This window comes from Carya illinoinensis, chromosome 5 (genome assembly GCF_018687715.1).
Source record: "Carya illinoinensis cultivar Pawnee chromosome 5, C.illinoinensisPawnee_v1, whole genome shotgun sequence".
Taxonomy (NCBI): Eukaryota; Viridiplantae; Streptophyta; class Magnoliopsida; order Fagales; family Juglandaceae; genus Carya; species Carya illinoinensis.
Window position 1 is genome coordinate 7,772,254 of NC_056756.1, and position 144,179 is coordinate 7,916,432.

The 144,179-nt window shown below is 36.9% G+C and overlaps 4 protein-coding genes across 4 annotated transcripts; all 4 read left to right on the top strand.

Annotated features, from left to right (window-relative positions):
• Positions 1-21,414: 21,414 nt before the first annotated feature.
• On the top strand, positions 21,415-86,750 carry LOC122310044 (LRR receptor-like serine/threonine-protein kinase GSO2). The gene is made up of 5 exons (XM_043123933.1): positions 21,415-21,513; positions 21,797-23,197; positions 56,155-56,328; positions 85,402-85,455; positions 86,115-86,750. Exons 1-5 carry the CDS (start codon positions 21,415-21,417, stop codon positions 86,748-86,750), a joined length of 2,364 nt encoding a protein of 787 aa, XP_042979867.1.
• A 63-nt stretch (positions 86,751-86,813) lies between these two features.
• On the top strand, positions 86,814-87,846 carry LOC122310045 (receptor-like protein 45). The gene is made up of 2 exons (XM_043123934.1): positions 86,814-86,969; positions 87,073-87,846. The coding sequence occupies exons 1-2, from the start codon at positions 86,814-86,816 to the stop codon at positions 87,844-87,846; spliced, it is 930 nt and encodes a 309-aa protein (XP_042979868.1).
• Positions 87,847-115,774: 27,928 nt separating this feature from the next.
• Positions 115,775-117,469, top strand: LOC122310046 (receptor-like protein 13). The gene has a single exon (XM_043123935.1). The coding sequence runs from the start codon at positions 115,775-115,777 to the stop codon at positions 117,467-117,469; it is 1,695 nt and encodes a 564-aa protein (XP_042979869.1).
• Positions 117,470-124,673: 7,204 nt separating this feature from the next.
• LOC122309441 (protein CASPARIAN STRIP INTEGRITY FACTOR 1-like) lies at positions 124,674-125,941 on the top strand. The gene is made up of 3 exons (XM_043122931.1): positions 124,674-124,860; positions 125,257-125,315; positions 125,584-125,941. Exons 1-3 carry the CDS (start codon positions 124,779-124,781, stop codon positions 125,713-125,715), a joined length of 273 nt encoding a protein of 90 aa, XP_042978865.1. The 5' UTR covers positions 124,674-124,778; the 3' UTR covers positions 125,716-125,941.
• Positions 125,942-144,179: the final 18,238 nt, after the last annotated feature.

A 144,179-nucleotide genomic window follows, 5' to 3' on the forward strand; every position in this document is an offset into this window, starting at 1 on the left:
TTGTCAGGTTGGAGTACTAAGGGGGAAATGGCATGTCCAACTTGTAACAAACATACTAAATCTGAATGGCTCACTTACGGGAGGAAATTGTGTTTCATGGGTCATCATTAAATTTTACCTGGTGACCATAGATGGCAGGAAAATTCACAAATGTTTGATGGTACTGTTGAATGGGACCAACCTCCACCATATTTGTCTGGTGAAGATCTACTTGCACAATTTATAGATGTTGGTTGTAATGAATTTGGTAAAAAATAATGAAAGAGAAAACAAGCTACATCTGAGTTGAATTGGACTAAGAAGAGTATATTTTTCGATCTTCCATACTGGTCAAAGTTAAAATTACGGCATAGTCTTGATGCTATGCATATTGAAAAAAATATATGTGAATCCGTATTGGAAACATTGATGTCAATTGAAGGAAAAATGAAGGATACATTAAACTCAAGGAAGGATTTGAAGCAGTTGGGAATAAGACCGGAAATGCAATTGCAAGAAAATGGTTCGTCTGTTTACATGCCGATTGGGTGGTATACATTGTCAAGGAATCAAAGGGCTACATTTTGTGAGTGGATAATGAAAATTAAATTACCGGACAGTTATGCCTCGAATTTGACAAGGTGCGTGCGAACAAATGACTAAAAAATAATTGGATTAAAAAGTCATGATTGTCATGTCCTTTTACAGCGTATCTTGCCTATTGGTATCCGTGGGTACTTGACCAGAGACGTGCGCATGTCTTTGACTGAGTTGGGTTTTTTTCAAAGACTTGTGTGCTAGGACATTAAATGTAGAAGCTTTGGATTGTATGAAATGGAAAATTGCCAGAATATTGTGTAAGCTAGAAAGTATTTACCCACCGTCATTCTTCGACGTCATGGTTCACCTAGCCGTCCATTTGCCACGTGAGGCTCGACTTGTAGGACCAGTTTGGTATAGATGGATGTATCCCATTAAACGATTCCTTGAGAAGTTAAAACGTACAGTTGGTAACAAGGCTCGTCCAGAAGGATCAATTGCAGAAGCATATATTGATGATGAGTGGCTTACCTTCTGTTCCAAATATTTCCACGGAGTTGACATTAGGTTTGATCGGCCAGAAAAAAAAAAACTTTGACGTTGACCAAGCAAGACAACAAAATGTGTTTTCTGTGTTTTCCCAACAAGTACGTCTACTTGGTGCAGTGCGTGGTTATGACTTATGTGGGAGAAAGTTTGAGAAAGCTTAGTGGTACGTGCTAAATAATTGCCCTGAGATAGAGAACCACTTGAAGTAAGTTATAATTTTTTCTTAATTTAATATCCACTCATTTGCTTTCATAAAATTCTAAGAATATAAAAGACTTGTGGTAATCTTCAATTTCAGTGATCATATTAACATGCTCAAAGAACTAGGAGTAAATGATATAACCCAAAAACATGAAGAGGAGTTCCCAAGATGGTTTGAACAATGGGTAATGACATTACATATGCTTTAATCATCCAATAGTTCAAAAAATATTGATTTTTTATTATTGATATAATAGAAGCTTTACTTAATATGTAGGTTGTACAAATGCATGCGAATAATCCAAACGATATATCGGATGAACTGTATGCATTAGCGTGTTGCCCATCGAGACGCGCTACAAGATATTCTGCATGTATTTCTCGGGAAAGTAGGTATCACACAATGGATCGAGATTGCTATTAGAAGACACAAAATAGTGGTGTCCTAGTTGAGGGAAGTCATGATGGAGAAAATATTGATTTCTATGGAGTTATTGTTGATATAATTGGAATGAAATATTTGGTGGAGCTTGCAGTGTATCTGTTTGAGTGTGATTGGTGGGATTTAAGCAATCCTTGAACTGGAGTCCGTGATGATGAATATTTTTTTAGTATTAATACATCAAAAAAATGGTACGAAGATGATCCTTTTATTCTAGCTTTTCAAGCATCTCAAGTATTCTACTTAGATGATGACCCGAAGTTAGGAAATAAATGGCAAGTAGTACAAAAATATTCTCCAAGAAATATATATGATGTTATCCCTCAAGCGGAAGGGTGAGATGAAGAAGAAGATGATCCCTCTACTCAAGAAGCATGCCAAGAGAGTTAGTCTGTCTTTAATTTGTTTGTGGATTTGAGCCAATATGAGATGATTCCATTAAATAGAGAAGATATTGATGCTGAAATTGTTGATGCGACAATTGAGCAAAATGTTGATTCATATGAAGTATCTACAGATGATGAGACTGAATTGTCAAATGATACTGATACAGATAGTGATTGACCAATTATGTTTTCACATTACATGATGATGAGCACTATTTTACTTAATGAATATTATATCAATTTTATGAAATTATGTCTCTAAAGAGAAAGGAAGTTCGCATCCCATCTCCACCTGTTCCTAGCTCTCATTCAGACTCACCATTAGAGATTGACTCTACAAAACAAGGTAAAATTCTAATAGTCAGAAAAGTTATTAATTAAGGTTATAATAGAAAATTGATTACAATGTTATATATCTTGATGAGTTCACAGTACAATCTCGTCAAGGTCGAGGCACTACTAGAGGTGTGACGTTGGAAAAATATCGTAAGGTAGGTAAGATCAAGGTTAATATTCTTGACGAACATACTAGAGGCGAAGGACAACCAGCAGCTTGGCTTGCATCGCATAGAGGTGCTCTTACACGAACTTATGCACCTTTGGCAACAAGTTCATGGAAGAAAGTCCCCCAAGATGTTAAAGAGTTTGTCAAGAAGCATTGTTTGGTAATGTTTAAAACATTTATTTAGTTAGTAAATTTTTATATTTTACTTAAAGTTAGAATATTATAAATGATAATATGTTTGTCTGAATTTTTTTTAAGGATGATTTTGAATTAAATTTTGATAGGAGAGAGAAGCGTAAGACTGTGGAAGAGCTTATGAGTAATGCATTCCACAAATATAAGGCGAGGTGTCATGAGCATTATAATAAATTCGAGAATATGGAAGATGCACGCCAACATCCTTTTCAAGATGTCCAACCTTCTGATTGGGAAAAACTTTGTGACATATTTGAGGAGCTATCATATAACGTATAATTAAATTAATTATTTTAGTCATCCTATTTTTAATTTCACTTTCTAATATTTTCAATTCCTATGTAGGAGCGAAGTTCTATAAACAAAATAAATAGATCGAAATTGAAGATTACTCATCATGCAGGCTCAAAATCTTTCCACTGCCTCTCTAAGAAATTGGTATTGCTATTTTTTTTATTTGTATATAATTAACTGAATATATGAATCCTAATGACTTTATATCTTAAAAAATATTTATTATAGAAAGATTTAGATGCCAATTATGATCTGACAAAATTATATGTTGCATCACATACTAATCGTAATGGAGAGTAGAGCCATCCCGATACCCGTGAAAATTATGTAAGTATTATAATTTGTTTTAAATAAATATATTAGAATATTTATGATGATATTAACTATTTATCTTATGTGTTGGATAAAATGGTTGCCATACGTGCTAAATCTGCGTCAGATTAAAATTCCTCAACAAATGATGTTGAGATTTTTACACAAATTCTGGGTCAACGTTCAGGATATTTGAAGGGTTTGGGTCGCTGTGTAAAACCTTCCCCCTCTTCCTCTTCTTCCAGGTCTGCCTCTACGGTCGCTATAGTGCAAGAGAAAGCGAATCGTAGAATCGAAGAATTGGTTGCAAGGCAGCATGAGTTAGAAGATCAATTGGTGAAACAAGCAGACATGGAGACGTGCCTCAAACAACATGAAGAACAACAAGAAGAGTTCATGAGAGATATACAACTCCAAATGCAGCAGCTTATGCAATAATACAGGCCTCCAAGCAACTGATGATTTTTTACGTATAGATTATGACATTATCTAATTATGTATGAACAATACCAGTCTCATGGTTATGTAATTAGTTCGCACTTATTATAAAACTTTCATGAGTATTAAACAGTTTCTAATGTATGTTTTCCAAATATTATGAATGTCTATTTGGTTTTTTTATTATTATGGGGTTTTAATAAAATAGTAGTCATTCGAACAACAATGTAACATTCAAACATTATTGATTGAGACGTTCGAACGATATCAGATGATCAAAAAACGTTCAAATGCAATTTATTATCATAGCGTTCGAACAAAACTCAACACCATTCAATCTCTTTTACCGTTTGATCTGTTCCTTGAATGTACGAATGGAAATCTATTAAGTACAGTTCGAAAGTTATCAAAATGTGTGAATGTTTGAACGTATTTTCATAATCTTTCAAAAAATTTGCGTTCGAATGTACAATAGTAACCATTCAAACCAAAATTTGGAATGAAATTAAACCGTGACAAATAAATTACACGTTCGAACAGCATCGAATGGTCAATTTCAAATTCGTCCCAAAATATATATTTTGGGATGAAATGGTTATTTTTGTCTCAATATATCTTTTAGGACAGTCATGTAGGGATGACCTTGGGACAATTTTTTCATCCCAAAATATTTTATGGAACGAAATCCCTAGAATTTGGGATGAAATTTTTCGTCCAAAAAAAATGATTCTATTGTAGTGTGTGATTTTTGGACCCTTGCATTTGGCATTTGTTCAAGCAAATTGTTGAGTTTAATATATTTTTTATCTTGTGGTATTTGGATCAATACTTACCTATGGTATCGTCTTTGGTATCGTAGATTTTGGTGCAGAGGTTGAGGTGGAGGAGGTTGAACCTGAGGAGGCTGCTCCGCCAGAGTACTGTTTGGAGTTGTATTGTTTTGGAAGTTATTTTACTTGCCCTTATATTATGTAATTTTGGATTTGAAGCAATGTTGAAACTTGTAGTATTTGATACGCTTGTGTTTTAAGCGAATTTATATTTAAACAAAATTCTGGTACGTAGTTGAAGACTTTTATTATCCGTTGCGTGGTTTATTTGTACACGTATTTCATGTACACACACTTGGCACTTGGCAATGGGATGTGTGACCCGTGTTGTCATCATCCCGACGCCTCACTTTCCATGTGTCTGTACGTGGGAGTTAGGGGCGTCACAGATGGTATCAAAGCAGTTCGGCTCTAATTAAAACCATATGTCCCATAGGTGCAATACCAGAAAGTTTTAAAGTCATGATTTGAAATTATGTTGTTTGAAAGTATGCTATTTGAATTGTTTTTATTTAATTTGATTCGATTTTATTTGATTTGAAATTATTTTAGTAAATTTGAATTTATTTTATTTAGTTTGATTTTATTTGGATTGAAATTATATCATTTTATTTATTTGATTTGATTTGATTTGATTTTTATTTTATTTTATTTTGTTTTGTTTTATTTAGGTTTGTTTTGTCCGGAGTTGAAAGGTGGGGTTAAAGGTTATGCTATGGCAAGAAGGCGGTACACTCGAGAATACCTAAATGATTATTTGTGGGCCATTTTCTAGAAAAATAACGAGGTTTTATATATGGACTTTGTGAATCAAATGATGGTTTTTTTGTTTTGGGCCATTATCTGGAATAATTATGAGGAAAATGTTTTAAAGGAATATTTTGGAAATGTGACTTTCGGACCCTTGCATTTGGCATTTGTTCAAGCAAATTGTTGAGTTTAATATATTTTTTTATCTTAAAGTATTTGGATCAATACTTACTTGCGGTACCATCTTTGGTACCGTAAATTTTGACATAGAGGTTGAGGAGGAGGAGACTGAACCTGAGGAGGCGGCTCCTCTAGAGTACTGTTTGGAGTTATATTGTTTTGGAAGTTATTTTACTTGCCCTTCTATTTTGTAATTTTGGATTTGAAGCAATGTTGAAACTTGTAGTATTTGATACGCTTGTGTTTTAAGAGAATTTGTATTTAAACAAAATTCTGGTACGTAGTTGAAGACTTTTATTATCCGCTGCGTGGTTTATTTGTTCACGTGTTGCATGTACACACACTTAGCACTTGGCGATGAAATATGTGACCCATGTTGTCATCATCCTGACGCCTCGATTTCCACGTATATGTACGTGGAAGTTGGGGGAATCACATAAATTTAACTCACAAGGCATATATGTGTTCCTATCGATCTCACATTCCTTTATGAGTTTCTCGCAATAACCTGTAATAATGAGAACACCCTCGGCATTTCTAATCACTCTAAAACCTCCGTATCATGTCCCGGGAGTATTAATAACCAAAACTGGCCGGTACCATCGACATTCAATTTATAAATGTCAAACAACAGATGTTTGATTTTGTAGCACCCCCCATATGAGCGTCGAATCCATAGGCATGACCAACTCACGCATGATATCGGTCTCTCTCACAAACCCCACACAAAACTAATCACCAGGTCTTTCTTTTTTTTTTTTTGGTCGCTAACCAACACTGCATGCACATAGAGAGAGTCGTTTCATCAATTACCAATTTCAACACCTGTTCCGGCCACTTGTCGTCATTGATTTTGATTTAAATATTTTAAAGTATGCAGCACTGTTAAATCACCTTAATTTGAAATTACGTTTTGTTTGTGGCCATGATTTTAAAACTCTTTTGATCAATTTAATCCTATATCCTAAAATGATTGCTTGATCCGTATCTTCTGCAACATTAATCGGAGAATTGTGATGGATTTTCATATTGGCTCAAACTGTTGCCTTTTGGAAGCCACTGTAAAAGTTGCGCCCACATAAGGATATGGAAAACTATATATCATGTACAGAGCTGAAGCACAATTAGTTGATTATTATATAGCACAAGAATGTTAAAGATATATGTCCCGAGAAGTTTGCTAACAAACTATCAAATGAGGATAAGCTTAAGGAATACTAAACTGCTGCTGTTACATAGCTTATCCTCCCTTATCTTCTGTTATTCATTCAAATAACAGTTACATGTAGCTATATATATTTTGTCATTCTACACTTATCTGTAATTTATCTGTAAGTTCTAATTCTAACTTTGTAATCCTCTATATTTATACAATCAATACAAGATGCCTGGTATCAATTGAACCAGCTATATTTTCAAACTCTAACTTGGTATCAGAAGCAATAATTTGCGCACGCACTTCGATCCTATATGGCCTCACCTGTGTCCTCTGCTAGTCCTTCCTTTGTTATTCCAAACACAACACCTTTGGTTTCTATCAAACTCGATGGAACCAATTATTTGAATTGGACTACTCAATTCATTCCTATCCTTGGAAGTCATGATTTACTAAGCATTGTTGATGGCTCTGAAGTCTACCCTCCTCAATTTCTTCTTGATTCTACTCGGAAGTCTACTTCTGATCTCAATCCAAATTATCTGGTTTGCAAATGTTTAGTAGGATCAATTATCATAGATTGTTTTGTATATGCATTGAATCAAGACTTCAACGGCATCATGTAAACAGAGAAATGGGGTTGAGAAACTACACCATTTCTTGTAACCATACGGATAAAACTAAAGAATAATCCACGAATCTGGTTGTATTAAGGTAAAGCAGATTTCAGAGACTGGTTTGCGGTGCATTTGCCATTTAGTTTCTTTTAAAATGAATTCGTTATAGAATTATAGTTTTGAGTAATTTATCGATCTTGTTTTTGAATCTTGGAAAAATCATGCGGAAGTTCATATGTTCATAATCTGTCTTTTTTTATTTTCTTTGAACGTCTCATTTCTGCATCTATAATACTGCTTAGTTGAGTGCTCAGTATAATCTTAAGTGAATTCATGTCAAATTCCAACAGGTACAAAAATTTTTTGTAGGCACAGATAACCCCATCTGTCGAATTATCCTTTTCGGCTTGGTTTCTACATCACTGTAGCAGCAACTCTTACACACAAACCTTAAGCCCAACCTATTTCAAAAAAAAAAAAATCTTAAGCCCAGCCCACTTTTCATAGAACAGAATGAGAAGGGCTACTACCCATTTCTTAGCTGTGGGTTCTAGATGGAAGCTCTTTAGAACAAGTTGACCACTGAAAAGAGTATGCGCCTAAGACTCAACTCTGAAGCTTGAAAGCGGGTGTGATATCCATAGGAAAGGATAACCTTACTCAATGCCCTGTTCAATGCTTTGCATTTCCAACAATTCGGTTGGTCCAAGAAGAAACCTCAAGTCACTAACTTCTCATACGCGGTGTGCGTTACCAACGCACAACTCGGTTAGACTAGGTCCTCTAACTCTAAGACCGGTTTATCAAGGCTGAAAATTTGTAAAAGTATGATATAAGGTTAATTTAGCCGTTTTTAAACGGCCTTTGACGTAGAAGTGATGAATGGATAAATGCTGCTATAAATTCATCATTATAGTAAGAAAAATTATTTGTACAAGTATCAAATAGACTAGCTTTGTTAGGGGTAAAAATCAACTATATTGGTGCAATTTCGGTTTTGACATGTTTTTCAGGGGTTATATTGACCGAAACCAGGCGATGGGTAAAATCAGTCGACGTAGTTTGGATTGGTTACCCTCAGTTCATTAGTATCCTCGTCGTTTCACTCTCGTCAAAAAAATTTCACAAATTTGAGATCTTACAACAAATATCAGTAAATCTCACAACAAATAATCAAAATATCACAACAAAAAATAGAAAAAATGAATCAGAGAGGGAGGTGGCCCTTCATCGGCCTTCAGTGCGTGACTGCATGTGTTGTCCATCCTATCAAAGCTGAGAGGGAGATGACAGAGCTACGATGGAGATTACATTGGGGAGAGAGAGAGAGAGAGAGAGAGAGAGAGAGAGAGAGCTAATAGGGAGATGAGAGATCTAAGTGGGAGATCAATGAGAGAGTTGAGAGCCTGAGATGGAGATGAGAGGGACTGGAGATTGTGTCGGAGATAGAGAAAGAGTAAGACTCGTGGAAGATGAGAGATCTGAGAGAGTGAGAGGGAGATGTTGAAACAAATGGCACAGTAAAAATGAGGGGGGAAGGGTAGGTCAGGGGTTAAGGTTGAAGCCCTAATCCAAAACGGCTCTATTTGGTGTATTAAATTCAATGGCGTTGTTTCAAATATATATTTTCAAAATTCTGGATTTGAAATGACGTCGTTTCACTTACTTAAGTGACATGACATCATTTATACACGTATATTATAATATATATATATATATATAATTGGTCGGTCCAAAAGGAACAGAACCTGCCGACTTTGGTTGTAGTATATTTTTACCATTGGCTGACAAATTCTCTGCCAGTTTGTACTTGTTCCATACTCCGGCGATTGGTCTACATCAGTTCCGATCGTTTTAACAGTTTTTGCATACCCCAAGTAAATATTGTGTAGCAATCAAGGAGATGTTTAAATAATAATATTATCTAAGAAATGGAATCTGGATTTCTATATTCTACAAATTGGATGTTTAAATAGACTTTTTTGAAACAAAAAGGTTAAAGAACTGGATAGTAAGAAAGAAATGTGAAACTTGGTTGGTTGCTTTAAAGAAAGTTCAAAAAAAGAAAAGTCGTAGCACAGCCATGGGACTGGAACTTTCACTTTTTTGCAATGTTTCATGCTTCCCGAATAAATATTTTAGTCTTCCTTTGGTTTATAGCTCTCACTTTTTGCCTATACACTTGGGTTGAAGCTGGATGCAGCAAAGAACAGAACAGAGCTCTATTGGAGATTAGAAACTCTACACATGGTCTAGCATTCGACGATTTTGACAGGAGTCATTGTAGTCATTCACGTCATAGTATCTGGTTCTGGTGCCAAATACTATGACATCATAGTAACCAGTATCGTTCTAAACATGCACCACATGAAGGTGTCGTCAATCACATGGTATCCGAATGTGGCTTTGTTCACCTTATAATTTATTTATGCAAGGTGAGATACGTAAGATGCATGATACATATATAATTATAATATGTAGAATTAAATATGATTAATAACGTGCTTGCAAATATCATGACATGTATAGTACATAAACTCTGGTTTTCAAAAAATTGGCTTCAATAATAATATCTATAATTAGCTCACGTATGTTAATCCTAATTTTATTATGAAGTTACTTATCTTATAATGTTGCTTCTGAAATTTCATTTTGTAGTTGGTTACCTACACAAGGTATTATGCGTTACTTAATATCTAGAAATACGTGTTATAATACTCTATTTACTTAAATAGATTTTGTGGAAATAATTTAATAATTATTATGTTTTATTATTAAATACTAGTGTCAAGGAATTATCCTTAATATATCTTTATTTTCTAATGATTACTTCAATAATATAATTAGACTTTATTAATTTATAAGATTTAAAACCAAGCTTATAATAAGCTAAGCCCAAAATAAATTTTAAGACTGATGTAAAACAAGCTGGACGTGTATGCCACATCATCTTAGTTGGCACCATTAAGCTCTCTATAGAACTCAGATACAATATTGATAAAAGCAATGATCTTGTCTATCTCCTCTTCCTTTTGGTCAATGTTTGGTTCCCAGGCACGCTCTATGAAAAGTGAAAACAGCTAAGAGGGAACGACCCTCCCAGCACATATCCTAAAAGTTCGAAATTTTCATTTGTCGTTCCAGTAATACAGTCCTCTCTTGGACTTTTTTGCTGCAGGCTTGCCCTTATCCGCCACGCTTCCTTTCCGTATAACCTATTGTGAACTCAAAATTTCAAAAATAATACTAGAAAATTAGTTTTAAAATATAATACATGAAGGTGCAAAAAAATTGCCTTATTAAAACAATTATAAACTGTATTATGTGGAAAGCGTTCAATCGAATCATTAACCATTAGAACGTGAAAATTCTCTCTATGCATGGCTCCCACTCAGTAATAAATTTCATGGTCCTTATAATGTATCGAGGAAGCATCATTAATTGGGACCATTCTCTTGCACGAGAAAAGAGCTTAATTACAGAACACAAATTGCGGACTGAAATGGGTCTCATTCTTCTCAAGAAATTCAGTCTCCTCTTCCACATTTTGGCATCAGTATTCTTATCAACTTGTCTCGCAGTGGGTCTTTGAGTCTCGATCTGCGCCCTAATTTGTTGCAAATAGTATCACATTAGTTGCTTCAATTTGTGAACTTTATTTTATTTTAGTAAACTATGTTTTCTTTTTTTCTTTTTTCCCGTCCATTGCCTTGTTAATGTGTAACTCATGGGGTAGTTCGGGGTTAGTCGGAAAACTTGGGAAAAATACGCTACTCAGAAAAAACGGTGTGGGAAACATTAGAAAAAAAGACACTACTCAGAACAAAATGTGTGATTGGTACTTCATTCAACCCAATGAGGCTTGAAAATTCGCCATTTCATCATTGCAGGCAATTACCCCGCAAATTCAGTCCAGTTGATAAAGATGAATTTAAAAACCATTCATCCAGTCTTCGCATATAAACAAAAACAATTTTGCTTGCCTTCGAAGAATCTCTTCACAAATGGACGCTTCTTTTGCCAATAAGGCCATGATCTTCCTAATTTGGCTTATGGCTCTCACTTTTTGCCCATCCGCTTGGGTTGAAGCTGGAAGCAGCAAAGAACAGAACAGAGCTCTGTTGGAGATCAGAAACTCTACACATGGTCTAGCATTCGACGATTTTGACGGGAGTCATTGTTGTCATTCACGTCATAGTATCTGGTGTGACAAAGATCATGGGAAAGTTACCAGTATTGTTCTAAGCATGGACCACATGAAGGTGCCGTCAATCACATGGTATCCGAATGTGACTCTGTTCACTTTATTCAATGAACTGGAGGAACTTGATTTAGGCAGCATTGTTGCCCAGATGACTAACACAAGAAGGGGTGTGCATTGAGTTGTATTAAAAAAAATAACAATTATAAATCAAATATATAATATAAAATATAAACAAAATATGAAATAACAATAAATATAAAGAGTAAGGGTAAGAGAGAAGCAAACTCAGTATGTTAACGAGGTTCGGCCCCACTGCCTACATCCTCGCCTCAAGCTACCCCTTGAGGATTCCCAAATTCACTATTCAACCTCCTTCAGGTGGAGATAGAAACCTATTACACCTTTGAACAACACCGCTACAAAGGATCCTTGTAGAACACCCTCTACACTTGTAATCACCTTATACGTGGTGATCAACTATTCTCCATGTAGAATACTTTCTACACGCACAAGGGTTATACACATCATTTTTCTGATACAAGAGCTGATAGTGGGTAGGTTATCAGAAAACACTCCTCAATGAGTGAAATAAGAACAATACAGCGCAAACTATATCTCTCAAAATGAACAAGGATTAAGGCTCAATGCTTAGAGAAGAGAGAATGAAAGCTTTGAATGAATGTTGTATGCTCTTGGTGTTGTGAATGTGAAGCTCTCAAATGATCTATTTATAGGCATATGAGACTTCATATTCAAATTAAAAAAGATTCACATGTCAAAAACAACATCATTCACTTTTTCAAAAAATTCAAATAAAAAGTTCTTCTTTTTCAATTGTCAAAGACAACATCATTCACTTTTTCAAAAAAATCAAACCTAATATTTTACTTTTGGCATATGACAAAAGAAGCACACTTTCCTTTTTAAAAAATTCAAACCTAATCTTTTACTTTTTGCATATGATAAAAGGAGCACAGTTTCCTTTTCAAAAAATTCAAACCTAATCTTTTACTTTTTGTATATGACAAAAGGAGCACACTTTACTTTTCAAATTTTTCAAACAAAATCATCTACTTTTTGTATAAGTCTAAAAAAGCATCAATCACTTTTGAAAATATTCAAATAAAACATGCACATGTGAAAGATGACAATCAATCATCTTTAATATTTTCAAAGTTCAACCCTTTAATCAAGGCATGCACATGTAAAAGATGACAATCAATCATCTTTAATATTTTCAAAGTTCAACCCTTTAGTCAAGGCATGCACATGTAAAAGATGACAATCAATCATCTTTCAAAATTTTCAAATTTAATTTTCAAAAATATTCATGCACATGGGGAAAAAGTATTTTAATGCTTTATGATAAAATATTAATTTTGAGCATTAATCCTAATTTCAAATTTTAAGAGATTTACAACACTACTCTATGACTTTAATGTGAACTTGTTTCCCTTTAATGTAAACTTATTTCCTTCTTGCTTATGCTTGGTTCTTTGATGTGCTTGACTCCATTGTGTGGACAACTTGAGATTGAAATTCCTCTATTCTTTGAATTCATTTGTTATCATCAAAATCCATGTGTAGATTTATAATCACATGAAACTTGAAACCTTGGGTTCAACAATCTCTCCTTTTTTGATGATGACAAATACTTGATAAACTTGAAACCTGTATTAATACTTAAGCTCCCCCTGAAAATATGCGTTAGTTTTTCAAGCAAAAGTATAAATATAATTCCAAGCATATATAATAAGTTTAGCAATTTAAACAATGTCAATGTTCTACTCTAAAACTTCTCCCCCTTTTGGCATCATTAAAAAGGATCGGCAGCAAGTAAATGGACTAAAGAAAACGATACGTTTAATAGTCACTGTAGATAGTTGAAAAAGGAGACGTCCGTGACCCGACAAATGCTGCAAATTCTCAAGGCCTAACTCTATGAATTTAGTGCGGCTGGAGATTTAAACAATCGCCTGATGTTGTTGACAAACGTGATTGAAGGTTCTGAGTTTCTATAAAAAAATGAGTATTTTCATCTATCGGATGCCAAAAAATACATCGCTTCTTGACCTGAGTTCTATTTTTCCACAACGATAGAATGGCTGAGCAATTCTCTTCTAGTAAGGCTAATTCTGAGATTATTGCAGAATCAAGAATGCTCAGTAGTCAATATGCTGCCTCTGTTACGATCATGTTTTGGAGGTTAATAGCGAGGGTGAGTGAGATTGATCATCTTAGCATGCAAATATCTGAGTTACGACAGAAGCTTGCTAATAAGGATAGTGAGAATAAAAGGCTAAAGCAAGAAAACCAAGAGTTGAAAAAATTTACAGATTGGTATGCTCATGATCTGCAACCACGAATAGAGGAGCTGAAACGAGAAAGAGTTCAGATACAAGGTCAACATCGGCAGATAACAGCAGAGGTTCATCGTTACTAGAAAAATAGAGACAATCTACTGTTAATCTCGCTGGCTTAGTAAGAAAACTTTTGACAATGTGTGTCCAACATATCTTGTATTTCTTTTGACTAAATAAGATTTGAAGAGACAATAGTTTGTCTTATTCTTTATGCTATCTCTATAAAATCAGTCTTAAAGTTCATCCGATTTGTATCAAATCTTATTCTCATCTCTATAACTCATCTGCATTCCTTCAACATTCTCGCTTTAAGTTTTCAATTCTTTTATCAATGGCTCATTCTTCTAACATTCCTTTAGATTCATCCATGAAGTATTCAGCACCTCAACCTCCTGTCCTTTCTGCAGCTACCATTGGTGCCATGTTGCAGTAAGAGAATAATAGTTTGGCTAATAAGTCAGACTCCGATGCTATCTACGACTTGGTAAGTCTTGGGACTCGCTACTCATCCTCTATTGTTGCTTTTTCTCAGCGAGTACAAGCCAAAAACCATGAGGTTGAAAGGCTTAAAGAACAAATTGTTGTACTTCAACGAATTGTTCAAGAGTCTCATACAAGGGAATGAATCATTCGGCAGAAGAATAAGCAGTTGAAATCTCTATTAGATTCTTCATTCCACTTGCCAGTTCCCATGGATAGGAATGACATGATATTGTATGAAGAGAATGAGCGTCTCAAACATGAGGCTAAGAACCTCAAGTTTATGTAAAAGTATTTAAAAAATATCTTTATATTTTTATGAACTCTAATCTATCTTTTAAGAGATATTCATAACATGCATTATACATATTTCTCTTCTAATCATACACAATCTATCTTCCGGTAAAGGTTTTGTGAATATATCTGCTAACTGATTGTGTGTGTTTATGAACTCTAGTACTATATCACCTTTCTGCACATGATCTCGAAGAAAATGATATCTTATTTCAATATGCTTAGTTCTAGAATGTTGTATTGGGTTCTTTGAAAGATTTATAACACTTGTATTATCACATTTGATTGGAATGTGATTATACATGAGTTTAAAATCTTCAAGTTGTTGCTTCATGTAGAGAACTTGAGCACAACAACTACCCGCAGCAACATATTCTGCCTCAGCAGTAGATAGTGCAACAAAATTTTATTTTTTACTAAACCAGGAAACTAGTGCATGACCTAAGAAATGGCATGCTCCACTAGTGCTTTTTCGATCTATTTTACAGCCAGCATAATCTGCATCTGTGTAGTTGATTAGATCGAAAGATGTGTGCTTAGGGTACCATAATCTTAGGTTAATTGTACCACTAAGATATCTAATAATGCGCTTAACTGCAATTAAATGTGATTCTTTTGGAGATGATTGAAAGCGTGCACATAAGCACACACTAAACATAATATCTGGTCTACTGGCTGTTAAATATAATAAGCTACCAATTATATCTCAATATATCTTCGAGTCAACTGGCTTACCGGATTCATCTTTATCAAATTTAGTTGATGGGCTCATTGGTGTTCCAATTTCTTTAGCATTTTCCATCCCAAACTTCTTCAGTAATTCCTTAATATATTTTGATTGATTGATAAATGTCCAACTTTTTGCTTGCTTAATTTGCAATCCGAGAAAGAATGTAAGTTCTCCCATCATGCTCATCTCAAATTCTTCCTGCATAGTCTTAGCAAAAACTTGACACATATTTTCATTAGTAACACTGAATATTATATCATCAACATAAATTTGAATCAAAAGAATATCATCATTTTCATATTTAATGAAAAGAGTTGTGTCGATTTTTCCTCTTAAAAAACCTTTTTCAATCAAGAAACCACTGAGTCTCTCGTACCAAGCTCTAGAAGCTTGTTTAAGTCCATATAGTGCTTTTGTGAGTTTGAAAACATGATTTAGAGAAATATGATTTTCAAAACCTGGAGGTTGCTCAACATATACCTCTTCATTTATAAAACCATTTAAGAAAGCACTTTTAACATCCATTTGAAAAATTTTAAAATCTTTATAATAAGCATATGCAAGTAGCATTCGAATAGTTTCTAATCTTGCGACAGATGCATATATCTCATCATAATCGATTCCTTCTTCTTGATTAAAACATTGGGCTACAAGTCGAGCCTTATTTCTAATAATGACTCAAGACTCATCTTTCTTGTTTCTAAAAATCAATTTTGTTCCAATAATAGTATGATTTTTGGGTCTAGGAACAAGTGTCCAAACATCATTTCTTTCAAATTGATTCAACTCTTCTTGCATAGCTAGAATCCAAGATTTATCAAGAAGTGCGTCATCAATATTTTTGGATTCAATTTGAGATAGAAAAGCAGTATGATTACAAATATTTCTAAGAGATGATCGAGTACTTACACCTTATGAAGGTTCTCCCAAAATTTGTTCCACTGGATGATCTTTCACAAATTTCCACTGTTTGGTTGCATCTTGTATTAAATTTTGATGATCCTTCCTGATGGCTTCATGTTGAACTTCCTCTATTGTTTTCTCTTTGTTGAGATTGAGACTTTCCGTGTTATTTATACCTCCTGTTTCTTCATCAATAGATTTCTTGGAGAGTAGAGAATTAGATTCATCAAATACTACATGCATAGATTCTTGTACAGTCAAAGTCTTTTTATTGAATACTCTATAAACTTTACTATTATTAGAATACACAAGAAAGATACCTTCATCAGATTTTGCATCAAACTTGCCTAAATTATCCCTGTCATTCAAAATAAAACATTTGCATCCAAATACATGAAAGTAACTAATGTTGAACTTTTTCTCATTCCAAAGCTCATAGGGGGTTTTATCTAACTTAGACCTTAGCATAACTCTATTTATAATATAACATGCAGTACTTACCGCTTCGGGCCAAAAATAACTAGGCAAGTTGTTCTCATTGAGTATTGTTCTTGCCATCTCTTGAAGAGATCTATTTTTTCTTTCTACTACCCCATTTTGTTGAGGAGTTCGAGGAGCAGAAAAATTATGCACAAAACCATTTTCATCACAAAATGTTTCAATATTTTTATTAACAAACTCTTTTCCCCTATCACTTCGGATACTTGAAATAGTATAGCCCTTTTCATTTTGAATTCTCTTGCATAACTTGGTAAAGGCATTATGTGCCTCATCTTTATGAGCAAGAAAGATGACCCAAGTATATCTAGAGAAATCATCAACAATAACAAATGCATAATATTTTCCTCCTAAACTTGCAACTCTATTTGGTCCAAAAAGATCTATATGTATCAGTGCAATGGTCTAGTAGTGGAAATATGTTTATTAGTTTTAAAAGAAGTTTTTGTTTGTTTACCAAATTGACATACATCACAAATTTTGTCTTTAAGAAAATTTGTTTTTGGTAAACTTCTCACAAGATCATTTTTTGAAAGTTTGGAAATAAGTTCCATGTTGGCATGACCTAATCTTTTATGCCATAACCAACTAGTTTCATTTTGAGCTGAAAAGCAAATAGCATCTTGTGAGGTAATTTCTTCAAAATCGATTGTATAAACATTATTGTTTCTAAAAGTAATAAAACAAATATTACAATCATGATCATTCAAAATAATGCACTTATCCATTTTGAAAGTAACTATAAATCTTTTATCACATAATTGACTTATGCTCAAAAGATTATGTTTTAGACCTTCAACAAGTAGAACATCTTCAATTATGAGAGAAGATTCATTACCAATTTTACCTATTCCCACGATCTTCCCTTTCGAGTTGTCTCCAAATGTCACGTGTCCTTCTTCTTTAGATCTAAGATCAAAGAACTTAGTCTTGTCTCCCGTCATGTGTCTTGAACATCCACTATTTAAAAACCACTTGTTTTTACTTGTGGATGACTAGATGCATACCTATAAAAATAATTAAAATGATTTTTCTTGGTACCCAAGTTCTTTGGGTCCTTTATTTATTAGTATTAGAAGAAACAAGATTTTTAGGTACCCATATGGCCCTAACAGTCATTGTATGATTTCTTCTAATAGGACAAGTATGATAATTATGACCATTTCTATTTCAGAAATTGCAAATAGCATGTGACATATATGAAGAATTTAATTGATTATAATAATATCTTTTTTTGACAAAATTATTTTTATGAAAAGAATTTTGATTATTGGTCTTTGATATAGAAGAATTATCAAATAAATTTTTATAAGGTTTGTATTTTTGTTTTGGCATATATTCCAAGCCTGCCTTGTCAAAAACACATCTTTGACTACCAAGAAGTTTTTCAAAATTTCTTTTTCCATTCGTAAAGTTTTCAACAATATTTTCTAAATTGATTTTCTTCTTATTCAATTCAAGATTTTCATCTTTCAAAATGATATTTTCTTTTCTTAAAATATCAATTTCATTTGCTAAAGAAAAATTTTTCTTTTTCAAAGCAGTATATTTGATACCCAATTTTTCAAATTCATCATAAATCTCTTCTAAAACATTTTGCAATTCTTCATATGAAGAATCTTCAATATTATCAAGATTTGTTACCTCAATGTCATCTTTAGCCATAAGACAAAGATTTGCTGATTCTTCATTGCTTGCTTCACTATCTGAGCTACTTGAATCATCATCCCATGTAACTTTCATTGCTTTCTTGCCCTTATTTCTATCTTTCTTTAGCAGAGAACAATCTGACTTGATATGACCAGGCTTATTACATTTATAACAAATTAAAGTGTCATTTTTACCTGAATCTTTCTTGAAAAATTTTTGAAGGATTTCCTCGGAGGAATTTTATTTTTCTTTAAGAACCTCTGAATTCTTCTTATTATCATCGCAACTTCTTCATCTTTGTCTTCATTTTCCTCATCTTCATCACTTTCACTTTCATGAGGAACAGCTTTAAGTGCCAAGCTCTTCTTTGGCTTTCCTTCTTCTTCTCTTATTTTCAATGTGTACTCATGGGTGATAAGTGACCCGATGAGTTCATTCACTTCGAGCTTCTTTAGGTCTCTAGCTTCAAGAATCGCTGTCACTTTTGATTCACAACTTTTTGGTAGAGAGTTGAGAATTTTTCTTACTTTCCACCTTGGAATAAACTTTACCAAGAGCTGTCAAGCTGTTTATGATGTTAGTAAAATGAGTGTGCATACTATAAATAGATTCATCATCATTCATCTTAAACATTTCATATTCATGAGTAAGAATATAAATTTTTGATTCCTTAACTTGCGAAGTTCCTTCATAAGTAACTTCCAAGTTATCCCAAATTTCTTTTGCCGTAGCACAAGTCATTATTCTATTAAACTCATTTCCATTGAGAGCATTAAATAATAAATTCATAGCAGTGAAATTCAAAGTATAAAGTCTATCGTCTTCACGATCAAACTCTTCTTCTTCCTTTTTGACTTTTACTCCATCAACCACTTTTGTTGGAATATAAGGTCCATTTACAATACATTTCCAGATTTCTCGACCTTGAGCCTGAAGGAATATTCTCATTCTAACTTTCCAGAATGAGTAATTATATAATTATAAATCAAATATATAATATAAAATATAATCAAAATATGAAATAACAATAAATATAAAGAGTAAGGGTAAGAGAGAAGCAAACTCAGTATGTTAACGAGGTTCGGCCCCACTGCCTACGTTCTCGCCTCAAGCTACCCCTTGAGAATTCCCAAATTCACTATTCAACCTACTTCAGGTGGAGATAGAAACCTATTATACCTTTGAACAACATCGCTACAAAGGATCCGTGTAGAACACCCTCTACACTTGCAATCACCTTACACGTGGTGATTCAACTATTCCCCATGTAGAATACTTTCTACACGCACAAGGGTTATACACACCCTTTTTCTGATACAAGAGCTGATAGTGGGTAGGTTATTAGAAAACACTCCTCAATGAGTGAAATAAGAACAATACAGCGCAAACTATATCTCTCAAAATGAACAAGGATTAAGGCTCAATGCTTAGAGAAGAGAGAATGAAAGCTTTGAATGAATGTTGTATGCTCTTGGTGTTGTGAATGTGAAACTCTCAAATGATCTATTTATAGGCATATGAGACTTCATATTCAAATTAAAAAAGATTCACATGTCAAAAACAACATCATTCACTTTTTCAAAAAATTCAAATAAAAGGTTCTTCTTTTTCAATTGTCAAAGACAACATCATTCACTTTTTCAAAAAAATCAAATCTAATATTTTACTTTTAGCATATGATAAAAGGAGCACACTTTCCTTTTTAAAAAATTCAAACCTAATCTTTTGCATATGACAAAAGGAGCACACTTTTCTTTTCAAAAAATTCAAACCTAATCTTTTACTTTTTGTATATGACAAAAGGAGCACACTTTACTTTTCAAATTTTTCAAACAAAATCATCTACCTTTTGTATAAGTCTAAAAAAGCATCAATCACTTTTGAAAATATTTAAATAAAACATGCACATGTGAAAGATGACAATCAATCATCTTTAATATTTTCAAAGTTCAACCCTTTAATCAAGGCATGCACATGTAAAAGATGACAATCAATCATCTTTAATATTTTCAAAATTCAACCCTTTAATCAAGGCATGCACATGTAAAAGATGACAATCAATCATCTTTCAAAATTTTCAAATTTAATTTTCAAAAATATTCATGCACATGTAGAAAAAGTATTTTAATGCTTTATGATAAAATATTAATTTTGAGCATTAATCCTAATTTCGAACTTTAAGAGATTTACAACATTACTCTATGAATTTAATGTGAACTTGTTTCCTTCTTGCTCAAGCTTGGTTCTTTGATGTGCTTGACTCTATTGTGTGGACAACTTGAGCTTGAAACTCCTTTATTCTTTGAATTCATTTGTTATCATCAAAATCCATGTGTAGATTTATAATCACATGAAACTTGAAACCTTGGGTTCAACAAGCATGAACATCGGAGGAGAGCTACAAGGTGAGAACCCTAACCCGATTATGTGCATCCATCATTTACTTCGTCATGATTATATATATAGATCCTGTTTCGAGTCTTATCTCATGTGGCTTTAGTCAAAATAGGAGTTTTTGTTAAAATATTAACTAAAATAGTGGGGAGACTTTCTTGAAACTGGTTTATCTCCAAAAACTTCATTGAAAGTGAAATACGAGCTTTCTCAAATTCATCAAAACAGCCCTCTTTTGTTTGGTTTTGAACTGTTTACGTCATTCACTACTTTTTATACACAGCAATCGATTCAAATTGGTCGGGAAAAAAATTGTTTTAAGAAAAGTTGTATCATGTGTAGCCTTTGAAGTATAGATCCAAATTTGCTTTAAACGTTGTGCATTGTGATAATGGATGGATTTTGCGCAGATCTACTTCTCATCCTCTTTATAACAATATAGATTAAAAACTATTCTCATCCTCTTTATAACAATACAGATTAAAAACTATGAAAATGTTAGAATAAATCATGAAGCATTGTAGATGGGGCGCCTAGGGATATTGTTTCTGGGGAGAGCGGCCTGCCATTTACAGAGGAGGGGTGGAAGAGAGGGGTTGCAGCTCTCCCGTCATTTGGAGCAGGTTGATTGAAAGAAGGCATAGGACGATTCGGGTTAGCTTAGAGCGGAATGAAAAGAGTCGCATTCTATTAAAAAAATAGCTAAAAAAACACCTTCGATCAACAAAATTCGCATTCTATTAAAAGAGTCCCTTCATTTAATTTTGCTTTGCCATTACGTCCAACAAAATTCGTTTCTACTAAGTTGTACCTCAGGAATAATACATTGGAAGGCAATATTCCCTCTTGTCTTGAGAGGTTTAAAAGCGTTGAAGTGCTTGATCTATCACTTAATATCGCTTGCAGGGCAATCTGCCTTCAACGATTTTCTCTAATCAAAGTAAGATTACAAAATTTAAGATCTCTGGTAATCGATTAGAAGGGGTGTTGTCATTTTCAATATTTGCCAATGCTTCTAGTCTTCACCACCTTGATCTTTCAAACAAGAAGTTGGAAGTTGAAACAGAGTCTCCCTCCTGGGTGCCCACCTTTCAGCTAGAACCTCTGAACTTGACAAGTTGCAGCCTCAACAAGAAGAATGGTCATGTTGTCCCAACTTTCATATTCACCCAATATTTATTGTATTGGCTAGACTTGTCTGACAACTCATTAGATGGAAGCATACCTTGTAAACTATTTTTCAACATGAATATCACAGGTTTTCACTTGAGTGGCAACAAAATTGATGGTTCTTTCCTTGACTGCTCTACTAATGGAACTGCACCACTTGAGTCATTGGACATATTTGATAATCATGTCAAAGGCTCTCTTCCAGAAAATATTGGATATCTTCTTCCAAGCTTAATTTGCATTGACATGTCCTTAAATGCATTAGAAGGCAACATTCCTTGGTCCTTTGGTTGTCCACCTCTCCATGGTGTAGACTTCTCTCATAACATGCTCTTAGGAACAATACTGCAAAATTTGACTAGCACTGGCACGTGGCTTATGTTGTTAGATTCATCAAACAACAAATTGCAAGGACAAATGCTCCCAAAGGACACGAACATGACAATGTTGAGGATTTTATGTCTTAGTAGCAATCACTTCGAAGGAGTAATCTCCCCCACCATATTAAAAAGTCAATATTTACTAATCCTAGATGTTCGAGATAATGACTTGTCTGGTAATATTCTAGAGTGGTTGTATGATCATTCTCGCTTGGTAGCACTTATTTTAAGTGGAAATCGCTTTGAAGGTCACCTAACCCAAAGATTGTATCGGATGAAAACATCGCAAGCTTTTGTCATCTCTCACAATCGTCTTTCAGGAGGTATTCCCTCCTACCTTGATAACATTACTTTCTGGAACAAGAGTTCTCCAAGCCTTATTACTCATTGGAATTACTATATCAATAAACTTGAACTACAGTATCCCTACCTATTTAGAGATGATTTTATTCGGTCGTTCATACCATTGGAAACTCAAATGTCTTTGTTCATAAAAAATAGGTTATATAATTTCAAAGGTTTCCCTCCTTGGATGATGATTGCAATTGACCTGTCATCTAACCAGTTGACAGGTAGCATTCCTTCTGAAATGGGAGAACTGTCACAACTTCGGTTCTTGAACTTGTTGAATAACTCTCTAATAGGTTTCATTCCAATCTCTTTTCAAAACTTGAGAAGCATGGAGTGTTTGGATCTTTCTCACAACCACTTGAGAGGGAGAATCCCTTCTAAATTGGTTGGACTTACTTCTATATCTGTATTTAGTGCTGCCTACAACAATCTGTCAGGAAGAATCCCATTTGAGCGTCAATTCTCAACTTTCACAAGCCAATGCTATGAGGGTAATACGGAACTCTGTGAAGAACCCCTACCAAGAAAATGCTCAACCACAAACCAATCAAAACTTGAAGAAAAACAAGGAATTAGAACGATTGATCACCTTAATTTCTTATTCTAAGCGTTTGTAACTGTCTCGTATGCACTCGAGTTTTGGGCATTCTGTGGGATCATAATCATTAAAAAGAATTGGAGGCACAAATATTTCAGAGCCGTGGATGGATATATTGAGTCTTTGTTTGAAATGCTCTCTTAGTATAGCTGATTATCAGATCAATTACGTATGTAGTGTGGGCAATTTTATGAAATTATATCTGTATTTTAAAGTATTCTTTACCTTCAATAAAGATGGGAGTACTTCTCACTTATATTTTTTTTTTTTTTTTTTTTGATATTGGGATTTGGGGAGGGGGATCGAACCCAAGACCTCTCTTATGGAGGCTGGGTCTCATGCCATTTGAGCCATAGGCTCTTGGCTACTTCTCACTTATATTGAGTCTTTGTTGGAGATGTCGGAATTTTAAGCTATTGTATATGATTTGGTTCATTTATTATTTGGCTTCTTATGACCATGTAGTGGGAATAGTGACTTTGATTCAGTTAGCAGGAAGTCAATTTACCTTGGCAGTAACAAATATTTAAGAAAGTCCAAAAAATATATATTAAGGTGATGAAAAAATATCGTTTACAACACAAGTACCACGTAGGCATAGAATTAAGATCCGCTTTGTCTACTTGCAAAATATGTTGAAATGATAAATATCATGTGGTACGATTTTGCAATCCCCATAATCATGTATATAGTCCTCGTCATTGCCACTTGCATTACTGCCCAATGAATCACCACCTTTAGCTAGCCTGACCGACTTTTAACTTCCACCAAACCGAAAATTAAGGTTCTTATATTTAAAGTAATGATATATATCATATTTTTATATTTTATTTTTATTTTATTATGTAAGATATAATATATTTATCATTATTAAATAATAAAAAATTATCTAATAAAAAATTATTGATAAATGTATCATATTTTACGTAATAAAATAAGACTACGATGATAGCTAATGTGATGTATAGTAATTTTCTTATATTTGACGCTATTGTACGGCTTGTAAATATATATAATTGCATGTGGTAGGCTTTTGTTTTTTATTTGCACAATGATTTTTACTTTTATCAATAAGGGAACACATAATTTTTAGAAGCTATTAATTCAGTGATCGAACAATATTCTAATTATTTTTATTACCAGCAAGGGAAACCTAACTTAAATAGTTATAAAATTCGAAATAATGAAGATTTTTTCAAAAATAGAAAAATTTAAATTATTGTATGAGAAACTAATATATAAATAAACTAAAATCCTACTAAAAATTTGATCAAAATTAAACTTAGAACCACTTCCAAACTTGAGACTAAATATTTATTAACAAGGCAAGAATGAGTGCATATATATATATATATATATATATATGGTTTGAAAGAAAATAATTGATATTATTCTGAATAATTTTAGAGAAAGTAAATGATATCCGTATCAATTTAGATTTGTACAAAGGTCTCAATTATGAAATTAATTAGGTTTGACCGTTACTTGTTAATGATCATATCCAGTCTTTTTTACTTTTATATTTATAATGAAGATTTTTTTAAAAATAGAAAAATCTAAATTATTGTATGATAAATTAATACATAAATAACAAGAATCCTACTAAAAATTTGACCAAAATCAAATTCAAAATCACTTCTAAAGTTAAAATCAAATATTTATTAACAATGCAAGAATGAGCATATATATATATAATTTGAAATAAAATAATTGATATTATTCTGAATAATTTCAGAAAAAATAAATGATATCCCATATCAATTTGAATCTAAACCAAGGTCCCAATTATTAAATTAATAAGTTTTTCCCGTTACTTTTTAATGAATATATCCAGTCTTTTTTATATAGTTATATAAGCTCATGAATAATTCTAGCATAATTTTGAATTTCTCTTTTTAAGACTTGGCATCTTTGTGTACGATGGACCTTGGACCATCATCATTAACAATTTCAGACACTTTTCTAACCGTGCGACTGGCAAAACTAAAGGCGTGACCGATTGCCACCAGAGCAACTTGTGGTCCTTGATTTCGATTTAGTATTTTAAAGTATGCAGCACGATCAAATCACTTAATTTGAAATTACGTTTTATTTGTGGCCATGATTTTAAAGCTCTTTTGATCAATTTAATCCGATGGACGTTGCTAGATCATTTTTACAGATAATTTTTACCGATTATTGCAAATTTTTATTTTTTATTTTTTCTTCCATCATTTTTTAAAATTATTTAGATATTTTTTTAAAAATAAAAAATTACATATTTATTTAAAAATATATACTTAATCACTAAGTAAAAATAAATAAAATAAAAAAGTATTTCGGCAGAAATCATCTGTGAATGTTTTCCTAATCCAATATCCTAAAATCATTCTTATCTTTGCAACATTAATTAGAGAATCGCGATGGATATGACACAGTTGTACAACATATATACACATAAAGCTTTAAATATTATCACATAAATTGTGGGATGCCGGATATGACATAGTTTATGTACAAGTGCAAGAAAGGGAAGCATCAATCATAGGCTTGATTCATGGTGGTAGGTTAGCGGATGTTGACATTCTGTAATTGATGTCGCACGTTGGAGTGATTTATGGCTTGATCAATGGGTATGCTTGCAGTTACTAAGGACAAAAGAGGTAGTTTTGTTCATCAAACACAAACCTCAAGGACCTAAAAAAAAAAATAGCTTTCCTTTGCTCATCAAGCACCAAGCTGATAGATGGCAAAATGCTAATTTTATTTTACTATTCAAACACAACCCAAAAGACAAGGTAATTTTTCCATCAAACACAAATTACTTTTCACATGGGATAATTGAAGGAGATATATATGAAAGGTGAACGTAAAGACCACGGATTATCATGTTTAATTTTAATTTATTGAGAGAGCAAGCATTGTATTTTATACTTTATTATATAGAAATCTCAAATTTGTATTTTCCAATCAAATCATTTCTGTTAAGTTATGTCGTCTTTCTTTAATTTTTGGGTCAAGTCGTTCACTTCAACACCCACTACAACAAAAATTGGATTTAGTGACTGATGAAACTGTCACAAGACATGGAAAAAATGTCATGAAATACATTAACCGTCACCATCACAGTCACGAAATGTGCGTCACAGAATACATATGGTGACAGTTTACTATACAAGCATCACTAAAAATATTTTTAATGACGGTTTGTGATGTGCCGTTTGAAATAACGTTCAAATGTTTACTTCTTTATGACGGTTAGAATCTGTCACAAAATATAACATTTGAACGTAAACTAGATAAATTAACATCCGAATGAGAGTAGGTAACGTTTGTTGATTGTAGTTCAAACGTATTATATTTATGTTTGAACATTATGTTCAAATTTAGATTCCAACGTAAATGAACCAATGTCCGAACGTGTGTATCATAACGTTCGGGCGTTCATTCCAATGTTAAGAAACTAGAGTTCGAACGCAAGAAGTACGTTCAAAGGTTTGGAACGTTAAACGTTTAAACATTTGAATGTTATGTTCATTTGCGGTATAAACGTTTGAACGTTATGTTATAATTTTGTGTGGTTACATTCGAGCGTGCGTTTGAAAGTGGAATACTGTTCAAATGTATTTTATTTACATTCGAACGTACATATCAGAAATACTAAACTCATCCAATTAATAAACATACCAATTATACCAATTGTATCATATTATATAACATATTGCACAAACAACAATGTTTGCAACTGTTTTCCAAGTAGATATTTAAAATTTAATACACTAATAAAATTCATTTCTTTTTCTTTCCTCATCCACTACGATTTTATTGCAATAACATAACACGCTCCATTTGCAGCATCATCTCTCGCTGCATTTGCTCTTGGACCTCACTACGTATTCTTTCCTCCTAGTCTCTTTGTTGGTCCTACAAATGCGTCTCTAAATGAGATTGTCGCTCTAAAAGGGACTCCAACTCTTGCTGTCTGGACCTCATATACTCATTCTCGCGTCATGCAGCTTCTAACTCTTTACTAAAATTATTAATTTGTGAAGTCGATGAGATTGAGGAGAATGAACCGTAATGCTTGAAAGATCGTCTCAAACCTCTTGCCATTCTAGAGTTGGGCTTGACACTTGTGTGAAAATGTTTATGTCACTAGGAGAGGATTTCTTAGAAGCTGACTGCATCTCCATCATTTTTCTCTGCAGTTTGAAAGATCAAAACACACAATAAGTAATGTATTAAAAGAAATATAAATAAAAAATAATTTAACCATATATTGCATAATTTATTTAACAAAAGGAACACCTCTTACATAATTAATTGCAACGGCATGATCCATCCACTCACTATGCTCATTAGTGTGAGCAGCAGCATAAACATGAACGAGGGAAAATTTTTCAGGATCATCGCGTTTCTAACAAAACGACATTAGCAAATTTAAAAAGATAGTGTTAGTACTTATATAAAAGAATAATAGGAAAATAAATTAATTATATAGTTCATTAATTACCATTTTTTCATAAAAACAATGAAATGATCTTGAAGCAGCACGATGGTGAATAGTCAGAGCAGATCTATTATGTGCATTTGTAGAACTTAAGTGCTACAAATGCACATTAAGAATGTTAATTGTAATATATATACATATAAGATAAATAACAAATATTAATGTAAATAATTAATGAAAATAAATCTAGAATACCTAATATTCTGGAGATGCAAAAAGTTCACAACACTTTATCCAATCATCTAACTTCATCTACTGGAAAGGTGACTGTGCAGCCTCTTCAAACGTCTCAAACTTCTTGAAGTGGTCGTGAAATCGTCCCCTGTGACGTTGGAATAGTGTAGCCATTAACTCATTCACAGTTCTCAAATTCTCGCTACAACCAAAGTCGAGGTCAAATTCATCCTAATTATAAATTAATTACGTAAAAAATATGAGATACTAATCTAGGTGAAAAAAATGAACTGTCAAAGTAAACTCACCAGCACACGACTTTGAATGCGTTCCTTAATCTCATTTGGCACATCTCGCCAAGAGCGTACATAAAATGGAGCATAAGCTCGAACTACTGTACCAATATAGGAGGAAAGCGCTGCTGCATTATCATCCACTCCTCCAGTGAAATTATCAGGAATTGTGACTTTCAGTTTACCGTGCCTTCAGTTTTTGTCAAGTGAGATGCCGCGTGTATAGCCAGGATCGCGACGAGCAGATGCATCAACTAATAGATAATAGTATAATTTTTACAGTTATATAATTATTGAGACAAAAGTATTACTTATATAATTAATTATCAACGACATTTCCTTACTAGTAGGTGTCGATTGGGCATCGTTCTCTGTAGTGTTAACTTTATCTTCAGGAACAGACTCTTCGGTGGGGAGTCCTCAATGGGTTCGAGACTTGGACTTGGTGGAGGAGGCACATTTCTTCTTTGTCTTTTTGGCGGCATACTTGAAAATGATTATATATATCAAAAAAATTTAATTAGATGAAATTAATTATTATTATAAAATTCTATACTCACCTATATGAATAAAGTTTTTAGTACTTTTAGTCTTCATCTTCGAATGTATTTTCCATGCTTGTTTCAGAATCTCTTTCTATTAGATCTTTGTCATCATCATCAACCTCTTATTCGTCCTCTTTATCCACTTTCCTCTTGGATTCTTTTTCGTCTTCTTCTTTTGACTCTTCTTCTTCTTTCTCACTTTTTTGAATTGAATGATCATTTAATACAGACGGATCGAGATGGACGAGTGGGACGTCATCTCTACATAAGGGGAACAACTTGAGTGCACTGAGGTCAACAAATAAGTTAATACCCCCTCCATCTTCCTGGTAGCCCTCTACATTCAGAGTGTCATTTTCATCTCCACTATTATCGTAATCTGCACTCGTTCCTACCTCATATATATTTCGAAGAATAAATTTTTGTACGACTCGCCAAGTTATCTTTCCACTATCTTCATCAGCACTTTTCATTGGATCAATCAAGTAATAGATTTGAGTAGCTTGACAAGTCAATACAAATGGATCATTTTCGTACCATTTATATGCAGTATTGACACTCGTAAAATGATTATCCCTATATATCGAAACCTGACCATTGCCTAGATCCCACCAATCACATTTAAAGACATATGTTATAGACACACCCAGATATTTCAATCCGATAATATCACGAATAACACCATAATAATCAATATCATATGTTCCAGAACTCCCCTAGACCAACAGACCACAGTTTTGAGTCTTTCTATTATGTTCATGGTCCAGAGTATGGAATCTATAACCTCGAACCGTGCATACAGTGTATCGAAATGCTCTATTTGAGGGACCACGAGCCAATGCATACAATTCAAAAGAGATTGATCTGGGATCACGAGCACATTGTTCCAAAATCTAACAATTGAAATAATGTTATTTATTAAATATTACCTAGAGTTAAAACTTTCATAATCTAATATATTATATAGAGTTTAGTTCATACATGTTGTTCAAACTTTCCAGAAAATTCTTCCTCATGTCTTGCCACTATATTCTCTACGCCTTCCATCTTAAGTTTGTCCATGTGCTCACTGTATATAAGTGCAAAATCATATTATTTTATGTCACAAAAGTTATAGTTAACCTCATTGAAACTAGAAGTATTTAAACCTTTTACAACGACATATCTGAGATAGTGATCAATCTCCCGACAATTATTTAGCACATACCACTGAACTTTTTCCAACTTTGTATCAAGTAAATCGTAACCCATTTGTGTACCCAATGGTCATATATTCTGAGAAAATACCAATAGTTCACGAGGAGGTGGAGCAGCAAGATCAACATTTCGCTCTTGATGATTAAATCGTGTCTCAACACCATGAAGATATAAAGAGCAAGATGTTAACCATTCATCGTGTATATAGGCCTCAGCTCTGGCTTTATTCCCAACAGTGAGGTTCAGTCGACCCAAATATCTTTCAACTGGATACATCCAATGGAATTGCACCGATCCACCCAACATTATCTCCCGGGATAAATGTATTGTTAAATGGACCATGGCATCAAAAAATGATAGTGGAAAAATTTTCTCAAATTTACATAATATAGTAGCAATGTCTTCTTCTAGTTTCTGCAGCATATCTCGCTTTACTACCTGAGCACACAAATTCTTAAAAAACATACACAGTTCGATTATGGTGACACGTATGACAGATGTTAGCTCCCAACGAATTCCCACCGGTAATAATTTCTGCAAGAATACATGACAGTCATAACTTTTTAATCCACCAATTTTTCAATTATCAAGGCTTACACATCTATTGATATTTGAAGCATAACCATCTGGCAACTTCACACTTTGCAACCATTTGCAGAAGTCCATCATCTCCTCCCTTGTCATTGTAAAACATGCATGCGGCATGACCACCCTATCACCTTCCACCCATAAATGCAGATTATGTTTAATTCCCATTCTGTCAAGATCCTTGCTCATCTTAATCGTATCTTTCATCTTTTTATTAATGCTCATCAATGTACCTAGTATATTATCACAAATATTCTTCTCTATATGCATTACATCCAAACTATGTCGTAACATGTAGGATGACCAATATGGCAAGTCAAAAAAATTACTACGCTTTGTCCAATTCAATTTTGCTACGCCTCGTTTTCTCTTGTTCTTTCCCCAACCTTTGCCAAAATTGTTCGCTGCCACATGTACCAATTGTTCCAGTATCTCTTTCCTAGACAACTCATTTGGCGCAATTCTATCATTTACTCACCCATCAAACTTAGCGGATTCTGTTCTCCATGCATGATTTGTTGGTAGATAACGTCAATGACCCATGAAACATAACTTTTGAGAATATTTTAACCACTCACTAGTAGTTTCTTTATTACACATCGGACACGCTAACTTCCCTTTAGTACTCCAGCTGGAAAGATTCTCATATGCCGGAAAGTCATTTATCATCCATATTACCGCAGCATGCGTCTGAAAAGTTGTCGACGTCGATGCATCATAAATTCTAACGCCTGTTTCCCATAACTCTTTTAGCTCTTCAATCAACGGCTGCATATATACGTCAATATCATTCCCAAATGATCTCGGGCTGGGGATAAGTAAAGTTAACAAAAAGTTTGGCGCCTTCATGCACCTCCATGGTGGAAGATTGTACAGAATCAACACTACAGGCCAAGTGCTATAACTTGTACTCATATTCCCAAAAGGGTTGCATCCATCGTTTGTGAGTCCCAGGTGCACGTTCCGAGCTTCTATCCCAAACTCTAGATACTGATTATCGGAAGATTACCACTTAAGTAAGTCAACTGGGTGCCTCATAAATCCATCATTATTAACTCTTTTCTTCTTGTGCCACTTCATTTTGTGAGCTATTTTCTTACACATATATAATCTTTGCAACCTAGGTCTCAATGGAAAATATTGCAAGACTTTAACCGGCAGGCTTTTCTGTGATGACCCGTTTTTAAGTGTATTTTCGCTGAAATATTTGTTTTTATTTTAATTAATATATTAGCTATTTATTTTAATTTATTTGCGTTTTTAAAGTTGGTTTTTAATTTAGTTTATTTTATTTGAGGTTGTGTTTTATTTCTTTTAGTTGTTTTGCGATTTTAATCTTTTTGGCGGTTTGTTTCGTTTTCCCGGAGTGAGGATTGGACCTCATCTCTTTTCACATCTTTTTCCTTTTTCTCTTTTTTCCTTTTTTTCTTTTTTTTCTTTCTCTCCTTTTCTCTCCCGCGTTCGGACCCCCCCCCCCCCCGTGCTCTCTCTCTCTTCTCTCTCCTCACCCACGGCCGAACCCCTTCCCACCGTCGACCCAGTGCCGTCCGGCCACCGTGGGTGACACCTCCCCCACCATCCTCTTCGTCCACCTCCGGCGCACCTCCCCACCGGTTTCCTCCCCCATCCGGCCGGCCGTTTGGCCGGAAAAGCCCTCCAAAGGCCGCACGGTTTTCAGCTCGATCCGCCGCCGTCACTCCACCTCCGGCCACCATTTCTTCACCACTTCATCACCGACCTCTTGCCATCCTAACCCACCCATTTCCGGCCTCCATCGACCACCGGAGCAGCTCCCACGAGCTTGTTTTCCGATTTGCCCTTTTTGGCCATTTCCGGCCATTCCGCCGCCACCCACGGCCGTCCGTCACTTCCTATAGCTTCACAACCACCTCTAGACCATTCCCTATCAATCCCGTGTCCTAGTTTGTCCCCGTTCAAAAGTGGGTTTTTCGGACCCACGGCCACAGTGAATTTTCACTGTGACGTTGCTGTTTTTCCGCCGTTAGCAACGCCGCGAGCTTTCTAAAAATACCGTATAGCGCTGTAAGTATTTTCCAAACCCTATTTTCAGATTTTAATGTATATTGCTCATTCAATTGTTTTATTTAATTAAGCATTTATTTATTTTATCTGTTGTTGGTTGTTGATTCCGGACTGAGTCCGAGGAGTTTCGGGGGTCGGATGGATTGAGGATGGAGTGTTTGTTTGGTTGGTTGTGACTGGTTGATTTGATTGGACCGTGTGGCGTGCGTTGCATTTTATTTGCGTGCATGTGCGTTTTGCTTTATTTGTGTAATTCATGTTTATCAGCGTTTTGGTCTTTGGTTGCATGTGTCTCACGAGCCCAAGCCGGGATGGGTTATTATCACGGTGGAGCTCCTCTGGTCACTCGGGAGCGAATAATACTGAGTGACATCCCCTGGGTTGTCGCAGGGCGACGACCGGATCGCACGATAGGGTGACGATGTCGTGTCGACTCCGTGGTCCTTCTAGTGGCGGGGACTAGAGGATGGCCCAGATGGTTCGCGCTCGTGTCGTGAGTCTGGGCATCACTCGTTTAGGTGCCACATGCGCAGTCGTTACCTGCGGTGTGGTACAGAGCCATGTATACGGATGATCCCTAGGGGAGATCATGGTGTATGCGTAATCGGAACTCCTCTGGTCACTCGGGAGTGGTTAATACTGAGTGACGTCCCCTGTGTTGTCGAGAGCGATGACGGGAGCGGGGCTAGGGGATGCTTGGCTACGAACGCGCAGGGCGCGGAACCGGGCATCGCCCTACTCACCGACTCCGTGGCCTTTCGCTGGTGAGGGCTAGAGGATGGCCCAGATGGTTCGCGCGTGTGACGTGAGTCTGGGCATCACTTGTTTAGGTGTCACACGCGTAGCCGTTCTCTACGGTGTGGCACTGAGCCAGGGTGTGCGGATGATCCCTAGGGGAGATCATGGTGCATACAGTGTGGGTGTGGTATGGTTTTCGGTTATGATCTATTTTCTGGGAAAATGGTGGTTTGGGCCATTATCGGGGATAATGGCGAGGTTTGACTTCTTGGATGTTTTGTGGGCCATATGGGTTTTGGCGTGCGTGGAAAAAATGTGGTTTTGCGGGGCATGTGTTTAGGTTGTTCTTGCATGCATGTTGTTTGAGCTATATGTGTTTTTATCTGGTAGTGTTTGGGTTATACTTACCTGCGGAACCATTTTTGGTTCCGTAGCTTTTGGTGCAGAGTTCGAGGAAGAGGAGGAGGAGGCTGAGCCCGAGGATGCGGCTCCGCCGGGTTGCTGATGCTGTGCTTTTTATCTGTTTTTAAACATGTATTTGTGTTTTTATAATATTTTATTTATGTACGTTTTAAACAGCTTGTATTACGTTAAGAAAAATTCTGGTACTTAGTTATGACTTTCTTTATCCGCTGCGTGTTTCTCTGTACACATTTGTTGCCTGACACACACTCGGCACCCGTCGATGGGATGGTGACCCGGGTTGTCACCATCCGGACGTCTCAATTTCCCCGTGTTCGGGCGTGGGGATTTGGGGGCGTCACAGGTGGTATCAGAGCAGTTTGGCTCTGGGTAAAACCACATGTCCCGTAGGTAGTACCAGAATGTTTTAAAGTTGTGTTTTAAAAATTATGTTAAGTATAGTTGTTTTATTTGTTTATTTGTTTGAGCTTGGTTGCTTGTTTTTATTTATTTAGTTATGTTTTAACATGCCGGTTTCTTTTGTTTCTTGTTGTGTTGTGTTGTTTTTGTTTATGTTGGTTTTGTGATGGTTTTATTTGTTTTCTTAAAGGAGGGTCAAGTGTGGTGTTGTGTCAGGAAAATGGGAAGACCAGGAAGACCAAGGAAAAATACTCAGGAACCGCAAGACAATACCTCCAGAGATGACTCCTTAGCCGAGGCAATAAGGCAGATGACGGAGTTTATGCAACAGAATATTAGGCCACAACAGGCAGGGCCTTGGCCACCACAAGGACCTTGGCCACAACAAGGGGGTCCTTGGCCACAACAAGGAGGGCCTTATCCACCACCAGGAGGGCCTTATCCACCACCAGGAGGGCCCTGTCCACCACAAGGAGGGTATTGGCCCCAACCAGGAGGTCCTTGGCCATATCAGGGAGGACCTTGGATGTATCCAGGAGGGTCCAGTAGCATGGTGCAAGCCGGATGCACCTATGAGCGCTTCCTAGCGCATCGGACTCCACACTTTACTGGAAATGAGGATCCTCTTCAGGCTGGAAAATGGATCAAAGATCTGGAGAAAACCTTTGAGGTGTGTGGATGCACTGAAGATCAGCAAGTACTCTACGCCAGTTATCTTTTGCAGGGTATCGCTTCTGATTGGTGGGATACCAAGAGGGTGCTGTTGGAATCTGAATTGGGATCTTTCGCTGCGGTGACTTGGCAGCGTTTCAAGAAGGAGTTCAATGACCGCTTCTTTCCCGCATCGGTAAGGAAGCAAAAGGCAAGAGAGTTCTCCAATCTGGTCCAAGGGGGCGCAACAGTGGAACAATACGCCCGGAGGTTTATAGAACTTGAGCGATTTGCTCCTCATCTTGTTGCCACTGAGGAGATGCGAGCAGATCGTTTTCAGGAAGGGCTACGCCCTGATATACGCCGTTTGGTGGTCAGCCATCGGATATCCACTTTTCAGGAGTTAGTGGATGTGGCCACCCTTATAGAGCGGGAAAATAATCTGAGTATGGGCTCCCCTCCAGGGCAAAAGAGGCGGAGTTTTTCTGGTGAAGGAAGCAGCTCGGGTTCGCCCCAGAAATTTGTTCAGCTGTCCGGGACTCGACCGCAAGCATCCTCAAGTGTTCGCATGGGAGGACGTGTACCTGTTTGTGGAGTTTGTAATAGAGCCCATGTGGGCGAGTGCACTTCTGGTGGGGTTCGATGTTATAGTTGTGGCCAGCAGGGTCACATTGCCCGAGAATGTACACGAATAGCCCAAGGGAGCCGTGGAGGTAGGCGCGGTGGAAGGACCAACCCGAGGCAAACAGTGCAAGCTCGGGTTTATGCTGTCACACCCGGAGAGGTGGATGATGAGGCACCAGCGACCCATGATGCTGGAGTAATCACAGGTATGGATTAAATTAATTTTAAGTTGGATTTAATTTTTGGTGCATTTGGCTCTTTCTTTGCTTTTTTGGATTTCATGGGTTGTGTGTTTGGTTCAGGAAGGGTCCGTTTGTATGAGTTTTATGCTTGTACTTTGTTTGATTCCGGTGCTTCACAATCGTTTGTATCTTCCACGTTTGCTCGGGTGTGTAACTTGATTACGGAACCGTTGCCGAAGGCCATGGTAGTGGCACTACCCGATGGTGAGATGGTGTGGTGTTCCAAGGTTGCTTTGGGATGCCCGTTAAATTTTGAGGGAAGGTCTTTGGATGCTGATCTGGTGGTGTTCAAGCTGTTGGGTTTTGACATCATCCTCGGGATGGATTGGCTATACCGATATTCTGCGACTATTAATTGCAGAAGTCGGACAGTTAGCTTTCAGCTTCCGGATGGAGATTGTCTGGAATTTGCGGGGAGTAGATTAAAAGAGAAGCCGATGATTATATCGGCGATACAGGCAAGAAGAGAGATTGCATGGGGAGCGGATGCATTCTTGGTTCAGATGGTGTCCACGCCGTCTGACAAGAAGTCCTTGGCAGACATTCCAATTGTAGAAGAGTTCCCCGATGTATTTGTGGATGACTTGCCCGGACTACCCCCTGTTCGGGAGATGGAGTTTGTCATAGATTTGGAACCTGGAGCGGCTCCTGTGCATAAAGCTCCTTATCGCATGGCACCGGCTGAATTGAAAGAGTTGAAGACTCAGTTGCAAGAACTGGTAGAGAAGGGATTTATTCAGCCTAGTACGTCGCCGTGGGGTGCTCCAGTTTTATTTGTTAAAAAGAAAGATGGAACCCTTCGTATGTGCATTGACTATCGGGAGTTGAACAAGGTGACCATCAAAAATAAATATCCTCTCCCGCGGATAGATGATTTGTTTGACCAGCTTCAGGGAGCAGCCGTGTTCTCTAAAATTGATCTGAGGTCGGGATACTACCAGCTGAGAATCAGAGAGCAGGATGTGCCAAAAACTGCTTTCAGGTCGAGGTATGGACACTATGAATTTAAGGTGATGCCGTTTGGGTTAGCTAATGCCCCTGCCGCTTTCATGGATTTAATGAATCGGGTGTTCCAACCTTATCTGGATTCTTTTGTGGTAGTATTTATTGATGATATACTGATTTATTCTCGAGATGTTGAAGAGCATGTGTATCATCTTAGCTTGGTGCTTGAGAAATTGAGAGAACACCGGCTTTATGCCAAGCTTAGCAAGTGTGAGTTCTGGTTGGAAGAAGTTAAATTTCTTGGGCATGTTATTTCCAGAGACGGAGTGGCTGTTGATCCCAGTAAGATAGAAGCCATTTTGTCATGGCCACGCCCGACTACAGTACGGGAGATCAGGAGTTTCTTGGGGCTCGCCGGTTATTATCGAAGATTTGTAGAAGGTTTTGCTCGCCTATCCGGACCTCTCACAGCCTTGACTCGGAAAAATACAGAATTTGTATGGTCAGACAAATGTGAGAGAAGCTTCCAGGAATTAAAGAATCGGTTGACGACGGCACCAGTGTTAGCACTCCCAGAACCGCATAAGCCTTTCGTAGTCTTCAGCGATGCGTCCAAGTTTGGGTTGGGTTGTGTCCTTATGCAGGAAGGACGGGTTGTAGCCTATGCATCTCGTCAGCTTAAGGACCATGAAAAGAATTACCCGACGCACGATCTAGAATTGGCTGCGATTGTTTTTGCACTCAAGATCTGGCGGCATTTCTTGTATGGGGAAGCTTGTGAGGTATTTACTGATCATAAGAGTTTGAAGCATTTGTTTTCCCAGAAAAATTTAAATATGAGGCAAAGGCGGTGGCTGGAGCTAATCAGTGACTATCAGTGTGAGATCAAGTACCATCCAGGAAAGGCTAATATAGTTGCTGATGCTTTAAGCCGGAAGTCACATTTGGAAGACGAAGCTGAGCCGTCGGAAGTGGATTCGTTACTTTGTGGGATGAGAAGGCTCCTACTAGAGAGTTCGCAGCAAGTGGAAATTTTATCATCAGTTCTTGATATTCGGGTAACCGATTTTGAAGAATTGAAAGCTCTCCAAAGAAAGGATCCGAAGCTGCTGAACATCAGGAAAAGAGTTCGAAAGTCTCGAGGGCCGTTGCACTATAGCATGGATAGTGATGGGATATTACGGTTCCGAGATCGCAGAGTGGTTCCAAAGGACTCAGATTTCAAAGAGCGGATCATGGCGGAAGCTCATGCGGCCCCTTATTCGGTTCATCCCGGCAGTACAAAGATGTATCGGGACTTGAAGAAAAATTACTGGTGGGATGGAATGAAGAGGGACATTGCCTTACATGTGGAGAAATGCCACACATGCCGACAGGTAAAGGCCGAACATCAGAGACCTGCAGGTATGCTCCAACCTCTCCCAATTCCTGAGTGGAAATGGGATGACATCACGATGGACTTTGTTGTGGGTTTGCCGAGAACGCCTAGTGGGAAGAATTCGGTTTGGGTGATTGTGGATCGGTTAACGAAGAGTGCTCATTTTCTGCCTGTTAATAACACCGACTCTTTGGGTAAGTTGACCCGTTTGTATGTTAAGGAGATAGTGCGGCTACACGGCATACCAAAGAGTATAGTGTCGGATCGGGACCCGAGGTTCACATCGCAGTTCTGGAAGAGTTTGCAGGCAGCTTTGGGTACTAAATTGAAGTTCAGTACTGCTTATCACCCGCAGACAGACGGCCAGTCAGAACGCACCATTCAAACTCTGGAAGACATGCTGCGAGCGTGTGTCATGGAATTCCAAGGGAGTTGGGAAAATCATTTGCCGCTCATTGAGTTTGCCTACAATAACAGCTTCCATGCGACCATTCAGATGGCTCCCTACGAAGCTCTTTATGGGAGAAAGTGCAGGTCGCCCTTGTGTTGGGATGAAGTTGGGGAGAGTAGAATTATTGGACCCGAAATAATTCAAGAGATGCAAAGCCAAATCCGGATCATCAGAGATAAAATGGCGGCAGCTCAGAGTCGCCAGAAAAGCTACGCTGATACCAGGAGGAGAGAATTGTCTTTTGAAGTAGGTGATTGGGTTTATCTTAAAGTCTCTCCCATGAGAGGTGTTAAGCGTTTTGGTAAGAAAAGGAAACTAGATCCGAGGTACGTCGGCCCTTTTCAGATTCTGGAGAGAGTAGGGTCCGTCGCCTACAGAGTTGCTTTGCCAGATTATTTTGGGGATGTTCATGACGTCTTCCACGTATCATCCCTGAAGAAGAGCTTTGGACAGCAAGAGCCACGCTTCGTCGACCCAGCAAGTATTCAGTTGCAACCGGATCTCACTTATGAAGTTGTTCCGTCACAGATTATGGATTGGAAGGAGCAGCAGTTGAGGTCCAAGACGATACCGTTGGTTAAAGTGGCTTGGGGAGATCCGTTAGCACAAGACTTCTCATGGGAGCGAGTGGCGGACATGAGGGAGCTATATCCATTTTTGTTTGAATGATGAAGGTATGTAATTTAATCTTGGTCTCAGTTGGTTCATGTGCATTTGTGTGGTTTGGTTTAAGTTGGTGGTGATCTTGCAATTTCGAGGACGAAATTGTTTTTAAGGAGGGGAGGATGTGATGACCCGTTTTTAAGTGTATTTTCGCTGAAATATTTGTTTTTATTTTAATTAATATATTAGCTATTTATTTTAATTTATTTGCGTTTTTAAAGTTGGTTTTTAATTTAGTTTATTTTATTTGAGGTTGTGTTTTATTTCTTTTAGTTGTTTTGCGATTTTAATCTTTTTGGCGGTTTGTTTCGTTTTCCCGGAGTGAGGATTGGACCTCATCTCTTTTCACATCTTTTTCCTTTTTCTCTTTTTTCCTTTTTTTCTTTTTTTTCTTTCTCTCCTTTTCTCTCCCGCGTTCGGACCCCCCCCCCCGTGCTCTCTCTCTCTTCTCTCTCCTCACCCACGGCCGAACCCCTTCCCACCGTCGACCCAGTGCCGTCCGGCCACCGTGGGCGACACCTCCCCCACCATCCTCTTCGTCCACCTCCGGCGCACCTCCCCACCGGTTTCCTCCCCCATCCGGCCGGCCGTTTGGCCGGAAAAGCCCTCCAAAGGCCGCACGGTTTTCAGCTCGATCCGCCGCCGTCACTCCACCTCCGGCCACCATTTCTTCACCACTTCATCACCGACCTCTTGCCGTCCTAACCCACCCATTTCCGGCCTCCATCGACCACCGGAGCAGCTCCCACGAGCTTGTTTTCCGATTTGCCCTTTTTGGCCATTTCCGGCCATTCCGCCGCCACCCACGGCCGTCCGTCACTTCCTATAGCTTCACAACCACCTCTAGACCATTCCCTATCAATCCCGTGTCCTAGTTTGTCCCCGTTCAAAAGTGGGTTTTTCGGACCCACGGCCACAGTGAATTTTCACTGTGACGTTGCTGTTTTTCCGCCGTTAGCAACGCCGCGAGCTTTCTAAAAATACCGTATAGCGCTGTAAGTATTTTCCAAACCCTATTTTCAGATTTTAATGTATATTGCTCATTCAATTGTTTTATTTAATTAAGCATTTATTTATTTTATCTGTTGTTGGTTGTTGATTCCGGACTGAGTCCGAGGAGTTTCGGGGGTCGGATGGATTGAGGATGGAGTGTTTGTTTGGTTGGTTGTGACTGGTTGATTTGATTGGACCGTGTGGCGTGCGTTGCATTTTATTTGCGTGCATGTGCGTTTTGCTTTATTTGTGTAATTCATGTTTATCAGCGTTTTGGTCTTTGGTTGCATGTGTCTCACGAGCCCAAGCCGGGATGGGTTATTATCACGGTGGAGCTCCTCTGGTCACTCGGGAGCGAATAATACTGAGTGACATCCCCTGGGTTGTCGCAGGGCGACGACCGGATCGCACGATAGGGTGACGATGTCGTGTCGACTCCGTGGTCCTTCTAGTGGCGGGGACTAGAGGATGGCCCAGATGGTTCGCGCTCGTGTCGTGAGTCTGGGCATCACTCGTTTAGGTGCCACATGCGCAGTCGTTACCTGCGGTGTGGTACAGAGCCATGTATACGGATGATCCCTAGGGGAGATCATGGTGTATGCGTAATCGGAACTCCTTTGGTCACTCGGGAGTGGTTAATACTGAGTGACGTCCCCTGTGTTGTCGAGAGCGATGACGGGAGCGGGGCTAGGGGATGCTTGGCTACGAACGCGCAGGGCGCGGAACCGGGCATCGCCCTACTCACCGACTCCGTGGCCTTTCGCTGGTGAGGGCTAGAGGATGGCCCAGATGGTTCGCGCGTGTGACGTGAGTCTGGGCATCACTTGTTTAGGTGTCACACGCGTAGCCGTTCTCTACGGTGTGGCACTGAGCCAGGGTGTGCGGATGATCCCTAGGGGAGATCATGGTGCATACAGTGTGGGTGTGGTATGGTTTTCGGTTATGATCTATTTTCTGGGAAAATGGTGGTTTGGGCCATTATCGGGGATAATGGCGAGGTTTGACTTCTTGGATGTTTTGTGGGCCATATGGGTTTTGGCGTGCGTGGAAAAAATGTGGTTTTGCGGGGCATGTGTTTAGGTTGTTCTTGCATGCATGTTGTTTGAGCTATATGTGTTTTTATCTGGTAGTGTTTGGGTTATACTTACCTGCGGAACCATTTTTGGTTCCGTAGCTTTTGGTGCAGAGTTCGAGGAAGAGGAGGAGGAGGCTGAGCCCGAGGATGCGGCTCCGCCGGGTTGCTGATGCTGTGCTTTTTATCTGTTTTTAAACATGTATTTGTGTTTTTATAATATTTTATTTATGTACGTTTTAAACAGCTTGTATTACGTTAAGAAAAATTCTGGTACTTAGTTATGACTTTCTTTATCCGCTGCGTGTTTCTCTGTACACATTTGTTGCCTGACACACACTCGGCACCCGTCGATGGGATGGTGACCCGGGTTGTCACCATCCGGACGTCTCAATTTCCCCGTGTTCGGGCGTGGGGATTTGGGGGCGTCACATTTTCTTACCCTTCCACCTCAACTCTCCGCATACAGGAAATGCTTGTTTCTCCTCGCTCTCCTTCCAAAATAAAACACAATCATTCTTGCATGCATGTATGGACTTATACTCAAACCCTAATCTCTTTCTCAACTGTTTCGCTTTATAAAAGTTTTTCAGCAATGCAGATCTTTTGGGAAGCACTTTGTTAAATAAGTCTAATACCATCTTTATTGCTTTGGTAGACATCCCACACAATGACTTAATGTGAAGCAACAGTACAATAAATGACATTTTGGAATGTTTTGTACAACCTGGATAAAGCTCGAGTTTTGCATCTTCTCACATTGTAGGAAAATTTTTAGAATCATTCCCTCGCCCACTTGAGGCATTGTCGTCAACCTCATCCATAAACATCCCAGCTCTAATGTCACTCAACATCTCCTCCATTTCATCTCACTCATAATCATTATCCACGTGCCACGAATAATTCAGATGGCCGAATAATCCATCCGCTGATTGTGCATACGGCTCACCATGCAGTACCCATCGAGTATACCCTAAATCTGTACCATTCACAAATATATGACTTTCAACTTCATCCAACCCTATAGCACACAAATTTTTACAACCTCGACATAGACACTTAATGTAACCACGACTATCAGTATAAGCCCTTACAAAATCAATGAAAGTTCTTACTCCACACGCATAGGGTATGTAATCCTTTCCAAGTCTATCGCATAGCCGCATCCAACTTTTATCCATTTCAAAATATATATAATTATTAGTAACACGTAGTATACTATAATACACATGCATGTCATGCTCCCATTCAAACTACTCTTTCTCAAGGTAGTTGGTCTTATCCCATTCGAGATTATATTATCCATAATATTGTACAAGTTTCGTCACTCTACTACTTTCCACATCAGTAGAAATTTCGACAGCACTTCCCCATAGTTCTCCAAGTATTCATGTTCACATAGAGGGCTTGTGACCCTATGAACAGTATACCCAGAGAACAAGAAAGGAAGACACTGAAACTTCATACTAATCGTGTTCAGTAGGAATAACAAGAATGTGCAATATAGATAATATAATCTCAAACTATCCACACTGGACAATTCAGAAATTAGTGTACACCTAAATGTACACTAATTCCCAAATGGGTCTAAGGTTATTCATGCAATATCATACAATATCTTACAAAAAACACTACAAACAAATTCTCCTGCATGTTGTTTGAATTAACAACTACAAACAAATATTCTCATGTGTAATATTGTTAAACAAAAGGTTAGATAGAAGAATATACTCACACACTACCTTTCTTGTAAAGAATGATTGAGAGTTACTTGAATGAACATATCTAACAAGAATGTCCAATTACTTAACACTCACAAACTATTCGACCTTGATAACCCTCAAGGCCGGAGAGACTTTGAAAGTCAAGTAACTTGACAGACATTTTTTCAAAATAATTCTCAAACATATCTACAAGACGGGGAAGCTTATGAGCATATTTACAATATCTCTCTCTAGTTTAACAAAATAACACAATTATTGGCTCACTATATTTATTATAGATAAAAACTATATATATATTTTTTATTATACTTAGGGATTGATAACACTTAAATTTTAATTGTTATTATATAATTATTATAATAATTATATCTTATTTATTTCTTAGGGATTGATAATAATATAATATACTATATATTATTAGATAATTTTAATTGTTATTATTTGTAAATTATATTTTTAGTTGTTATTTTTTATAAATAACAACAGTATCTAAATTGTATTCATAACAATTTAGAAACTTATTTATTGGTAGTTTTGTAAATTTTCATTGTTACTATATAATAATTAGATTAATTGACACTTAGTATATATTATTTATTATATTACTTCAAGATAATTTCCATATTATTATTTGTAAATAATATTATAACTTATAATATTTGTTATTATTAAAATATATTGCATATATATTAATGCACAATAAATAATCACATTATATATATACTATAATATATATATATAAATTCTTTAATCACACATATTACACAAATAATCCACAATAATTCACAAATAATATGCTTCAAAAAAATACACACATCTAAAACATATTAATTTTAAGAATAAACATACACATAACAACAATTTTTCATTTTAATTCATGGTACAACACAATCCATATCACAGATAAAATTGACAACAAAATTTAACAATAGAGTTTATAAGTATATATACCTTGTGCTCACATTATCCTCCTCTTGCAAATCACAAGTTTTCAACAAGCCACAACAAACAATCCTTCAAAAAATTCACAAAACTAGCTAGTTAAATACATATAAAAAAAATTGACAAATATAATGTAAATTGTAAATACATTTGCAGAAAAAAACTTTACCTTACTTTCTCATTTGGGAGAAAAAAAATATACACAAAAATAAATATACACAAAATCTCTCTCCCTAACTCAATCTAACCCTCTCTCACTCTAACTCTCTCTCACTCTAACACTCTATCTAGCCCTCTCTCACTCTAACCCTCCTCTTCTTCCTCTCTCTCTCTCTAAAACTCTGTCTCCCTCTCTCTCAATTCACGCATGGGATGGAATGAATCTGCTTTCCCGTGAGTGAAAGTTTTATATTCTGGTTGTAATACAATAAATGTTCGGACGTTCATTAATGTACGTTCGAACGTTTAATTCTCCTGCTAACGTAACTAATTTAATGTTCGAACGCTAAGTTATCCCGCCCAAATTTTACACAATACGTTCGAACGTATAATAATCCCGCCCACGGAGTTAATTTAACGTTTGAACATAACAACAAAATGTTCGAACGTTTTAGGATTCCAAAGTTAAAGCGGGAAAAATCCTGCCACTTTTTCTAATACGTTCGAACGTATAACAAGTATGTTCGAACGTATTGGGTAAAAAATATATAATTATTATATATGATATTATATAATTTCATGTAAACTCAATTTTGATTGATTAAATGAAAAAATAATCAATATTAATTGTAAATTATATATCATGTATATATATAGTTGAAATATATATTATATATTTTAATATATATATATAATATATATTATAGTTGAAATATATAATATATAAACTATTATATATTATAGTAGTAGACTATAATAACTATAATTTACATACTAGTCATTTATACTATATATAATAAACTATATTACATATTATATATTATAATATATACTATAGTAAATATACTATATTATCTAGTATATATATTAATACTATTATATATACTAGATTATATATAATATAATATACTATATATATACTATACTATATAATATATATTATATATTATAGTACTCTAATATAATATACTACTATAGTCTATATATAGTATATATAGTACATATACTATATTAGTATATGTAGTACATAGTAGTATATGTACTATAAGTACATATACTACTATATACTAGATTAAATATTATACATATATAATATATTATTTATTATATCATAGTTATTATATATTGTACTATTATATAACTAGATTATATATTATATACTATACTATATATATACTATATTATATAATATATATTATAATAGTCTTATATAATATACTACTATAGTCTATATATAGTATATATACCATATTAAAAAAGAAATAAGTAGATTAAGATCTTGAGAGAACACCACCGGGACCACCCTTAAAGCCTTCTTGACAAGAACGGACTAACCAACGGATTTTCATGGCTTACCATCACAAGATTCTCAATATGCTCTATTTTCTTTGATGTAGGTTTCCGTTAATAAAATTCTTTACCAACGAATTTTTATTATTTTTTTTTCTAATAAAGCAATAATACTTAGGTGATTTCTTAAACTTTTAATTTCAGATCTTAAGAAGTCACGATGATCTTCTAATTCTTCTATTGCAGCTTGCCTACTTCTATACACATGATATCTTTCCATCATTGAATAATAATCTAGTTTCATTAATAATTGTTTTTCCTTAAGATATTTTATCCTTTCTTGTAAATTATTTAATTCAAATCTCAAATTATATTCTAAACAATTTAATTCATAGCGATCACGAAAACTAATATTATGTGCGTAATAATTCATCATGAAATTAAACATAAACAACAATAAAATAACTATAAAATAATAATATTATATTATATAATAACCGTCGGCTCTGATACCGACTTCGTGTACCAGGATATATATATAATAGATAATATAATATCTCTATTAACAGATAATAGAATAAATATTAATAATCAAATGCATGAACTGCAGAACATAAGGGTAGACGGTATAACCGTTCTTAATGTATGAATAAAAGTAAAGAACAATATAAGATAAAATTAACTTTATTGAAAACATAATACTTACAAAGAGATTAATTCTCAAATGATTGAAAGGCAGGAGACATGGAAAGGAGTTTACAAAAGAGAGGTTTTGAGAGTGACGAAAGAGAAGGACTAGGAATGGCTTCAGATGAGAATTTCTGAATGTCTTTCCTCACTTACAAACTGCCTATTTATAGACTCCAAAACAGTACCTTACTGACATGTACAGTGACTCTAATAACTCATACATAGTAAATAGGCGGCTACATTTATTAAACATGGGCGGCTAAACAATAACTGGACAGCTGGATGATTCTTGACTAACGAGCATTTTGAACAGTGTTCTGATAATGGACAAAAGGACGGTAATCTTTTGGAATTACATAATTTGAGGGTCATAATTTGCCAGTTCCAGTTCAAACGGATCTTGAGAATCCATCATCTGCAGGTGAGTTGTCATGAGAATGAGAGGCCTGTTGAGAAAGAGAGACCTGCTGCAGTGGCGATGATGTTGTCTGCTGTGCTGGAGATAATCTGACTTGATGGTCTTCTTCCTCATCACTGTCTGATACTTGTGACATTGTCTTGGCTAATTTTTTCAAATCTTTTTTATTGGTAATTGTTGCTAATTGAGCTTGAAATCTGCTTCTCTGAATAAGAACCTCAGGGGCCTTGGTAATCTTTGAGAATAATTTTACAATATGATCATAATTATACTTTTCCCACCATTTTACAGAGACTTGGCGGGCCAAGAACATAATGTTTTTGAGAAAAGGATGAGGTTTAATGACATATTCTCACTTCATGATCCAATTTAATTTGATTTTAAGAAAGAAAATGAGAAGTGGTGGACAGTGTGATAATGAATGTGGATAATCTTTCTATAATATAAAAGGCTGAAGACTCTCCTGGAGAGATGGAGGAAGAATGAGAGATTCTAGTCCAAATTGACCCCACCATAATAGGAACTATCGTGGTAGAGTTTTAATTTCCTGTAATTTATCAAAATGGAAAAACCAGGAATGGCGCAAATTCTTATTTTGTCGTAAGAATGTTTTGCTCCATGCTTGCTAATAATCATAGTAATCAAAATAAGGAGAATCATATGCCTGAGAAAATCTTCTCATCAAATATGGGCTTTTTCCCCACTGTTCTAAGGTAAGAACCTGTTTAATAATAACTTTGTGGAATGCAATAATCGGAGTTGTAGGTGGAGAAGGTTGAGATTGTAGAGAGCAGAGGATTTTAGAAATAATAATAGAATCAATGTCTACTAAAATAAATTCATAAAAGTTTTGAATCTTGGTAATGTTTTGGGGAACATAATGTCAATCTGGTAATAGAAAAGCGTAAAGTAATTTTTGAGGTTCAGATAAATGCTGTAATTCTGATTCAATAGGAAAGGCTGGATGCCAATGGGATCTGAAGATAATAGGAGTTACAGAGGGCTGAAATAAAAGCGGAGGATTGATAATTTGAGAAGGAGAATAACTAGAAGAAGAAACAGCTTTTGAGTATGTGGGTAATTTTGGAGAGGATAATGGTGAAAATGGATTATAGGATGGCCTAATGTTTTGTGGTAATGTCCCTAGTACTGTATAGGGTTTTGGTGTGATGGAAGGATAGGGTGAAGGATAAGGAGGAGAAGGTGATTTGGCATAGGAGGATTTAGATTTCACTCTGTACTTTGAGGAAGACATGATTTTCCCTGTAAGAATTCTCGGGATAGAAAATCAGGAAGAGAATTAGAATCTCCTTTAATATGCTCAATATCAAAATCAAAAATACTTAAAATAACTTATCATCTTGCAAAAATTTGTTTAGCAGCCAAGTTTTTAACATCTTTTATTAAAACTTCCTTGGCTGACTTACAATCAATTTTAAGTAAAAACTTTTGATTCAAAAGATCATCTTGAAATTTAGAAATGCATAATACAATAGCTAAAATTTCTTTTTTAATAGTACTATAATTCTTTTGGTCAGGATTCCAGCATCCTGAATGGAATCGAATAATCTGTTCCTTTTCATTTGATAATTTTTGTTTCAAAATTCCTCCATGACCAAGATCGAAGGCATCTGTTTTGACAATTTTTAAGGCATCAGGAGATGGGAGTTCTAAGCTTGGTAATTTCTTAACATGAGCCTTTATTTGTTTTATAATATTTTTATGTTCCTCTGTCCATGGGGGTGGATTCTTTTTTAATCTTTTAAATAATGGTTTACATAAAGGCCTAAGTACTTGATAAAAATCAGCAACATCTTTTAGACGTCCTAGAAATCTTTGTAATTGTTGCTTATCCTTTATTTCATCAGGAAATTTATTAACAAATTCTATAGCCCTACTTATTGGGGTAATAGTTTCTTGATAAATATCATGTCCAAGGAATCTAATCTTATTTTGGAATAATTTAACTTTAGATGATAAAACTACTAATCCATTTTGTTTAATGATTTGAACAAAAATATTTAAATATTTTCAATGTTGTTCAATTGATGAAGAGAATATTAATATATCATCTATATAAACTATAGAAAAATAAGTAAAAGGCGTAAATATTTCATTCATAATATTTTAAAATTCAATAGGAGCATTTTTTTAATTCAAAAGGTATAACATTCCATTCATAATGTCCAAAACGGACTGTAAATGTAGTTTTGTATCTATCTTTTTCAGCAATCTGGATTTGCCAAAATCTGTTTTTCATATCAAATTTTGAAAATATTGTGGCAGCATAAAGTCAAGATAATAACTCTTTTTTATTATGAATAGGGTATCTAATCCATTATAAAACTTTATTTAAAGCCTTATAATTTATGACTAATCTAGGAACACCTCTTTCTAATTCTGCTTGTTTTTGTACATAAAAAGCAGCACAACTCTATGGTGATTTGCTTTTTCTAATAAGTCATTTAGCTAATAAATCATTAATTTTTTGTTTACAGAATTGTAATAATTCTTTATTCATTTGAATGAGTCTGGCCTTAGTAGGAATATTCTTTTTAGAAAATTCTTTTTCAGAAGGTGATTTGTCTATATGTTATTTTCTACTCCAAAAAGCATTAGGTAAATTAGAACATACTTCTTTTTCAATTATATTTTTAAAATTATTAATTTTTTGAATTGATAAAGGATCTTTTAATTGTTCTTCAATTCTTTTATATTTTAATTCTTGTTTTAAGAAATTTATTTATTTTTCTTTTCTTTTGATTTTAACTTTTGTTAAAAAATTAATTTCTTTAGTTAATGAGGCTTCTTTTAAGGAATTAATTTCTCTTGAGACTGGAGGGAATAAAAATTTAAATTGAATTTCTTTTCCTAATACTTTAGTAGAAATACCTTCTTCTGTTACAGAGAAAGGGTAAAGTAAAACAAGAAATAGGTTTCCTAATATTTCTCTAGTGTTGATGTTTTTTACTAGAATGAATGTTGTTTTTAAAAAAATTCCACCATTACATATATGTGCATTTGATAATTTATAACTTATGTTTAATTTTGCTCCATTAGCTTAAGATAATGTCTCTTTTGTTTTTTCAAAATATTTAGAGAGTATTATCCCTTCTTGTATACTGTTTAGATCTGCACATGTATCTCATAAAGCTATTGCAGAAAAAGAGAACTCTTCATTAATGGAAATAGTTACTTCAGTATACCATTTTTGAAAATTCATCTTATTAAGTATGTTTATAAAATTATCTGATTATTCTTTAGTAATTTTTGCTAAGCTTTCTCCTTGTTCTTTTTTAGGAGTGTCATTATTTTTATCTGTTTTTAATAGTATAATTTCTTGTAATAATTGTTCATTAGAAACTTCAAGTTTGATATTGGAAGCTTTTAAATTTCTAATTTCTTTCTTTATTTCATTAATTTCTTGATGTAAGTCCTTTATAGTAATATTTTGTTTTTCTAATTGGAACCTATTTACTATTTCTAGAAAATCATATGTGAGGGGGTTGAATTGGGTTCAGAAGTTTTGGGATTACTAAAAGTATCTTTTAATTTTTCTAAATATTTTTTTCTTTCCTATGGATTATTAATTTTATCTATTAATTCCAATATAATATTTTCATGTGAAGATAATACATTAATAGTTTTATTACAGATACAATTATTTTTATCTAGATAATTACAAATATGAATTTCATCTTCTTCTGACTCGTTATAGAAGATTGCTTTGAGAAACTTGATTCTTTTAATTGATAAATTCCATCTTCTTCTTAAGAGATTTCATCTTCTTTATTTGATTGTATAAAAATATTTAGTAATTTTTCTTTTACTTCTTAAGGTATATCTAATTCATTAATTTCGTTTTTAACCTTATAATTTGATGCATAATGTCCAACATATTCACATTTATAACATACAATTTGTTTTTTTCTTTTTATTAAACTTTTTTTTACTCTTTACTGGTTTTTCTTTTGGTTTTTTGTAAGGTTTTTTATATTTTCTTTTCTTAGTTGGATAAGTTTTATAAATTATTTTTCCTTTTTTATGTCTTGTAGAGGGAGCTAATAATGGAGAATAACCAAACTATTCACAAAAGGTATCTAATTCTTTTGTAGCAAATTTCTTTTCTTTTTCCATTTACTTTTTTAATCTTATGTCGTTACACATAATCATATCAGTTCTATTAATAGAAGATATTATATCTCCATGTGTAAGATTGATAAAATCAATAGTACCATCTAATTTTACTAAAGATTCTCGTACCTTTTAGGCAAAATAATATGGAAGTCCGGCTATGAACTTTTCCTTCCAATATGGTTGTTGGCAGTCATCTCTAATCATAACTTTAGTTAGAAAGACATATTTATACCATCTAAAATCGGATAATCTAGGATATCTTAAATTGATTAATAAATCACTAGTTCTTTCTTTAAATTGGAAAGGATCACCTACAAAATGTTTTGTTAATATAAATATTAGAGTATTAACAGCATCTTCTATAAGTTGACTATCCTCTGTCTTAATCTCTTGCATATTTTCATCATGCTTATAAGCACTTAATATTCTCATTCTTTGTTCTTGTGTAAGATAATGATCCCACCAGCCTTTTAATTAGCCAGTGAAACCTATAACTAGAATATGTGCTACTTGATGATCTGTCCTCCTATTGGCTTTATAAACATTAACTATCATAATCATTTCTTGAAAATGATTTAATATGTCATATTCAGATAATCCATCTATATTCCTTTCATATAAGGCATCTGGTGCAAAAGCAAATCTCACTATATGTTTTCTTTTCTCGAATTGTATATCTGGAGGGGTAGGCCTCGGATACCAATTACGAGTAATAGAAGTATGCCTTGCAGATTCCCTAGGATAAAATTTCCTACTATGATTTCTTTTAATTTTGTTTATTTGTAATTCTTTGAATTGATTTTCAATATTATTAATTTCAGAATTAGATAGATCAGTGAATCTGTCTTACTTAATACATTAATATGAGATTGTCTTGAAATGGAAGCATTATTATTAATATTTAATTTTTCTAGTTTGTTAGAGATTTGTTCTAGTAAATCTTCTTTAGTCTTAGGAAAACTAGATTTTAAGTGAGCAGGTATTTCATGGGGAATAAACAAAGGAATTTCTTTAATTTCTTTAACAGGAGTTTTAATAGGAGATATTAAGTTTTCAATTCTTTCTAATTGTTTGCTCATAGTTTTTAAATATAAATTAGTATAATTATTTTGTTGAATTATATTATCAGTATTTTTAGTTTTTGGAGAAGTTAATATCTTTATTGGTGATGCCAATATTTGTATATTTCTTTGATTATACTTAATAGCTTCAAAAGGAGGGTATTCTTCATAAATAATTTGATTATTTTCTACTCTAACCCATTGATTAGTAGTCCTATTTATAGTCGACAACTAATTTGATTTATATATTTCAAACTATGTAAAGAAAGGTGTATTAATTTATATATTTTCTAAATATTCATAATATTTTATTTGGATATAATCTCTTTCTAATTTTGAGAAAGTAGAAAAAAATGAAAGTATTTTCTATTTATTTTCTTCTTTCATATAATCTTGTTTAAGATATTCTTTATTAATTTTAAATTCTTCTTTACTCAGGTTAAATATTTGGGCGTCATCTGCAACCACTTGTGAATAGGTTGGAGAAGAAGGTTCTTTATTCTGATGGGGATTAGAAAATGATGCTGAATCAGGGTGATTCACTGAATATACAGGTGTATCAATAATATTTCCAAGAATAACTCCCCGGATTTGAGTATCTAGATTTTGAGATCTGGTATCAAAATTTTGTGATTTATTTCTAGAGACTGAAGTAATTGCAGATCTATTATCAAAATTTTGTTATCTATTCCTGCTGATTGTAGATCGTGGTGTATAGTAGCTGGAGGGTGTTGGAAAAGAATAATAAGAAAATGATCTCCTAAAAGGTTGAAAGGCAATTTGGATTGTTCCGTCCTGGTTTTGATCTATATAATCTAAATCATCTTTAGAATTATTTTCTATATTCGGTAATCGAATAATATTTTCTAATTGTCATTCATTATAAAGAGTAATCTGATTCCAATGAATCTGTTTAGGAATTTGTATGCTAAAATATGATGTACTAGATTGTAATAATAATGTGTAGCCCTTTGGACTATTAATGAGAGCCTGTGGCTCTAATGTTGTTTTCATTAATTTATAATGGATCCTATATACTACAGTTAAAGGATGTGATCCTTTCATCATATGATAGCCATTTGTTTTAATATTTAATGTTAAGGCATGTAGAATATTAGAATCAAATAATGAAAGTGAATAATTGGGATAACAGTTAAAATATACTGGACCTTGAAATAAACTAGATTCAACCATGCCAAGTAATGAATCATGGAAATTATAATGTCTTCCATCTCTTAAACAGAGTAATATAGAAGCATTTAGTCCATTTCTAGTAAGTGGTTTTACAGCTACTTGTACCAATCCAATATGTATAAATGTATATTTCTGCTCCTTATGGTGTTTAATGGCTTCTTTTGTTAATAATTGTAATGATTCATAATCATTATTTAGGCTAATAGTTTTTTCTACTGTTTTACTTTTATAATTTGTAAGAAATGATAATTTTGAGGAGAAAGTTGAATGTTTATATATTTGATTTTTAGGTACATTAGGAATTGTCCAATCTTGTAAATTTCTTTCTATGTTTATTATGCTATAATCTTCTTGATTTACATTTTCAGTTTCTAAAGGTGTGCTGACAGTAGATGTTTCAGGTTTGAATAAAGAATTCATTGAAACAGAATTTTTATGCAAAGATTTCCTATATAAAAGAAAAATAAGTAGATTAAGATCTTGAGGGAACACCACTAGTGTGATAACCCGCTTTCGCGTGTATTTTCGCTGAAGGGTTGTTTTTATTTTAATTAATATATTAGTTTATTTATTTTAATTTATTGCATTTTAAAAATTAGTTTTTAATTTATTTGATGATGTGTTTTATTTCTTTTAGTCATTTTACTGATTTTAATTTGGTTTCGGCGGGTTTGTTTTGTTTTCCCGGAATGAGGATTAGACCTCATCTTTTCCTACATCTCTTTTCCCTTTTTCCTTTTTTCTTTTTTCTTTTTTTTTTTCTTTTTCTTTTTCTTTTTCTTTCTTTTTCTCTTTTTTTCTTTCTTTTCTTTTTCTTCCTTCTTCTCCTCCCGCATCGGCCCCGTCTCTCTCTCTCTTTCTCTCTCTCTCTCTCTCTCTCTCTCTCTCTCTCTCTCTCTCTCTCTCTCTCTCTCTCTCTCTCTCTCCTCTCCCACGTCGGAGCTGCTTTCTGCCCTTGACCCGCCGTCGTCCGGCACACCGCCCATACCGTTAGAATCCCCTCCCTCCGGCGCAACCCCCCACCAAATTCCAGTCCCATCCGGCCAGCCATTTGGCTGGAAAACACCCTTAAAGCCCCCACGGTTTTTGGCTCGATCCGCTGCCGTTGCTCCACCTCCAGCCACCATTTCTTCACCACTTCATCACTGGTTCCTTGCCGTCCTAACCCACCTATTTTCGGCCTCCAATAGTCACCGGAACAGCTCCCACGAGCTAGCTTTCCTTTTTGGAAAATCCGGCCTCTCTAAGCCGTTTCTGCCGCCACCCACAGCCAACCACCACTTCCAATAGCTTCATAATCATCCCTAGACCATTCCCTATCAATCCCAAGCCCTGGTTTGTCCCCGTTCAAAAGTGGGTATTTTACAACCCACGGCCACAGTGAATTTTCACTGTAACGTTGCTTTTTCTCCGCCGTTTGCAACGCCGAGTGTTTTCTAAAATTACCGTATAGCGCTGTAAGTATTTTCCAAACCCTATTTTCAGATTTAAATGTATATTGCTCATTCAATTATTTTATCTGTTGGTTGGCTGATTCCAGACTGAGTCCGAGGAGTTCGGGGGTCGAATGAATGGAGGACGGAGTTGTTTGTTTATTTGATTTATGTTGATGGTTTATTTTTGTGCATTGATATGGCATTACATGGTGCATGCACGTGTGTTTTTGTTCAAGTGTGAAAAGCCTGTGTATTGGCGTAAGTGGTCTTACGGGTGCGTGTGTATCACGACCCCAAGCCGGGATGGGGTATTATCTCGGTGGAGCTCCTCTGGTCACTCGGGAGCGGAATAAACTGAGTGATGTCCCCTGAGTTGTCGCTGGGCGACGACGGGAGCGGGGGCTAGGGGGTGCTTGGCTATGAACGCGCCGGGCGCGGAATCGGGCATCGCTTTACGCACTGACTCCGTGGCCCTTCGCTAGTGAGGGCTAGAGGATGCTTGGCTACGAACACGCGGGGCGTAGAACTGGGCATCGTTCGTTAGGTGTCACATGCGTGGTGGTACTCTGCGGTGTGGCACTGGAGCCAGGGTGTGCGGATAACCCCTAGGAGAGGTCATGGCGCATACAGATAATATGGATTTTGGTTTGAGACGGTTATAGAGGCCAAATGTGACTTTTGGCGTGTGTGAAAAATTATGTTTTTTTGGGTTTTGTGCATTGGGCATGCTTCATGCATTTTGTTTGAGTTCTATGTCTTTTTATCTGGTGATGTTTGGGTTTTACTTACCTGCGGTACCATTTTTGGTTCCGTAGCTTTTGGTGCAGGTTTTGAGGATGAGGAGGAGGAGACTGAGCCTGAGGATGCGGCTCCGCCGGGTTGCTGATGTTGTGCTTTATATTTGGTTTAAAACTATATTAGTGTTTTGTAATATTTTATTTATGTATGTTTTAAATAGCTTGTATTACGTTAAGAAAAAATTCTGGTACTTAGTTATATGACTTTCGTTATCCGCTGCATGTTTCTTCGTGCACATATGTTGCCTTTGCACACACTTGGCACCCGTCGTTAGGGTGGTGACCCGGGTTGTCACCATCCGGACGTCTCGATTTCCCCGTGTCCGTGCGTGGGGATTTGGGGGCGTCACAACTAGGACCACCCTTAAAGCCTTATTGGCAAGAATGGGCTAACCAACGGATTTTCATGGCTTACCATCACAAGATTCTCAATATACTATATTTTCTTTTATGTAGGTTACCGTTGATAAAATTCTTTACCAACGAATTTTTACTCTTTTATTTTTAAAGCAAGAATACTTAGGTGATTTCTTAAACTTTTAATTTCAGATCTTAAGAAGTCACAATGATCTTCTAATTCTTCTATTGCAGCTTGTCTACTTCTATATACATGATATCTTTCCATCATTGAACAATAATCTAGTCTTATTAATAATTATTTTTCCTTAAGATGTTTTATCCTTTCTTGTAAATTATTTAATTCAAGTCTCAAATTATATTCTAAACAATTTAATTCATAGCGATCACGAAAACCAATATTATGTGCGTAATAATTCATCATGAAATTAAACATAAACAACAATAAAATAACTATAAAATAATAATATATATTATATTACTATTATATATATCCTGGTATACGTAGTTGGTATCAGAGCTAATATATATACTATAATATAGTTATAATATATTTCTACAATAATATAGTTATTATCTATATAATATATAGTTATAATATATCTATACAATAATTGAGTTCTCGGCGGATGTTATCGCTGAGTTACTCCAGATTCCCCATATACTACCTGAGGCGATAGCTGCTCAAGCTGGTGACACATCAGCTGTATTTGCTTTGGGCACATTTGAAGCAGATCCAGCCACTTCTGCTTCATCTACGGGCCCTGCTGACACTATGCCCAGTGAACAGGGAGATTGGCCCAAGGGCAAGGATATTGCTCCTGAGGTTGGTGTTAATGAGCGGGATCAAGATTTCTACATCCTCACTGGCAAAGACAGCACGAAGCTCGATAGGCCGAACTCCTTTAGCCAGAATCAGCTGCTGCCTTTCTTTCGCATGTTGCAAATTTTTGTTGCAACAAATGTAGACCCTGTGGCACATAAGACCACATTCAGTCGGGCTTACGCACAGTTCCTGATTCTCTTGGCACATGGAGAGCCTATTGGCTTGCCACTCGTTATATTTGAGTGGATCCGTTACGAGGCCAGCATTGTTACAGTGGACAATCTCCCATACGAAGTCATCATCAGAAGCTTATTATTAGCCCAGGGAGTGCCACTCGCATTATTACTTGCCTTTGAACAATCTCTTCACAAATGGAAGCTTCTTTTGCCAATAAGGTCATCATCTTCCTTTGGTTTATAGCTCTCACTTTTTGCCCATCCACTTCGGTTGAAGCTGGATGCAGCAAAGAAGGGGTGCTATCATTTTCCATATTTGCCAACATTTCTAATCTTTACTACCTCAATCTTTCAAACAACAAGTTGGAAGTTGAAATAGAATCTCCCTCCTGGGTGCCCACCTTTTAGCTAAGATCTCTAAGCTTGGCAAGCTGCAACCTCAACAAGAAGAGTGGTAACCTTCAAATCCACCTAATATTTATTGTATTTGCTAGACTTGTCTTACAACTCATTAGAAGGAAGCATACCTTGTCAACTATTTTTCCACGTGAATATCACAGTTTTGTCCTTGGGTGTCAACAAAATCGATGGTTCTTTTCTTGACTGCTTTGCTAATGGAACTTCACCACTTAAGGTTTTGGACATATCTGATAATCATGTCAAAAGCTCTCTTCCAAAAAATATTGAATATCTTCTTCCAAGATTAAAACATGTTGACATCTCCACAAATGCATTAGAAGGCAACATTCCTTGGTCCTTTGGTTATCTACCTCTCCATTGTGTAGACGTTTCTCATAAAATTCTCTCAGGAATAGTACCGCATAGTTTGACTAGAGCTGGAGCATGACTTACGCTGTTAGATTTATCAAACAATAAATTGCAAGGTCAAATGCTCCCAAAGGATGCGAACATGACAATGTTGAGGATCTTACATCTGAGTAGCAATCACTTTGAAGGAGTAATCTCCCCCACCATATTGAACAATACATATTTACTAATCCTAGATGTTTGAGATAATGACTTGTCTGGTAATATTGTAGAGTGGTTGTATGATCATCCTCGCTTGCAGCACTTATTTTAAGTGGAAATCGCTTTGAAGGTCACCTACCCCGAAGACTGTGTCGGATGAAAACATTGCAAGATTTTGACATCTCTCACAATCGCCTTTCAAGAGGTATTCCATCCTGCCTTGATAACATTACTTTTTGGAAAAAGAGTTCTCCAAGCCTTATTTACTGGAATTACTATGTCAAAAAAATTAGTCCAATGGGAGAACTGTTGTCAAACAAATTCTACCAGTTGACAGGTAGCATTCCTTCTCAAATGGGAGAACTGTCATAGCTTCAGTTCTTGAACTTGTCAAATAACTCTCTAACAGGTTCCATTTCAATCTCTTTTCAAAACTTGAGAATCATGGAGGGTTTGGATCTTTCTCACAACAAGTTGAGAGGGAGAATTCCTTCTGAATTGGTTGGACTCACTTCTCTATCTGTATTTAGTATTGCCTACAACAATCTGTCAAGAAGAATCCCATTTGAGCGTCAATTCTCAACTTTCACAAGCCAATGCTATGAGGGTAATCCGGAACTCTATGGAGACCCTTTGCCAAGAAAATGCTCAACCACAAACCAATAAGAACCTCAAGAAAAAGAAGGAATTAAAATTATTGATAACCCTTTCTTCTTCTATCCATTTGTAATTGTGTCATATGCACTTAGGTTTTGGGCTTTGTTTGGGATCATAATCTTTAAAAAGAACAGGAGGCACAAGTATTTTAGAGTCGTGGACGGATATATTGAGTCTTTATTTGAGCTACTCTCTAAGTATAGGTGATTACTAGATCAATTACGTATGCAGTGTGGGCAATTTTATGAAATATCTATATTTTAAAGTATCGCTTATCTTCAATAAAGATGGAGTACTTGAGGCTTATATTGAGTCTTGGTTTTAGATGTTGTCGGGCTTTTAAGGTGTTGTATATGATTTGGTTCATTTATATTATTTAGCTTCTTAGGAGCATTTAGTGGGAATAGTGACTTTGATGTAGTCAGCAGGAACTTAATTTACCTTGGCAGTAACAAATATTCAAGAAATTAAGTCCCAAAAATATGCATTAAGGTGTTGAAAAAATATCATTTACAACGCAAGTACTACACACAAGATTGAGATTTGCTTTGTCTTATCGCAAAATACATTTTAAATGATCAATATCATGTGGTACAATTTTGCGATCCCCATAAGCATATACTTAGTTCTCGTTGTTGCCACTTGCATTATTGCCCAATGCACCACCCCTGGCTAGCCTGACCTACTTTTGACTTCCACCAAATCGAAAATTAAGATGCTTATATTTAGAGTAATATTATACACCACACTTTTACATCTCACTCTCATTCTATTATTGAATAATGAAGAGTTATCTAATTATAAAAGATCATCTAATAATAATAAATATGTTATATTTTATATAGTGAGATGAGAGTGTGATAATAGTGTGATTTGTAGAATTTTCCTTATATTTGACGTTATTGTATGGCGCATAAATATATATAATTGCATGTGGTAGGTTTTTGTCTACTCATGTCTTCTTACCCATTTAGTGGATGAATGTTTAACAACGTTTTCATTGGTACTTTTTGTTTTTCGTTTTTTCTTTGCACAAGGACTTTTACTTTTATCAATAAGGGAAAGCATAATTTTTAGAAGCCATTAATTCAGTGATCGAATATTCTAATTATTTTTATTACCAGCGAGGGATACACAATATATTTACATGTTTTTTTTGTACTAATTACTAAATTAATAAGTTTAATTTGCCTATTAAAGATCATATACAGTCTTTTTTATAGCTGTATAGGCTCATGAATAATTCCAGCATAATTGGAAATTTCTCGATCTTTGTGTATTATGGGGCAGCTAGAACCATCATCAATTACCAATTTCAACACCAGTTCCCACTTGTGGTCATTGATTTCGATTTAAATATTTCAACAGAAATGCTTTGGGTCTCAATTTGTGTCCTGAATGATTTTTTTTGTTTTTTAACTTAATGATTAATGAAGTATTTTTTAGTGATATTGTGAATTCATTTTTTAAAATATTTAATGTGACATCCTGTTTTTACATGTATTTTCATTAAAGGAATATTTTAATTTAATTAATATAATAGTTCTTTTATTTTAAATTATCGGATTTTAATTGGATTTAAATTACTGTTTAATTTATTTTAGCTTGTCTTTAGATTTAAAATTAAATAGTTTGTTTTTACTAGTTAATTATTATATTTTAGCTTTACGTTGTGTTTAAAATATTTTCTTAGTTTTATTGCTTTTAAATTTATTTTCATTGGATCAGTTGTTGGACTCCAGAGATAAGGATTGGACCTCATTTCTTTTCTTTTCTTTTTCTTTTTCTTTTTCCCTTTTTCCTTTTCTTTTCTTCTTTTCTTTCTTTTCTTCTTTTTTTTCTTCTTCTTTTTCTTCCCGTTTTCCCCCTTTCCCCGTGCGCAGCTTCTCTCTTTTCTCCTTCCCGTCGCCGCCACTTTGACCGCCCAGTTCTCCGCCGTCCGGCCACCGTTTAGTGCACCGCCACCACCATTCCCTTCCTCTTCCACCAGAGATTATCCCCACCAATTTTCAGAGTCATCGGACCAGCCGTTAGCCTTCGAGAGCTGCCGGAAGTCGCTGCACCTACTCTATTTTTGCCCCTGTCACCGGTTGCTTTCGCAGCCCAGAACCACTGTTCGTCGGTGGCGTGGCCTACACCACCCACCCAGTTTTCTTCCCCTCTCACCGGTGAACAACCCCACCAAGTTTCACCTCCATCCGAGCCACCGTTAGCCGCCACGAGCTCCTCCAAGGCATACGGTTTTTCACCGTTTCAGGCGCCGTCGCACCACCTCCGGCCACCATCTCTTCACAGCTTCTTCCCCTACCTCTTGCCGACCTAAACCACCCATTTCCGGCCTCGATCTGTTGCTGGAGCAGCTCCCACGAGCTCAACTCCGTTCAGCCCCTTTTTGGCATTCGACCGCCATTTCCACCACCACCCATGGCCAAAACTCATTTCCCTTAGTTTCATAAATATCTCAAGGCCATTCCCTATCAATCCCGAGCCTTGGTTTGTCCCCGTTCAAAAATGAGTATTTTACAACCCACGGCCACAGTGTAAATTATACTGTTACGTTGCTTTCCTTCCACCGTTTGCAACGCCGCAAGCTTTTTAAAAATACCGTATAGCGCTGTAAGTATTTTCTAAACTCTACTTTTAGATTTAAATATATTTTTCTCATTCAATAAATATTTATCTGTTGGTTGGCTGATTCCGGACTGAGTCCGAGGAGTTTGGGGGTCGGATGGTTTGAGGACGGAGTGCTTGGTTTTGGTTGTATGTGATTGCTTGGTTATTTGAGCCGTTACATATTGCATACATGTGTATTTTATTTTAATTTGAGAAAATTTTGTTTTATTGGCGTAAATGGTTTTTGGGTGCGTGTGTCTCACGAGCCCAAGCCGGGATGGGTTATTATCTCGGTGGAGCTCCTTTGGTCACTCGGGAGTGGATAAAACTGAGTGACATCCCCTGGGTTGTCGCAGGGCGACGACCGGATCGCATGATACGGTAACGCTGTCGTGTCGACTCCGTGGTCCCTAGAGTGGCGGGGACTAGAGGATGGCCTGGCCAGGTACGCGCGAGGCACGAGTCTGGGCATCGCTCGTTCAGGTGTCACATGCGTAGTCGTTACCTGCAGTGTGACATAGAGCCAGGGTATGCGGGTGATCCCTAGGGGAGATCATAGTGCATGCATAACCGGATTGTTTATATAGTTTTCGGATGTGGGCTATTTTTTGGGAAAATGGCGATGCTTGGTTTCCGAAGTTTTTGATCCATTTTCTAGAAAAATGGTGGTTTGGGCCATTATCTGGGATAATGGTGAGGCTTGGTTTTAAGAATATGTTTTTGTGGGCCAAATGGGTTTTTGGCGTGCATGTAAAAAATCATGTTTTATGGCGCATGTGCATTGGTTTTTATTTCATGCATATTGTTTGAGTTTTATATATTTTTATCTAGTGGTGTTTGGAGTTTACTTACCTGCAGCACCATTTTTGGTACCGTAGATTTTGGTGCAGAGATCGAGGATGAGGAGGCGAAGGCTGAGCCCGAGGATGCGGCTCCGCCGAGGTGCTGATGTTATGCTTTGTATTTAGTTTAAAATTATATTTGTGTCTTGTAATATTTATTTATGTATGTTTGAAACAGCTTGTATTATGTTAAGAAAAATTCTGGTACTTAGTTATTGGCTGACTTTTCGCTGCGTATTTTCTTGTGCACATTCGTTGCTTTTTCACACACTTGGCACACGTCGATAGGGTGATGACCCATGATGTCATCATCCGGACGTCTCGATTTCTCCGTATCCGTACATGAGAATTTGAGGGTGTCACATTTAATAATATAAAAAAATAATGAAAAAAATAAATAAATAAATAAACTTTTTTTTTAACCTTTCTTGGGAGGATCTCGGGCTACATCCCCGGGAGGTAGCACTACTCATATTTTAAAGTATGCAGCACTCACTACAACAAATATGGCTTTTAGTGACAGATTATAAATAGTGACGGTTTCCAAACTGTGACTAAAACGTATTTACTGTGACGGTTTGTGAGAACTGTCACTAAATGTTGGGCAAGAATTTCAAAACGTTCGGACGTTTCCCATAATACGTTCGAACGTCACAGTAACGTTCGAATGTTATGTATATTTACGTGCGAACGTAAAAAAATTAGCGCGAACGTTCGAACGTTTTAACTATTTACGTGCGAACGTGAATATATTAGCGCCAATGTTCGAACGTTAATGTGATAAAGTTCGAACGTTATATGTAAAATTACATAAATTAACCATAATATATATTTTTTTTAATAGTAAGGTTGAGTAATGTTATATTAAAAAAAAATTAAGAGTAGAAATTAAGCTACACAATACATACATTAAATATTTGTGTCCATTACATATGTCGAAAATAAAAAACGTTCGAATGATAAATTTTTACAAATCACTTTCAGAACTGCTGGTCCCGCTCATCGTCACCAACCTCAGCAGCAATAGGATCGCCCTCGGGTCGATCTTCTTCATGACTGGGCATAAACTCAACAGGGCCCGAAGATGAAGCAGAAGCAGCTGGATCTGCCTCGAATATGCCCGGGGAAAATGCAGCTGCTATGTCATCAGCCTGAGCAGCTGTCGACTCAGGTAGCATACGCGGAATCTGGAGCAAGTCGGCGAGAACATCCGCCGAGAACTGAAACTGTACACTGCGTACACTGAGAGTATGGGATGATGCATCGTTAGGCATGGTGGCCATCCCAATGTAAAACTCTCGAACCATTGTGGGGTAAATCTTTCCCCTCAATGTGCATATGGGGCCCCAGCCTCTGGTGACGAAGACGTCTCTCAGCGTCTTTTGCTCCCAGCTGAGCTCATCAAACTCATTAATGAGGATTTCTCGTTCCCCCATAACAGTTCGTGCCCCCAGTCGAGCGATGTCCGGATTGCCTCCATCCCTCCCTCGCTTCCTTGTCGTCATATACTGAGCCATATCCTGAAAATAAAAAAAAAATATATAAGTTATAACATTTTAAAAAAATGATTATAATCACAGATACATACGTATTATGACATATATGGATTATACTAAAAATTAAAATATCATCCTTATAAATTTACATAATTTTGCGAGTAAAACTTTTAAAGAAACTCACTTTTTCAATATATAAAATAATAATACCTAAAAGAAACAATATAAAAAAATTTTATATTGTAAACGTTCGAACGTTAATACAATGTATGTTCGCACGTTAAAATACGTCCGAATATACAAAGATGAAACGTTCGGACGTTTTTATCGAACGTTTCATTCAAACGTTCGATAAAAACGTGCGAATAAGTTCATTACGTCCGAACGTATTACCTAAACGTTTTGACGTAATGAATTTGAACCGTCATACGTTAGGACGTTCTTACTAGCCGAAGAAGACCAACGGATTACGTTAAAGCGTTGGATAAAAACGTTCGCACGTAAAACTAATACGTTCGCACGTAACAATATAACGTGCGAACGTATTGAATACAAAAGGTCACACGTTCGGACATTGTGTCGTGACGTCCGAACGTTACGACACGGAATCGCTGAGTCGACTCAGCCATTACCGAAAGCTTCGAAACGCATGTTTCAAAGCCACAAACAACCAAAATATAAATTTCAAAAGATGGGAAATGTTTCTACGGTCCTATTCTATCATTTTACTGCGAATGGTGGCCAGAAATGCAAGTTTTATAACCGGGCTACGGTGGGTTTCGAATTTTTGAAACCCACCGATTAAAAGCAAGGAAATAGAAGAGGGAGAGGGCACATTACCTTTTAGTGACGGTCGCGGTGGCGGATGGCGACGGTTGCGGCGGCGTGCGTGGCGGAGAGGATGAGAGAGTTTGAGTTTCCGGACCGGTTTCGTACAAGTTATGGCCTGGAAACCGTCGTGCCTGGCCTTATATACAGTTAACGTCCGAACGTTAATTAATTAACGTTCGGACGTTAACTCCACATGCGAACGTTATGTATATCACATTCGGACTTAAAAGCATATGTGCGAACGTGATACTTTTACGTTCGGACGTTGTGTTAACATGCGAACGTGCGTCTATTATGTTCGGACGTCAATCAAAACGTCCGAACATTTTGGTTATAACATTCGAACGTTGTTACACTATATATTATATTATATATATTATATAATATATATAATGTAATATATATTATATTACCTATATATTACTATATAATATGATATATAATATATAATATTATATATTATATAATGTATAATATTATATACGTATAATATACGTATATTCTATACTATATAGTGTATACTATATAGTGTTATAGTGTATGTAGTTTTAATACGTATATAGTGTTATATACGTATTATTGAAACCGTTATTATATAGTATATATTATATAGTAGTATTATATAGTTATTTAACACTATCCAATACTATAGTGTATATACTATAGTATCTATATAATAACTATAGTATATTATATAGTAATTATATAGTCTATAATATATATGTAGTATATACATATAAAGTATATGTATAGTATACTAAGTATTACACTATATTTGTAGTATATATACTATATTATATACAAGTAGTATATATAACATAGTACTAGTACTATATTATATCTATAATATATTTACTATATAATATATTATACGATATTATATAGTTATTATATATAGATAACATACTATATAATACTTATACTATATTATAGACTATAATATAGATAATATAGTATATAATACTTATACTATATTATAGACTATAATATAGATAATATATTATATAATATTTATACTACATTAGTATATAACTATATTACTTTAATATAGTTATTAGATATACTATATTAAAGTATACTATACTAGGATAATATACAATTTTTCCAATATAATATATTATAATATACTTGTTATAACTATAATATATAATAAGTATATTATATATTATAGTTATAATATAATATATATTTTATATATATTATATTTATATAAAGTTATAATATATATATAGTACATTCTTATATAATATTTATGTTATATATTATATAATTGGTACAAATTATATATTAATTAATATTGTATAATTTATAATTTAATATATAAGTATATTATGAGGAATATACTAAATATATAATATGTAAATAATAATATTAACGTTCGAACTTAAATTCTGACGTTCGGACGTTATAATAAATTCGGAGGGAAATTTCCCGCTTAAACCAAATTTGCACAGTAAGTTCTAACGTACTATTTTAACGTTCGAACGTTACTGACGAATACGTTGGATGGACGTACATACGTGCGAACGTACTGTATAATTATTGGGCGGGATAATTTTACGTTCGAACGTTAATGCATAAACGTTCGAACGTAAAATCAAACGTCCGAACGTTCATTAATGAACGTCCGAACGTTAATTGCATAACAAGCAGAAAATAAAACTTTCACGCACGGGAAAGCAGATTCATTTCTGCTTTCCTCCGTGCGTGTTAGAGTGAGAGACAGAGAGAGTTTTAGAGAGACGGAATACTAAAGGAAGTGGAAAGCAGTGGGGAGAGAGAGAGTTTTAGAGAGAGGAAGGGAAGAAGTGGAGGGTTATAGTGAGTATATGTTTGCAAAGGTATTTTTTTAAGCATTAAGGTAAATGGTTTTTCTCATTTTTTATTTGTAATATACATGATAATTATCAATGTTTTATTTCATATATATTTAACTAACTAGTATTGTGTATTTTTTGAAGGATTATTTGTTGTGAATTGTTGAGAAGTTGTGATTTTTGAAGAATAATTTATTTAAAGCACAAGGTATATATACTAAACTCTATTGTTATATTTTATTGTGGATATAATTTGTGATTAAGTTTGTGTTGTTTGGATGAATTAAAAAGAAAAATTATTGTTATTGAATATGTTTATTCTTAATGTGATAATGTTTTAGTATAGTGTATGTTTTTGAATAATAATTATTTGTTAGTTTATGTGTCTATTTTAGTAATTTGTTGTTATAAAAGAATATATATAACAATTTATTTAATAAATAAATTGTTATATTATTTGTGTAAGAATAACAATTTTGGTATATAATTTATTGGATGATCATAATTATAAATTATAATATTACAATTATAACTATTATATATATAATTAGTTAAATAACTAATATAATAAATTATCACATGACCCTAAGTATCAATTATAAGGCATAACTATTTAGTATATATAAAAAATCGTATTACTAAAATTATAATATAAATAAGTATTATAAAATAATAATACTTATTTATCTAATAGCTCAATAATCCTAAATATTTTATCTAATAATATATAGTATAGAGTATATTAGTATTAATCCATAATAATAATTATCATGTAATGTATAGTATAAAAAAATGATTAATAAGAAATAGATAAGTAATTATAATAATAGTTACTTATTTAATAACTATATTTTATTATAATAATTATAATAATTTTGGCAATAATAGTAATAATTATATAATAACTGATATTGTTTAAGTGTTATCAATAATAATTTTGGCAATAATAGTAATAATTATATAATAAGTGTTATTAGTAACTTATATTTGTAATTATAAGATATTTTATAGTAGTGTTATATATTATATAGCTGATAAATGACATATAATATAATAAATAAGGAATTATATAAGTCTACAAATAATTTCTAAGTGTTATCAATCATTAATAATATAAATATTATTAGTACATCGGTATAATTCAAACAATGTGCGCTAATTTATTGTTGACTTTTTTGTTAGATATTGTATAACATTGCATAAATAACCTTAGACCCGTTTGGGAATTAGTGTACATTTAGGTGTACACTAATTCCTGAATTGTCCGGTGTGGACAGTTTGAGATTATATTATCTGTATTGCACATAAACGTTATTCATACTTTGAACGTTTAGTATGAAATTTCGGTGTCTTCCTCATTTGTTCTTTGGGTATACTGTTCTTTGGGTCATAATCCCTATATGTGAACATGTATACTTGGAGAACTATGGGGAAGTGCTGCCGAAATTTTTACTAACATTCAAAGTAGTAGAGTGACGGGAATTGTGCAATATGGAGAATATAATCTCGAATGGGATAGGACCAACTACCTTGAGAAAGAGTACTTTGAACATGATGTATCATGACATGCATGTGTATTTAACTTTACCTTAATTACTAAAAAGTTAGATGTTTTTAGAAATGGATAAAAGTTGGATGCGTCTACGCGATAGACTTGGAAAAGATTACATACCCTATGCGCGTGGAGTAAGGGCTTTCATTGATTTTGCAAAGGCGTCTGCTGATAGTCGTGGTTACATTAAGTGTCCATGTCGAGGTTGTAAAAATTTGTGTGCGATCGGATTGGCTGAAGCTGAAAGTCATATATTTGTGAATGGTATGGATTTGGGCTATACTCGATGGGTACTGCATGGTGAGCCGTATGCTGAATCAGCGGATGACTTATTCAGTCAGCGGGAAAATTTGCACAACGTGGATGATGATTATGAGCGAGATGAGATGGAGGAGATGTTGAGTGACATTGGAGCTGGGATGTTTATGGATGAGGTTGACGACAATGGCTCAAGTGGGCGACGGAATGATTCAGATAATTTTCCAGAAATGTGGGAAGATGCAAAGCATGAGCTTTATCCAGGTTGTACAAAACATTCTAAAATGTCGTTTATTGTGCGGTTGCTTCACATAAAATCATTGTGTGGAATGTCAACCAAAACAATTAAGATGGTATTAGACTTATTTAATGAAGTGCTTCCCGAAGGATCTGCATTGCCGAAGAACTTTTATGAAGCGAAACAGTTGAGAAAGGGATTAGGATTTGAGTATAAGTCCATACATGCGTGCAAGAATGATTGTGTTTTATTTTGGAATGAGAACGAGGAGCAACAAGCATGTCCTGTATGCGGAGAGTCGAGGTGGAAGGATAAGAAAAGCGTTCCGGTTAAAGTATTGCGATATTTCCCATTGAAACCCCGGTTGCAAAGATTATACATGTGTAAGAAAATAGCTCACGATATGAAGTGGCACAAAGAGAAAAGAGTTCAAAATGATGGATTTATGAGGCACCCTGCTGACTCACTTGCATGGCAATCTTTCGATAATCAGTATCCAGAGTTTGGGATAGAAGCAAGGAACGTGCGTCTCGGACTCACAACTGATGGATTCAACCCTTTTGGAAATATGAGTACAAGTTATAGCACTTGGCCTGTAGTGTTGATTCCGTACAATCTTCCACCATGGAGGTGCATGAAGGCGCCCAACTTTTTGTTAACTTTGCTTATCCCCGGCCCGAGATCACCTGGGAATGACATTGACGTATATTTGCAGCCGTTGATTGAAGAGTTGAAAGAGTTATGGGAAGCAGGCGTCAGAACTTATGATGCATCCACATCAACAACTTTTCAGATGCATGCTGCGGTAATGTGGACGATAAATGACTTTCCGGCATATGGGAATCTTTCTGGCTGGAGTACTAAAGGAAAGTTAGCGTGTCCGACGTGTAATAAAGAAACTACTAGTGAGTGGTTAAAATATTCTCAAAAGTTGTGTTTCATGGGTCATCGACGTTATCTACCAACTAATCATGCATGGAGAACAGAATCCGCTAAGTTTGATGGACGCGTAGAAGATAGAATTGCGCCAAATGAGTTGTCTGGGGAAGAGATCCTGGAACAATTGGTACATGTGGCAGCGAACAATTTTGGCAAAGGTCGGGGAAAGAACAAGAGAAAACGAGGCGTAGCAGAATTGAATTGGACAAAGCGTAGTATTTTTTTTGAGTTGCCGTATTGGTCGTCCTGCATGTTGCGACATAGTTTGGATGTAATGCATATTGAGAAGAATATTTGTGATAATATACTGGGTACATTGATGAGCATCAATAAAAAGACGAAAGATACGATTAAGACAAGGAAAGATCTTGAGAGAATGGGAATTAAACATAATTTGCATTTACGAGTGGATGGTGAGAGGGTGGTCATGCCGCATGCATGTTTTACAATGACAAGGGAGGAGAGGATGGACTTCTGCAAATGGTTGCAAGGTGTGAAGTTGCCAGATGGTTATGCTTCAAATATCAGTAGATGCGTAAGTCATGATGACTGGAAAATTGGTGGATTGAAAAGTCATGACTGTCACGTATTTTTACAGAAGTTATTACCGGTGGGAATTCGTGGGAAGCTAACATCTCCTGTACGTGTTGCCATAACTGAACTGTGTATGTTTTTTAAGGATTTGTGTGCTCGGGTAGTGAAGCGAGATATGCTGCAGAAACTGGAAGAAGACATTGCTACTATACTATGTAAATTTGAGCAAATCTTTCCACCGTCATTTTTTGATGTCATGGTCCATTTAGCAATACATTTACCTCGGGAGATCATGTTGGGTGGACCAGTACAGTTCCGTTGGATGTATCCAGTTGAAAGATATTTAGGTCGACTGAAGCGCACTGTTGGGAATAAAGCCAGAGCTGAGGGTTCAATAGCAGAGGCCTATATACACGATGAATGGTTAACATTTTGCTCTTTATATCTTCGTGGTGTTGAGACAAGATTTATTCGTCAAGAACGAAATGCTGATCTTGCTGCTCCGCCTTCTCGTGAGCTATCAGTGTTTTCTCAGAATGTACGACCTTTGGGTGCACAAACGGGTTACGATTTACTTGATACAGAGTTGGGTAAAGTTCGGTGGTACGTACTAAATAATTGTCAGGAGATTGATCACTATCTCAGGTATGTCGTTGTACAAGGTTTAAATAATTCTAAAGATTATATACAACTTTAACTATTGTTATGTAAAATAATATGATAATATATACTATACAGTGAGCACATGGACAAACTTAAGATGGAAGGCGTCGAGGATATAGTGGCAAGACACGAGTCAGAATTTTCTAGATGGTTTGAACAACGTGTATGAACTAAACTCTATACTATATGTTACATGATGAAAGTTTTAACTCTAGCTAATATTTAATAAATGACATTATTTAAATTGTTAGATATTGGAACAACGTGCTCGTGATCCCAAATCAGTCTCTTTTGAATTGTATGCATTGGCCCGTGGTCCATCAAACAGAGCACTTCAATACACTGCATGCACAGTTCAAGGTTATAGATTCCATACTCTGGACCGTGAACGTAATAGAAAAACTCAAAACTGTGGTGTCTTGGTCGAGGGGAGTCATGGAACAGATGATATTGATTATTATGGTGTCATTCGTGATATTATCGGATTGAAATATCTGGGTGGGTCTATAACATATGTCTTCAAATGTGATTGGTGGGATCTAGGCGGTGGTCGGGATTCGATATATAGGGATAATCATTTTATGAGTGTCAATACTGCATCTAAATGGTACGAAGATGATCCATTCGTACTGGCTTGTCAAGCTACTCAAATCTATTACTTGATTGATCCAATGAAAAGTGCTGATGAAGATAGTGGAGAGATAACTTGGCGAGTTGTACAAAAATTTATCCCTCGAAATATATATGAAGTAGGAACGAGTGCAGATTACGATAATAGTGGAGATGAAGATGACACTCTAAATGTAGAGGCCTACCAGGAAGATGGAGGAGGGGGTATTAACTTATTTGTTGACCTCGGTGCACTCGAGTTGCTCCCCTTATGTAGAGATGACGTCCCACTCATCCATCTCGACCCGTCTTCATTAAATTATCACTCAATTGAAGAAAGTGAGAAAAGTACAGAAGAAGAGTCAGAAGAAGAAGACGAACAAGAATCCGGGGGGGAAGTGGATAAGGATGACGAACAAGAGCTTGATGATGATGACGAAGATGTTATACAGAGACATTCTGAAACAAACATGGAAAATACATCCGAAGATGAAGACTAAAAGTACTAAAAAGTTTATTCATATACAGCCATTATAGAATTTTATAATAAATATAAATTTATTCTAATAATATTTTTTTGTTATATATAATCATTTTCAAGTATGCCGCCAAAAAGACAAAGGAGAAATGTGCCTCCTCCACCGAGTCCAAGTCCTGAACCCATTGAGGACTCCCCACCTGAGGAGTCTGTTCCCGAAGATGAAGTTAACATTACAGAGAACGATGCACAGTCGACACCTACCGGTAAGGAATGTTTACGTTAATACTATATATACTTGAAGATGTTTGTTTCAATAAATAATATATATAACCTTCAAAATTATACTATCATCTATTAGTTGATGAACAATTGGCTCGTCGCGGTCGTGGCTATACACGCGGCATCTCACTTGAGAAAAATCGAAGGCATGGTAAATTGAAAATCGCAATTCCTGATAATTCCACTGGAGGAGTGAATGATAGTGCAGCAGCGCTTTCCTCCTATATTGGCACAGTAATTCGAGCTTACGCTCCATTTTATGTGCGCTCCTGGAGAGATGTGCCGAATGAGATTAAGGAACACATTTGGAGTCGTGTGCTGGTGAGTTTACTTATTATATCATTTTTTTCACCTACATTAGTTTATTATATTTTTAACGTTCCTAATTTATAATTAGGATGAATTTGACCTCGACTTTGGTCGTAGCGAGGATTTGAGAACTGTGAATGAGTTAATGGCTACACTATTCCGACGTCACAAGGGACGATATCACGACCATTTCAAGAAATTTGAGACGTTTGAAGAGGCTGCACAGTCCCCTTTCCAGCAGATGAAATTAGATGACTGGATAAAGTGTTATGATCTTTTTGCCTCTCCAGAATATCAGGTATTCTAGAATTATTTTCTATAATTATTTACATTTATATTTGTTGTTTATATTATATGTATGTACATATATTACAATTAACGGTGAGAATTATTTTTGTAGCACTTAAGTTCTACAAATGCAAATAATAGATCTGCTCTGACTATTCACCATCGTGCTGGTTCAAGATCATTCCATCGTCTTGCTGAAAAAATGGTAATTAATAAACGTAATAATTCATATTTTTTCTTATTATTCTTTTATATAAGTACTAATATTGTCTTTTTCAAATTGCTAATGTCATTTTCTTAGAAACGTGATGATCCTGAAAACTTTTCCCTCATTCATGTCTATGCTGCTGCTCACACTAATGAGCATAGTGAGTGGATGGATCCTGCAGCTGCAATTAATTATGTAAGCGGTGTTCCTTTTGTTGAATAAATTATGTAACATGTGATTAAATTATTTTTTATTTGTATTTCTTTTAATATGTTACTTATTGTGTGTTTTGATCTCTCAAACTGCAGGGAAAAATGATGGAGATGCAGTCAGCTTCTGGGGATTCCTCTCCTAGTGACTTGGACATTTTTTCACAGGTGCTTGGGCCCAACTCTAGTATGGCAAGAGGTTTGGGACGATCTTTCAAGCATTCCGGTTCATCTTCCTCAACCTCATCGACATCACAAATTAATAATCTTACCAAAGATTTAGAAGCTGCACGACGCGAGAATGAGTATATGAGGTCTAGACAGCAAGAGTTGGAGTCCCTCTTAGAGCGACAGTCTCATTTAGAGACGCGTTTGCAGGACCAACAAAGAGAACATGAGGAAAGAATCCGTAGTGAGGTCCAAGAGCAAGTGCAGCGGGAGATGATGCTGCAAATGGAGCGTGTTATGTCATTGCAACAGAATCGTGCTGGGCGCGGAAAGAAAAAGAAATGAATCTTATTTCTGTATTACGTTTTTTACATCTAATTTGAAAACAGTTTCAAACAATATTGGTTGTGAAATATGTACTGTAATGTGAAACAATTGGTTTGTTTATTAAGTGGATGAGTTTAGCATTTCTGATATGTACGTTCGAATGTAAAAAAAATACGTTTCAACAGTATTAAACGTTCGAAAATACGTTCGAACGTAACCTTACAAAATAGTAACAAAACGTTCGAACGTTTAACCCAATTTAAAAAAGCGTTCGAATGTCAAAAAAGTTTAACGTTACAAACATCCGAACGTACACTTTACGTTCGAACTCTACTCACTTAACATTCGAATTAACGTCCGAACGTCATGATACAAACGTTCGGACATTATTTCATTTTCGTTGGATTCGAGATTCGAACGTAACGTTCGCACGTATAAACGTTCGAACGTTTACATTATACGTCCGAACTATAATCAACTAACGTTAGCTTTTCTCGTTCGGATGTCAGCTCCTCCTTTTTACGTTCGAACGTATAATTTTAAGTTCGAACGTTATATTCTGTGACGGATTCTAACCGTCACAGAAAATCATACGTTCGAACGTTATTTCAAACGGCACATCTCCAACCGTCGCTAAAAATATTTTTAGTGATGCTTGTACAGTAAACTGTCACCAAATGTAATCCGTGACGCACATTACGTGACAGTTGTTGTGACGGTCAGAAACCGTCACTAAATATATTTCGTGACGTTTTTTGCATTTCTTGTGACAGTTTCATCTGTCACTAAAACCTATTTTTGTTGTAGTGACTGTCAAATCACTTTAATTTGAAATTATGTTTTGTTTGTGGCTATGATTTTAAAACTCTTTTATCAATTTAATCCTATATCCTAAAATCATCGCTTTATCCTTATCTTTTGCATCGACATTAATCGGAGAATCGTGATGGATTTTCATATTGGCTCGAACTGTTCTCTTTTGGAAGCTAATGTAGCTTGGGCCCAAATAAGTATATGGAAAACTATATATAATGTACAGAGTTGAATCACAATTAATTAATTAGTTTTTGTAAAATTCTTCTTAATTGGAAAGTTCGATATTGGTTCAAATGTTTAATTTGTTCCTTTCCCTAACTCGTCTTTTTCTTTTCTTGTTTTTGTTAATAACTATCTTTCATATTCCCTAGCTCCTAGCTAGCTCGGTATTTCGATAAAGATATTCTAATTTAGATGCAGGAATTCCCTCCATGGGAATCATGAGATAGTAATATATATGGTGATCAAACTAATACAATATCTTAGGGGCACATCAAAAAGTACTTAAATGGGCTCACCATAGATGAGGTAAGTGTACTGATTATTACCTCACAATAGTCTTACAGTTGTTCCATAGCCAATAAATATGCTATCGAATATCTATCACAACATCTTATCAAAAAATTTCCCAAATGTTACTATGTTTCATATACTTATAATCCAAAGTTAAACCATGCAAAAATTAATGCCCTGTGTCTGGAGGCTTATGCTAACAAACCAGTGCAGTGTTATAACCTTTGTAGATACAAATTTCCATATCCTTTAGATCAAGTGTTAACAGTAGGGAAAGCCAATTTTAATATAAAAGAACATTTCATCAAAGCATAAAGTGAAATTTATAAGAAAAAAAGAAGAATAGATAAACATACTGAGTGATGAGAATCTTCGTTCAATTGTTGAAGGATCTATCTCATTGAAGTACGACAAAGCAGCCGTGCCCAAATAAGCAAGATGAATTCCACAATCAAACTGCCATCCATGAGAAGTGGCAAAAATGATATAAAATAAGACAACACATGGAAGAAAAAAAAAACATAGTCCAAATAACCTTCTAAAAATGTGCCTTTGTTGGATAACTTTAACCCCTCTCACTTTTCAAGTGATCATCTTTAAAGTAGTTTGAGATATTAGAGACGTATGCAAATCACTCTATACCCCATATATAATATATAATTAAAGTGATAATGAGTGAAAAGAAAAAAAAAATCAGAATGAAACGTCTTAAATAATTATAAACTAATGCCTAATTAATTCTTAGGGTTTCAAAAATTTTAACGAATTTCCACTAAAAAGGTTTTATATAAGACCACAAAATATCTTTAATAATATAGCTTCATATATATGATCTATTTATTCATGCCAACTTCCTATACTAAATTCTCTGAAGATAAGGATAATGAGCATCTTGTAATTTTGATGAGTTTGCAACTAAGTTGGTGGAAAGCTAGAAATCCAATGAGCATCTTAGGAATGCAACAAACTGCTTGTGTCCATCCTAATCTAATACAAGCAGTACAACATTAGTAATATATATGTATATATACACACAAAAAACCTCAATGCATGGTGCAATGAAACATATTGAGCAAGACACTATACCAACATAGTCCATATATATATATATAAAAGAAAAAAAAAAAAGCAGAGCTTTATACCTACAACTATTAGCCATTAACTAAATCTTAAAACTGAAAACAGAGCTTAATACAAAAAAATATGAGCAAAACATGAGGCTAATCATTTCTAACAAGATGAAAAAAACATGAGGCAAAAATCGGAAGCAAAAAAATGACCAAAAAGATGAGCAAAACAAAACTTAATTATAATCACATAACAAATCATTTCTAAAGTCCAAGAGTCATCACAATTACAATCGGTGATGTCAGTCTACCATTTCAAAAGCATATTTACAGGGTAGTATTTATGTATATAAGGAAAACACAAGGAAGAAGGGAAAAATTGAAAGTTTATCAAGCATTCCCGTGGTCAATAGAAACTTGTGGTTCTCATTTGCATTTTCACAAACACTTCAGTTGCATTATCTATTTTCACAGCTATATCCATCATTCCATTTCCATTCCCTTAGTACAATACAGTGACTCATGGCAAGGATCGTAACAAACTCCCACCAAATAAACAATTAAAAAAATTAAACATACACTCATTAAAAAAAACCACAAAAAATTCTTTGTCATGTTTAACAAAGACAAAGAATGGCCAGACTACATTAAACTAAAAAAGAAAAAAATTATTAAAGTTGCAGTTTAGAAGAGTTCATGGTATCGGTTGGCTAAACAAACTTTCCTAATATAGATTAGTGAATAAGAATATTGATCACGAGCTGTGTTTTCTTTTTTTCTTTCTTGTTTTGGTTTCCCATATTCAATAGATGCATTCACCCTAGTTTTAGCATTACTAAAAACCCGTGTCGTATACATAGAGCGGTAATCTTTAAATTTGCTTCACCATGATATATCCAGTTCCTTCCTTGCTTCAAAATATGGCATTTGTGATGATCCGCTTTTACGTGTATTTTCACTGAATGGTTGTTTTTAATTTAATTAATATATTGGTTTATTTATTTTAAATTAATTTATTTTAAATTGGGTTTAATTTATTTGATGTCGTATTTAATTTATTTTAGTCGTTTTACGGTTTTTAATATCATTTTCGGCAGATCGGTTTTTAGTTTCCAAAGTAAGGATTTGACCTCATTTCTTTTCTTTCCTCTTTTTCTTTTTCCTTTTTTCCTTTTCTTTTTCTTCTTTTCTTTCTTTTTCTTCTTCTTTTTCTTCCCATTTTCTCTCTCCTCGCGCAGCCCCCTTCTCCTACCCCTTCCTGTTGCCGCCTGTTTACCAGCATCATACGCCGCCATCCGGCCACCGTGTACTACACCACCCCCACCGTTCTCTTCCCCTCCCATCATAGATCATCCCCACCAATTTTTAGAGCCATCAGACCAGCCGTTAGCCGCCACGCACGGCTGGAAGTCACTGCACCAGCTCTGTTTTTCTCCCCTGTCGCTGGTTGCTTTCGCAGCCCAGAACCGCCGCTCGCCAGCTGCATGGCCTACACCACCCACCCAGTTTTCTTCCCCTCTCACAGGTGAACATCCCCACCAAGTTTCACCTCCATCCGAGCCACCGTTAGCCACCACGAGCTCCTCCAAGCCACACGATTTTTCACCGATTCCGGCGCCGTCGCACCACCTCCGGCCACCATCTCATCACAGCTTCTTCCCCTACCTCTTGCCAACCTAAACCACACATTTCCGGCCTCGATCCGTTGCCGGAACAACTCCCACAAGCTCAACTCCGTTCAGCCCATTTTTGGCCTTCGACTGCCATTTCCACCACCACCCACGGCCAAAACTCGTTTCCTTTAGCTTCATAAACATCTCAAGACCATTCCCTATCAATTTCGTGCCTTGTTTTGTCCCTGTTCGAAAGTGGGTAATTTATTACCCACGACCACAGTGTAAATTACACTGTTACGTTGTTTTTTTTCCACCGTTTGCAACGCCGCGAGCTTTCAAAAAATACCGTATAGCGCTGTAAGTATTTTTCAAACTCTATTTTTAGATTTAAATGTATTTTACTCTTGCAATAAATATTTACTGTTGGTTGGTTGATTCCGGACTGAGTCCGAGAAGTTCGGGGGTCGGATGGTTTGAGGATGGAGTCGTTTGGATTCTTGATTTATGGTTGGTTGGTTGTTTTGCACACTGATATTGCATTTACATGGTGCATGCATGTATATTTTATTTATTTGAGAAAAATCCAGTTTTATCGGTGTAAATGAGTTTCGGGTGCGTGTGTCTCACGAGCCCAAGCCGGGATGGGTTATTATCTCGGTGGAGCTCCTCTGGTCACTCGGGAGTGGATAATACTGAGTGACATCCCCTGAGTTGTCGCAGGGTGACGACCGGATCGCATGATACGGTAACGCTGTCGTGTCGACTCTGTGGTCCCTAGAGTGGCGGGGACTAGAGGATGGCCTGGCTAGGTATGCGCTGGGCACGAGTTTGGGCATCGCTCGTTTAGGTGTTACACGCGTAGTCGTTACCTGCGGTGTGCAGATGATCCCTAAGGGAGATCATGGTGCATGCATAATTGGATCGTTTTTATGGTTTTCGGATACGGGCAATTTTCTGGGAAAATGGCCAGGATGTGTTGAGGCTTTTGATCCATTTTCTGGGAAAATGGTGGTTTGGGCCATTATCTGGGATAATGGCGAGGCTTGGTTTTAAGCGTTATGTTTGTAGGCCAAATGGATTTTTGGCGTGCGTGGAAAAAATGGTTTTACGGGACATGTGCATTGGTTTTTCTTTCATGTATATTGTTTGAGTTTTATATATTTTTATCAAGTGGTGTTTGGATTTTACTTACCTGCGGCACCATTTTTGGTTTCGTAGTTTTTGTGCAGAGTTCGAAGAAGAGGAGGAGGCTGAGCCCAAGGATGCGGCTCTGCCGAAGTGCTGAGTTAAAGTCTATGCTTTGTAGTTAGTTTTTAAAACAATATTTGTGTTTTGTAATATTTTATTATGTATGTTTTAAACAGTTTTGTATTAAACTAAAGAAAATTCTGGTACTTAGTTATTTGACTTTCGTTATCCGTTGTGTTTTCTTTTACACATTTGTTGCTTTTACACACACCTAATACTTGTCGATAGGGTGGTGACCAGTGTTTTCATCATCCGAACGTCTCGATTTTCCCGTATCCATGCGTGGGGATTTGGGGGTGTCACAAGTGGTATCAGAGCGGTTTGGCTTTGGGTAAAACCACATGTCCCGTAGGAAGTACCAGAATATTTTTAAAGTTGTGTTTTAAAATTTATGTTAAGTAAAGTTGCTATTTGATTTGTTTTATTTATTTGAGCTTGTTTGCTTGCTTTTATTTATTTAGTTATGTTATTGCATGCTGATTTCTTTCGTTTCTGGCTATGTGGTGTTGGTTTTGGTTTTTGGTTTTATGTTGTTGGTTTTATTCATTTTTCTTAAAGGGGGTCAAAGGTTGTATTGTGGGAGGAAGGCAGAATAATCGATGATACTATTATTAGGCAGGAACATTTAGTGTAGTAGGTTTGAATTTTTAGCGATGTGGTTTGCTTGTATGATATTGAGGTTTGAAGGGAATGTTATGGTTTAGGAAATCTTTGCAAGGTGGGAACTCACGTAGCAATGAGGAGAGGAATTAGCTTTAAGTTGCTTAAGATGATTGAGGTCAAGGTTTTGTAGAATTTATGTAACGGGGCTATAGTATAGGAGAGTGTAGGTTCAACGAACTTTAAGGTTATGTTTAAGGGAATTTTGTTTAAGGTTTGGGGTCTATTGCCGCTATGACCTGGCAGCGCTTTAAGAAAGAATTTAATGATCGCTTCTTTCCCGCTTCCGTGAGGCGGCAAGAAGCAAGAGAGTTCTCAAGCTTAGTCTAAGGGAGCATGACTGTGGAACAGTATGCCCGAAAAATTTATAGAGCTTAGGCAATTTGCTCCCCACCTCATCGCCACAGAGGAGATGCAGGTTGAGCGTTTTCAGGAAGGTTTGCGACCAGATATATACAAAATGGTAGTTTGTCACCGGATTACAACTTTTTAGGAATTAGTTGTTTTGGGCACTCTAGCAGAGCGTGAGGTTGGTTTGAGTGTGGACGCCCCTCTAGGTCAGAAGAGGCTAAACGTTGATGGTGAAGGAAGCAGTTCTGGATCGCCACAAAAGTTTATGCAGAGGACAGGAATCCGATCGTTGGCAGCCCCCAGTGTGCATATGGGAGGCCAAGTTCCAGTTTGTGACAAATGTAATAGAGCTCATGAGGGTGAGTGTCGTCTGGGTAGTAATCAATGTTTTGAATTCGGTCAGACGGGGCATTTTGCTCGTGAGTGCCCTAGTCGAGTTCAAGAAAGCCGTGGAGCTCGTCGTAGTGGTAGAACTAACTAGATCATTTAGGTCGGGCTTGAATGTAAGCAATGACTCTTGGTACCGTCGGAGGCGAGGTTGCAGAGACTTAGAATGCTGGAGTCATGGCAGGTATGGGTCTAATCTAATCTTTCGTGATGAATGCCTGGTGTGGTTTGTTTTTTTTACATTATCGAGGCTTGGAGAGAATGGCATGATATGGGTGATCTTTTAGGGAAGTAGAATAATTTAGTTCTTTAGTTCCGTGGAGTTTATGAAATGGTCTATAACATAGTAGATTGTAAGTTCAACAAATTCAAAGGATAGATTTTATGAAGTTTCATTAAAGTTTTAAAGTTTGGGGCCTTATAGATTTTAGGAAAATAAGTTTATGGTAATTAAGGTGTTAGGTTTGACAAGCTTTGGGGGGGAATAATTAAATTCCGAGTTTTAGATTTTGTGATTCGGATGAATAATTTGGTGGCAATTGGGGCTTTAGATTTTACAAGCTTTTAAGGTGAATGTTTTGGATTAAAGCCACCAATCTTGAGGATTTCATAAAATGATTTATTATCTATTAATGTTTTAGAATTTGAAAGATTCGGGAGTCAATTTTTTCTTTATAGGATGTAAGTTCCTTGATCTTAGAAGTTCTGGAAGATGATTCTTATTTGATTTAAGGTTTTAGAATTGCAGAGTTGAAGGACTGATTTATTATAGAATTGAGTTCTTAGTTTTACAGACTTAGTACTGTAGCTTAATCTACTCTAGTGAGTGATTAGTTTGTAATCATTAAAATGGAGTTGATTAGAGTTGAGTTACTGATATGAAAATTTTTCTAGAGTAGATTTCTTTGAGGATTGGCGATAATGATCTATTTCATGTATTTCTTTGAGGATTGAAGATATCGAACTAGTTTAGAAAATAATTATTGTTAACTCGAGGTTGTAGTGGCAGATTTTAGAAAATGATTCTATCGATTCGAAAGATATAGGTCCATCAGGGTGTTGGAAATAGTAGATTTTGTGTTGGTATTGAATACGATTGAATTTGAGGCTATATGATCCATAGACTTTTGGGAATGGATTCTTAGCAGGTCTAAGGTCATTCTCGGTACCAAACTTTAAGCAATGGCTAGTTGCTGATTTAAGGATATAAGTTGAGTAGATTCAGGAATGATTCTTGTTGAGTCGAGGATATAAGCCCAGGTGGTGGAAATGTGATAATGGGTCACTCGTACGTTTGAATGATTTGTGGTGTTGGCTAAGAGTACATGAGATCAATGAGTAGTAATGGTAAGTGCGTATGGATTCCGGGGAGTGCTGGTCCTAGTCTCATCTATTTTTGGCTTGGTAAGAGTTGAAGAGGAATCTGTGTGGTAATATTAAATTCAAGAGATTTTGGCTTTGAGTTGTTTGGTAAGTTGAACGGAATGTTTAGTCGAAGTGGGTTACCCATTGGGATGATGGTTTGAAACGACTGTTGTGTTTATCTTGAGAATTAATTGCAACTTGAAGTCATAGGAATTTAAATTGGTGAGGCTATACTTTTCTTTGGAGATCAAGTATCTAGTTGGGAGAATTGGGGATATGGTTATTTAACTTGAAAGGAGATCGTTAGGTAACCATGTGTGGTGTATCAAGTAATAAATCTTGGAAGTTGAAACGTATGCATCAAAGGTGGGTAGCATGATCATATGTATGAAGTAATAAAGCAGTAGGATCCTTGAATGTTGTTTAATAGTTTTTGATGGATTAAAGATTTAAACAGTATGGCCTGTCTTGAGATGTTTTTTGTGAAGTGCTATTGAAAGAATTAGTTGTGCTAAAACTAAAGTTTTTGAGAGTACAAGTAGGTGGGTGAGTTACCAAGAGCGTTTTGATTATGTCTAAGTGAAGTAAATGGTAGTTTATAGTGAGTTAGTTATTGCAAGATTAGATGTTATTCAAAATATAGGAAATGAGCTTGAAGTGTGGGATATCGGATAGAGGTTATAGGCGCTCTTATTGGTTGGCTGGGAAGGACTTGGGCCTTTTAGAGATGTTCCTTATCTTTAGAAGAGACGGGTGTATTTTGGGATGAGGTTATGTGTTTTCAAATTGGGGCCTGGAGGTTGATTAGTACTGGTTTCTATCATCAATCAATGTATGTATTTTTGCGGAATGTTGGTTTTTGTTTAAGACAACGATGGCCAACTGAGGAATGAATGGAGATTTGTGGGTTTTGGAGGTATATGATTTTCTATGGAAATGTGGTAAAAGTTTTCTTGTGATTAGGTGTAGATTGAGCTTGTTCTTCATGATATTAATTTTTGAGGATATAGCCTTTATGTATTTTGGTGAGTTATCAGAGTGCCCGCGAAAGCATGATTTTTAGAGATTCTTAGAAATTCCAATTTTGTGTTGATTTTGAGGAATTAGTAGTGATTCGAAATTTTAATGGGAGATTAATCATTTGGTCTTGCAATTTAGTTTAAGGATGGTTAATTTTGGAAGTGGCTATTAGGTTACTAAAGTTAGAATGGGATGAAAGTTTGGAAGGTAAAACAGAGACATCGTGGATATTAGTAATTTATGGTGTGACGATAATAACCATTGGATTTTGTTGGGAGTTGTCGATGATATGTATCTCTCAATTATGTTCAGAGTTGTATCCTATTTTTTTTTTTTTTTTTTTTTTGCGCTGGTGTTTGATCTTGCAAATTTCGAGGACGAAATTTGTTTTTAAGGGGGGAGGATGTGATGACCCGCTTTTACGTGTATTTTCATTAAATGGTTCTTTTTAATTTAATTAATATATTGGTTTATTTATTTTAAATTAATGTATTTTAAATTGGTTTTAATTTATTTGATGTCGTATTTAATTTATTTTAGTCGTTTTACGATTTTTAATATCATTTTCGGCGGATCGGTTTTTGGTTTCCGGAGTGAGGATTGGATCTCATTTCTTTTCTTTTGTCTTTTTATTTTTCCCTTTTTCCTTTTCTTTTTCTTCTTTTCTTTCTTTTCTTTCTTTTTCTTCTTCTTTTTCTTCCCGTTTTCTCTCTCCCCGCGCAGCCCCCTTCCCGTCGGCGCCTGTTTACCAGCACCGTATACCGCCGTCCGGCCACCGTGTAGTGCACCACCCCCACCGTTCTCTTCCCCTCCCACCAGAGATCATCCCCACCAATTTTCAGAGTCATTAGACCAGCCGTTAGCCGCCAAGCACGGCTGGAAGTCACTGCACCAACCCTGTTTTTCTCCCCTGTCGCCGGTTGCTTTTGCAGCCCAGAACCGCCGCTCGCTGGCAGCGTGGCCTACACCACCTACCTAGTTTTCTTCCTCTCTCACCGGTGAACATCCCCATCAAGTTTCACCTCCATCCGAGCCACTGTTAGCCACCACGAGCTCCTCTAAGCCACAAGGTTTTTCACCGATTCTGGTGCTGTCGTAGCACCTCCGGTCACCATCTCTTCACAGCTTCTTCCCCTACCTCTTGCCGACCTAAACCACCCATTTTCGGCCTCAATCCGTTGCCGGAGCAGCTCCCACGAGTTCAACTCCGTTCAGCCCCTTTTTGGCCTTCAACCGCCATTTCCACCACCACCCACGGCCAAAACTCGTTTCCTTTAGCTTCATAAACATCTCAAGATCATTCCCTATCAATTTCGTGCCTTGGTTTGTCCCCGTTTGAAAGTGGGTAATTTATTACCCACGACCATAGTGTAAATTACACTGTTACGTTGCTTTTCTTCCGCCATTTGCAACGCCTCAAGCTTTCAAAAAATACCATATAGTGCTATAAGTATTTTCCAAACTCTACTTTTAGATTTAAATGTATTTTGCTCTTACAATAAATATTTACTGTTGGTTGGTTGATTCCGGACTGAGTCCGAGGAGTTCGGGGGTCGGATGGTTTGAGGACGGATTCGTTTGGATTGTTGATTTATGGTTGGTTGGTTGTTTTGGGCACTGATATTGCATTTACATGGTGCATGCATGTGTATTTTGTTTATTTGAGAAAAATCCAGTTTTATTGCCGTAAATGAGTTTCGAGTGCGTGTGTCTCACGAGCCCAAGCCGGGATGAGTTATTATCTCGGTGGAGCTCCTCTGGTCACTCGGGAGTGGATAATACTGAGTGACATCTCCTGAGTTGTCGCAGGGCGACGACCGAATTGCACGATACGGTAACACTGTCGTGTCGACTCCGTGGTCCCTAGAGTGGCGAGGACTAAAGGATGGCCTGGCCAGGTACGCGCTGGGCACAAGTCTGGGTATCGTTCGTTTAGGTGTCACACGCGTAGTCGTTACCTGTGGTGTGGCATAGAGCCAGAGTGTGTGGATGATCCCTAGGGGAGATCATGGTGCATGCATAATTGGATCGTTTTTATGGTTTTCGGATACGGGCCATTTTCTGGGAAAATGGCGAGGATGTGTTGAGGCTTTTGATCCGTTTTCTGGGAAAATGGTGGTTTGGGCCATTATCTGGGATAATGGAGAGGCTTGGTTTTAAGCGTTATGTTTTTGGGCCAAATGGGTTTTTGGCGTGCGTGGAAAAATTGGTTTTACGGGACATATGCATTGGTTTTTCTTTCATGCATATTGTTTGAGTTTTATATGTTTTTATCTAGTGGTGTTTGGATTTTACTTACCTGCGGCACCATTTTTGGTTCCGTAGTTTTGGTGCAAAGTTCGAGGAAGAGGAGGAGGCTGAGCCCGAGGATGCGGCTCTGCTGGAGTGCTGAGTTAAAGTCTATGCTTTGTAGTTAGTTTTTAAAACAATATTTATGTTTTGTAATATTTTATTATGTATGTTTTAAACAGCTTTGTATTAAACTAAGGAAAATTCTAGTACTTAGTTATTTGACTTTCGTTATTCGCTGCATTTTCTTTTACACATTTGTTGCTTTTACACACACCTGACACTCGTCGATAGGGTGGTGACCCGTGTTGTTATCATCCAGACGTCTCGATTTTCCCGTATCCGTGCGTGGGGATTTGGGGGCGTCACAGCATTTAATTATATAACTCATTGTAAACTCAACAAAGTCCCCCAAGATTAATTGGTCAGATGCTGAATATTTCTTTCCAATTTTCTCAAGGCATTCAGTCATTTCAAATGGAACAAGATCTTTTTCTTGTTTTCCGCACTCTGGATTTGAAAGAAGTTTCTCAAGTCGGAAGTTGCGACTCTGTTGGGCTATTGCTAGGGAAAAAATCAGCAATTTCTCATTTATGAATACATACCAAATGGAAGAATTTCTAGTCACTTGTATGGTAACTCCCTGTCTAGTCTACATATTATTGAACACCACAAAATCATTGAACAAGTTGAAGAAGAATCTAGATCTTTTATTAGTTAGTCCAATATAATTATTGTATTTTTTTTAATTTACATTATATGGCTACAGTTACACGATACATACACAAACACATTGGCAATTTATGGGGAAATTGAAAGAGAAAACCATCCCTGTTTCAACGACAATATATCTACTTTAGCCAAACAACTTGAGTAAAATGTTTAAAATAAATACTAATTTCTACTTGACCTAAACGGTTTCACTAAGAAGAAAAAAAAAAAACAGAGTATCTTACCAATGTTAATCGCTACAACAAAGTGGAGGAGAGGACGACAAGGAGGCGAGTTGGAAAACCGTTTGCAATCAGAAAAGAAAAGGATCTTACTTGATGTCGACCAATGGCTTAGGAAATGTCTTCAAGCTTGATTTTTGAAATGGAAAAGGTTGTTACCGTCTACTTCTCACAAGAAATTGGTATTTATCGTGCTAAGAGAAAATGTAGCAAAATATTTTCTGCGGGCGCCAAATCAATGGGGGCATTGTTGTTAGTGGTGGTTTTTGGTGGAAGAGGACAACCATGTAGCAACATTTTTGGGTGGGTTTTGCTTAATGTGCAGGTACGTAGAGTGAAAATGGAGAAGACGTTGGGGAAGAAGTCTGCATTTGGGAGTGTATGGGGTAAAATTGGGGGGGAGGGGGAGGGGGAATTCATATTTTCTGGCATTTTGACGAGCCATCATCTATCATTTAAATGCAATTACAGTGATTGTAAATGTCACAACAAGTTTTTCATTTTTGCAGCGCATTTTTCCATCACATTAGGAGTTACAATTGCTGCAAGGATTTTTCAAAAAAGTTGATTTTCGAAGCTGTAGCAAATTTCAACTTGTTGTAATTACTCCCCTTTGGCGGTGAATTTATTTCCAACATTATAAAAATCACCGTAATAGGCATCAAAAAATAATATTCTAACAATATTTTATTTAACTTTAAAGTTAAATAAAATATTGTTAGAATATTATTTTTTGGGATTTGAAAATTTTGAATTATTTATTATATTTTATATGAAATTTTGAGAAAGTTATATTGATAAGATAAGATGAAACACTTTCATTATCGAAATGGAACTTAGTTTTGCTTTGCCATTGCTAAGATCACCACTAGACTCACTTGTCCAACTAACTTCGCCGCAGCTTTTTGTGAACTAAAGCAATTAAAATATCTACGGAAGTTGTACCTTGGGAATATGACATTGGAAGGCAATATTCCCTTTTGTCTTGAGAGGTTTGAAAGCCTTCAAGTGCTTGATCTATTGCTTAATCGCTTGTAGGGCAAACCTTCATCAATTTTCTCTAATCAAAGCAAGATTATGAAATTTAAGGTCTCTGGTAATCAATTAGAAGGGGTGTTGCCATTTTCCATATTTTCCAACGCTTCTAGTCTTTACTACCTTGATCTTTCAAATAACAAGTTGGAAGTTGAAATAGAGTCTCCCTCCTGGGTGCCCACCTTTCAGCCAGGATATCTGAACTTAGCAAGTTGTGGCCTCAACAAGAAGAATTGTCACGTTTTCCTAACCTTCATATCCACCCAACATTTGTTGTATTTGCTAGACTTGTCTGACAACTCATTAGAAGGAAGTGTACCTTGTCAACTACTTTTCAACATGAGTATCTCAGTTTTGTACTTGAGTGGCAAAAAAATCAATGGTTCTTTCATTGACTGCTTTGCTAATGGAACTTCACCACTTGAGTCGTTGGACATATCTGATAATCATGTCAAAGGCTCTCTTCCAGAAAATATTGGATATCTTCTTCCAAGCTTAATTAGCTTTATCGTGTCCTCAAATGCACTAGAAGGCAACATTCCTTGGTCCTTTGGTTATCTGCCTTTCCATTGTGTAGACCTTTCTCATAACATGCTCTTAGGAACAGTACTGCAGAGTTTGACTAGAACTGGCATGTGACTCATGGTGCTAGATTTATCAAACAACAAATTGCAAGGACAAATGCTCTAAAAGGACACGAGCATGACAATGTTGAGGATCTTATATCTGAGTAGCAATCACTTTAAAGGAGTAATCTCCCCTACCATATTAAACAGTCCAAATTTACTCATCCTAGATGTTCAAGATAATGACTTGTCTGGTGATATTCCAGAGTGGTTGTATGATCATCCTTGCTTGGTAACATTCATTTTAAGTGAAAATCGCTTTTAACACCTACCCTGAAGACTGTGTCAGATGAAAACACTGCAAGTTTTTGACATCTCCCACAATCATCTTTCAGGAGGTATTCCATTCTTCCTTGATAACATTACTTTCTGGAACAAGAGTTCTCCAAGCCCTACTTACTGGAATGACTGTCAAAAAACTTGTTCTACAGTATACCTACCTATTTCAAGATGATTATATTCGGTCGTTCATACCATCGGAAACTCAAATGTCTCTGCTCATAAAAAATAGGTTATATACTTTCAAAGGTAATCCTCTCTTGATGATGACGGAAATTGACCTGTCATCTAACCAGTTGATAGGTAGCGTTCCTTCTGAAATGGGAGAACTGTCACAACTTCGGTTCTTGAACTTTTCAATTAACTCTCTAACAGGTTTCATTCCAATCTCTTTTCAAAACTTGAGAAGCATGGAGAGTTTGGATTTTTCTCACAACAAGTTGAGAGGAAGAATCCCTTCTGAATTGGTTGGACTCACTTCTCTATCTGTATTTAGTGTTGCCTACAACAATATATCAGGTAGATACCCATTTGAGCATCAATTCTCAACTTTCACAAGCCAATGCTATGAGGGTAATCTGGAACTCTGTGGAGACCCCTTGCCAAGAAAATGCTCAACTGCAAACCAATCAGAACCTAAAGAAAAAAAAGGAATTAGAATGATTGATCACCATTTCTTCTTCTACGCATTTGTAACTGTGTCATATGCACTTGGGTTTTGGGCTTTCTTTGGGATCCTAAACATTAAAAAGAACTCGAGGCACAAGTATTTCAAAGATGTGGATGGATATATTGAGTCTTTGTTTGAGTTGCTCTCTAAGTATAGATGATTACCAAATCAATTACGTATACAATATGGGCAATTTTATGAAGAGGAATATTATACATCAGCCTACTGTATACCCCACACCCCACACTAGACATCGATTATCTCTCTTTTTTTCTTTGTTTTTCTTTTCTTTTCTTCTTAAAATTCCTTTTGAGGAATAGAGCACATTTTGAAATTGAAGCCCACGTCGCCCTTCCCTCTCCCCAGCACCTGAGCACCCCACATCGCCCCTTCCTTGCCCAACACCGTGGCACGTCGCTCCTTCCTCTATCTACCACCGCCATGCGTTAGCCCCTCCCTCTTCCCAGCCCCCTGTAGCCCCTCTCTCTACCTAGCCCTCTGTCATCCCTTCCTCTTCGCATTTTTCGTTCTCCCACTAGAAAATGCTCTCTCTCTCTCTCTCTGCTCTTCAAAGTTCGATCAAATTCACTGGCAAAATTTCTCTCTCTAACAAGTTTAACTTGTTAATCTTGATTTTAACCTTTTTCACTCCTTAAATTTATATATTCTATTATCTGTTTGATTCTCTAGAACCCTAAGAAAATATGGATTCCTTTCATAATATAACATTGAGTTGACCCCGTGTTTTCTCCAGTGATCAAAACGGAGTGTAAGGTATCCATCTCTTATTGGATTTAGAGATTTATGTTTTCAATATTTTCAACGTACGTTGTGTTTGATGCTTTAATACATTGTTGATCTGTGGCTCCACGAATGTTTTTCTATTCTTTTTAATTCATAGGTTACTAGGTTTTAGCTTGTGAATTTGGTCTTTGTAGAATTTTGTGGCTTAATTAATTGTGTTTGACTTTTGTAAAATTCATACTTAGGTATCGTTGACTCGCTGTTGCTTTTGTAGAAGGATTTTTTTCCAATTTATTGCAATCTTAGATGTGCTCGTGTTTGTATCTGCTTCTTCTTCTTTTTTTTTTTTTAAAAAAAAAAGAATCCTCTTTGCCTCTGAATGTTGACCGAGTACTTTAAGGAAATGGTGTGTTGGATTTAGATACAATAACAAGATTTATGATAAGAATCATTTTCCATAGAGTGAGAATATTCATTTTTGCTTCTATGTGATCATATTCCTTAGTTTAAGATTTTATGTTGATGGGCTACTTGGAAGGTGAATATCATGAGATTTCTTATATGCATTGCTTCCTGCGTTTCTGGTTGTGATTTCCCCTTTTTGTAAATGATTTGATAATTTCTCTTTCTTGTGTCACTTCCACTCATTAATGCTTAAATTTTATTTCTCATTTCTCATATTTTTGTAGATACCCCATTATAATCAATACCACTGGTGTTTAGTGTCAAGAATTTAACTAGAGGTTTTGAAAATTTGTTTTTTTCAGGGGAATTAGGTGATTGTGCTGCTATTTGCCATATGAGAACATCTGCAAAATGAAGGAATTTACACATTCTCGTTAAATTTTATCAAAAGTTGTTAATGATTTTGTTTCTTGAAACATGGTAAGAAAGGATTTTGTTTCTTAGAAGATGTTCTATTTTCAAATTCTTTTGCAATGTAATGTGAAGAGTTGAATTTGGATGGAAACTTTGTCAAAAATATTTACTTTGTATATTCTTCATCATACTTTTTACAATCGTTTGTTACAAATATATAAGACTAGAATAGATCTTCTATTTTTGGCTATACAAATAAGGTGATGGAAAGAATTTCTTTCCATCCCTCTTCCTATAATTCCTCCCATCTACCCATATAATACAACTCACGCCAACACTCCCCCTCAAGTTGATGCATACAGATCCCTTATGCACAAATTGACTAGTGAGTTGTAGAACTCTTTGATGGACACGACTTTGGTAAGTATACTTGCTAGCTAGTCTTCAGACTTGACAAATGGTGAATTGTTTTAGTCTCGAGGTTATGTTTGATGAAGTGCCGATCCACTTCCACATGTTTAGTTCTATCGTGCTGAACCGAATTATGAGAAATATCTATGGCAGCTTTATTATCACAAAAAAGACTCATTTCTAATGTGGGAGCAAAACCAACCTCTGTTAGCAACCTTTTTAGCCAAAGAAGTTGACACAAACCCTTGGCCATCCCTCGGAACTCTGCTTCTGCACTAGAGAGTGCCACCATCTTTTGTTTCTTACTCCTCTATGTCACAAGGTTTCCACTAACAAATGTGAAATACCCTGAGGTCGACTTCCTATCTGATATGTTCCCGGCCCAATCTGGGTCTGTATAGCCCTCAACTTCCAAATGATTATTCTTAGAAAACATGAGCCCTTTTCCTAGAGATGACTTCAAGTATTTCAGTATCCGAGTTACAGCCTCCATGTGTTCCTCACTTGGATAATGCATAAATTGACTCACCACACTCACAGCATATGCAATATCTGGACGAGTATGAGATAACTAAATTAGTTTGCCAACTAACCGTTGATATCTCCCCTTATCAGCTGGTTTTTGGTTGGGATAATTCCCAAGCTTGTGATTCTGGACCATTGGAGTATCTACCGGTTTGCACTCCAACAATCCAACCTCAGATAATAGTATATCTACTGTTCAAATTGAAGCAGGTCTACCTTTCCACCTAGCTCTGCTTCAATTTGATTATAGTATATATTTTATAGTATATATACTACTTGTGATGACCCGCTTTTGCGTGTATTTTCACTGAAGGGTTGTTTTTAATTTAATTAATATATTAGATTATTTATTTTAAATTAATGTGTTTTAAATTGGTTTTTAATTTATTTGATGTGGTGTTTATTTTATTTAGTCGTTTTACGGTTTTTAAAATCGTTTTCGGCGGATCAGTTTTGGTTTCCGGAGTGAAGACTGGACCTCATTTCTTTTCTTTTCTCTTTTTCTTTTCCCTTTTTCCTTTTTCTTTTTCTTCTTTTCTTCTTTTCTTCTTTTTCTTTCTCTTTTCCTTTCCGGTTTCCCTCTCCCCGTGCGTCCTCCCTCTTTTTCTCATTCCCGTTGCCTCCACTTTGACCGGCCGGTTCTCCGCCGTCCGGCCACCGTTTGGTGCGCCGTCACCACCATTCTCTTCCCCTTCCACCATAGATCATCCCCACCAATTTTCAGAGCCATCGGACCAGCCGTTAGCTTTCAAGAGCCGCCGGAAGTTGCTGCACCTGCTCTGTTTTCACCCCTGTCGCCGGAATCTTCTTCAGCCCAGACCGCCGCCGTCCGGCCACCGTTTGGCTCGCCGCCAGTCTTGTTCGAACCCCCTCCCTCCGGCGCACCTTCCCACCAAATATCTCCCCCATCCGGCCGGCCGTTTGGCCGGAAAAGCCATTTGAAGCCCCACGGTTTTTGGCTCGATCCGCCGCCGTCGCTCCACCTCCGGCCACCATTTCTTCACCACTTCATCACCGACTCCTTGCCGTCCTAACCCACCTATTTCTGGCCTCCAACGACCACCGGAACAGCTCCTACGAGCTTGCTTTCCGATTTGAGTTTTCCGGCTTATTTCCGGCGTTTTCGCCGCCACCCACGGCCAACCACCACTTCCAATAGCTTCACAATCATCCCTAGACCATTCCCTATCAATCCTAAGCTCTATTTTGTCCCCGTTCAAAAGTGGGTAATTTATTACCCACGGACACAGTGTAAAATACACTGTTACGTTGCTTTTCTTCCGCCGTTTGCAACGTCGCAAGCTTTCTAAAAATACCATATAGCACTGTAAGTATTTTCCAAACCCTATTTTCAGATTTAAATATATATCGCTCATTCAATTTATTTACTGTTGTTAGTTGTTGATTCCGGACTGAGTCCGAGGAGTTTCGGGGGTCGGATGGATGGAGGACGGAGTTGCCTGTTTATTTGTTTTATGTTGTTTGATTATTTTATTATGCATTGTTATGGCATTACATGGTGCATGCACGTGTGTTTGTGGATTTATGTGAAAAGCCTGTGTATTGGCGTAAGTGTGTTGCGGGTGCGTGTGTATCACGAGCCCAAGCCGGGATGGGTTATTATCTCGGTGGAGCTCCTCTGGTCACTCGGGAGCGGAATAAACTGAGTGATGTCCCCTGAGTTGTCGAGAGAGATGACGGGAGCGGGGCTAGGGGATGCTTGGCTACGAACGCGCCGGGCGTGGAACCGGGCATCGCCCTACTCACCGACTCCGTGGCCCTTTGCTGGCGAGGGCTAGAGGATGCTTGGCTACGCACGCGTGGGAGGTGCGGAACTGGGCATCGCTCGTTAGGTGTCACATACGTGGTGGTACTCTACGGTGTGACACTGGAGTCAGGGTGTGCGGATGACCCCTAGGGGAGGTCATGGTGCATACGGTTAAAATTGGATAATGGTTTATGAGGCCAAATGGGACTTTTGGCGCGGGCCAGATGGACTTCTGGCGAGATATTGGGCCGGATGGACTTCTGGCGAGATATTGGGCCAAATGGACTTTTGGCGGCCAAATGTGACTTTTGGCGTGTTTTTCGGAAAGGATGTGTTTTTGGGCCAAATGGGTTTTTGGCGTGTGTGGAAAACTTGGGTTTTATGGGCTTTGTGCATTGGGCATGGTTCATGCATCTTGTTTGAGTTTTATGTGTTTTTATCTGGTAGTGTTTGGGTTTTACTTACCTGCGGTACCATTCGTGGTTCCGTAGCTTTTGGTGCAGAGTTAGAGGACGAAGAGGAGGAGGCTGAGCCCGAGGATGCGGCTCCGCCGGGTTGCTGATGCTATATTTTATATTTGTTTAAAACTGTATTTGTGTTTTGTAATATTTTATTTATGTATGTTTTAAACAGCTTGTATTACGTTAAGAAAAATTCTGGTACTTAGTTATGACTTTCGTTATCCGCTGCGTGTTTCTCTGTACACATCTGTTGCCTTGCACACACTCGGCACCCGTCGATGGGATGGTGACTCGGGTTGTCACCATCCGGACGTCTCGATTTCCCCGTGTTCGGGCGTGGGGATTTGGGGGCGTCACACTACTATATACTATAATATACTATTATATTATATAGTATACTTATAAAATATTATATTACTAGACTATATATATATTGTACTAGACTATATACATGAAGTATAATTATATATATAATTATACTTCATGTACTTATATATATAGTATTCAACTATATATATACTTGTAAAATACCATATAGTCTACTACTATATATTATTGTATATTATATATTATAGTCTTCAACTATATATATACATGATATATAATATCATATATAGTATTGTAAAATATATAGAATTTATATGTATAATATAATATAATATTAATATTGATTGTTTTTTAATATAATATATAAAAATTGAGTTTACATGATATTATATAATATCATATATAAAAGTAACCTTTTTTTCCTCAATATGTTCGAAAGTACATGATATACGTCCGAACATAAGTGAAAAAGTGGCAGGATTTTTCCCGCTTTATCTTTGGAACCCTAAAACGTTCGAACATACTATTTATTACGTTTGAACGTTATATTATTTACATGGATGGGATAATTAAACGTTCGAACGTATTATAGAATATTTGGGCGGGATAACTTAGCGTTCAAATGTTAAATTATTTACGTGAGCAGGATAATTAAACATTCAAACGTCAATTAATGAACGTCCAAACGTTAAGTTTTAGACATGCTGTATATAATAATTTCACGCACAGGAAAGCAAATTCATTCTACTTTTGTCCCTTGCGTGAAAGAGAGAGAGGGAGATAGAGTTTTAGAGGGAGAGAGGGAGAGATGGAGGGTTAGAGTGAAAGAGGGTTAGATAGTGTTAGACTGTTAGAGTGAGAGAGGGTTAGATTGAGTTAGAGTGAGAGAGAATTTGTGTATTTTTTTTCCTCCCAAAGGAAAGTAAGGTAAAATATTTTTCTTTTGATGTATTTACAATTTACACGATACTTGTCAATTTTTTTTATATGTATTTAACTAACTAGTATTGTGATTTTTTGAATGATTGTTTGTTGTGACTTGTTGAAAACGTATGATTTGCAAGATGAGGATATTGTGAGCACAAGGTATATATACTAAACTCTATTAATACATTTTGTTATGATTTTATTGTGGATAAAAGTGAATTTTTTTATGTGTATAATGTGAGTTGATTGGGGATCTTGATGACTTAGATTAGGGTATAATATTGTATGGGGGAAATTTCTTTTGATTGAATATATTGTGAATATGTTTGAATTGGATATTAATGAATTATATATTTTTTTGTGATATGGATTGTGTTATAGCATGAATTAAAATGAAAAATGTCAAACATGTGTATGGTTATTCTTAAAATTTATGTGTTTTAGAAGTGTGTATTTTTTTTAACATATTGAGTGATTTTTGTGTATGTTATATTTCTTTTAAGCATATGTTGTGTATGTTATATATGTAATTTTTTTTTTTATTATTTGTGAATTTATGTGTTTATTTGTGTAATATATTGTGATTAAAGAATATATATATATAGTGTGATTATTTGTTGTGCATGATAGATATTATATAATGGGACAACTATATGCAATATATTTATTATATTTGAATAATAACAATTATTAAAGCTTATAATATAAATATTATCAAATAAATTGTTATTAACAAATAAGTATCTAATTTGTATAACAACAATTAATAATATCGTTAACTTTTTAAAAACATTCAACTAAAAATATTATTTACAAATAATAAGAACTAAAATTATATAATAAGTAGTACATAATAACAAATATATATAAATATAAGCATTAATTATAATTATATAAGGACAATTAAAATTTAGGTGTTATCAATCCCTAAGTATATTATAATCTAGTATATAGTATATTATACTATATAAGAAATAAATAAGTATCAATTATAATCAAATATATATAATAACAATTAAATATTAATAATAACAATCTTTAATTACAATTATATAATAACACACACATACATATATATATATATATAATAACAATTAAATATTAATAATAGCAATTATGTAATAACAAATACTTTCTATATAATAACAATTAAAATTTAAGTATTATTAATAAATAATTATTTAATTTGTATAATAACAATTAATAACGTTGTTATTTATAAAATATAACAACTAAAAATATTATTTACAAATAAAAGCAACTAAAATAATATAATAAGTAGTATATAATAACAAATATATATATATATATATATATATATAAATATAAGCATTAATTATAATTATATAAGGACAATTAAAATTGAAGTGTAATCAATCTCTAAGTATATTATAATCTATTATATGTTATATTATACTATATAAGAAATAAATAAGTATCAATTATAATCAAATATATCTAATAACAATTAAATATTATTAATAACAATCTTTAATTACAATTATATAATAACAAATAATTTTTATATAATAACAATTAAACATAACAAATACTTTCTATATATAATAACAATTATATATTAACAAAAATATATATATTTTTAACTATAATAAAAATGTCAAACAAATAGTTGTATTATTTTGTTAAACTAGAGAGAGATATTGTAAATATGCTTACGAGCTTCTTGTCTTGTAGAGAATGGTTGAGAATTATCTTGAAGAAATGTTTGCAAGTTGCTTGACTCTCAAAATCTCTCCGGCCTTGAGAGTTGTTAAGGTCAGATAGTTTGTGACAGTTAAGTAATTGTACATAAATTTGGACATGTTCTTTAACATAATTCTCAACCTTTCTCTACAAGAAAGGTAGTGTTGAGTATATTCTTCTATCTAAGCTTTTGTTTAACAATATAACACTATTATATTTGTTTGACATTGTTAATTCAAACAACATGAAAATATTGTGTGTAGTGTTTTTTGTAAGATATTGTGTGACATTGCATAAATAACCTTAGACCCGTTTAGGAATTAATGTACATTTAGGTGTACACTAATTCCTGAATTGTCCAGTGTGGATAGTTTGAGATTATATTATCTGTATTGCACATTCTTGTTATTCCTACTGAACACGTTTAGTATGAAGTTTCGGTGTCTTCATTTATTGTTCTTCGGGTATACTGTTCGTAGGGTTGCAATCCCTCTATGTGAACATATATACTTGGAGAACTATAGGGAAGTGCTGCTGAAATTTTTACTAACGTGGAAAGTAGTAGAGTGACGGAATATGTGCAATATTAATAATATAATCTCGAATGGGATAGGACCAACTACCTTATCGAAAGAGCAGTTTGAATTGGAGCATGACATGCATGTGTATTATAGTATACTACGTGTTACTAATAGATAGATGTCTTTAGAAATGGACAAAAGTTGGATGCATCTAGAAGATAGACTTGGAAAGGATTACATCCCCTATGCCCGTGGAGTAAGAACTTTCATTGATTTTGCAAGGGCCTCTGCTGATGGTCGTGGTTACATTAAGTATCCATGTTGAGGTTATAAAAATTTGTGTGCGATAGTGTTAGATGAATCTGAAAGTCATATATTTGTGAACGGTATGAATCTAGGGTATAATGCATGGTGAGTCGTATGCACAATCAGCGGATGGATTATTCGGTCATCTGAATTATTTGCGGCACGTGTATGATGATTATGGGCGAGATGAGATGGAGGAGATGTTGAGTGACATTAGAGCTGGGATGTTTAAGGATGTGGTTGACGACAATGCTTTAAGTGGTTGAGGGACTGATTCTAAAAATTTTCTGCAATGTGGGAAGATGCAAAGCGCGAGCTTTATCCAGGCTGTACGAAACATTCTAAAATGTCATTTATTGTGAGGTTGTTTCATATTAAGTCATTGTGTGGAATGTCAACAAAAGTGATAAACATGGTATTAGACTTATTTAATGAGGTGCTTCCTGAAGGGTCTGCATTGTCGAAGAACTTTTATGAAGCGAAACAGTAGAGAAAGGGATTAGGGTTTGAGTATAAGTCCATACATGCATGCAAGAATGATTGGTTTTATTTTGGAAGGAGAACGAGGAGAAACAAGCATGTCCTGTATGCAGAGAGTCGAGGTGAAAGGGTAAAAAAATCGTGCTGGTTAAGGTCTTGCGATATTTCCCATTGAGACCTAGGTTGCAAAGATTATATATGTGTAAGAAAACAGCTCACGATCTGAATTGAAAGAGCCAGGGTTTGCATATGACTTCTTTTGGTTGGAAGACTTCTGTCCACAAAAGACCACAAATGAAGGGTTAGCATCAGTTTTATACCTGTCTGTGTAGCTTTCCAAGAGGGTAACAACTTCTGAGTAGGCTAGAACAGGCGGCTTGAGCATAGTTGCTATGAAAACTTCAAACTCCTTGCCAAGGCCATTGAGAAGCCACCATGACTTCTTATGCTCTGCCACTAGTTTACCAATAGCAGCAAGTTCATCACAGATAGTCTTGAACCTTCTTAGGTAATCACTTAAGGAATAAGATCATTTGGTGATAAAGGTGAGTCTTTGCTTAAGAGCAATACTTATGTCAGAGGAAACTCGTGCAAATGCATGAACAAGAGCACTTACCTCTGAGACAGTGTTGGACCAACAACAATACCTAACACTTTTTTAGAGAGTGTAGCTGTAAGCCAGCCTTTAACTAATCTATTAGACCTGCGCCACTTTTGATACAGTGGATTAGGCTGAGATGAGTCACCTAGAAGAAATGGTGATGGTGCTGAAACATCACCAATTATGAATCCTTGAAGATCATAACTTTCTAGGATGTTTAGCATTTGTGTTTTCCAAAGCAAAAAGTTGCTGGAATTCAGTTTGAGAGAGACATAGTTGGAGACATTTTGTGAGACTAGATAAGGATATGGATCTGAGGAGGTAGAGGAACCAAAGTTTGCAGAAGAATCCATAGAAAAAAAAAACCATAGTTCTCTATCAACCCGTATAGGCTCTTGATACCATAAAGATATTTTGAGAAACTACTATCTCACGAGTTGAGATAGAGAGTGCTTCCATTCCATATTTATAGTAGCATATACAAGCTAATCCATCCATGGAAAGTAAACAAAATATAGAAAGAATGCTATACGGAAAAATGGAAAGATACAAGATTAAATACACAGCTAATCAGACTACTATATACAGCTGACAAATTGATTTTCTTCCTAATTTTAGACATTAGTTTACTTGAGTAGATTGCTGGGATAACTTGGGAAGATTGCTGGGATCATGTGCTACAATTTCTGTCATCATTCCTTATAGAGATAAGATGGTTGGTTTTAGATGAAAGATTAAAGTTGAATAAAATATTATTTAAATATTATTTTTTAATATAATTATTATTTTGGGATTTGAAAAAGTTGAATTGGGATTTAAAAAAATTGAATTGTTTATTATATTTTGTGTAAAAACTTGAAAAATTGTAATGATGAGATGAGATGATTTTCGAAACCAAATAGGACCTAAGTCTTAACATTGACCAAGTTCCAGTCCAACTCAAGCACAAGGAGGCAATAAAGTTAATTTACTAAGACTTCAAATTGGACATGATAATATCCTTTTCGTTCACCTTTTTGATTGGCAAATACAATTTTAAACAAAGTGCACGAGTTGCACGAGTAGGAGGTCTTCATAGTTCTAGTTCCTTCTTTTTCATCCTTTTGTTGGTCCTTATGTTCAGGTTCTGATTGGTTTGCGAATGAGCAGTTCCTAACTTCCATGGAAGGTCTTGATGGAGTTCCAAATTACCCTCGTAGCATTGCATTGTGTTGATAAAATATAACAAAATAAAAATTATAATAAACTTAAAGTGGAAACAAAATCAGTTTGAATTGAGGTAAAGAAACCTTGCCCTCTTTCAGGAGATTCAATTAGCTTTCTGTGATAGACAAAATGTCAAATGAATTAGTGCAGCATACGTCATCTTCATGACTAGTCTCAGCCTCTAAGATATAACAATCTAACTGATCGTCGTATAGTTTAAATAAATTTTATACAAGTTATTGAGCCCAAAATTTTACTAAATTTGTGCTCATTCATCCATTGGGACAATGCATGTCTCACTGAAAGACTTTTATGTCCAAATCTATTGAACAAGCAATTCTTTTGTGATGCCAATTTTGCTTGACATGTAGACCACGTGCATTCTCACATGCCCCACTAGATGCCCCATCTCTACAACTTTTGTTACATTGCCTTTGGATGTAGTAAAGCGAAACTTCTTGCCTTTGGCCTTTGGCTTCAATTGTCCATCCCTCGTCAGTATTATTTTTCTCCTCCTTTTTAGTAAAAAAATATATTGTTTGGTCAAAATCTCTAGACCTAAAAGTAAGATAATGACATAAAAAGAAGATAACAACAATATAATAATAATAATTATTGATGTCGTGTTTCGTACGCCTATGGGTTGAACTCTCAGAAATTCGGGTCTTCGATATTGGAAGCTTGCTAACACAAAGAGAAGATTTGCAGGAGGTGGCCCTTGAATGGCACAGGGAGCCTCTAATGCCTAAGTTAATAATGTACTTGGAGATGAAGTGGGAAAGAAAGAATCAAGCTAAAGGGATTTTTGAGTGCCCCCCATTCGATACGTGGGGGTTCCTTTTATACCTTACCTTGAGGGCGAGGCAGCCATGACCTGTGGCTAGGGACAGGGGTGTCCTCCTGGAGTCCCTTCTGCAATGCCTCATTTAATGTGGTATGGCTCTCTAAGTGATACATTTAATATGCGTGATCCTTCTATGAGTGCATTTAATGTAGCATGATCCCCTGTATTACTTTAGGGTTCCATCCCATTGAGATGGCGTGTTTCCCTCCCTCTTTTGTCAGGATTGCTTCCCGCGCTACTAAAATAGTGACCCGTCCTTCGTCCCGATATCCTAAACTTGGCCCATATGGGCTAAGAGCCCTTGATTAGGTCATTGAGTGGCTTGGTGGATACAGGTCTCTAGGTATTGGGCCTGGGTCCCTAGTCTTTTCGAGCCCGGGGAAAAACTCCCTGGGCCTTTCTCCTGCTCTAGTTCAATGTCATTATTTGCCTTTTATACTCGGTTGGCTGGGTTGAGATGATATCATCACCCCTTAATCCTTCCACGCATCAGGCCATCATTCTCTAACCCATTTCTTTTGACACAATTCCCAAGGATTTGATCCCGATACCTGATGATGATCATTCTATCTCTTCTATAATGATGATTTTCAGATGACTTTCTCCTTTTCTCACTGTGTCATGCGTACATTAGACTCAAACCATTTTTATCTTCCATATTCATTAGCAGAAATGAGAGATCCAACCGTTTCTTCTTCTATATAAATCCTGTCACACTCTTGCCACTCCCCTTTTTTCTCATTTGTTTTTCCCCCATCTCTCTCTCTCTCATTTTTCATCTTTTTGATTGTATTTGTTCTTAAATGGCTACCAAAAGGTCTGCTGAACCTGCAAACTTCGATGGGCAAAGCCAACATACGGTTGGTGTCTCGGAGCTACGTTATGCTGGTTGTTCCTAACATTCAAAAGCCTCTCCTGACTTCTTATAGTCGTTGATCTCCACCTACAGCATACTCGATACAATGGTTTTTTAGGCTCCTGCGCACCATGAGAGGGGTGTTGGCACTAATGGCTTGGTGTCGTGTGCCACTCTCTTCCCCAGCATGTTCTCCTATGGCTTGAGGTTGCCCTTCCTTGGCCCGTTCGCGAAGTCTTGCATCACCTTCGGCTATCTACCGCCCAACTCCATCCGAACACCTTGTGAATTTTGATCTACTATTGCATTCTGTGGCGGCGTGCACTATTGAAGTTAGACTCAGAGTATGCTGATTTGACCTAGCAGAAGTTCCTCCTAACCCACAACGTGAAGAGAGGCGCTGGAAATATCTATAGCTTTAGGGTGATAAGTGCCCTTGTAGTGTTAGAGCAAGGGTACTACAAGGTCCCCAATTGGACGGGCAAGTTTTTTTTTTTTGTGTGTCTGGTAGTGGATGGGAGTTTCCAGTTGAGCAAATTGGCTGCTCCAAGTTCCCGATCAGGGCCTCGTGGGGCATCGTCCCCAACGACAAGGTTGTGCAGCTGACAGCTAGGCCTAATGAGTTATGTCGCAATGCCATTGTTAGCAAGTGGGTGAAACAACGCCTCTTCCTTATTCACTCATAAGTTCTTAGGGAGGATAACCTTGCCGATTTTCTTCCTCCCATCGGTCATGCCATCACTTCTGATCACAGCATCTCCATTCGTTCGCCCGCGACGTCGTCTAAGAAACAAACCTCGAGCCTCCTCCCTTGAGGGCAAGGGGAAGAAAGTCTACTCAGAGGCTGGCAAGGCCGAAAGTGCTCTTGCATCTGCACTGAGCCATACGACGAGGGGTAGTTGTAGTCCATCGGCCGGGGCTCTTGGTGTTTGTCTGCATCCCTACTTCTCTTGCGCCTTCCATGGAGCCAGTTTGACAGCTGAAGGGGGGGGGGGGGGGGGGGAGTCTCTTGGTCTTGGAACTTCCACAACGTCTTCTCCTCCCATAGCTTTGGTCTTCGAGCCCATTGCGATTGCTAACCCATGGCCTTCAGCCATGCCATTGGAATCGTAGGACACAACTCGACAAGGCAACATACTTCAGATGCACTTCTTAGGAGTTCTTCTAGACGAGGCACCTCATCAGTCTCATGTGGTGGAGCCATCTTCGGAATCCAACGTTGACATGTTCCCCTCTTCGGCATCTATAGCTTAGTAAGCAACTCAGGATCTTGAGTCTGAGGATACTTTTGGGGACTCTGCAGAGGAGTACGGCCCTGCTGCGAGGGGTACGTTGGTTTGAAGGGTCTCGACAATGAGAAACTTCTGTAGGTGATGTCCTGATCACCACTATTGTCGCTAGTCCATTAACGGGTTCAATTGTTGGTTTTGCCGAGGCTCTCTGGTCGATGGCTAAGTCTCCCATTCTCACCCTGCCGAGTGCTAGGGGATTTGCGCTGGTCGCTAAAAGATACAAAGAGGAAGGTGCCTAGGCCCAAGGTGACAGGAAGGGGCTCTCGCCTTCCTCGTTGCCCTACCACCTGTGACTGAGGAGGTTCCTTCCCCCTCGAGTGGTAGGTTGGACAGGGTGTTTGATCTTAATGTCAATTACTTGAGCATTATAAGCATTTATGAGTTTTGCTCCTTTATTCACATCAGCTTTTAAGCATGTCAATAGGTATGAATTAAGCAATAAGAGATGCCTCATTTAATGCAATTAACCCTCTGAGTGATATATTTAATGCAATGTGATCCTCTGATGAGTGCATTTAATGTGGCATGATCTCTTATATTGCGTTAGGGTTCAATCCCATCGAGATGACGTGTTCCCCTACCTCTTTCATCAGGATAACTTCCGATGATTCTAGAATAGCCACTCATCTTTCGATCTGAAACCTTGAACCTGGCCCATATGGGCCTAGAGCCCTTGATCAGGCCGCTAAGTGGCTTGGTGGATAAAGGTCTCTAGGTATCGGGCCAAGGGGAAAAACTCCCTAACAACAACAACAACAACAACAACAACAACAACAACAACAACAACAATAATAATGGGTTAACATGAGTTGACCTCTAATGGGCCCCCAACAAAGAAATTAGCATATGTTGCACCAAGTCGCGATGGTCGGCACAAGAGAGCTTTGTATGGAGAAAGTGGATCACAATAATTTTACCAATCTATATTTTTTCAAAACAAAGAGAAAATGATCATAAGGGTCGTCATGCTCTATGCTTTCCATGATATCAAAATTATGTGATTGTCGAATTCAGAATATTAGGAATGCAATTAAGAAGAATTTTACAAAAACTAATTAATTAATTGTGCTTCAGCTCTGTACATATATGGTTTTCCATATACTTATTTGAGCCCAACTTACAGCGGCTTCCAAAAGAGAACAATTTGGCCCAATATGAAAATCCATCACAATTCTTCGATTAATGTTGCAGAAGATAAGGATCATGTAATGATTTTAGTATATAGGATTAAATTGATCAAAAGAAATTATGTTGGAATTCATGAGCTTATACAACTATAAAAAAGGCTGGATATGATCATTAAAAAGTAATGGGAAAAACTTATTAATTTAGTATTTGGTACCATATTGATACAAAAAAAAACATGTAAATATATTGTGTATCCCTTGCTCGTAATAAAAATAATTAGAATCTTTGAGCACTTAATTAATGGCTTCAAAAAATTGTGATTTCCCTTATCAATAAAAGTAAAAATCATTGTGCAAAGAAAAAAATGAAAAACAAAAAGTACCAATGAAAACACTGTTTAACATCCATCCACTAAATGGGTAAGAAGATAAGAGTAGACAAAAACCTATCATATGCAATCAAATTTAAGGAAAATTCTATACACCACACTATCATCTAACTTTATAAGATATGGTACATTTATCATTATTGGATGATATTTTATAATTAGATAATTATTCATCATTCAATAATATAAATGTGCCACATCTTATATAATAGGATGAGAGTGAGATGTGAGAGTGTAGTGTAACATTACTCTAAATCTAAGCACCTTAAGTTTTGGTTTGGTGGAAGTTAAAAGCCAGTCAGGAGGGGTGGTGGTTCATTGGGCAATATAGTAATGCAAGTGGCAACGACGAGGACTCAGTATATGATTATAGGGATTGCAAATTGTACCACAAGATATTTGATCATTTCAAACGTATTTTGCGAGTAGACAAAGCGGATCTTAATTCTATGTGTAGTACTTGTGCTGTAAATGATATTTTCCAATAGCTTAATATATATTTTTTGCACTTTCATGAATATTTGTAAATGACTTCCTGCTGACTGCATCAAAGTCACTATTCCTACTGCATGGTCCTAAGAAATAATAAATCAACCAAATCATATACAACACCTTAAAAGACCGACATGATCTCAAACAAAGACTCAATATAAGCCTCAAGTACTCCATCTTTATTGAAGATAAGCGATACTTTAAAATACAGATATATCATAAAATTGCCCACACTATATACGTAATTGATCTGATAATCACCTATACTTAGAGAGCAGGTCAAACAATGACCCAATATATCTGTCTATTACAACTTGGCTTCTACTCAAGCTCTGCAGATCCTAGCCTTTTTATATGCCACTCAGGTCAAGGGCTCCTTATTCTTCTACTCTATGTAGATGACATGGTAGTGACAAGTGATAATCCAAAGAGGATTCAGTGGTTGATCTCTCAACTTAGCAAACAATTCTTAATAAAAGACTTGTGTTTTTTTTTTTTTTTAGCATAGAAGTTCTTAGAGTGGGCACTGATCTCTTTCTCTCTCAGCATAGGCACATCATGGACTTATTGACTCGGGCCAATATGCATGAGTGCAAACCCTTGTCAACACCTATGCCTTCCAAAACTCAACAACCTACTACTTCTAAAGAGTTGTTTCATGATCCAACCACTTATAGAAGTCTTATAGGTGGTCTGTAGTACCTCACATTTACAAGACTAGACTTGTCATTTAGTGTGAACTATGTCTGTCAATTTCTACAAGCACCAATAGTGTATCATTTTCACCTTGTCAAATGGATCCTCATATACTTGAAAGGCATTGCACAACTAGGCATTCACATCATGTCTAGCAGCTCACTCGACCTATATGGATTCTCTTATGCAGATTGGGTAGGATGCCCAACAACAAGGAGATCCACCTCAGGCTATTGCACTTTTCTTGGAAGCAACTGCATTTCTCGGAGTGCAAAGAAGCAACTGACAGTTGCAAGATCAAGTGCAGAGGCAGAGTATAGGACCATGGCAGCCACTGCAGCTGAATTAACCTAGATTTTAACTCTACTCAGAGACCTTGGAGTTTCTTTACTGAAACCACCATCTCTCTATTGTGAAAACATGAGTGCATTATATATGACAGTAAACCCAATTCTACATGCTAGAACAAAACACATAGAACTTGATTACCATTATGTTAGGGAAATAGTGGCACTTGGCTCCTTGGAAACGAAATTGGTTACCTCTCTTGCTCAACTTGCAGATATTTTCACTAAACCTTTGCTCAAAAATCAATTCAAGCTATTTGTGTGACAAACTTGGTCTTTGTTCTCTCCCACAGCCAAGTTTGAGGGGGAATATAAGGAATAATGAGATAGATCAAGTAGCACATGATCTCAGCAATCTTCCCAAGTTATCTCAGCAATCTACTCAAGTCAACTAATGTCTAAACTTAGGAAGAAAATCAATCTGTCAGCTGTATATAGTAGTTTGATTAGCTATGTATTTAATCTTGTATCTTTCCATTTTTCTGTATAGCATTCTTTCTATATTTTGTTTACTTCCCATAGATGGATTAGCTTGTATATGCTACTATAAATATGGAATGGAAGCACACTCTCTATCTCAACTCGTGAGATAGTAGTTTTTCAAAATATCTTTAATATCATCTCATCTCTGAATCCAAACTAGCCCTTAGCTGGCAAAGGGATATATTGAGTCTTTGTTTGAGCTGCTCTCTTAGTATAGGTGATTACCAGATCAATTACGTATGTGGGCAATTTTATGAAATAACTGTATTTTAAAGTAGAGAAATGATACTTGTAGTCATGAGTGTGCAAGCACTATGCAATCATTTTGAAAATATAAATACATACGAGACCTTTATGAAAAGAAAATTAATTTTTTAATAGTGGACTCCACTCTTTTTCAAAATGATTGCACGACGCTTGCATACTTCACGACTGTATGTAGCATTACTCTTTAAAGTATCCCTTATCTTCAATAAAGATGGAATACTTCTCGCTTATATTGAGTCCTTGTTGGAGATGTCGAGCTTTTAAGCTATTGTATATGATTTGGTTCATTTATTATTTGGCTTCTTAGGACCATGCAGTGGGAATAGTGACTTTGATGCAGTCAACTAGAAATCAATTTACCTTGGTAGTAACAAATATTCAAGAAATTCCAAAAACTATATATTATGGTGATGAAAACATATCATTTACAACACAAGTACTATGCACGCATTGAATTAAGATCCATTTTGTCTACTCGCAAAATACGTTTGAAATGATCAATATCATGTGGTACAATTTTACGATCCCCAAAATCATATACTTGGTCCTGGTTGTTGCCATTTGCGTTACTGCTCAATGAACCACCACCCCTGGCTAGCTTGACCGACTATTAACTTCCACCAAACTGAAAATTAAGGAGCTTATATTTAGAAGAATGCTATACACCACACTTTTACATTTCACTCACATTCTATTATGTAAGATGTAGCACATTTATCACTATTTAATGATGAAAAATTATCTAATAAAGGATCATTCAATAATGATAAATGTGTTATATCTTATATAGTGAGATGAGAGTGCGATGATAATGTGATATATAGAATGTTTCTTATATTTGACGCTATTTAATGGCGTGTAAATATATATAATTGCATGTGGTAGGCTTTTTTTTTTTCTTTGCACAATGATTTTACTTTTTATCAAAAAGGGAACGCATAATTTTTAGAAGTTATTAATACAGTGATCGAAGATTCTAATTATTTTTATTACCAACAAGGGAACCACAATATATTTACATGTTTTTTTTACTAATAAGGTGTGATGCTGAACAAAATAATGATTATTCTGCAACCTAGTTTCAACAGATAATTTATAGGGAGAAGACAAGGGATTTGCCCAAAACATGGAGAAAACTCTGAATAATATTCATTAATAATAAAATTCAAAAATTATTTTATGAAACCTAGAAACCGGATTTAAATAGTTGCAAAATTCAAAATTATGGAGATTTTTTCAAAACTGAAAAAATCTAAATTATTGTATGATAAATTAATACATAAATAAACAAGAATCCTACTAAAAATTTGACCAAAATCAAATTCAGAATCATTTCTAAACTTAAAACCAAATATTTACTAACAATGCAAGAATGAACATATGTATAATTTGAAATAAAATAACTGATATTATTCTGAATAATTTTGGAGAAAGTAAATGATTTTCCATATCAATCTGGATCTGAACCAAGGTCCCAATTATTAAATTAATAAGTTTTTCCCGTTACTTTTTAATGATTATATCCAGTCTTTTTTACAGTTATATAAGCTCGTGAATAATTCTAGCATAATTGGGAATTTCTCTTTTAAGACTTGGCATCTTTGTGTATGATGGATTGACCTTGGACCATCATCATTTATTAACAATTTCAGATGCTTATCTAACCGTGAAGACTGTGGCAAAACTAAAGTCGTGACTGATTGCCACCAACAGCTAGCTTGTTTGTGGCCATGATTTTAAAGCCCTTTTGATCAATTTAATCAAATATATATCCTAAAATTATTGTTATGTGGGCGGCTACCGACTCTTCTTTAAAAAAAAAAAAAAAATCCTAAAATTATTGCTCGATCCTTATCTTTGCAACATTAATTGGAGAATCGGGATGGATATATATGACATGGTTGTACAACAGCAAGGAAGGGAAGCCCTAATGACAGGCTTGATTCATGGTGGTAGCTTGATCTTCGAATGTTGACATTCTGTATTGATGTCGTTGGAGTGATTTATGGCTTGATCAATGCGTATGCTGACAGTTACTAAGGACAAAGAGGTGAGTGTAAAGACCACGAATGACAAAAGGAGATATGTGAAAGGTGAACGTAAAGACCACGGATTATCATGATGAATTTGACTAATATATTGAGAGTTAGAGCATTGTATTTTATACTTTATTATATAGAAACCTCACATTTGTATTTGCCAATCAAATTATTTCTCTTAAGTTATGCCGTCTTTCTTCCCGGGGCAAGTCGTTCAATCCAAGACCGAAAACATGGTCAAAAAGGTGAACGTAAGGACCCCGGCCATGATATTATCACGTCTGTCCAATTTGAAGTAGACATCGCTGCAGTATTGTACGTGATTCCACCCAATGAAGCTAGCTTGAAAAGTTTGCCACTTTACCATCCATTGTCAATTACCCCGTTAATTCAATCCACTTTATAAAAAAAGGTCTGGTTTGATTTCGTTAATTGCATAATGCAATCAAACAAAAAAATCGTTCTTCTGGCCAGGTTACATTGTCTTCTGAAAACATTTTGCTATAACCGGGCCAATGTACACTAATCAATTCAAATTGGTCGCGGAAAAAATTATTTTAAGAAAATTAGTTGTATTGTTATATTAGTAGCCTTTGAAGTAAAGATCCAAATTTGCTAATTTCAGCGAGACGTACGTGTGCATTGTGATAATGGATGGATTTTGTGCAGTTATGCTTCTCATCCTCTTTATAACAATATAGATTAAAAACTATGAAAAAGTTAGAATAAAAAATAAAACTAATGTATCATACGTTAAATCATGTAAATTTGTTAAGTATATATAATTTTCTAATAGTATTTGTCAGCTTAAAATTCCTCATTTGAATAAGGTGGCTGCTTGTTATATAGTTCTTCAGTTTGTTTTCTTTTTCCTACTTGATTTCTATTTCTTAGTCAAGTATTTTGATTTGGGATACCTTGCTAGCCATTTCCTACATTGATCAAAATCAATTATTCTAAATTGCTTGGAAGAAATATTTACTTGTTATGTACTCCTATCTCTTTTTTATTTTTTTATTTTTTTATTTTTTTGCTTTGAAGCATATTGCAAAGATCACTACTAGATTCACTTGTCAAACTAACTTTGCTGCAGCTTTTTGTGAACTGGGGAATAATACATTGGAAGGCAATATTCCCTCTTGTCTTGAGAGGTTTGAAAAGCTTGATATATCGCATAATCGCTTGCAGGACCATCTACCTTCATCGATTATCTCTAATCAGAGCAAAATTATGAAATTTAAGGTCTCTGGTAATCGATTAGAAGGGGTGTTGTCATTTTCCATATTTGCCACTGCTTCTAGTCTTTACTACCTCGATCTTTCAAATAAGAATTTTGAAGTTGAAACAGAGTCTCCATCCTGGATGTCCACCTTTCAGCTAGGATCTCTGAACTTGGCAAGTTGCAGCCTCAACAAGAAGAATGGTAATGTTGTTCCAACAAAATTAATGGTTCTTTCCTTGACTGCTCTGCTAATGGAACTTCACCACTTAAGTTGTTGGACATATTTGATAATCATGTCAAAGGCTCTCTTCCAGAAAATATTGGATATCTTCTTCCAAGCTTAAATCATGTTGACATGTCCTCAAATGCATTAGAAGGCAACATTCCTTGGTCCTTCGGTTATCCGCCTCTCCATTGGGTAGGCCTTTGTCATAACATTCTCTCTAGTACCACAGAGTTTAACTAGAACTGGCACTCAACTCATGGTGCTAGATTTATCAAACAACAAATTGCAAGGACAAATGATCCCAAAGGATGCAAACATCACAATGTTAATGATCTTACATCTAAGTGGCAATCACTTCGATGGAGTAATCTCTCCCAACATATCAAACTGTCCATCTTTAAGTGTCCTAGATGTTCGAGACAATGACTTGTCCGGTAATATTCCAGAGTGATTATATGATCATTCTCGCTTGGTAGCACTTATTTTAAGTGGAAATTGCTTTGAAGGTCACCTATCCTGAAGATTGTGTCAGGTAAAAACACTAAAGTTTTTTACGTCTCTCACAATCATCTTTCAAGAGGTATTCCAATCTGCCTTGATAACATTAGTGGAACATGAGTTGTTCTCCAACCGCTACTTACTGGATTAGTTACTATTTCAAAAAACTGTATTTACGGTATCCCTACCTATTCGGATTTGATTATATGCCGTCTTTCATGCCACTGGGAGCTCAAATGTCTTTGTGCATAAAAAATAGGATATATACTTTCAAAGGTATCCCTCTCTTGATGCTGACCGCATTTGACCTGTCATCTAACCAGTTGACAAGTAGCATTCCTTCTGAAATGTGAGAACTGTCATAGCTTCGGTTCTTGAACTTGTCAAATAATTCTCTAGCAGGTTCCATTCCAATCTGTTTTCAAAACTTGAGAAGCATGGAGAGTTTGGATCTTTCTCACAACAAGTTGAGAGGGAGAATCCCTTCTGAATTGGTTGGACTCACTTCTCTATATGTATTTAGTGTTGCCTACAACAATCTGTTTGGTAGAATCCCATTTGAGCGTCAATTCTCAACTTTCACAAGCCAATGCTATGAGGGTAATCTGGAACTCTGTGGAGACCCCGAGCCAAGAAAATGATAACCGCAAAACCTAAAGAAAAACAAGAAATTAGAATGATTGATCACCATTTCTTCTTCTACGCATTTGTAACTGTGTCGTATGCACTTAGGTTTTGGACTTTCTTTGAGATCTTAATCATTAAAAAGAACTGGAGGCACAAGTATTTCAGAGTCGTGGATAGATATATTGAGTCGTTGTCTGACCTACTCTCTAAGTGTAGGTGATTATCAAATCAATTACGTATATAGTGTGGGCAATTTTATGAAATATCTGTATTTTAAAGTATCACTTATCTTCAATAAAGATGGAGTACTTGTGGCTTATATTGAGTCTTTGTTTGAGATCATATCGGGCTTTTAAGGTATTGTATATGATTTGGTTGATTTATTATTTCTTAGGACCATGCAGTAGGAATAATGCAGCCACCAAACCACTCAGTGACCCAATAAAGGGCTCTCAGCCCATATGGGCCAAGTTCAGTGTTTCGGGTCAAAGGACGGGTCACTATTCTAGAAGCGCAGGAAGCTATCCTGACAAAAGCGGAAGGGGAATACGCCATCTCAACGGGGTTGAACCCTAAAGCAATACAGGGGATCACACCATTTTAAATGCGCTCTAAGAGAATCACGTCGCATTAAATGTATCACTCAGAGAGCCATGCCACATTAAATGAGGCATGGTAAAAGGGACTCCAGGAGGACACCCCTCCCCCCAACCACAGGGCATGGCTACCTGGCCCTCAAGGTAAAGTATAAAAGGAACCCCCACGTATCGAATGGGGGGCACTCAAAAAACTCTTTAGCTTGAGTCCTGCTTTCCCACTTCATCTCCAAGTACATTACTAACATAGGCATCAGAGGCTTCCTGGGCCATTCAAGGGCCACCTCCTGCCGATCTTCTCTTTGTGTTAGCAAGCTTCCAAGATTGAAGACCCAGACTTCTAAGAGTCTGACCTATAAGCGTATGAAACACGACATCAACAATTATTATTATTATTATTATTATTATTATTGAAATTCCCCACGTACCCCTATAAAACCACGAAATTATCTACCAATTTCTTTGAACAAATTGGTCAGATCTTAATATTATGATTATTAAACAAATCAAATACTTAAAGAAAATAAAGAAATTTGCATAACACAATGATTAGTTATGAAGGGAAACCCTTTAAAGAACTCTTTAAAGGTAAAACCCTACAGGGCAGCCAAACCAAGGAAAGTCAATCTTATTATTTAAAAATCAATTACAAGTAGTTCTCAATTACAAAACCTTTGTAGCTTAACTCTCTTACTTGTCCAGACAAATGACCCATTTGTTTTCTACTACATCAGCAGCCGGCCAAAACCTCTGGCGATTTTCAAACTATTGACTTCCTTTCTGAAACTCCAGTGGCTGAAATTCAATCAATAATCATTCACACTTAAAGCACAGTCATACTCAAAGAGAGATAACAAATATGAAAATTCACTCAGATATTTTCTCACCAAAATATGCATTAGAAAGTGCTATAAAAATATATATAGATCTGAGTCTTTACAGATCCTAACCAATAGGATCTCTTAAATAAACAATCTAGAAAGAGGTCTAGTTGAATTATGATTCTACTGACAGATAGAATCTGTCGCGAGGACTGCTCCTGAAGAATTGCTGACATTTCACGATAACTCTCTTCTACATTGGCTGATTTCTATTCAGCTTTCATTCTGGATAATTACAGATCCTTTTAGACTCAATTTTTACCTCAATGACTTATCTAGACAACTTCTAACACTTCTAGATAGATTCAATATTGTTAAAGATAAATCAATAATTATTTTATATTCATCCAACAATTTCAAACATAATGATAAGATAAGCCTTGTCATATAGTCATCTAATTCTAGCCAATTTTTGCCTTTCAATTATTAATATTATATTATAATATTGTTGTTATCATCTTTTTATGTCATTCTCTTACTTTTAGGTCTAAAGATTTTGAACAAGCAATATATTTTTTTACTAAAAAGGAGGAGAAAAATAATACTGACAAGGGATGGACAATTGAAGACAAAGGCCAAAGCAAAAATTTCGCTTTACTGCATCCAAAAGCAATGTAACAAAAGTTGTAGAGATGGGGGCATCTAGTGGGGCATGTGAGAATTAGGCCTGCAACCCAATCAGCCCAAGTCGGGTTTGAGACTGATCCGACCCGAACACCCTCGTCCAAGGAACTAGATAGAATCGACCTGACCCAAATAAAACAAAATCGGGTCGAACCCGTATGACCCAACCTTTGCCAAAAAACAACAAAAGCTTTACAGAGTCTCCTCGTCTACATAAGCCATTTTCAAAGAAAAACCATTACAAGAGCTCTTCATTTGTTTCACATTTTGACCATTTGGATGCTAATTAGGGTACCCAACAATAATCACACTACAACTAGATAGGGGAAAACTAGAGCACCATCACTGCATGATCCAGAGAAAAAGCACACATCTCAGATGATTAGAAAAGATCTAAGGAAAAAAAATGAAAAGAGAAGCTTTGCAGTGGTTCTCCTTGTCTCCTCATTCCAATTTCAGCCTCGTGACAGGTTGGTGAAGCCCATCGATGTTGCCAGTCCCTCTATGTCGTCAACCCCTAACTGCCACGTCTCACGGTGAGGTTCTTCTTCTCCTCGACGCCATGCCCACTCTTTCCAATGTCTCTCTCTCTCTCTCTCTCTCTCTCTCTCTCTCTCTCTCTCTCTCTCTCTCTCTCTCTCTCTCTCTCTCTCTCTCTCTCTCTGTTACTTGGCCATGGAGATCGACGGCAGTTTCACCACCCCACCCAGGTCAGCCATGCCTCCTCCATGTTGGCCAACCGCTAGCTTGTTCCCCTCTCGACATAACACCGTCTTTCCTCTTGGATTTTTGTCACCGTCGCTGACATTGGTTTGACCGCCTGGAACAGCAGTCACGTGCCTCGTCTTCCCCACGGTGACCTCTGCTGCCTTGGGTAAGCTTATGCCGCTTCCCCAAACTACTCAACACGATCTGATTTTGTTGAAAGCCCTAACTTCTTATTCGACTCAGAGAAAAAGAATGAGAGTGTATAATTATATTTTACTGAATCACTGCAATGGATTTTAAGTCTGGTGTTGTCCGATATTGGTCGGATTGGAGGGTTGTCGAAACCGATATTTACTCTTCCCGACTTTAGTGGGTTCAACCAATCGGGTTGTGCGGCCCAACGGGTATTTTGCACAGGCCTAGTGAGAATGCATGTGGTCCACACGTCGAGCAAAATTGACATCACAGTTGAATTGCTTGGTCAATAGATTTGGACACAGAAGTCTTTCGGCAAGATGCACATTGTCCTAATGGATGACTATGCACAAATTTAGTAAAATTTTGGGCTCAATTTGGATCTGCACCAAGGTCCCAATTATTAAATTAATAAGTTTTTCCCGTTACTTTTTAATGATTATATCCAGTCTCTTTTATAGTTATATAAGCTCATGAATAATTCTAGCATAATTGGGAATTTCTCTTTTAAGACTTGGCATCTTTGTGTATGATGGACCTTGGACCATCATCATTAATTAACAATTTCAGACACTTATCTAACCGTGAAGACTGGGCAAAACTAAAGACGTGACCGATTGCCAACAGCAGCTTGTGGTCCTTGATTTCGATTTAATATTTTAAAATATGCAGGACACTCAAATCACTTTAATTTGAAATTACCTTTTGTTTGTGGCCGTGATTTTAAAGCCCTTTTGATCAATTTAATCAAATATATATCCTAAAATCATTGCTCGATCCTTATCTTTGCAACATTAATTGGAGAATCGGGATGGATATACATGACATAGATGTACAACTGCAAGGAAGGGATGCACCAATGACAGGCTTGATTCATGGTGGTAGCTTGATCTTCGAATGTTGACATTCTCATGTATTGATGTCGTTGGAGTGATTTATGGCTTGATCAATGGGTATGCTGACAGTTACTAAGGACAAAGAGGTGAACGTAAAGACCACGGATAACTGAAGGAGATATATGAAAGGTGAACGTAAAGACCACGGATTATCATGATGAATTTGACTAATTTATTGAGAGAGAGAGAGAGAGAGAGAGCATTGTATTTTATACTTTATTATATAGAAACCTCAAATTTGTATTTGCCAATCAAATTGTATCTCTTAAGTTAGTCAGAAAGGTGAACGTAAGGAACCCGGCCATGATATTATCACGTCCGTCCAATTTGAAGTAGACATCGCTGCAGTATTGTACGTGATTCCACCCAATGAAGCTTGAAAAGTTTGCCACTTTACCATTGGCAATTACCCCGTTAATTCAATCCACTTTATAAAGATGCATGCAAAAATCCTTTCATCCAGTCGTTGCATATTAATCATTATTACTTGCCTGCGCTTTGAAGAATCTCTTCACAAATGGACGGTTCTTTTGCCAATAAGGTCATCATCTTCCTTTGGTTTATAGCTCTCACGTTTTGCCCATTCGCTTGGGTTGAAGCTGGATGCAGCAAAGAACAGAACAGAGCTCTGTTGGAGATCAGAAACTCTACACATGGTCTAGCATTCGACAATTTTGACGGGAGTCATGATTGTTGTCATTCAGGTCATGGTATCAGGTGTGACAAAGATCATGGGAAAGTTACCAGTATGGTTCTAAACATGGACCGCATAAAGGTGCCGTCAATCACATGGTATCCGAATGTGACTTTGTTCACCTTATTCAATGAACTGGAGGTTCTTGATCTTAGCAGCATGAATATCGGAGGAGAGCTTCAAGATGAGAACCCTAACCCCCTTTCTAACCCCATTGTTACTACGTCATGATTATATATATACATACATATATAAATAATTATATATATAACAACTTTCTTAGACGTTGATGATCCTGTTTCGCGTCTTATCTCATGTGGCTTTAGTTAATGTTTCTTCTCCTTTTTCTTTTCTCTAAGTCAAATATGTCTTTCTAAAGATACCTGATGAGAAAATGTGAGATCGATGTTTTATTTAATTCGTCTCTCACAATTTTTGTTCTCTTCTATTGTTCTTAGTGGGCGGTTACCAAAATTTCAAGTTTTTTGGTCTGGTTTGATTTCGTTAATTGCATAATGCAATCAAATTTTGCTTTAACCGGGCCGATGTACAATAATCAATTCAAATTGGTCGCGGAAAAAATTATTTTAAGAAAATTAGTTGTATTGTTATATTAGTAGCCTTTGAAGTAAAGATCCAAATTTGCTAATTTCAGCGAGACGTACGTGTGCATTGTGATAATGGATGGATTTTGTGCAGTTATGCTTCTCATCCTCTTTATAACAATAGATTAAAAACTATGAAAAGGTTGGGATAAAAAAAATAAAACTAATGTATCATACGTTAAATCATGTAAATTTGTTAAGTATAATTTTCTAATTGTATTTGTCGGCTTAAAATTCCTCATTTGAATAAGTTGACTGCTTGTTATATATATAGGTCTTCGGTTCTTTTTCTTTTTCCTACTTTATTTTCTATTTCTTAGTCAAGAATTTTTATTTGGGATACCTTGCTAGTTGCCACATTTTTCAAAATCAATTATTCTAAATTGCTTGGAAGAAATATTTACTCATTATTTACTCGTATCTCTTCTTCTTCTTTTTTTAATTTAATTCTGTGTCTTTGAAGCATATTGCAAAGATCATTACTAGCTCACTTGTCAAACTAACTTCGCTGCAGCTTTTTGTGAACTGAAGCAATTAAAATATCTAAGGAAGTTGTACCTTGGGAATAATGCATTGGAAGGTAATATTCCCTCTTTTCTTGAGAGGTTTGAAGACCTTGATCTATCGAATAATCGCTTGCAGGGCCATCTACGTTCATCGATTTTCTCTAACCAGAGCAAGATTATGAAATTTAAAGTCTCTGGTAATCATTTAGAAGGGGAGTTGTCATTTTCAATATTTGCCAACGCTTCTAGTCTTTACTACCTCGATCTTTCGAACAACAAGTTGGAAGTTGAAACAGAATCTCCCTCCTGGGTGCCCACCTTTCAACTAAGATCTCTGAACTTGGCAAGCTGCAGCCTGAACAAGAAGAATGGTCACATTGTCCCAACCTTCATATCCACCCAATATTTATTGTATTTGCTAGACTTGTCTGAAAACTCATTAGAAGGAAACATACCTTGTCAACTACTTTTCAACATGAATATCACAGATTTGTACTTGAGTGGCAACAAAATTGATGGTTCTGTGCTTGACTGCTCTACTAATGTAACTTCACCACTTAAGTCGTTGGACACATCTGATAATCATGTCAAAGGCTCTCTTCCAAAAAATATTGGATATCTTCTTCCAGGCTTAAGTCTCGTTGACATGTCCTCCAATGCATTAGAAGGCAACATTCCTTGTTCCTTTGGTTATCCGCCTCTCCATTTGATAGACCTTTCTCACAACATGCTCTCAAGAACAGTACCGCAGAGTTTGACTAAAAATGGCACGCGACTTATGCTGCTTGATTTATCAAACAACAAATTGCAAGGACAAATGCTCCCAAAGGACACAAATATGACAATGTTGAGGGCCTTACATCTGAGTAGCAATAACTTCAAAGGAGTAATCCTGCCCACCATCTTAAACAGTCCAAATTTACTAATCCTAGATGTTCGAGATAATGACTTGTCCGATAATATTCCAGAGTGGTTGTATGATCATTCTAGCTTGGCAATTCTTATTTTAAGTGGAAATCGCTTTGAAGGTCACCTACCCCGAAGACTGTGTCAGATGAAAACCCTCCAAGCTTTTGACGTCTCTTCCAATCGTCTTTCAGGAGATATTCCCTCCTGCCTTAATAACATTACTTTTTGGAAGAAGAGTTCTCTAAGCCTTACCTACTGGAGTTACTATGTCAAAAAACTTGTTCTACAATATCCCTACCTATTTAGAGAGGATGATATCCAGTCTATCATAGCAACAGAAACTCTACCTTTGTTCATAAAAAATAGGTTATATCCTTTCAGAGGTATACCTCTTATGATGGTGACTGCAATTGACCTGTCATCTAACCAACTGACAAGTAGCATTCCTTCTGAAATAGGAGAACTGTCACAGCTTCTATTCTTGAACTTATCGGATAACTCTCTAACAGGTTCCATTCCAATCTCTTTTCGAAACTTGAGAAGCATGGAGAGTTTGGATCTTTCTCACAACAAGTTGAGAGGGAGAATCCCTACTGAATTGGTTGGACTCACTTCTCTATCTATATTTAGTGTTGCCTACAACAATCTATCTGGAAGAATCCCATTTGAGCGTCAATTCTCAACTTTCACAAGCCAATGCTATGAGGGTAATTCGGAACTATGTGGAGACCCCCTGCCAAGAAAATGCTCAACCACAAACCAATCAAAACCTGAAGAAAAAAAAGGAATTAGAATGATTGATCACCCTTTCTTCTTCTATGCATTTGTAACTGTGTCGTATGCACTCGGGCTTTGGGCTTTCTTTGGGATTCTAATCATAAAAAAGAATTGGAGGCACAAGTATAATAGAGTCGTGGACGGATATATTGAGTCTTTGTTTGAGTTGCTCTCTAAGTATAGGTGATTACTAATCAATTATATGGGCAGTTTTATGAAATATCTATATTTCAAAGTATCACTTATCTTCAATAAAGATGTAGAACTTCTTGCTTATATTTTGTTTTTGTTTGAGAAGCCGGCCTTTTATGTTGTTGTAAATGATTTGATTCATTTAATTTTGAGTAATGCAGTCGTGATTGTGCAAGTGCCGCACAATCGTTTTGAAAAAGACTGGAGTCTACTATTAAAAAATTATTATTTTTTTCATATTGATCCCGTATTTATTTACTTTTTTCAAAAATATTGCATGACACTTATGCATTCCATAACTACAAATATCTACTTTTTTTTTTTTTTTTTTTTTGGGCTCATGACTAGGAGTGTGAATGGTGACTTTGATACAGTGAGCAGGAAGTCAATAACAAATACTCAAAAAAGTAAAAAAACAAAGGTGTTTAAAAAATGAACAATGCTACTAAGACCAATGGACTACCGATGAAATGACTAATGTAGTGTAAAAAAAAAATTATTTTTTTCTTCTTTAATTTTAATCATTTTTTACATAGTTTTAAATATTTTTACAAAATAAGAAAAAATATTTATTTATTAATATTTACTTCCTTTAATCATTAAATAAAATTTTAAAAAATTAAAATAAAAAACTCAATCGGCCAAATTTATCAATTCAAGTAACATTTTCCTTAAAAAATACCCTTTCAAAAGATCAAAACTTTAACCTGCTTAATTTGTCTACTAGCAAAATACTTTTTAAATGATTGTAGTTCATTTTTGCGATCCCCATATACCTCAATAGTAAAAGTATTTTATTAAGCAAAACCGCTTTGGAGCGGTTCGACTGCTTTTTTGTCCTTAAAAGCCCTAATGTTGGCCTGGCACATCAGCAAATCTACTTTCTGTATTTGGATATTGAAACTACGTCAACACTTCTCAATATACTCTATTACTGTTTATTATTTTATTATTACTTTTCACCTATATTTTACTACCATTCATTACTTGTTATTACTATTCAATATTTTATTATTACTTTTCGCTTACTTTTTTCACTACTATTTATAACACTTCTTAACACTCAAACCTAACGGTTTACATCTCACCCGATGGAATGAATCCTTGAGCACACTATCATTCAAGCTGCTGCAAAGTGCATTTTAGAGCCCCTTATCACTGTCGTCCGTCACCATCTATCCATTGCTGCCATCCCCTCAGCCACAAACATGGTGATCTTGTGGAAAAATCTTGAGCTTGTTTGCTTGTATGGAAAGTGATGTTTACATACCAGAAACCCAAAGGGAAAGTAAACTGCAGAAATGATTTTTGATTGTCAAAAAAGAAGATGACGACAATAAGCAAAATTACTACAAGAAATCAATATAAAAAGCTATGCCATTTTTCTCTCTTTTTATAACAATTTATATGGGACAAGAGGTAAGTAAGAAATGAAGAATCTTCCGCACCTTTTCCCCCATGATCATTTTTCCTAAATTGAAAGATTACCAAATTGAACAATTTAATTTGCTAGATACTAATAAAGAAAAGTGTGGGCTTTATTACTACTCACAGAGCTCGATCAGTTGCTTTTTCTCGGTCTACCTTTCCACCAAGCCTTGCTTCTCTTCTCGGACAAGCCTTCTCGCTTTGGTGATTGAAGCCAAACTTCTCTTCTACAGCTTTTGTGATGCCCCCAACTCCCACGTACAGACACGTGGAAATTGAGGTGTTGAGATGATGACAACACGGGTCACATACCCAACGACAAATACTAAGTCTGTGCACATGCAACATGTGTAAGACAAAAGACGCAGTGGATAAGTCAAAGTCAATCAACTAAGTACCAGAATTATTAAATACAAATTCACTTAAATACAAGTGTTTCAAAAAAATAATACAGTTATTCGATAAAAACGTAAATAAACCAAAACATAATAACCATAAACAGGACTCAAATCTCATCCCACAAGAAAGCGATCCCCAATCACTATTCCGACAGAGTCGCATCCTCATCTGCATCAAAAACTATGGCACCAAGAAATGGTACTGCAGGTAACTAATAATCCAAACAACCCACAAGATAAAAATATATTCATGCGACAACAATATGCATGCACATCATGACAGATGCATAAGACCCAAAAGTCATCCTATTCCAAAATGAGTAATTTTCCATGCAAGCCAAAATCCCATTTGGCCCAAAAATTCAGTCCATTAAAACATCCGTCATTTTTCTAGAAAATAGCTCAATATAAATTCCACAATTTTATTAGAAAATGGTCTACATATCCTTCAACCAAATCTCGTCATTTTCCCAGAAAATGGCCCACATATATTATTTAATCAAATCTCGCCATTTTTCTAGAAATGTCGACCCATTATTCATTTATCCAAAACCAATTATCCAATTTAAATCCATATGCACCATGATCTCCCCAATGAATCATCTGCATGTACACCCTGGCTCCCTTCATTACATCATGGTTAGCGACCGTGTGTGTGACTTCGTAACGAGCAATGCCCTGTTCTGCGCTCAGTGCATTTGTGGCCAAGCATCCTCTAACCCCCACCAGTAGAGGGGTCACGGAGTCAGCGCAAGAGCATTAATTACCATCCTGTCTGATCCAGTTGTCGCCCAATGACAACCCAAGAGACATCATTCAGTATATTCCACCTCCGAGACAGGAGCTCTACTGAGATAATGCCCCATCTTGACTTGGGGTCGTGATACACACATACCTAAAAATCCATTTAACACATGAAAATCCAGTTTTCATTTCCAACACATGAACATGCATGCAATTATGCAAAATCCAGTTTTCATTTTATAAACATGAACATGTGTGCACTATGCAATGTATGACACGAAACATATATCCCACAACCAACAAATCCCAATATCAACCAATCGCACAAACAACTCCGTTCTCCATTCCAACCGACACCCAACTCCTCCAACTCAGTCCAGCACAAAAAACTAATTTCACAGAATATTTGTTAATGCACAATATATTTAAATCTCAAAACTTATTCGAAAAATACTTACAGTGCTATAATATAATATTTGGAGGATCACGGAGGTGCAAGAGGCAGCGGCAAGGCAACGTCACAGTACAAAACATACTATGGTCATGGATCTCAAAATACCCAATCTTGAAATGGGACAAACGAAGACTTGGGATGGCTAGGGAATGGCTTAGGAGTGTTTGTGAAGTTAATGATAGTGGTGGTTGGCCGTGGGCGGCGGTTGGAGGCCAAAATGCTCAAATCAGAAATAGAGATGGTAGGGCTTCAAAGGTGGCAAATTGGGGCTGAGGAAGGTGGGTTAGATAGCTAGGATGTCGGTGGTGAAGTGGTGAAGAGGTGATAGCCAATGGCGGTGAGACGACAGCTAGCGAGCTCAAGAACTGTGTAGCTTGGTGGGCTTCATAGGAGTAAACGGCCAGGAGTTATGGACTGAGATTGGTGGAGGATATTGGCCAGCGGGAGGGGAAGCTGTGGTGGTGGTGGTGGTGGTGCCAAACAGTGGCGCACAGCGACACAGTGAATGTGAGCCCACTTGGGCTATAGATGGCCAGGAGAGACAAAGAGGGGCGTGGAGGTGGTGGTTGAGGTGGGTAAGGTTGACGGCATGAGGGGGAGCAGTTGATCGGTGGGTGGTGGCGGCCACAAGCAATGCACGATGGCTGGCTAGGGAAAGAAGAGGCGCATCGCGTGAGAGGAAGGGGATTGTGCGCGGGAGAGAAAGCAGGGGAGGAAGAAAGAAAAGAAGAAGAAAATGGAATGGAAAAGAAATAAGATCCAACATTTTCAACTCGAGATCTCAAAACTAATCCAACGAAAATAAATTTTAAAACAGCGAGTTAAATAAAATAATTTAAACGCAGTGACTTAGTAAAATAAAATAATAAAATCCAACAATAAACTAATTTCAAATAAAGAAAAAGATGAGATGATCAGGATCATTTGGTGTAGTGCGGCTCCATTATAGTTTAGATGGAAAGTCTACGTGGCATCATTTTATTGGGAGGCTGCTATTTGATAGAGTTCGATCAGACCCATTATAAGATTAACTCACAAGGCATATATGTGTTTCTATCAATCTCACATTCCTTTATAAGTTTCTCGCAATAACCCTGTAATAATGAGAACACCCTCGGCATGCATTTCTAATCACTCTAAAACCTCCATATCATGTATCAGGAGAATTAATAACCAAAACAGTTGGCTGGTACCATCCACATTCACACTACAAGAAAAATGGTTTTTTGCAGCGATTTTAGTATCGTTGGAAATAAAATCGCCACATTAAGTCATCAATTCCAGCAATTTTGATATCATTGCAGCGTTTTGACATCAAATTTTAAAAGTGATCTTTTGCAGCGATTTTTTCATTTTTTGCAACAAAAAAATTCGTCACAATATGTAAACTGAGATTTTGCAGCAATGTTTCAATTTTCGCAACGGGCAAAATGGCTGCAAATGATTAATAATGTATTGCAGCGAAACATAAAATAGCTGGAAATGTGATTTTAAAGCCTCTAGCGAGAAGTTTAATTTCTCTTTTCCCCCTTCTTTCAATTTTTCCTCGTATGGTACTCACATATACCGATTCCTCTTTCTTCCCAAATTCGTTTCTCCATTTTCGTTCTTACTGCAACTGACCATTTACCTTGGGTAGGAGGAGAGCATGAATCAATACTAAACCTGCAGTAGCTCTCATCTTCGATGGTAGATGTTTTGTTGATAATACGAATATGGGATTGAAGTTGACATTGTTATCGGTAAGTATACATTAAACCCTTTGGATTTAATGACGCACATATAAATTGATCAATTTATAATGTCAAACGACTGATGTTTGATTTTGTAGCACCCCCCATATGGGCGTCGAATCCATAGGCACGATCGACCAACTCATGCATGATATCGATCTCTCTCACACCCCCCACACACAAAACTAATCACCAGCTCATTTTTTTTTTTTTGTCCGCAAAGAGATCAGAGGCGTTTCATCGATTACCAATTTCAACACCAGTTCCGGCCGCTTGTGGTCATTGATTTTGATTTAAATATTTTAAAGTATGCAGCACTGTCAAATCACTTTAATTTGAAATTATCTTTTGTTTGTGGCCATGATTTTAAAACTCTTTTGATCAACAATTTAATCCTGTACCCTTAAAATCTTTGCTTGATCCGTATCTTCTGCAACACTAATCGGAGAATCGTCATGGATTTTCATATTGGCTCAAACTGTAGTCTTTTGGAAGCCACTGTAAAAGTTGGGCCGAAATAAGTACATGGAAAACTATATATCATGTACAGAGCTGAAGCACAATTAATTAATTAGTTTTTGTAAAATTCTTCTTAATTGCATTCCTAATATTCTGAATTCGACAATGACATAATTTTGATATCATATATGGAAAGCATATTAGAGCATGACCCTCGTCATTTGCTCTTTGTCCTGAAAAGATAAAGATCGGTATATTAATTTTTGTGATCCACTTTCTCCATGCAGAGCTCTCTTGTGCCGACCTAATTGGTGAGTTGATCCGACGTATGCTAATTTCTTTGTTGGGGGTCCATTAGAGGTCAACTTATGTTAACCCATTATTATTATTATTGTTATTATTATTATTATTATTATTAGTATATTGTTGTTATCATCTTTTTCTGTCATTCTCTTACTTTTAGGTCTAGAGATTTTGACCAAACAATTTTTTTTTTTTTTTAAACGAAAAAGGAGGACAAAAATAATACGGATCATGAGGGATGGACAAAAATAAAGGCCAACGCAAGAAGTTTCGCTTTACTGCATCCAGAGGCTATGTAACAAAGTCAAGAAAGTTAGTAGTAGTGCTTGGAGATGCTTGTTAATTAAAGTTATCAAAATTAGGTTAATGGTTATTGGCATGATCAGCTCAAGTATATATTTAGGTACGTTCCAATGTCATGATCTTTTAATTAGTGGGAGATCATCAACTGATGAAAAGTGGGATCGAACAAATTACTACGTACATCCTTTGCCTGATCTGCAGGCATGCTTGAAATTAATGACAAAATATCACAATGATGGATCGATCTCACACTCGGATTTCCATCATAATTATGTACGTACTGCTATATATATATATATAAGTATGAGGATTTAGTTGATTAATTAAGGCGACCTGCCCGCCCTAGCATGAATGCACCACTTGGTTAGAAAATTAAGCAAAGACATGATTATTATAATAAACCTCCACGTACGGTCCTTCTCTTTATTCTCCACCACAGTCATGTCCTTTTAATCAGTGGTATTTGGTGCGTTGTCTTTGTCGTTACCGATAATTAAGAGCACTGGTCATGATCCCCAAAAGCTATAATATTATACCAACCTAGCTAGATAATATATATGTGTTTTAAAAAGATAGCATGGCTAAATAATCCACTAATCCCGAGCAATATGCATGCTTTCCAAGTTTGCACTCCACCTCCTTTCCAACAGCTCATTCTTAAGCAGCTGAAACCTGAAAATACAATTCTAGGCTCTAGCTCCATACATACATATTTTGCATAATTTTGAGGCAAATAAATAAGATTCTATGAACTTTCTAGCTTTTTTAGGCTCGACTAATATTAGGTCAAACAAACTGATCGAGTTAGCTAACATCTTAATAACATGCATGGTCCTCTGATTGAGCCGATCGAAAGCCTATACATGATGAGGCAACCCCAGTACCCCAAGTACATTAATTCTATAGATATATATGCACGACTCAGATACTTTTCAATTGAGGTGCATGGAAAATCATAATTTTCTCCTGGTCTTAATTAGCATGATATCGATTTAGTTCCAGCTTTCATCTGGATGCCATACATTGCATTAATGCTAGCTAGCTGGGCGCTTTTGATAGAAATCAAGAAGTTGAAATTATTAATTACTAGCATATATGCAATTAGTTTTGTTTTATATATATAATTGATGGGGCATTCTGGTAGTTTTCACTAGCTAGGCGTCATCTCATGAGGATTATCATATTAAATTAACATATCAACTCAGTGATTCCACTAACTAATGCTTAGACTTAGTGCCCCAACAACAGAAAGTGGTCTCCTTCCCCTTTTTGTTTGATTATGAAATTTAAAAGGGAATGAAACTACCATTCTTTTTTAATCAACGACTATCAATTTCCAGCTTCTCTCTATGCATGGCTGCCACTCTAGCTGAGTAATATATTTCATGTTCCTTATAATGTATCAAGGAAGCATCATTAATTGGAACCATTCTCTTGCATGAGAAAAAGAGATTAATTACAGAACGCAAATCGCGTCCTAAAATGGGTCTGATCATTCTTCTCAAGAAATTCAGTCTCCTCTTCCTCATTTTGGCATCAGTACTCTTATCAACTTGTCTTGCAGGTGGGTCTTTAATTTGAGTTTCAGCGCCCTAATTTGTTGCTAATCGTACTCACTCTCAGAGCTTTTATTAAGTGCTAATTATATTTATGTATACTGCTGGATAAGATAAAAATTATCCGTTTCTGACACCCCAACATGTCAGAGTTTTATTAGGTTGCTCATGGACAGAAAGTTGCCATTGGCTTGATCTCTATATATCTTCTTTTCCTAATGCTAAAATTAGTAGTGCAAGCCATGTGAACAAAATTATAAGCTGTTTTCCCCCTTTCTACGAGCATTACTTCCATCTGAAGCACGCATATACTCTATAGTAAGCATATAAATTGTTTAAAATATGCAACATAAGAGGAGAAGTTTACACCATTAATTCTATATTTGAATTGCCTTAATTTGCAGTCCGACAGTTCATGCCCGTCAGTGAGTTGGCTAAAGAAGCGGATGCACTACTTAATGAGGTTTGTGAAATGAGTATCGCTATTTTCTTACTTCCTTTCATTGTTTGTGTTGGGTGGGGTTGTTGTCTTTCTGTAGCCATTTCATATGATGCGTGCACGATCAAAAGCACCAGATGATGAATTACTGTAATAATAATCAAATTTGAGAAGCACTAAATTACTTTAACATCTAGGTACATTACTCTTGTATAATTACTGTGATGAATATCGTTTAACATGCACAAGAACCTCAGATTTGCTGATCCAATGTCTGGTTTTTACTGGCTAGGGAATACCGCATGAAGATCTGGACATAATTTCTGACCATGAAAGGCTTCTTAGGGCCAACACCAAAGACTATGGAAAATACGATCCAGCACCAGCTCTTGTTAAGCCTCCTTTCAAACTCATACCCAACTGATGTTTTAGTCATTAAGATTGGCAGTCATGTGCAGGAGTGACAATAGTATCTAAATAAATGTACTAGATCATGATCCAGTATATTATATGGCATATAAAAACCATATATACTAAGTTTTGAACCCTCATATATAATGGGTTATATATATATATATTACTTGTTTAGATAAAGTACTGCGTTAACTATCCAGTCTATCTCCAATATAACGAGTTTGAGTCGATTTGACATATATCCGAGCGAGTGCATCTGCTCCTCATGCATTTGTTAATTTGCTTGTATTGCGTGTGTGTGTGTGTGTAGTTTCTCAATTCAGGGTCAGCTTGATCATTTGTAGATGTGAAGATCATAAACACATTTTTATTTTATTTGATCTCAACATTGTTTTGGCAGTAGTAATTAACAAAAAAAAAAATTAAAAAAAATTAAAAAATAAAAAATAAAAAATAAAAATAAAAAGTGGAAAAAAAGCCAATATAAAAACTGATGAAAGAAGCAGGCCAGAGAAAGTAGTACTAACAAAAGTTTTACGGTATGAAGGATAATAAAAAATATCACTAAAAGATTTGAAAGGGAGAAGACGACCGAAATTTATAGCTTAATTTTCATGAAAGTGTGTATATATATAATATAAGTTCTAATATATTTCGATCAAAACCTACGTACGTACGTTACTGAAATATTATTCGATCGAGTGCTCTGGGAAAAAGAAAAAGAAAAAAAGTTGACACGTAATATCTATTTGACATGTAATAATTTTGATACACTTGGGCATATATAAATAAAACACAGATGAAAATAAAAAAATTTAGTTGTGATGTAGAACTGCATTTAAGTTTACAGTTAAAATACTAAATTATGCTCATAATTGTATAGCAAAAGCTAGCATTTCTCTTTCTGGAAATAGACTTCCTCATGTTTTGATTTTGAACATAGTTGATCAATGTGATGAGTTATGAAAATTATGAACTAGGGTTGGTTTGGAGAGTGAGATGAAATGAGAATTTTGTAAATAGTAGTAAGATAGTTTATGAATAGTATTGAGATAGTTTGAAGAGTTGAGTATTTTTTGTGTTTTGAAAACTGAGAGAAAAACGTTGAATAAAAAATATTATAAAGTTAAAATTTTGTAATAATATAGTTTTATAATATTGTTTTTGTTTAGATATTGGAAAAAGTTGAACTTGTTTTGTTATTTTTTATTTGAAAGTTTAAAAAAGTTGTAATGAAGAATTTGAAACTTTTGCATTTGAATTATGTTTAGAAATAAAATGGGATGAGATGAAATGAGATCAAATAAAAATTTTGTGTCTCATCCAAGGCCCTAAACCTGTCTCAGCCTAAGTTTTGATAAGTTTCAAAATACTTTTGGTTAAAATACTATTATCCGAATAGAAAAATTATATTTGTTCATGTCTTGAAAGACACAAGTATCGCATAATTTTTTAAAAAAAAATAAATAAATACATAATCTACATGAAAATTTTTAATTTTTTAATAATAAATCTCATTTTTTTTCAAAAGAATTATACGATATTTATACATTCTATAATTGTATCTAACATTACTCATCAGAATAACCCATAAATATAAATTAAATGAGAAATGGATCGATCGACTTGCTTAAACCAGGACCTTTATGCAGTTTGTATTACTCAATTTGACTGGCTAAGTCTATTGGTAGCATTTTCTTGTGAAATTGGTAGATCTATGTACAGATAATATAATGTGATTTAGTTTATTTATCTATTTTTCTGTCCAATCAATTTTCATATAAAATGATTTTCTTAATTTACTCCTAATTCTAGTTCTTTGGCATCATTCTGTATTAAAGCTACATCTTCACACCTAGTACGTGCAACGTCCACCACTAACGATGGTGCGCATGCAATAGACCACAGCACGTCCGTAGTCCATGTAGCCCTTGCACCCACCAAGCTGCCTGCAACCAACCATCCACTATAGCACTCACACTACACTGTCATTGTACAATCTCTGCTTATCATAGTATTCATTGTTGTCCTTGTCTGAATAATGTTTATATAAATAGAGGCTAAATCCTACTGTATTGGTAAGGAAGAAATACAAGAATTTATTTCATCAATATGTAATGGTTGGCCAATTCATCAATATGATGTACAGAATGCATTTCTTCACCCCACTCTCTGAAACTGTTTTTTTGGCTTAGCCTCCTGGCTTCTCCCATCCTCAATTTCCCACTCACGTATGTAAGCTTCACAAAGCTATCTACGGTTTAAAACAATCGTCGCGAGCTTGGTACTCTCGACTTAGTCACAAACTGGTTGATCTTGGCTTTCACATTTCAACTGCTAATTCTTCATTATTTATTCGAACTTGTGAAACTAACACAGTTTATGTCCTTGTTTACATTGATGATTTACTCATCACTGGCTCCAACATGTCACTAATATATGATCTTCACCAAGCCTTGCGGCTAGAGTTTCCCATAACTGATCTTGGCAACCTCAATTTCTTCTTGGGCATTGAGGCAACTTCCACACGTGAGGGACTGCTCTTGACTCAAGCAAAGTGCATTGCAGATTTACTTCAAAGGACAAATATGGCAACGACAAAACCCGTAAAAACTGTGATGACCCGCTTTTAAGTGTATTTTCGCTGAAATAATTATTTTTATTTTAATTAATATATCAGTTATTTATTTTAATTTATTTGCGTTTTAAAATTTGGGTTTTAATTTAATTTAATTTATTTGAGGTTGTGTTTTATTTCTTTTAATTGTTTTGTGGTTTTAATCTTTTTCGGCAGTTTGTTTCGTTTTCCCGGAATGAGGATTGGACCTCATTTATTTTCACATCATTTTCCTTTTTCTCTTTTTCCTTTTTTCTTTTTCCCTTCTTTTCTTTTTCCTTTCTTTTTCTTTTTTCTTCTTCTTTTTTCTCTCTTCTCTCTCCCCGATCGGTTCCCCCCCCCCCCCGAGCTCTCTCTCTCTCCTCCCTCTCCCTCACGCCGGCGTCCCTTCAACAGCCCAGACCGCCGCCGTCCGGCCACCGTTTGACCCCCCACCGGTCCCATTCTCTTCCCCTCCCTCCGGTGCACCACCCCTCCAAAGCCCACCCCCAACCGGCCGGCCGTTTGGCCGGAAAAGCTCCAAGAAGGGCGCACGGATTTTGCTCCGATCCGCCGCCGTCGCTCCACCTCCGGCCACCACTTCATCACCGACTCCTTGCCGTCCTAACCCACCCATTTCCGGCCTCCAACGACCACCGGAACAGCTCCTACGAGCTAGCTTTCCGTTTTGGGTAATCCGGCCATTTTCCGGCGATTCCGCCGCCACCCACGGCCGTTCATCACTTCCAATAGCTTCACAACCATCCCTAGACCATTCCCTATCAATCCCAAGCCCTAGTTTGTCCCCGTTCAAAAGTGGATTTTTCACAACCCACGGCCACAGTGAATTTTCACTGTGACGTTGCTATTTTTCCGCCGTTTGCAACGCCGCTTGTTTTCTAAAATTTCCATATAGCGCTGTAAGTATTTTTCAAACCCTATTTTCAGATTTTAATATATATTGCTCATTCAATTATTTACTGTTGTTGGTTGTTGATTCCGGACTGAGTCCGAGGAGTTTCGGGGGTCGGATGGATGGAGGATGGAGTTGCCTGTTTATTTGATTTATGATTGTTGGATTACTTTATTATGCATTGTTATGGCATTACATGGTGCATGCACGTGTGTCTGTGGATTTGTGTGAAAAGCCTGTGTATTGGCGTAAGTGTATTGCGGGTGCGTGTGTATCACGAGCCCAAGCCGGGATGGGTTATTATCTCGGTGGAGCTCCTCTGGTCACTCGGGAGCGGAATAAACTGAGTGATGTCCCCTGAGTTGTCGAGAGCGATGACGGGAGCGGGACTAGGGGATGCTTGGCTACGAACGCGCCGGGCGCGGAACCGGGCATCGCCCTACTCACCGACTCCATGGCCCTTCGCTGGCGAGGGCTAGAGGATGCTTGGCTACGCACGCGCGGGGCGCGGAACTGGGCATCGCTTGTTAGGTGTCACATGCGTGGTGGTACTCTGCGGTGTGACACTGGAGCCAGGGTGTGCGGATGACCCCTAGGGGAGGTCATGGTGCATACGGTTAAAATTGGATAATGGTTTGTGAGGCCAAATGGGACTTTTGGCGTGGGCCAGATGAACTTCTGGCGAGATATTGGGCCAAATGGACTTTTGGCGGCCAAATGTGACTTTTGGCGTGTTTTTCGGAAAGAATATGTTTTTGGGCCAAATGGGTTTTTGGCGTGTGTGGAAAACTGGTGTTTTACGGGCTTTGTGCATTGGGCATGTTTCATGCATTTTGTTTGAGTTTTATGTGTTTTTATCTGGTAGTGTTTGGGTTTTACTTACCTGCGGTACCATTCGTGGTTCCGTAGCTTTTGGTGCAGAGTTAGAGGATGAAGAGGAGGAGGCTGAGCCCGAGGATGCAGCTCCGCCGGGTTGCTGATGCTATCTTTTATATTTGTTAAAACTGTATTTGTGTTTTGTAATATTTTATTTATATATGTTTTAAACAGCTTGTATTACAGTAAGAAAAAAATTCTGGTACTTAGTTATATGACTTTCGTTATCCGCTGCGTTTCCTTTTGCACATTTGTTGCCTTTGCACACACTTGGCACCCGTCGATGGGATGGTGACCCGGGTTGTCACCATCCGGACGTCTCGATTTCCCCGTGTTCGGGCGTGGGGATTTGGGGGAGTCACAGGTGGTATCAGAGCGGTTTGGCTCTGGGTAAAACCACATGTCCCGTAGGTAGTACCAGAATGTTTTTTTAAGTTGTGTTTTAAAAATTATGTTAAGTATTGTTGTTTTATTCGTTTTATTTGTTTGGGCTTGTTTGCTTGTTTTTATTTTATTTAGTTATGTTTTGGCATGCTGGTTTCTTTTGTTTCTTGCTGTGTAGTGCTGTTTTTGTTTTTGTTGGTTTTACGATGGTTTTATTTGTTTTCTTAAAGGAGGGTCAAGAGTGGTGTTGTGACAGGAATATGGGGAGACCAGGAAGACCAAGGAAAAATACTCAGGAGCCACGGGACAATACCTCCATGGATGACTCCATAGCCGAAGCAATTCGGCAGATGACGGAGTTTATGCAACAGAGTGCGAGGTCTCAACAGGCAGGGCCTTGGCCACCACAAGGACCTTGGCCACCACAAGGGGGTCCTTGGCCACCATCAGGAGGGCCTTATCCACCGTCAGGAGAGCCTTGTCCGCAACAAGGAGGGTATTGGCCACAACCAGGAGGTCCCTGGCCATATCAGGGAGGGCCTTGGATGTATCCAGGAGGGTCCAGTAGCATGGTGCAAGCTGGATGCACCTGTGAGGGCTTCCTGGCGCATAGGACTCCACACTTCACTGGAAATGAGGATCCACTTCAGGCTGGAAAATGGATCAAAGATCTGGAGAAGACTTTTGAGGTGTGTGGGTGCACTGAGGCACAGCAAGTACTTTACGCCAGCTATCTCTTGCAAGGTACTGCTTCTGATTGGTGGGATACCAAGAGGGTGCTGTTGGAATCTGAACTGGGATCTTTCGCTGCAGTGACCTGGCAGCGTTTCAAGAAGGAGTTCAATGACCGCTTCTTTCCTGCATCGGTAAGGAAGCAAAAGGCAAGAGAGTTCTCCAATCTGGTCCAAGGGGGCGCGACAGTGGAGCTGTACGCTCGGAGGTTCATAGAACTTGAGCGGTTTGCTCCTCACCTTGTCGCCACGGAGGAGATGCGAGCAGATCGTTTCCAGGAGGGGCTGCGTCATGACATACGCCGTATGGTGGTCAGCCATCGGATATCCACTTTTCAGGAGTTAGTGGATGTGGCCACCCTTATAGAGCGGGAAAATAATCTGAGTATGGGCTCCCCTCCAGGGCAAAAGAGGCGGAGTTTATCTGGTGAAGGAAGCAGCTCGGGTTCGCCTCAGAAGTTTGTTCAGCGAACCGGGACTCGACCTCAAGCATCCTCAAGTGTTCGCATGGAAGGACGTATGCCTGTTTGTGGAGCTTGTAATAGAGCTCATGAGGGCGAGTGTCGGACGAGTAGCGGACCCCAGTGTTATCGGTGCGGCCAAGTGGGACATATTGCTCGGGATTGCCCCGTTAGAGCTCAAGGAAGCCGTGGAGGTAGACACGGTGGAAGAACCAACCCGAGACAAGCAGTGCAAGCCCGGGTTTATGCTGTCACACCCGGAGAGGTGGATGATGAGGCACCAGCGACCCATGATGCTGGAGTAATCACAGGTATGGATTAATTTAATTTTTTAAGTTGGATTTAATTTTTGGGGTGCATTTGGTTTCTTCATTGTTTTTGGATTTCATGGGTTGTGTGTTTGGTTCAGGAAGAGTCCGTTTGTATGAGTTTTATGCTTGTACTTTGTTTGATTCTGGTGCTTCACGATCGTTTGTGTCTTCCACATTTGCTCGGGTGTGTAACTTGGTCACGGAATCGTTGCCGAAGGCTATGGTAGTGGCGCTACGCGATGGCGAGATGGTGTGGTGTTCCAAGGTTGCTTTGGGATGCCCGTTAAATTTTGAGGGAAGATTCTTGGATGCTGATTTGGTGGTGTTCAAGCTGTTGGGTTTTGATATCATCCTCGGGATGGATTGGCTATACCGATATTCTGCGAGTATTAATTGCAGAAGTCGGATAATTAGCTTTCAGCTTCCAGATGGTGATTGTCTGGAATTTGTGGGGAGTAGATTAAAGGAGAAACCGATAATTATATCGGCGATTCAGGCAAGACGAAAGATTGCATGGGGAGCGGATGCATTCTTGGTGCAGATGGTGTCCACGCCGTCTGAGAAGAAATCTTTGGCAGACATTCCAGTTGTGGAAGAGTTCCCCGATGTGTTTGTGGATAACTTGCCCGGACTACCCCCTGTTCGGGAGATGGAGTTTGTTATAGACTTGGAACCTGGAACTGCTCCTGTGCATAAAGATCCTTATCGCATGGCACCGGCTGAATTGAAAGAGTTGAAGACTCAGTTGCAAGAACTGGTAGAGAAGGGATTTATTCAGCCTAGTACGTCGCCGTGGGGTGCACCAGTTTTATTTGTTAAGAAGAAAGATGGAACCCTCCGTATGTGCATTGACTATCGGGAATTGAATAAGGTGACCATAAAAAATAAATACCCTCTTCCGCGGATTGATGATTTGTTTGACCAGCTTCAAGGAGCAGCCGTGTTCTCTAAGATTGATCTGAGGTCGGGATACTACCAACTGGTATCAGAGATAAAATGGCGGCAGCTCAGAGTCACCAGAAAAGCTACGCTGATACCAGGAGGAGAGAATTGTCATTTGAAGTTGGTGATTGGGTTTATCTTAAAGTCTCTCCCATGAGAGGTGTTAAGTGTTTTGGTAAGAAGAGGAAACTAGATCCGAGGTACGTCGGCCCTTTTCAGATTCTGGAGAGAGTAGGGTCCGTCGCCTACAGAGTTGCTTTGCCAGATTATTTTGGGGAGGTTCATGATGTCTTCCACGTATCATCCCTAAAGAAGAGCTTTGGACAGCAAGAGCCACGTTTCGTCGACCCAGCAGGTATTCAGTTGCAACCGGATCTCACTTACGAAGTTGTTCCGTCGCGGATTTTGGATTGGAAGGAGCAACAGTTGAGGTCCAAGACGATACCTTTGGTTAAAGTGGCTTGGGGAGATCCGTTAGCTCAAGACTTCTCTTGGGAACGAGCAGCGGACATGAGGGAGCAGTACCCGTACTTGTTTGAATGATGAAGGTATGTATTTTAATCTTGATCTCAGTTGGTTTATGAGCGTTTATGTGGCTTGCTTTAAGTTGGTGGTTGATTTGCAATTTCGAGGACGAAATTGTTTTTTAAGGAGGGGAGGATGTGATGACCCGCTTTTAAGTGTATTTTCGCTGAAATAATTATTTTTATTTTAATTAATATATCAATTATTTATTTTAATTTATTTGCGTTTTAAAATTTGGGTTTTAATTTAATTTAATTTATTTGAGGTTGTGTTTTATTTCTTTTAATTGTTTTGTGGTTTTAATCTTTTTCGGCGGTTTGTTTCGTTTTCCCGGAGTGAGGATTGGACCTCATTTCTTTTCACATCATTTTCCTTTTTCTCTTTTTCCTTTTTTCTTTTTCCCTTCTTTTCTTTTTCCTTTCTTTTTCTTTTTTCTTCTTTTTCTTTTTTCTCTCTTCTCTCTCCCCGATCAGTTCCCCCCCCGAGCTCTCTCTCTCTCCTCCCTCTCCCTCACGCCGGCGTCCCTTCAACAGCCCAGACCGCCGCCGTCCGGCCACCGTTTGACCCCCCCACCGGTCCCATTCTCTTCCCCTCCCTCCGGTGCACCACCCCTCCGAAGCCCACCCCCAACCGGCCGGGCGTTTGGCCGGAAAAGCTCCAAGAAGGGCGCACGGATTTTGCTCCGATCCGCCGCCGTCGCTCCACCTCCGGCCACCACTTCTTCACCACTTCATCACCGACTCCTTGCCGTCCTAACCCACCCATTTCCGGCCTCCAACGACCACCGGAACAGCTCCTACGAGCTAGCTTTCCGTTTTGGGTAATCCGGCCATTTTCCGGCGATTCCGCCGCCACCCACGGCCGTTCATCACTTCCAATAGCTTCACAACCATCCCTAGACCATTCCCTATCAATCCCAAGCCCTAGTTTGTCCCCGTTCAAAAGTGGGTTTTTCACAACCCACGGTCACAGTGAATTTTCACTGTGACGTTGCTGTTTTTCCGCCGTTTGCAACGCCGCTTGTTTTCTAAAATTGCCATATAGCGCTGTAAGTATTTTCCAAACCCTATTTTCAGATTTTAATATATATTGCTCATTCAATTATTTACTGTTGTTGGTTGTTGATTCCGGACTGAGTCCGAGGAGTTTCGGGGGTCGGATGGATGGAGGACGGAGTTGCCTGTTTATTTGATTTATGATTGTTGGATTACTTTATTATGCATTGTTATGGCATTACATGGTGCATGCACGTGTGTTTGTGGATTTGTGTGAAAAGCCTGTGTATTGGCGTAAGTGTATTGCGGGTGCGTGTGTATCACGAGCCCAAGCCGGGATGGGTTATTATCTCGGTGGAGCTCCTCTGGTCACTCGGGAGCAGAATAAACTGAGTGATGTCCCCTGAGTTGTCGAGAGCGATGACGGGAGCGGGGCTAGGGGATGCTTGGCTACGAACGCGCCGGGCGCGGAACCGGGCATCGCCCTACTCACCGACTCCGTGGCCCTTCGCTGGCGAGGGCTAGAGGATGCTTGGCTACGCACGCGTGGGGCGCGGAACTGGGCATCGCTTGTTAGGTGTCACATGCGTGGTGGTACTCTACGGTGTGACACTGGAGCCAGGGTGTGCGGATGACCCCTAGGGGAGGTCATGGTGCATACGGTTAAAATTGGATAATGGTTTGTGAGGCCAAATGGGACTTTTGGTGTGGGCCAGATGGACTTCTGGCGAGATATTGGGCCAGATGGACTTCTGGCGAGATATTGGGCCAAATGGACTTTTGGCGGCCAAATGTGACTTTTGGCGTGTTTTTCGGAAAGAATATGTTTTTGGGCCAAATGGGTTTTTGGCGTGCGTGGAAAACTGGTGTTTTACGGGCTTTGTGCATTGGGCATGTTTCATACATTTTGTTTGAGTTTTATGTGTTTTTATCTGGTAGTGTTTGGGTTTTACTTACCTGCGGTACCATTCGTGGTTCCGTAGCTTTTGGTGCAGAGTTAGAGGACGAAGAGGAGGAGGCTGAGCCCGAGGATGCGGCTCCGCCGGGTTGCTGATGCTATCTTTTATATTTGTTAAAACTGTATTTGTGTTTTGTAATACTTTATTTATGTATGTTTTAAACAGCTTGTATTACAGTAAGAAAAAAATTCTGGTACTTAGTTATATGACTTTCGTTATCCGCTGCGTTTCCTTTTGCACATTTGTTGCCTTTGCACACACTTGGCACCCGTCGATGGGATGGTGACCCGGGTTGTCACCATCCGGACGTCTCGATTTCCCCGTGTTCGGGCGTGGGGATTTGGGGGCGTCACAAAAACTCCCATGTCAACTTTCGAAAAACTAAGTCTACATGAAGGCAATCTGTTTGAAGATCCTACACTCTACAAAAGTACCGTAGGCTCCTTGCAATATCTATCATTCAAAAGACCCGATCTTGCCTTCGCTACAAGCAAAGTTTATCAATATATGCATGAGCCGAGAGTTCCGCACTGGAAAGCTGTAAAATGTATCTTAAGATACCTCAAGCACACCTCCGATGTTGGTCTGTTTTTCTCTAAGTCTGCAAACATGAATATCACTGCATTCACAGATGCAGACTGGGCTAGATGCATCGACAACAGACGCTCCACAAGTGCCTACCTCATTTACTCTGGATCCAATCTCATTTCATGGTCCTCTAAAAAGCAACCAACGATAGAAAGATCATATACAGAGGCCGAATTTAAGGCCGTGGCTAACGCTATTGCCGAAATAATCTGGGTGCAACACTTATGCCGTGATCTTGGTCTCACACTGACAATTGCTCCTCTTCTTTACTGTGATAACTTAGGGGCAACTTACCTCTCCTCCAACCCAATATTTCATGCTAGGACAAAGCATGTGGAAATTGATTTTCACTTTGTCAGAGATCGGGTTTTGAACAAGTCTCTCACGGTTTCCTTCATTTCAAGCAGAGACCAGCTCGCCGACGTGCTAACAAAGCCACTCTCTGCTGCAAGGTTCACTCATATGTGTTCAAGTCTGCGCTTGAAGCAACTGCCACTTGACTTGAGGGGGTCTATTAAATCTACATCTTCACACCCAGTACATGCAATGTCCACCACTAACGATGGTGCCCATGCAGCAGACCACAGCACGTCCGCAGTCCATGCGGCCCTTGCACCCACCAAGCTGCCTGCAACCAACCATCCACTATAGCACTCACACTGCACTATCATTGTACAATCTCTGCTAACCGTAGTATTCATTCTTGTCCTTGTCTGAACAATGTTTATATAAATAAAGGCTAAATCCTACTGTAATGGTAAGGAAGAAATGCAAGAATTTATTTCATTGTAACATTCTGGAAGCAACAAAAACCAAGGAATTATAGGAGTGACTTGTTTTTTTTTTTTTTTTTTTTGATAAGTAGGAGTGACTTGTAATTATTTTGAGGCTTTGGTCTTATAGCTTTCTTACAGAGTCTGATCTCTACTTGAACTATAGATAAAAAATATACGAACTAGACCCTCCAAGTAGCAAGTGTACATGGACACAGAGCTCCATTGCCATTCATCAAATCTGTTGAGGTTATTTTATGTTTAGAAATTCATGATGTTGCTTGTTTCCCTTTTTTACCACTATCCAAAGTCTTTCTGCATATTACATATTTGAAGTCTCAAAGCGAGGTCTGATGCCCTCCATGAACCCATATTGAACAATGAAAGTTTATTTGAATACCTCAATGCAACAATGTTGGTCATCATTATTAAGAAGAAAGTTTTTTTAGTCTTTCTCTCAATTTGATATTTCACCGCTATGTCTCTCTGTAGCAATCCCATGGATCATTAAACTAAAGTTGATGACCCTTGCTTGAAATTATTAACTAATATATCAAGAGTGGGCCACTTTTGTAGGTATCCCTAGGGTAACTTTAGGGTGACATTGGGATCCCTATGTTAGATGAGACATTTCAAGTTCCAAGGAATTTTTGTTTTCATCTAGCCTTTTATTCCAATTGGGTTAGCCGTTGCACCCAGGTTTCTTTCTTGGACAAGCCAGATTATAAAGCCACCATTCTACATATGTGACGTTTTCCGCTTAAAAGGTTGCTTCCTGCATGCTATCGCATATTGAGATTGTAGTTGTTGTTAAGATAGAAAACCATTGCTCAAGAACCACCGATACGCACACAAGAAAGGACCTGCCATCCGTTGCATAGTGCTCTGCCTTGGTCCCTGCCTTTGTACTCACAATGCTCTGCCTCCGTACTTATTCAAGAATGAAATTCATCTCCAATGGAATAAAGACGTGGCTAAATCTCATTGTAACATCTGGCTGGTTTTAGTCTATAAATACTTGTACACTGTAGTGAAACAATTGTATTATTTTTGAGACAAGCATATACATGGAATACACGAGTCAAGTCTTTCAAGACTTTTATCAAACATCTGTTGTGGTTGCTAGTATCATTTTTTAATATGGTATCAGAGCCAGGTTAAAGGCCAACTTCTTCACCCCTCCTGTGTTCTTTGTCTTTTGTTTCTTTTTTTCTTTTTCTTTTTTCTATCTTTTCTTAGTTCTTGACCGCCCTCTATGGCGTCTCCAGAACCCAACACAGACACTCCTAACTCAAGTGTCTCGAATACCAACTCTCCCAACACTGCCATTGTCATGGCAGCCAATCACTCCATCACTATCAAACTTTCCGGTGATAACTATCTCCTTTGGAAAGCTCAAATAGTACCTCTCTTGGTAGGACATCAACTTGAAACTTATGTTGATGGCACCTTCCCCCCCCCCCCCTCCCTCCCGCAACCATTAATGGTGCTGTGAACCCTGAGTATCGACATTGGGTGCTTCAAGAACAGTTAATCGTCTCTGCACTCACCAGCTCTCTCTCTCTATGATGGTCCTTTCCCAAGTTCTTCAGTGTCGAACCTCTCATGAAATATGGTCGGCACTTGAGAATATCTATGCTGCCCAATCATCAGCTCACGTTCTTCAAATCCATTTTTCACTCGCTACCTTGAAAAAGGGTGCTGAATCAATCACTGACTACTATCATAAAGCTCAATCCCTCTCGGCTTCTCTTACTGCTACTGGCGAACCTCTCTCTCAAGCACAGTTCATCGTTTATCTTCTAGCCGGATTAGGGACTGAGTATGAGTCTGTCATCTCCTCTATCACCCACTCGGCCCGAGCCTCTCACTTCCTACCAGATTTTTGGTTACCTTCTAAACCATGAAGCTCGGCTAGTTCATCAGAACCAATCTCTACTCTCCCTTAATCCCATTTCTGCAAATGCCACCTTCCAAGCTTCTGGTACTCCACAACGAGGCCGCAATTCTTTTTCCCGTGGAGGAAGACGTGGAAGAGGCCGTGGGCCTCATTCGGCCCAGTCTAATCAACCCGGCCTTTTTCCCCGTCCAGACACTCCTAAACCCGTATGTCAAATCTGTCACAAGGTGGGCCATACTGCTATCACATGCTATCATCGCCTAAATCAGTCTTATCAAGCCCCACCTCCTTCCTCTCTTACAACCAATTTCACCTCTCTACCATCTTCTGAATCACCGTCCAATCATTGATTTCCTGATACAGTTGCTACGAATCATTTCACATCAAATTTTGCAAACCTCAATTTAGACTCTATGCCTTATCAGGGCCTTGAACAAGTTAGAATTGAAGATGGTACGACCCTTCCCATTCAACACACTGGCTCGGTACATTTCACCACTTCCTCTGGCAAATATCTTCTTACTCAACTTCTGCATGTTCCTTCTATTACAAAAAACTTGCTTTTTGTTCATCAATTCTGTGTTGATAATTCTGTATATTTTGAGTTTCACTCCACTTGTTTCTTTGTGAAGGATTTACAAACCAAGGAGGTGCTGCTTCAAGGACCAGTTAAGAATGGGCTCTATGTCCTTCTTGTGCCCAACACAGTTCCTTCATCAACTCCGTGTGCTTTCCTTGGTGAACGTACTTTCACTCAACACTGGCATGCCCGTCTTGGTCATCCATATTCCCGGATCACAGATTTCACTCTTCGGCATTTTCAGCTTCCCGTAGCAAATAAGACACCTATATCCATCTGTTCAGCGTGCTCACAAGCTAAAGCTCATACTTTACCACATCCGTCATCTCTTTCAAGGTCTCATAAACCATTTGAACTTCTTTTTTTAGACGTTTGGGGACTTGCACCTATGCTCTCCTCAAACGGTTGTCGTTTTTATTTTTCCATTGTCGATGACTTTTCTAAATTTATTTGGTTATTTCCTCTTCAAGCAAAGTCTAATGTTTCCAATATTTTTATTGCCTTTTTGTGCTATGTTTCCAATACCTTTTCCACTAATGTCATAGCCGTACAATCCTATTGGGGTGGTGAATTTCGACCTCTTACTCAAATTCTCACGTCATATGGAATTTCTCATCGTCTTACGCGCCCTTACTCACATGCCCAAAATGGCACGGTTGAAAGGCACCACAGACATACAGTAGAAACTGGGCTCTCATTACTTGCTTATGTCTCGGTTCCACATAAATACTGGTCTGAAGCTTTTCAGACTTCTATATATTTAATAAACCGTATGCCCACACAAATTCTTGGTAATAAATCACCTTTTGAAATTTTATTTAAAAAAATTCCAGATTACAAATCTTTACGTGTTTTTGGTGTAGCTTGTTGGCCTAATCTTCGACCATTCAACCGTCATAAAATAGATTTTCGTTCCCAATTGTGTGTCTTCATGGGCTACAGCCCTGATCATAAAGGATATCGGTGTCTTCATTTGCCTATGGGTCGCACTTATATATCCCGAGATGTTATCTTTGATGAAACCCACTACCATTTTCTTTCTCAAGCTAATTCGGACTCCCCTCAAAAAAATACCTCAACCTGATCAGGCCCAACCCACCTTTTTAAAGCTGCCTGTGTCCTGCCCATCTGCTCAACACCTCAGCCCATCTACAAGTCTGCCATCCGGTTCAACTCACTCACCCATAAGCCTTCAACCCATTTCCAGTGGACAGCCCAATCCAGACACACACCTAGCTCGCTCTCCTACCCCTCCATCTAACCCGGTCCATCACATACAACATAACCCTTCTGATATTCCCAACCCTAATACGCAGCCGCCAGCCTCATCCTCTTCCCAACCTTCAAACCCTAACCCGTCGGCCTCTCCATCAATCGGTGCCTCTCTTCCTTCCTCATCATCAATCGGTGCCTCTCTACCTTATCATCCTATGCTCACAAGATCCAAGACTCACTCCACTCGCCCCCTCATCCAAACCGACGGCACCATCCCGTGGCCACTCAAACCTACCCTCTCCCTTACCATGTCCTCCATTGCCATACCAAAAGAACCTTCAAATTTCAGTGAAGCTTCTCGGTTTCCAGAATGGAGAGCAGCAATGAATGATGAGTTTGCTGCTCTTCTCCAAAACCAGACATGGAATCTTGTCCCATTCTCCCCCTCTTTCAATATTTTAGGCTCCAAATGGGTTCTCAAATCCAAGAGATGGGCTAATGGCACTTTTGAACGCCGCAAGGCTCGCCTTGTGGCCAAGGGATTTCACCAACAGGCCGGATTGGATTATGGTGAAACCTTTAGCCCAATTGTAAAACTGGTCACCATTCGTCTCATTATTTCTCTTGCAATCACTCACAAATGGCATCTACACCAACTAGACATATAGAACGCATTCTTACATAGAGACCTTGAAGATGATGTATGCATGCAGCAACCTCCGGGGTTTGTCAACCTGGATCCTCCTCAACATGTCTGTAAGTTGAAAAAGTCGATCTATGGCCTGAAACAAGCCCCTCGGGCTTGGTTTTCCAAGCTCACAGATCAACTATTTCATTTCAGTTTCATTGGATCCAAGTCGAATAGCTCTCTATTTATTTTTAGAAATAACTCAGATTGTGTTTATGTGCTGATATTTGTTGATGATATCATTGTTACGGGTTCAAATCCAGCTTTAATAAGTCAGTTTATTAATGCTCTGCATAGTCATTTTCCTGTAAAAGACCTTGGATCTCTACATTATTTTCTGGGTATAGAAGTGTTGAATACTGATTCTGGCATTTTTCTTTCCCAAAATAAATATGTGTCTGGTCTTCTTTTTAAAACAAATATGCACCAATCCAAATCTGTGTCAACTCCAATTTCGGCCTCTGAGAAATTAACTAACTTGGATGGCCCTGCCTTTGAGGATCCCCATATGTATAGGAGCATTATAGGAAGTTTGCAATATTTGACCTTCACTCGGCCAGATATTGCCTTTGCTGTTAATAAAGTGTGTCAATTCATGCATTATCCACAACTGCCTCACTGGCAAGCCGTCAAATGCATTCTTCGATATCTCAACTCCACTAAACATCTGGGTCTATACTTCTGCATAAATTCAACAATTAAACTGTGTGCCTTCTCTGATGCTGATTGGGCTGGGTGCCCTGATGACCGGAAGTCTACTGGGGGGTTTTGTATCTATTTTGGGTCTCACTTGATCTCCTGGGAGTCTAAGAAACAGCCCACTATAGCTCGGTCTTCCACTGAAGCTGAGTATAAAGCTGTGGCTAATGCTACTTGTGAAGTCTTATGGCTTCAATCTCTATTACAAGAACTTGGAATTTTTTTGGTTGAAGCACCCACACTGTGGTGTGACAATATAGGGGCTACTTATCTCTCTGTAAATCCTGTGTTACATGCTTGCACTAAGCATGTTGAACTAGACTTTCACTTTGTCCATGAGAGGGTGGCTGCAAAAGCACTCCAAGTCTCATTCATTTCCAGTAAAGATCAACTTGCTGACATTTTTACTAAACCATTGTCTTCAGCTCGGTTTTCACAACTATGATCAAGCCTCACTCTCACTCAAGTGCCGCTTGAATTACAGGGGGATGTTAAGACAGAAAACCATTGCTCAAGCACCACCGATACGCACACAAGAAAGGACCTGCCATCTGTTGCATAATGCTCTGCCTTGGTCCCTGCCTTTGTACTCACAATGCTCTGCCTCCGTACTTATTCAAGAATGAAATTCATCTCCAATGGAATAAAGATGTGGCTAAATCTCATTGTAACATCTGGCTGGTTTTAGTCTATAACTACTTGTAAACTGTAGTGAAACAATTGTATTATTTTTGAGACAAGCATATACATGGAATACACGAGTCAAGTCTTTCAAGACTTTTATCAAACATCTGTTGTGGTTGCTAGTATCATTGTCTAATAGTTGTTATTGCGCTGAATTTTGCTGAAAGGAAAAGGGCGAAAAAAGAAGAAGAGATGTGCATCAATGCTATTATATCTATATTCAGGGATTTTTCAATGTCATAGTGTTCTCCCTGGCAGAGCTAGTTAAATTTTTTTTAAAAAGAATATTGTGCGCCACGCAATAATTTCTTCCAGGGATCCAAAAAATTAATTCAAATATGTGATCTTATTATTTTTTTATGTTTCATTTGGTTTTGCTTCAAATGAGAAAATCTAGCATTGGGGGGAACTTATCAAGATGCGTAAGTGATGTAGGGTCCTCAGAGATTTGGATTGCAGTCAACTTGCTTGGCCCTTTATGAGCAAATTTTGAATGCATTGAATTGTTGACTTTTCCTGAGGAGATAGGAGAATTGAATATCCCATTGTTTAACAGTAGTGCTATTGCTTATAGCTAGCTTAATTAGACATTATCTACTGCTTCCTTTTCAGCTTCAATGGTTGTTATTGATTCTTGTCAGGAGAACCATGTGGGGCAAGATCATTTGAATTGGTTTTAAGACTCAACTCCAGTGATGGTTGTGGATGCCAGTCTGCTGAAATGAATGTCCCTATTAATTTTAAGTTGAGAGGTAGACTGGTCCTATTTATTTCTTTAGAGCTTGCATGGCTTTTTTGGTTGATAATTATTCATTTTGTGGTTCTTGAATTTATGAGCTCACCCTCCACCCCTTCTTATTTACATTTGCATCATGATTTCTGACATGCATGATGAATAGACGCTAAATGACACTAATTGTATTTATGAGGTGTTCTTTGTTAACCACCATCGATTCTCTCTCTATGATTAGATTTTCATCTCATCTCATATAATTATTACAATTTTTCTAAACTCCTACACAAAATATAATAAATAATTCAACTTTTTCAAATCTCAAAATAAAAATTATATTAAAAAATTATATTCTAATAGTATTTTATTCAATTTTAAACTTTTATCTCATCTCAACTTTTATTCAACTCTGAACATCATGTTATACATTACGCATACATCCGCCATTGCTTTTGTTGGAAGTGTTAGTTTCTTAATCTCTCAATTTGATACGAGCATATATGTACTTGTAGATGTATTTCTACATATTTTTGTATTTACCTTAGTTAACATATAAGTAGCAGAAGATCGGAAGGTTTTCTACATGCATACACCATAACATGTTTTTAGTGACGGTTGGGAAATTGTGACAATCCCCAAACCGTCACCAAAAAGTATTTTCTATGACGGTTGTTGGAAACCGTCACTAAAGACAGATGAGATTTTTTTTTTTTTACATTCGAACAAAGATGAAAATTACGTTCGAACATTACATTTACGTTCGATCATTGACACTATTGACGAGCGAATGTGAAATGGTTTGGTGCCAACTTTCGAACGTTAGTAATTAACGTTCGAATGTTAGTTGTAACTTTAAGTTAAATATGACTCAACTTTAAAATTTATGTGATTTTTAAAGTGCATAATTTGTGAATAAGTCTA

Excerpts from the sequence above, each read along its gene's own strand:
- LOC122310044 (XM_043123933.1), top strand. The coding sequence starts at position 21,415 with ATGGGGCGCCTAGGGATATTGTTTCTGGGGAGAGCGGCCTGCCATTTA. Across the intron at positions 56,329-85,401 it reads GCAAGGATATTGCTCCTGAG|GTACGTAGAGTGAAAATGGA; the intron begins GTTGGTGTTAAT and ends CTTAATGTGCAG. Across the intron at positions 85,456-86,114 it reads AGAAGTCTGCATTTGGGAGT|GGCAAACCTTCATCAATTTT; the intron begins GTATGGGGTAAA and ends AATCGCTTGTAG.
- LOC122310045 (XM_043123934.1), top strand. The coding sequence starts at position 86,814 with ATGACAATGTTGAGGATCTTATATCTGAGTAGCAATCACTTTAAAGGA. Across the intron at positions 86,970-87,072 it reads TGTATGATCATCCTTGCTTG|GAGGTATTCCATTCTTCCTT; the intron begins GTAACATTCATT and ends ATCATCTTTCAG.
- LOC122310046 (XM_043123935.1), top strand. The coding sequence starts at position 115,775 with ATGAAATTTAAAGTCTCTGGTAATCATTTAGAAGGGGAGTTGTCATTT.
- LOC122309441 (XM_043122931.1), top strand. The coding sequence starts at position 124,779 with ATGGGTCTGATCATTCTTCTCAAGAAATTCAGTCTCCTCTTCCTCATT. Across the intron at positions 124,861-125,256 it reads CTTATCAACTTGTCTTGCAG|TCCGACAGTTCATGCCCGTC; the intron begins GTGGGTCTTTAA and ends CTTAATTTGCAG. Across the intron at positions 125,316-125,583 it reads CGGATGCACTACTTAATGAG|GGAATACCGCATGAAGATCT; the intron begins GTTTGTGAAATG and ends TTTACTGGCTAG.